This window comes from Pithys albifrons, chromosome 14 (assembly GCF_047495875.1).
Source record: "Pithys albifrons albifrons isolate INPA30051 chromosome 14, PitAlb_v1, whole genome shotgun sequence".
Classification (NCBI taxonomy): domain Eukaryota; kingdom Metazoa; phylum Chordata; class Aves; order Passeriformes; family Thamnophilidae; genus Pithys; species Pithys albifrons.
This window is the reverse complement of record NC_092471.1, coordinates 4,968,200-5,112,378: the sequence shown is the minus strand read 5'-3', so window position 1 is coordinate 5,112,378 and position 144,179 is coordinate 4,968,200. Positions and strand designations below refer to the sequence as shown.

General features: G+C 38.9%; 2 long non-coding RNA genes across 4 annotated transcripts; both read left to right on the top strand.

The window, feature by feature from the left end:
• Positions 1–42,303: 42,303 nt before the first annotated feature.
• On the top strand, positions 42,304–50,470 carry LOC139678647 (uncharacterized). Of its 3 annotated transcripts, none has more exons than XR_011699064.1 (3): positions 42,304–43,096; positions 43,751–44,496; positions 48,303–50,470. It is a non-coding gene; the product is annotated as an uncharacterized lncRNA (long non-coding RNA). The 3 variants fall into 3 exon arrangements; XR_011699063.1 differs by having other exon boundaries at positions 42,304–43,879; positions 44,388–44,496; XR_011699062.1 differs by having other exon boundaries at positions 42,304–44,496.
• A 10,679-nt stretch (positions 50,471–61,149) lies between these two features.
• On the top strand, positions 61,150–121,720 carry LOC139678648 (uncharacterized). Its single transcript, XR_011699065.1, has 3 exons — positions 61,150–61,205; positions 120,406–120,474; positions 121,672–121,720. It is a non-coding gene; the product is annotated as an uncharacterized lncRNA (long non-coding RNA).
• The last annotated feature ends 22,459 nt before the right edge of the window (positions 121,721–144,179 follow it).

The following is a 144,179-nucleotide window of genomic DNA, read 5'->3' as shown; positions in this document are numbered from 1 at the left end:
TTAATATTTTTTTAAGAGTACTGACATCAGGAGCCCCAATAGCTATTGAGTCAGAAGCCAGATGGTTTAAAAGGAAAATGCAAGTAGCAGGAGACAATTAGCAAACACACTCCCTTAGACTGCCTGCATACCCCAGGACTGAGACATTCACTGCTCAGGTAACACCGGAAGGTACTTACTGTGTTTTAGGAGTGAAAAATGAAAATTTGTTCACATAGGGAAAAAGAATTGCCACAAATCTGTTTTGTTTGGTCACAAATCATTTGATTTGGGGATGATCAACCTTGGTATTTCTGGTTTTATTAATCCGCCAGGCTTCAAACCGCTTAGTCTGTGGGATGTAGAATAGCTGGGGAAGCTGGTGAGAAATCTGCTGTCACACAATGCCTGAATTATTATGCAGATAAAATTTACCAACTTCCCTCCTCCAGTTTATCCTATTTGGAAAGATACATGAAAAATAAATGGCTGTTTTTGGTAAAAGCAAGTGCTACTTCATCTAGAATAAGCATTCTGTCAGCTAAAGCTTTACAGTGTTAGCCATTCTCCACCGCTGTTTGCAATCGCTGCGTCTGCTCAGGGTTTTTCACTCTGCTTCTTCCCTGCTCTATTTTCATTTACAAACCCTCCTCATTTCCCTACTAGTTTTCTTCTTTCTTCTTGGTTTTTTTTGGTTGTTTTTTTTTTTTTTTGCAGATAGGCTGGAAGGTGAAGAATGACCAGGCAGAACTCAAATGCCATTTTATTATGCTGAATAGCTGATTAAAACCGAGCTGGCCCATCTCTGGTGTTCACGCACAAATGCTCTCTCTCGGGTTTCTTAAATTGAGTCATAATTGCCTGTGCCAAAAGCTGTCAGTACAACGGGACAGAAAGCAGTCAGCTCTTCTTAGTGTTATATAAAGTTGTCATTTTGGAAGAATGAGCAATGATAAAGAACTGTTGAAGTGCTTTTGCCCATTTTCGCAGTAAACCGTGATGTTCGTGTTGCTTGTCATGTCGGTCTCTCCTTATAAATTAGTTTTCTCCTGTAAGGAAAGAATTCAAAACAAAACAATAGGAATGTAAGCACAATATATAGGGGAAATAAGGCTGCATTTTTAGAAACATTTCTATCAAACATGCACATTCCTGCATGCAGTATAATAACGTATGAAAAGATTTAAGACTTTCATGTAAAACATGAAATTGAGTGCATTTTTTTAGCTTGGCAGGCACATTAGCAGCATCTCGCTGTACATTTAAAGAAAAAAATGTATACAAAACATTCTCAGCTCTGTATATAATATATAAAACACGGTATGCTGACTTCCCTAATCATGTGTGATTTAGTGGGTAATATAAGGTATATTAATATTTATAGTGTTTGAAATCTTAGCAGAGAATGCTCTCACTGACTTCTGCAATATTGACGTTTTCAAGTGGACAACAACGTGCCTACTTTAAGAACTCATCTCTGCTTTCTCATTAACATTCAAATTACTTGTAGGATGGTTATTAATGAAAATTGACACTGCACAATCTAACTCTGCAGCCACTGTTGTTTTTTAGTAAGCAATCATTTATTTTGGCTCTCTGAAACCTCCAAGGAAATGCTTCTGAAATTCTGCATTTCACAACCATAGCTGAAAATCAGAGTTCCAGCATCTGTGGCAACACGTGCTCATGCATTAATTTGCTGAGTCAATGTTCCCTTTCTGATTCACCTCTTTTACTGAGGTGATAACAGCTTTTCTGAGGCTGTTCTGCAACAGAACTGGCTGCTTTTTCCACCACTAACTCATTGTTTTGTATATTGTGCTTTAAAAGTTTCACAGTGGACAATCCGTCCCCATTAAATAGACATAACTTCCCTGGGCTGCTCATAGGCCTCCTAGTGCTATTACTTTTCTGTTGTTAGCTGACTGCAGATATCCACTATATAGACATTAGAGTGAGAAAATATGTTCAGCTGACACGCCAGCAGAAACCCACCTGACTGCAGGCTCTGTAAATCTGCTTTATAAATGCCTCTTGCCTTTATAAAACATTGAGCAAAACTAAAAATGGCCAGATTCTTCTGGAAAGCAAAAAATGCCAGAGCACAGAGGAGGAAGGCTTGGAGAGAAAACATTAGATGCACGTTTATAGAAACTTAGGAACTTAAATAAGAACAGGAATGCAAGTGAGCTCTTATAGGTGATGAATTCTCAACATGGAAATTATTCATTATATGCATGTAATAGTAAACTAGTTTTATGAAGCCAACTGCATCCAAAGAGCCTGATTTGCTTCAGCTGGAGGCTGTTCTTCCTGTCTGTGTCAAGTAGCATAAATGATATTTATTTGGGATTTATTTATAGGGGATTTTTTTTTCACCACATAAATAAGCAAAATGATGAAGACTGGCCAACACAAACTGTCTGTTTCTTTCAATTTGTTGAGTATTCAGGCTATGTTTGATAATTTGAAATCTAGGTTTCATGTGTGGGAAACTCTCAAGGTTGGAAGCATGAGAGAATGGCTTCTGTGTGTAATTAACTCCATTCCAAGCATCCCTAGTTACAGTTAGGGCAGATATAAATAACCTGTTATCCTTTGCAGGAGTTTTGGAGATCAAATAATGAAAATCTGGAAAATTTAGTAACCTTGTTGTGCAGGACCTGAGTAGAGATGAATGTTTGGCTAGGACTGACATATCTCACTCTTGCTTCTAACTATTGTTTGGCTTAACACTGTGTGGCTTCCTGATGAGAGGTCACTGCTGTTCTCACTGCTTGGAATTCCTTAGAGCCTTTTCTCAAAACTTGTTCTAAGGCAAAGGTATTCCTTTGTTTGTCCAGGACTTCTGCTGTTTCCATTAGCAGCTGTGGCCCCTTTCATCCCAGCAAGTCTGTTCCAGCCCCACAGCCAGCCCTGCAGCCTCTGTTCCCACCCAGGCTCCTCGCTGGTGCCACAGTCCCCTCCAGCAGCCTGGAAGGTGATTCTGGGAAATACCTACGGGAATAGACCCTGTTCCAAGGCTGGCGTTTTGCAGCCTCAGCCCCATCTGCCCGTTTCCCACAGCTCTGTGCTGAGCTGCCACCTTTGGCACAGGAACCTTCCTATTTGGGCAAATTACATAAGCCTCTGATTGCCAGGATGCCCTTGAGGGAAAAGAAAAAAAATTCCCATGCTATTCAAATAGGACAGGGGGAAAGGTCTTGAGGAGGCTTGACAGTTTTTCAGTCTATTGGTAGAAAAAATACCACATCTGGGTATTTTTGGGTTGTTTCAGCTGTTGCATTTTAGATTTAACTTGATTTATTTTTGTTTAACTTGATTTTTCATATTTAGATTGATTTAAAGACTTAAAAATATCCTCTAAAGTGTATCTGTTTTTTTGGGGTTCAGGTCAGCTTCTATTTTTGATTAACCTTCTGAACAACAATACCCTGTTTTTCACTGTATATATTTTATTTCAATTCCTGAATCAGAGATGTTAATGTTCAAAGCCAGAATTGTATTGTTGTGTTTGTAATATAAAGGTATTATCAATATCTTCATGCCAGTATCAGATTTTAAAATTAACCCTATTTTTACAGGGGAAATAAACATTAAAAATAATTAATTTTTTGTAGTTCTGTATTTAGCAATTATGATTTTGTGCTTATTTATATTAATATATACTATATAAAGTTATGATTAGTGCTTTATGAAAAAGCATGTGTACTTTATTCTGAGAGGATACAGAGTTAATTTTATTTAATGGCCCCTTTTCAAAGTGTAAGTATAATTAAGATAGGAGAAGGTTTTAAAAGCAGGGACTCTGTGACTTACAACTTCTAAAGGTCAAATAGTGTTGTTGGTTGCAGAAGTGCAGTGGTGTGAATGGTTCCCATCTCACCCAGGAACATTCCAGGGCTGAAGTCTTCAGTTTGGGGAAAAAAAGGAGGTGAACTTGATGCCCTTTATCCTGTGAGAATATTTCTCCTGAATTAGCAGATAGGCTTGAGAGTAAACTGATGTAACTCCTCTGTCTTGTTCTGATCTGGATGGAATGTCTGTTAGCAGCTGATTTGCCTACAAGTAGATGTTGTAGTGCCGGGCTTTGGGAATGCTCTCCCTGTGTCCAACTGAGAGCAGCAGGAGGGACACAAAAACGGGAAACTCTTTGTCTTTCCATTAAGAAAACGTCTCTAAAGCTGCATGTCCTTTGTGGGGCATCCCTGGAAATCAAGATGTGATTTGACTCCCACAACACAAAAAACATTTCAGACACAGAATTACATGTGTAACAAGAAAGGTGATTGGGTCAGTTGATGCCACAGTTCTCTCTTTGAAACTAAATATTACTGTCTCAGTCTGAGGATGCTTCACAGATTCTGTGTAGCTGCATAATGGAAGAGAGGATGCAATAGCTGAAGCTCACTTGAGCTTTGAAGGCTTAGATGGATTCAAGTGGTGTAAACCCAGCTCTTGACTCAATGGGATTTCTTGTGGTTTGTCTGCTCTGCCCTCAAGAGGCTTCTCTGCAAATCTGGCAGCAGCACAGCAGGTTCACAAGGGATGGAAATTTTAAATCTAGTTCTTTAAATTTTTCACTGGACTTTTAATGTGTTTTCCCCTCAGTCATTTAATTCTTTTCTCTGTAATAAGTTTGACAAAACTATAAGTTAGCACTTTCTTTTTTTTTTTTTTTTTTGTAACTCTTTTTGGCTTGCATCAAATTAATTTTCTTAATAATGTCACAACACGGAGCACTTGTACAAATTAGCCTGAGAGATACGTGTTGAAATCGTTGTGAGACTCCTGCATTATTTACATCATGACATTCTGTCAGTGTGCTAATACTCAAAACTGTTTATATTTCTGGATTTAACAAATATGTAAATCAGGTGCACATTTCCCTAGGAATGCAAAATATCTCTAATGAGGAAAAACAACAAACTTCAGAACAAACAAACAAAAGAAGGGAACATGTTAAACAGCTCATGTGAAAGTGGGGATAGAAAGTAAGTGAATTAGAGACACTGGGATGTAATCCTTGCCCTGGGATTGTTTAATCAGCTCATCTGGAAGCTCTGACAGATCAATTGTCTCTGAGCAGGGAGAGCAATGGGGAAGAATGGCAGCCAGACAGAGTTTTCCCATAAGAAGGCATGAAAATCTCTGGTTTTCCTCTCTGTGGCAATCTAGAAAGCTGAGAGGATTGAGTTGCACTGGCTGAATTCATTAACTGGTACAATACCACTCCAAAGGGCCCCAGATCTTGGAAATACTTGTTTGTGTTGCAATAATTAAAGTAGCTGTTTGATTTCGGTGTAGAAGCACAGAAGGGGAATAGCATCATTGTGAATTGAGTTTTAAGTATTATAGAAGGATTTGAATGTCCTTCAGAGAAACATTCAGCTCAGATTTCATGTCAAAACATTCTCCTGATTTAGTAAGGATGACTGATATCTTTGAATTGTAATGCTCTAGATTGAGTATATAAATATATATATAGTGAGAATGTTCTTTACTGTGCTGTGTTTGTGCTGTGCTTTTTATGCACTGCTCACTGAAAACTTTATCTTGCATTAAAAGCTGAATTCCTTTCAGAAGTGCAATTAAACAAAATTTGCTTACTAAAATGAGATGTCATTTATTTCAAGCTGGCTTCTATTTTGAATTTTGATGGCTTCCTGCTAAATATGCAAGCTTTCTTTTCTGTGAAATTAGTTCAGTATCTAAAAATCTGAATTACTTGGTGGATTGTTTTTCATGGTGTAACTTCAGCCCCCAAAGTACTGGTGAGCATTATATTTCCCAATTAGCACCCATCTTTAAGGAGATCATTATGGTAAAATTAGTCCGAGTCCTTAAAAATCTATGAATTATGGATAGTGTATGAGTAGTAAATGGGGTAAAATGTTTTAATTAACATTCTTCAGTAATCTTTAAGCTGCATATTGTATGCAACTATCTCCTCCTCTGTCCAATTTCAGACTTTGAACAAAAAATGTGCTTTGCGTCTGTTACAGTCAGAATATCAGTTGGGTTCTGTACTCACAGCACCACATTCTTGGTGCTTCTTCTCATTTGTCTCTGTCATTATATATCTGCTCTTGCCCTCACACATCCTCATTTGTTTGTGCTGGCAAAGCTGATGGGTAAGGATCATTAGTAGTGTAGCAAAACCATCTTGAAAAATGCTATCTTGAACTTCCCATGTGCTGCTTAATCTGTCATGAAGATACAGATATTAGAGGGCTGGAGAAGAAGCTCTGGGAGCAAAATGATTTCCTGATAAAATCTGTCCCAAAGTTATGCCAAATCTCCACATCCAACTGTCTATAAAAAGTCTAACCACGATTTATCAGGAGTTTGTGCCTGAGATGATCCTTTGAAATGAGGACACGAGGAAGGTGTTGACCTCTGCTCACCTCACTGGCACCATAAAGGAGCAAAAGTTTGCAACAGCATCAACCAACCCAAAATGTGCTTCTCATTTCTTTCCCAGGATTACATTTCCAAAAGCTTTCCACGTTGCCTGTCCTACGAGTTACCAGCACGTGGGAGGTGCTGGGTTTGTGCTGTGAGCTCTCTGAAACCTCGTCTGGAGGAGTGAGGGGGATGTAATTACTATGAGCTGGTGGGGAGAGAAAACTTGGTGTTCACAAAGCTCTCAGGAGCAGCTGGACCAGGACTTCATTAAATTGATACCTCTAATATCTCTAATTAACACCCTGGCTGGGTCTCCAATAGAGCAGGAGTTCAGTGACTTTCTGAAAAATTATTGTTCATTAGATACACATTAAATGGATTTTAAGTGTATAAAAGCAATCTCTGACTGTAGCTGCAACACAGAATATTATTTGAAGACTCAGACCCTCCAGATAAGTTGAATTTTTCACCCTAATTTTGTATAAGAATGTTATAAAAAAGGATGTATGACAAAATAGCAGATAATGCACTAGCAGTTTGTGGTAACAAACTTACCTAAGCAAAACTTATCTAAGCTTTCCTTGGGATTTGCAACTTCACAAACCCCAAATTTCATGTCAGGAACTTTTTAATTGCTATAATAAGAAGGTCCTTCACCTTTTTTGTTCTCTTCCTATATTCAAACTGCTCATTGTGAATATAAAATAAAGGTAACAAATATGGAAGGTGTGGAATGAAGAATTCAGGAAAGAAAAAAATGTCTACTTTGGTAAACAGCCTTCCACTGTTTAAAAAAAGCTTCTTGACATGATATTTTTGTTAATTTTAATTTGAAATTTTAATGTCTTTCCACCTAGACCTTTTTATCAGTTAGTTGGTGTCCTTTGGGCCAGAAGTCCCATGTTGAGAACACACCTTGATGTTCTATATGGTAAAATTATCAGAATAAGACGTGGATTTTAAAACTACAGGAGTGAAGAGATGGACATCTTCTTTATTTCTCTTTGTGATTATTTCAATGTGTTTTTCTATATAGCATTATCTATTTGATTTTATTTTAAAATAATTATGTAATTTTTTAAACTATTTTTATAGGCTCCATGGGCAGGAATAGTGCTATATTTCTCCGTTCTCCTTCTCAAGGACAGAGGAAATGAAGTTTTTTCATTCCTGAGTTTATTTTTCTCTCTTTTTAGAACTAATCCTTCCAACAGTACTTTTACTGGATTTTGAGGTTTAAAAGTTTTCAGAGAGAGTGGAGGAGAAAAAAAGCTCTCTGAGAACAAGGATTGTATGTTAGCTTGATTTCCTTATGAAATAATTATGATTTCTGTTTCTAAATGCTTTCTGCCAGAAAGATTTGAACAGCTATTTAGCAGCAGTGAATAGAAACTCTTTGTGGGTTTCTGTCCTAGTTCAGCAGGAGGGACCAGCTAACCCTGTGTGGGGGTGATCAAAGCTGTGTATTCCACCCCCTCTATTCATTCCCCAAGGACAATGGGCCATTAGCAGCAGCTGCCCAGGGAGCCATTATCACTTCACACCCAGCCTGAGGGGGGCGGAGCTGCCAATGGGCCATCAACAGCTCAACACCCCCTGGCTCCCAGAGTCAATCACCCATTGTGTGAGTCCCCGCCCAGGGGGAGGGACTGAGAGCTCCCTGAGGGTACATAAGTGGTGGGTAAGAAGACCTCGGGAACCTCTCGTCGGATCCAGAGCAGCAGCAGGACCTTGACAGGAGGAGATCCCCGCTCTCGCCCAGACCACAGCCCTCGCCTGCACCAACAGGTTTTTCTTTTCCTTTTGCTCTGGACTTGGGGGAACCACAGGGGTCTCAGCACAAGGGCAAACAAACCCCCTTGGGTTTGTGCCCCAGGACACTGGGTTATACTGCTGGGATTTTGTGAGTTGAAAGCAATTTCCCTTGTGTGTCAGTGTTGTTATTGTAATATTATTATTAAATTTTAGGTCTGACTTACAATCTCTCTCGTGGTGAGTTCATTTCCCCTGCTGGTTCACCTTTAAACCAGCACAGTTTCAGTGATGAGGGTTTAAAACCCCACATTACAGAATGAGGGTCATTGACTGAAAGCAGCACATGAAGCAGCAGCGTGAGGGTTGCCTGGAAAGTGAGTGGACAATAATTAGGATCGAAGAACAGAAAGACTGAACTAAAGTATTTTGTTTTGAATTTGGTGGCTAACAGCTGGTTTTTGCAGTTGTTTGAATGTTTGTAACGTTCTCTTGCTCGGGGGTGTCTCTGCTCCTCCCTTTGCTGAGAGTGGTCTCTGTTTCCTCTCGGAGTTTCCTGTCTCACTTTGCTGACAGTTTGGAAACTTCAGGGATTTCTGAAAATCCCTCTCGGAGATCCAAAGCTCCTGTAAACCTGGGTAGCTCAGCTGTGCTGGAGCTGTTTGAAGTGATATTGGTTGAAAATGTACCTCCCAAATCTCTTGCTTGCCTAAAGTGCCCGAGCCAGTGAGTTAAATAATGCCAGAAATTTGATCAGTATTCTTATTTCTCACCTAGGACTTACCTCTGCTGCTGTAGCCTTGATTCAGTTCTCCTCTGACCAATTCCTCTTAAGAAGTAGCGGCTGTTTTCTGATCCCACTGATCCACTAAAGTGGTTTCAAATTCACTTTTTTTTCCTTTTTTTCAGGAGTCATTTCTCCATGTTTATACAGAAGCCAGCACGAAGGCAGTGGAGCTTCACCAGGGATGGAGCTGGATACATTTCCTTCTGAGCTCAGCTAACTTGTGATCTTTAATTTCACTTGGAGCTCTGACTACAGGAACTGCATGAAAACCAAATTCCCCTCTGCCAACAGAAGAGAGCGATGGAAAGTTTCATAAAAAAGGCAAAATATCAGTTTTGCAGTGAGCAAATGGAAGAGCCAAACACAGAACTTTTTCCTTTCTACCTTGTCTTCTTTACTCTTGGTTTTACCTCTGCAGAATAAGGATTGTTTAAAGTACTTTGAAGCTCCTTTTGTTGTAATCACTGTGTTCCACTGCATTCACACTGCCCCAGTTTGTCTTCAGCTAAGTCTGATTGGAGGTTGGAGCCCCTGCAAATACATGACATGTTACTTGTTTGTAATTTGTATTAAAAGCAGCAGGACAGGTAAAATGCAGGAAAAAAAGAAGGGGGAGTTCACATGGAATGGATTTCCTGCACAATAAAATGTTTCCCCTGACCCTGGTGAATGCAAAACTTTGTATAATTAAAACTTTCTTTTTATTTTTGCAGAATGCAGCAGGTTTCAGCAGTACAAACCCAAATTACACAGAGCCACAGCTGAAATAATGATGGTTTTCCAGGTAATGTACAGAAAGCCTAACTAGCATAAAATGTGAATTTTATGGATTTCAGAGTGGTTCTCTATTTAATTACCCTGCACTTCAGAAGTTCCATGTGACCCTGAAACATAGTTATTTTTTAACAAACATGGCTTTAGATTGGCATGTTTGTTAAGTTGGAAAAATGAATTGGGAAAAATGAATTATGAGTCTTCCCAATGCTGAGAGGTTCCCAATTTGGATGCCTCTTTCTTATTTTAAATGGTCTCTTGGGTTTCTAACTGCTGGTTTACAGGTAGATGAGGAACCCATCCAAGCAGTTTGTTTTCAAATTTGGCCTTTTATTGCTGGCTTATCTCTAACACAAATTGCTGTGTGGATTTAGCTCAGGGACAGCCCTGGGTTGTTGCGTGGCTGTGCCCGAGAGCCACCAGTGCCCAGAGCTGCAGCTGGGTGGGATTCTGTCCTGGAGGAAGGGAAGGGAAAGACAAGCTGTCATTTGTGAAGCAAACCAAAAATCCTGTATGTTCATTTCAACTGTTCCAGCAAGAACAAAATCATCTCATCAAATCAAGAGGAATGAGACGAGGCCTCCCACTGCTCACCCACTTTGTGCCTATCATGCAATTTGTGTGAGGAGCAAAAATACTGCACAGAAAGTGTCTCCTCTGAAAAATATTTGTGGTGTTCTTATTCCAGGTTGTTTTCTTGCTTTATTTTATTTCATTTTGTTACTGAAGGAAAAGGCTGACGTGTTCCTCTGTGGATTATGTCTGTAGGAATGTTCAGGGTAGCCCCACTGATTAAGTTTTTCGTATTAATACCAAAATTAATCAGCATGAAATTGCAAAAAGAAGCCCACTCTTTCTATTTTAACAATAAAAATGCAGAATAAACAACTCAAAGTCTGTGTCTTCTATATGAGTACATGATGGGTTAATCATTCATGAAGTAATCGCTACCTTATAAGTATGACTGACAGCTCAAGGGAAATGAAAAATAAAATAAATACCATGCTGTTATTTTTCTTTATTATTGGAAGGCATTCTGTGGTGTCAGTGCATGCAGGGAATGTTGGACAAGTGTTTAAAGAGATTAAGGCTACTGTTTGGGAAGGATTTTCAGAGAAAACTGGAGAAGCTATTACACACTGTGCTACTTCATATTTTAGAAGGTTATAAAAACTTACAGAATAGGTAATAAGACTGAATAAACAAATACTTCAGTGTCTTCTGAGCTAAGGTTGTGTTTGCCTAAATAAGAGAGACATAAGCTTTTAATTTTTAATACAAGTAAAATTTCTTTCAAGTACCACTTTTTGTGATATAATAACTGCAGATCACAGAAAAAGATGGTTGAAGAAAGCTTTTCAAATTTTTTTAGAATTTATTCCTCACCCATAAGAAAGGATCAACTAAACTATTTATGACTGGTATTTTCTGTTTTCTAAATATGTTTCTTTAGTACCTCAGGAGTTTTAATTATTATTTTTTTTTCAGTTGGGTTTTCCAAAGAGATTACATATATATAGACTTGGGGCTTAGTCATTAGTGCTGGTTTTCCTCTCCATTTTCTGATGGACTGATGCCTTTGTCTCTGCCATCTCCCAGCCCAACTTTTCTTCTGATACTTTAGAATCCTTTCTAGTTTCCTCAGTTTCTCTGATGTTTTCTAGCTTCTGTTACTCACTTAGATTAAGCTGAATCCAAACGCACTAAATTTTTGATTGGGCTTGGTGCTGATGTTTTAATTTAAGATCAATGAAAAGCTCAAATATATCCAAGTTGCTTTTCTTGTTATGCTCCCATTAATCCACTCAGGAAAGGGTGACATTGCAGTGCTGGGGATGCTGCACCAGCTTGATTTCTGCTCCTTCAATCACAACATTCTGAGCTCTCTCCACCTCAGTTTGGTCCCATGTAGTAGTACTTTTCTTTGGCCCTTCCCTTCCCTTCCCTTCCCTTCCCTTCCCTTCCCTTCCCTTCCCTTCCCTTCCCTTCCCTTCCCTTCCCTTCCCTTCCCTTCCCTTCCCTTCCCTTCCCTTCCCTTCCCTTCCCTTCCCTTCCCTTCCCTTCCCTTCCCTTCCCTTCCCTTCCCTTCCCTTCCCTTCCCTTCCCTTCCCTTCCCTTCCCTTCCCTTCCCTTCCCTTCCCTTCCCTTCCCTTCCCTTCCCTTCCCTTCCCTTCCCTTCCCTTCCCTTCCCTTCCCTTCCCTTCCCTTCCCTTCCCTTCCCTTCCCTTCCCTTCCCTTCCCTTCCCTTCCCTTCCCTTCCCTTCCCTTCCCTTCCCTTCCCTTCCCTTCCCTTCCCTTCCCTTCCCTTCCCTTCCCTTCCCTTCCCTTCCCTTCCCTTCCCTTCCCTTCCCTTCCCTTCCCTTCCCTTCCCTTCCCTTCCCTTCCCTTCCCTTCCCTTCCCTTCCCTTCCCTTCCCTTCCCTTCCCTTCCCTTCCCTTCCCTTCCCTTCCCTTCCCTTCCCTTCCCTTCCCTTCCCTTCCCTTCCCTTCCCTTCCCTTCCCTTCCCTTCCCTTCCCTTCCCTTCCCTTCCCTTCCCTTCCCTTCCCTTCCCTTCGTTCACTGGACCAACCTACAAACACATGATGGCTTGGACAGAAAGAGGAAAATTCATGAGAACTTCATGGAACTTTATATAGTAAACTGTATATCTAGCAAGAGTTTGACTTTTTAAACTCTGTTTTAAAGGGTGTTTAGGGAGAGGAAGAAATAAATGGTAGAAATGTCTAATTTTTTTACCCTTAACAATCTTTTGCTACAAATGAACATTTCTAGCTGTGTGTAGCATCTGTCTTTGAAAAGAAACAGACAGTAAAAAAGAAGCTTGTTTAGAATGTGTCATCTTTGATCATAGAAGGAAAAAGGAATTGGGGACAAGGCCATTATTCTTTTAGTATCTTTGCCCCTTTTCCTCCCTAGTCAAGTTTATTTGGAAAAAGAAAAGTGAACTGTGTGGATCTTGATAATGACTGAGAAATTCTCTTAAGAAAATCATGTCTGTGCCCATCATTTTTGATCTGTATGAGGAGGCACATGATGGGCAGCAACTCCAAAAAAGCCACAGAAGCACAGAGGAGACACTGAGAGTGATTCTGTGGAATGAGACTTTCTAATAGTGACTTTCAAAGCCATTGTAATAGTCTTCTTAAATGGAACTATGGGACTGTCTGAAAAATAGCAGTACACTGATAAAGCAACAGAGCAATTCTTCTGCTTGAAGGGCTACTTTAAATGTCTCTAAAAGCAACGTGTCTGCCAATCTTAGCATTAAAACTGGGTTTTTTCTATTTTAAAGGGTTTATATTATTGTTGACAATTATATTGTAATGCCTTCTCTCCATTAGCACCACAGGGGACTCAGTTCCACTGGTGTGTGCCCTGGGCACAGCCAGAAGGTCCCAGGTCACTGCCAGTCTGTCACAGGATTAAGGAATGTCATGGTGGAGCATTCCTGTGTCAGGAGTCGTCACAGAGTTAAGTGGGATAACATTACTGTGTCAGGATAGTGGGGAAATAAATGCAGAACAGCTGGTCTTACACACTGCAAGTACAAAATAAATCTGTCCCCAAGAACACTGTTGTGAATGAAAAAGGAGAGAGAATTATCCCTTGCTGGGAGCTTTTAGCAAGGCAGGGGAAGCTTCTTTCTGCCTCCTTTCGGGGGTTTTTCAGGATTTCTCCAGATGGACTCGGGGTTCTTACACAGAGATTGTTGGCTTGGCAGGGAAATTCAGGTGTCCAATTTCTATTCAGTTTGGTTTTACTCAAGATTCAGTAGACTTCATTTAGGGCAGATAAACTTGTACTTATGGCAGTTGTGTGTTCCTTGGTTTTGCTAAAAGTGTTGGATTTGCTGAATCTTATGGAAACTCCAGGAAGTTGGAGGGAAAAAAAAATCAAACCCCAAACCCCAAGTTACTTCTATATTTTTGTTGTATTTGTGATTTCTGCTGCTTTTTAATGGATGCTGTTACATTTCAGTGTTTTGGTACTGCACTGTTGTGTCTGATCCATTGACCTCTCTGGTTTCCAGAAACTGGATGGATGAACTTGCAGTGAACATGGGAAGTGATTCCAGCCCTGGAAAGAAGAGTGAGTTGCATGTGCAAAGGCATTAAAGTCAGTTCATGGGATGCATACCTTTGGTTCCCACTTCCCATGGGGATACATCAGAAGACAAGGCACATTATTAAGGTAACCAAACACAATTTTGTCTTACAATTTTTTCATTCATTCAAATGGGACATGAATATTTTGTTTCCTAATCAGCACAATTACCCCGGAGCTCATGTTGCAAAGTGTCAGTACAATGACAGCTTCCCTTGAATGACAACTCACATCTGTAGTGAAAAATGACAGGATTTGTAAACCAAGGTTGTTCAAAGAAAAAAACCCTCAAGTCTTGAGTGATTATTTCTCAGTTAATCATTCCTGCACTTTAAATATGCTTATTTTAGAAGGGATCTAACTGGCCTGCTCAAAGGGACTTGCAGTGATGTCTAAGCAAATACTCTCTAGCACCTACTAAAAGAATATTTTTGATGGCCATTTGAGGATGTTCAGAGACATTGGACACATTTTACAACGAGATCTAGTAAAAAATTCAGTGGTAATGGGTCTCAGAGTTTGTAAATGTTCACCTTAGTGTCAAGCTCTTTTACCATGCCCTTTATTGTCACTTGGGCATTACTGTCATCAGCCTTTTTTCAAATGGGGGCCTTATTTTTTAAGTAGCATAAACCACTACTTGCCTCCCTGAATGTGTGTTTGTATGAAACTCTGTTATATATTATATATCATTACATTTATCCTCAAATTAGTTTAATGGCATCTTGCTTAACAAAAAAAGGAGGAGTGAGTGCTTCACACTCATGAGCTTAGGAAAGAAGTCTTGGACTGAAAGCTGTCTGGAAAGCTCTCACATGTAGCTAAAAATCTGAATATAAATCACTGTAAGGTTTGCTGTGTATTTCAAACACAAGTTTTGGAACTTGAATTTGTATGTGTGTTAGATGTAGACTGTATTTTGTTTCAGATTTTGGGACAAGGGATTGACTAGTAATGTTTGGGTGGCAGCTGTCACAGGCCTCTGTACTTGCAGATTAGGGAAATTGCTGCAAAATATGTATCTCATTCTAATAATAATGTGATCCCTCCTCCCAAAGTGAGAAAAATAACCCCCAACACTGTAAGTGCTTTTGAACACTTTCAAAATGTTCAGAAAGTCTGCAAATTGTCATAAAGTTTTAAGGGGTAGTAAGGCAGAAGCCTTAAGTAAGCTGCAGACATCAAAAAGACTGATGCTGGTGTCATGCTGATTTCATTTTTCTTTTGTTGAATAAATATATATGTGTAGTACATAAAAAATATTGGAGGTAATCTGGAGTGGTTCATAAAACCTTGCTGGTTTGCAAATCACCACGATATTTTAACTGCTTTGCCTGGTTCTGAGTTAGTGTCTGTAGGCATCTTGCTTTATATTACACTTTGGAATTGCATCTGAAACTTGTGGATGCTGATCCAGAAACTTGGCATTTAAGCTTTAAGGAGAAGAGCAACTTCTGTGTAAGATCTCTGAGTGAAAATCTGCTCATGGTGACTTCAACAGCTTCTCTTCTGTTTAAATAATGCTGATGGGTTTGTCTTTCCACTGCACTTCAGTGGAAGAAGCTTTTTCTTTTTAGGCTCTTTACTTTCAGCTTTCTGAGATTCTTCATGTTTATGGCCATTGATTTTCTTGAGATGTTCCTGCAAGGCTTACAAAATTCTTCTCTAGTGAATCATGACATATCTTTTTGGTACCAAAAGTCAGAGACCTTGAAAGGAGCACTGCTCTCCAGTGCATACATCTGTACATTTATCCTGTGCATGGAGATATCCATGGCTGGTAAATATTTGTTATACTGGCAGTTAAAGAAGGTCTCTCTGAAAAGGATGACTGAAATGGGTGGTGACTTTGAATTTCAAGTAATTAAATGGTAGTCAAATAATTTCACAAACATCAAATAGTCTTGATGAATAAACCACATTTTTAATGTACAGCAGTTAATGACTAAGTCTGTGTTCAGCAGTTTAAAGGCATTTAAAACATTCCAATATTTTACTGTGTTAATGTCTGAGTTATGCCTATAATACTAGGACTTTTTCCATGTATTTCTCTTACTTCTGTGCCTGTAAGATTTCCCCCAGACATTCAGCACTGGCCTCTGTGGGACAGCTGACTGTACCTAATTACCATTCTCGAGATCCACTAACTCATTTTCCCCCAATGCTATATTTACTTGCCATGTGAGGGGTTCTAAAAACTCTTATTCTAAGGACACAATAATCCATTTTTTAGGAGAGTTGGTTCAAAATGTTCTGCAGTCACAGATAGCATTGCTTGGGCGTTTTACATAAAGCAAAGCCAAGTTTATGTAATAGAAACAGAATATATAATGTATGGCAAACAATATTTGTGATATTTCGGCTCCCAAAATCTATTACCTGAAACTGAGTTAATTTTGTTCTGTTTCTTTTTGTGCTCACTGATCCACATTTTCCCCACGTCCCTGGATAGTTGGTCATAAGTGGATGGTTCTCTGTCTAGTGAGTCCAGCAATTATTAGAACCACTTTAAAAGCATTTCTTCAAATTGCTGACATGATGAAACTAGACAAAAAATAAGTACTGAAATACTGTATCTTCAGAAAAATGTAAAGTCAGTGTCATACAGCACTTATTTGATGATAGATAAATTAATGTAAATGCACAAAATAATTGTCATCACCTACATGAAGATAAATAGCTTTTCCTGAACTAACGTGCTTTTGCATATAAAATGTTACCATTTTAACTGTTGTCCCCATTTTTTTGCCAAATAAATTTTAAAATGGCTGTAAAAGGAAAGTGTGATGTGTCTACTTGAGCATTACATTATTAACAGAGGCTGTTTCTGTGGTTCTATGTAATTGAAATCAATGGCATTGTTCCCTGAAGAATTGTTTTACAGCAGTGTCACTTGGCAGAAATGCTGGTTTTTTTCCATTTTCTCCCATATCTAGAAGTCCAAGTGTGTGGAATCAAATGCACATGGATTATCAGCCCGTGAGTGGCTGGAATTGTACCATCATGATGCCATAAATGGCTGAGATGGAGATCTGCATCTGTTGTGTTGCCAGACTGGGACCCAGGGCTGTCACCTGGGAGAGTGACAATGTGAGAGGGAATGCCAGTTCACTGTTCCCATCACAGGGGTTTGGGAGGAGAAGAGTGTCCAGAGCATACTGTTGGGATAAAGAAAGGTCAAATGGTATCCAAACCATTTATAAAATATAATAGTAGTAGTTTAAAGTGTTTTGTTGTGATTTGGAAAATATTTCCCCTCATGCACGTCCACAAAGGAGTAAAATGAAGAATGTTGTAAACATGAAAGTTACTGAGAATTCTGGGCTAAGATGAGTCAACTGCAGGCAACTACTTCTTATCACATTTACTGAGTTGATGTGGGATCCAAAACTAGTTGTCTGAAATTTTTAGCAGAGATGTAATGAATGTCTGCATTTCATCTGACACACTGAAATCCCACACCTTAATAAAAGCAGCATTTCTAATACTCCAGTAAATGAAATCAATGGCTATTCACATGAAGAATTAAATGACTGATTTTTGCTGAGTACCAGCTATTGTGGACATGTTTGGACATCTCCTTACTCTTAGTACTCCTGTTTTGGGGAGAAACAGTTCTCATCTTGCTTTTTGTAGATAATAATAATATAACAGGTAATACTCTGATCTCAGAGAGTCTTTTTTGTTAGAAACCTGAACATTACTTCAGTGTATTTGTGAGGATGCTGCTTATATAGACTACCTTCCTCTCTTTCCTGGCTTTCCTGTTTTTCCCTTTGCTTTAACGCCATAACCAACAGTCTTCCTAAATACCTACATAATTATACCAAATAGCTCTGCAATTTAGTGTTAGAGTTCCCACTTTACTGCTGATACTGAAAAACATCTCTCTGTGAAACAGCAGGAAAAACATCCTTTCTTATTTAGCCTCCTATGGAAACAATGTCTGAACATTTGGGTGTGGGACACCCTGTGTTTGGTAATCGCAGGAGTGGGTCCAGCACAAGGGGAGCAGTTTATTCCCACATGTGATTAATCCCAGTTTGTTCCATTAAATAATTTCTGCAGTAGTTGTTGGTGCACTGACCAGAGGAGTAGCAGCTGCACGCTGTGTGTCCCCTGTGCTGTGACACTGCCTGTGTGGGTGGGACATTCAGACCTCCCTGACAGATGCTTTGGGTGACTTCGATAGTCACAAATCCCACAAGGAATTATGGAGCTCTCCTCAAATGATGTAAATAAGCTTTTGTAAAAATCTGAAAGGGCTGGATGGCACCTTCTGAGCAGCCAGGCCAGTGACACTTCTCACTTCCTGCACAGCAGTGACTGTCCTGGATAAAAACATCCAGGGTACCTTGAGTAAAGTCTGTTGATACATGAGGAGGAGCAGAGAATGCACTTTGTTTTTAAGCTGCATATTTCTCTTAATTTTCCTCATGAAGCGATACCCTTGGATGTACTTTCACTCAGCTCATTGGATTACAACTCGAATGGTATTTTGATATTTGTATTATGTAACCGAAGGGGTCACTGCCGAAGTCCTGGGACCTGGTGAGCACACCAGTTAATGATGCACAGCTTTCTGCCTTGGCTGCAAAGAGATTTTACTATTCCTGTGTGAGTGCAGTGCTACTGGCTCTCTGAGGCTGCTGATAGCAAGTAGAACATTGCCACCCTTTGGCCAGAAAGAAAAGGCACAAGAGGAAAGCAGCAGCATCATGCAAGTTGGGGATGCTGCAGCAAAACTAAGAGTATGTTCATTTGTAACGGAGCTGCTCAGCGATGGTAGCCCAGTTGGGTGGAGGTTGGAGGCATCATTTGCTTTGATTTAGTGGATTTCATACCACGGTGATGTGTTTGGAGGGAATATATTGTGCTACGTACTAATTATGTTTTCCTGAGAACTGAATTGCATATGCATTGTGAAGATAGGATGAAGGCTACCATGGTTACCATTGTGCACCCAGGAACTTATTTTATACAGTGCCAATTAATCTGAGGTAATGCTTGAGAGGGAAGAACATTGAATAAGAAATGCTAATGTCTGGGCTGAAAGATGGAAATTAGATAGAAAAGCACAGCTTTTATTGAAGATTGTATGTCAGGGTCAACATTTATAAATGAATCCACCTGTAAGACTAAAATCAACAGTTCTGTCTTACATTAAAAAAACCCGTATCTCTCTAGGCCTAATCAACACACAGGACACACTGCTGCTTTATCATGGATATTCTCTGAATAGGGTTTTTTCTCTTCTCATGCTTTTAACAGCACACTCCTGCAGTTGAGACTATAATTGGGGATTATTGCTATGTCAGAAAGAGAATGTGTTTGCGTAATGCAAAGACATCTAAACCTAATGCAGGCTGCAGTTGCTGGGGACAAAACTTCCACCTCTGACCAAGGACTTCCAGGTGGCAGGGACTGAGTGGAGCAGAGCTCTAACTCCTTCCCCTTCCTGACACCTCCCTTTGGCTCATGGGGTGCTCCTGGCATGGCTTCTTCGTTAACTCTGTTGGGTTTGCATGGCAAGGTTTAGGTAAGGAGGGGGATACAGGAGTGGCTTCTGTGAGGAGCTGCTGGAAGCTTCCCCAGTATCCAACAGAGCCATTGCCAGTGGCTCCAAGATGGACCCACTGCTGGCCAAGGCTGAGCCCATCAGCGATGGTGGCAGCACCTCTGGGGTAGTGTGTGTAAGAGGGAAAGAGTTACTGCACAGGAGCAACTGCAACAAAAGAGGAGAGTGAGAACATGTGGGAGAAGCAGCTCTGCAGAGCCCAGGGCAGGGCAGAAGGAGGGGCAGGAGGTGCTCCAGGCACCAGAGCTGACATTCCCCTGCAGCCCGTGGTGCCACCCACAGTGAGGTGGCTGTGCCCCTGCAGCCCCTGTGGGAGCACAGACCCACCTGCAGCCCCTGTGGGACCCCGTGCCAGAGCAGGTGGGTGCCTGAAGAAACCCATGTCCTCTTGGTAAGTGACACTGGAGCAGTTTTGGTGGCAGGACTTGTGGGGGATTCACGTGGAACAGCCTGTTCCTGAAGGACTGTGCCCTATGGAAGTGGACCCACCTGCAGCCCGTGGGAAGGACTCATGCTGGAGCAATTTTTTTTAATAAATAAATTTGATTTTACCATTTTGCAAAAATGTATGTGATACTGGACACTGAACATTTAATCTTTAGAGGAAGTTCTTGCATTCCCTTGGATTCACTATAATGCATGGCCAGTTGGATTGAAGTTAACTTGGCCAACGTTATCCTGAAACAGATGAGGAAGTCCTTGTGTCCTGAATTCTGCTGGCTGAGCAACATCACATTCTATGGGACTGGCAATTTCTGGCAAAAGAATAATGCTAACAAGCAGTTGGGAGGCAGCAACTTCAGCTCCACAGATGTTTCAGCAGTGAATAGCTGCTCAAGGCAGAAGCTTTGATGCATAAAGGATGGAATGTTTATCTTAAATAGAAATTTACCTCCTAAAATGTATAGGTACTTTTTCTGAGTGTTATTCATTAAACATAGTCCATTGGCTTATATGACTTTTAACTTTATTATTGCAATCTTTCATGAAAAATTGATTTGCTGTACATAGAAAAGCACATCAATGAAAATAAAAATAAAGCTTTTCCAACAAAATTGCTAAAAGAGAATATTGAGTTTCAATAACTTTTCATTTTTTAGTGGTAATCACTTTTAAACTGATTTTACAATGTTCTTAATAGAGTAGTATTAAGTATGATTGAAGATGCTCAGCTCTGCAGGACTGTTCACTCAACTACTTTTACCATATTATATAATGAACATCTCTCTTGGAATGCTTTGATATATAATATGGGTGGGAATATCTCCCTCTAGATGTCAATCAGAACTATTTTTTACCTGCTTACTTTGACAGAGCCTTGAGATTCATCTATATCTCTCTTTTGTTTCTAAGAACATGACATAATATTTCTGATTTCTAATCAGAATTAATTGTTCACTCAAGGGGATGTAAGAGAGAAAAGTTGTAATGATTTATAATAATCAAACATGATTATTATAAAAAGAGTTATATATATAATTTTCTTTTTTTACATGAGGATACTTTCTTCTAAGGTTTTTTTCAGAAGAAATTTCAGAAGAAATATTTACTAGGCAAATGTTTTGGAAAATGATTAGTTGCTGGTTCAGATCCTAGGTATTGAATTTTATGGTGAAATAAAAAAAGAGCTGCACAGATGTGTAACAAAGAATCAAGGGCATTTCTGTATATTTGTCAAAGCAAGTTCACATTTAATCAAATTCTTGGCAAGAATATTCCTGCAACCTGTGTCAGTGGAAGATATATGAGTTTAGAAAGGGAGTTTATATAATTATCTCATTATCTAATTTCAATAACAAAGTAATTGAATTGTCTAAATGCCTATCAGTGGAAAACCAGTGGAAATGGTAGATCTGTAGTAATACAAAGAAACCTTAACTTGTCATTTGGATGGAATCTGCCTGTTCTCTGAACTACTTTCTGGGTGAAATAGTTGCTTTCTATTAGTTTTTGTTACAATGGTCCCAGTTAGTGATTTTATTTACTAATTATGAAAACCTTTTGCAGGTCTCCCTTTAGCTCTGGCAGCAGAACAGTTGCCTTGTAAAGAAAACACTGTTCTTGACCAGGCAAACAACTGGAGAGCTCCAGGCAGGTCAGTTGTTGCCTTTGCTCCAGGGCTGCAAACAGCAGCTATGGAAGCAACACATTCCAGATATTGATCCGTCAGCCAAGGTGGGTGAGGCATTTGGAGAGCATCTGCTTCTTTGGGTGGATGGACACACAGATGGGGAAGTTCTGAGTGACTGAACATCACTGAGGTTATTCAGCAAGCTGGCACAGATTTGTTTCCCAGCTAGGAATCCTGCAGCAGAGCTGGAGGCCATCACAGCTGAAAACCTGCAACTGAAAGGAGGCAAGGTAGTAGGGGACTACAAAGAAAATGATATTAATTAATATTATTTTTAGAAGATTAGATTTTAAATTAAAATCTTAAGAGAAGTGGGTATGGAAGAAGCTTATACATGAAGAAAAAGTAGGCCATGGAATAAAAGTACCTTACTTCATTTACAATCCAAATGAAAGTATATAAAAGGTGGGGTTTTGCAATTTAGAAATTAGGACTCATCCTACAAACACAAATCATTACAACAAAATAATCAGTGCTTGCTTGCCAATAGCTGTTACAGGGTAGTGTCTGCTAAAATATATTCAAATTAATGAAAAGTTGAATTATTTACCTGTTGAATAGCACATTGAATTATACTTTTGAAGAAGACTAACCATTTTTCTAATGGCATTTGCTTATTCCTTCTGCCCCTCCTGCCTTCCCAATTTATAAATTCCCTGATTTTTGGCAGTTCTTGGTTTTGTACTTAGGCTGTATAATTTAGCATCATAAATAGCTTAGACTGGCAAGCAGTGTGTAACTGATAATGTATCCAGCAGTTCCTTTTATATTCTGGGGTAATTGTAAACACAGAATAAAACTGATTATTTCAGCAAATGTAGCAATAGTCCCAAAAGTTGGTTTTAATTTTAGATTTTTGTCTGTAGCCAATAGAAAGAGGCTGGTGCTCTGTACTGATTAACCTGTACTGGGATGGAAGGAGCCAGGAACCACCATAACTACCCTTGCAAAAGGTTCCCATGAATCTCTTTGTTTTGTAGCACATTGTGTGCCTGTGGAAACAGAGTTTGTGTGTCGCCTGCAAGCCCATCACCTCACTGCTGAGCACTTTATGTCCCCATTCTCTGGGAAAGATGCAGCTTGTTGTCACGTTTGATTGTTAGGACCTTTTACAAGGTCTTTTACAGCATAACTCCATTTGGAGTAACTTTGAGGTTATTCTGGCCTTAAGGCAGAAGGAGCAGGACTCTATTTTCACTGGAGCGTGTGTAATGCAGAGGAAGACAGCAGTGCCAGTGAACTAAATTCTTCAGTGTGGAAGAAAAAGAGAGTCCCAGTGAGCAGAGTTTTGCTCATTTACTCCCTGCAGAGAAATGACATTTGTTCTCCACAGCATTTTCTCTTGAGAGGACCAGTTATTGGCTTATGTCATGAGCACTCTCCATTCCTCAGTGATATATTCCTTAAGGCATACAGGGATCATTTTCAATACTCAGTAATCCAAATTTCCCTCTTATTGATTGTATGAATGTGTGGTGGCTGTGAGAACAGAGATTGTTCCTAAGTATGTGGTAAAGTTCATTTAGTTTTCCTACTGATGCAGTTCTGCAGGTGCTGCTCCCACTGGGTTGTGTGGGTATGTATAGACATATATGTTTATATGAAGAAAAGGCTTCAGTGACCTTCTACTATTAATTAGCTGACCCCAATTCTACCCAGGTCTCTGCCAACTGATACAGACAGAGAGTCTGTCTAGATAAACAGAATATCAATAGCTAATCAGATTGGCAAACATTCCCCTTCTTCCTTTAGCTGGTTTGAGGGACACAGAGCCAGCCAGGCCCCAGCACTGGCTGGGGCTGCCATTGCTGTTCTTGAGGCACTTCTGTATTGCAATACAGTTTTTCCAGAATAGAGCACGAGAGGAAAAATCAATAATTTAAAAATAATATAAAAGATTAGGAAGGTAACTCATTGATAAACTTACTCCAGCCTGAGCTCATGGCTTTTTTATCCTTCCTGGTTAAATATACTAAGCCAACTGTTCTGGTGCTTTACACAGTACATTAAACAACTTAATCATACTGTCCTCTCTTGCATTAATAAATTTAACGTTTGTATTCCTGAAGCAGCTGTTTTCTTCTCTTGCTCTACTTTAGCTCTTCTTCAGAATACAAATTCCAGCTCATTTCCGTTTTTTCCAGACCTAATACTTTAGAAGTTTTGTTCTCCTGTTTAGTTTTTAACCCTCTAGACCAATAATTGAGTGCTTTCAGGGCCACTGTTTTATTTTTCAAATAAATATTCCCTTTGCTGTTAAATATTTCCCAATATTCCTGATCATCCTTCTGGAAAGAGGGTGTTCTGGGACAATATATGTGAGGCAGAAGAGCTTGTTCCTTTTCTTGAATGTTACAATACTGATTGCTTTTATGCAGAACTAATTGTCATGTTTTCATAGGTAAGTCCTGGTTGCACCTCAGTTTTCACACATCAAAGAATGAGACAGACTATAGAGATGGTACTTTTGAGATGGGAATTAGTAGTCTGTGCTTTGTCCTTTAGAAAACCTTGGATCTAAATGATCAGGAATTTGGCAGTTGAAAGTTTTGGTTCTAGTTGCAGATGTTGGTACCTCCCCCTCCAGCTGCAGAATGAACTCCTGCACAGTGAAATCTGCTTTTCTTTAAAATCTGAAAAAGAGTGCTTAGAGGTGGTGAGTTTAAATATCAGGCTTAGATCAAATGAGTTAAAATTAGTATTTTTTTTTTATGATTTTTTTTAAACTCTGTGCTTGTACAGGCTGTAAAGGCTGGGGGTGCACAAGAAGGTGGGATGTGCCACAACCAGGAGAGGTGATCCCAAGACCTCAGCTGACCAAAGGGATATCCCAGACCATCGTGCTCAGAACTAAAAGCTCAGAGTAAGGAGGAAGAGAAGGAGGACATTCAGAGTTATGCAATTTGTCTTCCCAGGCACCTATTCATCGATGGAGCCCCTGCCTTTGAGAACAGTGGTCTGGGAAGTCTCATCTGATCCTTCTGAAAGGGTCATTGTAAGGAGCCTTGTGACAAACACCACCCAGCCAGCCCCCAACCACCCCGTGAAAGAGATTTGATTCCAGCATGTAAGTGTTACTGGATGCTAAGCTGATGACTGCTTTTCTTATCCTTGGCCATTTGAACAAGCAGTGTGTCTGTGCAGCAAGGGGGTGAGCACAGGGTGCAGCTGGGGAACCACGGAACAGGTTAGAGATTCATTTTGTAGCACTCCTTTGCTTTAACCTACCACAGGAGCAGACTGCTGACTAGACCTTGAGACTGCATTTTTAATGTGCTTACTGCAGTGAATGTTGTGTGACAGTGTCTGAAGGTGCAGGAAGGAGCAATTTAGCAAGAATTGCTTGTATTTTTGTTTTCAACACAGCCTTCCAGGAGTTTTGCATATTATTGCCAGGCCAAAACATCATTTGAACGCTGTAGGAATTAACACAACCTGCTCCACAAAGATTTTCAGGAAGCTGTCTGAAGTTCTAACACAACTAATGCTTGAGGAAAAAACTTCTGCAAACACTGCAGGATACTGCAAATGGCAGTCCTGGAATCTATTTTATTTTAGCTGACTCCCTTCTAGTGCTCTCCTGTTATTTTTCTTCAGATCCTGCTTTTGTGTACTACACAAAGGGAAGCGTATGTTTTGTTTATTGCCTTGACTGTGCCAGCAAACATGCAGAATAAGAATGACTGATGTTCTGTGAGCTTTCTTATCTTTCATGATAGGAGTTCTTTAACAGCCATTCTAACTCTTCTCCCTACATATTTTTGGTGCTGAATGCAATTCATCATTTCACTTCTTTTTTCTTTCTGCCTTCCCTGCATTTTCTACTTTTTTTTTTCTTAGAGGACAGCAAAGTTGTAACAATCATTGTTAAGAAAAGGAAATGAGATCTTTATTATTGCTAATGCAGAGCTATTTTATCACAGCAGATATCTGACAAACCTTTACTAGAAACCTCCATTTTCTTTTATCAGCTCGTTGTTAAGGAAAGCCTTGGGTCTGAGAATCTTTCTTCCATTGTCCCCTTTAGCCTTTTCCACCCCCCCAAAAAATAATTGAGGAGGACAGAAGGTTTCAGTTTGGTCTAAGAGGAACCATACTTGGAAATGAGCAACTTATTTGTATTTCATTCTGCTTTTTAATTCCTTGTTTCCTGTACTGACTACTCCCTTAGGAATTCCTGTAAGTTGGAAGGTTTTGATGCTGCCTATTGGCTGGACAACTGGAATGCCTCCATCAAACAGTAAGCCACTTCATAACCACAATTTCCCAATAAGTGTCAGTTTGTTGTACTGAATTTTGCTATTGATAAAAAAGGTGAAGACATTTTAATTGTATTGTGCTACTCATGGATCAAGCTTTTAACAGGACTGAATTGATGCAGGGATTTTTAGAGAGGAAGAGTGACAGTGTTTACACTGAGGAGGTTAAAAAGCCCAACTTCCAATTATAAAGTCATTTTATTGGCTTAGGAGGTCACTACCTGTATAAGGAAGTTACAGCAAAGGGTGTCAACGAAAAGGGATGAGTTGAAGTGATTTTTATGGAAGGCACACAGCAGGTCAGCAGAAGAATGAGGAATAAATTTCATGTCTTGTGAGTCCCAACCCAATGTCTTTGCAGCAAATTCTGCTGTTCTGGAAATCTCTTTACTTACTGAACAGAACAAAAGTTAAAAGTTGGGTTGTACACACTGTGCCAGGTGACAATCACTGTGCTCTGATTAAAAGAACCCCAAACACAACATTGTATTAAGCCTAATTAACCCTGACCTGTCTCTGATTGCAAGAAAATCCATGAGAGACGAAATGTCACCTTTTATGATCCCTTCTGAAATAAACACCTCTGGAGTTTGGGAGATCTGTGAGCAGTGGAAATGCATCACACACTGAAGGACTGGCTTGGGAGGGATGACTCTGCAGACTTCTCTCAGGTTTCCTAGTTCTCAAGATTTGAGGAGTGTTTTCCTTTTATTCATTGGGAAATATTACCTATTGTGTGTTTTGGTTTTATTTTTTTTATTTGAAACATACGAATTTTTCTTTCAAAAGCATTCCATTATCTTTTAATATTTTTTTTCCCTTTACCCAATTTTTCCCCTTTCACCACTTCTAAATCACTTGGAATGTGGTGTTTTATTTTGTAAACCAATGCTCAGAAACCAAAACCACAACCAATTCTGCAAAGAACACTTTAAAGATACAGAAAGAGTTGCAAATGAGTCACTCTTTATTTAGACAAAATGTATGAACATGCTTACTAAAACAACTAAAAAATCAGCTAAAATTATTGTTCCCTTCTACAGATTCACAGCACATGGTCTAAAGCACAGTGGATAGAAGAGCTTTCAGAAGTACTTGGGGAAAAGATCTGGCTGAGACTGTGTAGATGAAGCATCTAATACAAAATGTGGAAGAGCCTGTCTGGCTTTCATTAATGCCACCCTCTCACTCTGTCCCTGTTCTTTCCCAGAAGGCTGATCTGTAAGTGTGGACAGACAACTGGGAAGCAATTTGCAGCTGGCTGACAGGCTGCAAAAACCAACCTGAGCATCTAAAGTTTATAGGGAAAAAAATAATTTTAAAGTCAATTCTACTACACTGCCAAGGTCATAGGACACTTCACAAACAGACCAGAATAAATATTCAGTCACAGCTCAGACTACTCAAAAGTGATGACTTTCTTAATTGGAATTGAGACATCATTTTGTATCATATGAAATACATAATGCTCTTTTTTCAGGGAAGAACTTTCCCATATACTGATGTATTTGAGATCCATTTGAGTGGGTATTTTGGTGGATATATTAAACAATTGGGATAGAACAACATAGGGTTGGAAGGGACAGAAGGCAGAGACACCTTCCCCTAGTCCAGGTTGCTCCAAGCCTAACTCTAACCCAACCTGGCCTTGGACACTCCCAGGGGTGGTGCAGCCACAGCTTCTCTGGGAACCTGTGCCAGGGTCTCAGCACTCTCACAGAAAGTAATTTCTTCATAACATCTAATCTAAACCTTCCCTCTGCTAGTTTGAAACCATTCCCTTGTCTTGTCACTGTCTGCTCACATAAAAAGTCCCTCTCCCTCCTTTATATAAGCTCCCTTAAGGTGCTGTAGGGCCACAATGAGAACATGGAGAACATTCAGTCTAGTTCAGCTGGAGATGGCCCTAATCACCCACAAAGTGTGGATTAAAAGAAACAGTTTTAAGATTTAAAGCAGTTTTAAAGGCCAAGAGGTTTCTAACATCTCTGTGCTTCCCTTTTGATACCATAATAAATGATGTTAGCAGGCAGGGATGAGAAATGGGTTGCTGTTTTGATAATCAATAATTATCAATTAATTACTGGGGTGTCCAGTCTATCAGGATATTTTTGTTGCTTTTTTTTGCTGTCACATATAAGTGCAACAGCCTTAAGAAGTTTGAAGAGGAAGATGGCCCAGATGGAACTGACTTGTTTAAATTCCTACATAATAAAACTACACACAAATGTACAGACATGAAAACTGTTCAGATTTATCACCAGTAATAATATAGATGATTATATGTGGCACCTAGGTCAGAACATACCTATGAAACAGGAATTACCATCTAAATGACTAAATCTCCCACAGAGATGATAGAATATATTTATTAAGTAGCTGACAAGCTGATAACAAAGACTGATAGAACTGTAACTCCAGGTTTGTCAGTTTAAGATAACAGTGCTACATAAACATTATACATAAACACAAGCCCGAGGATTGGTGAGGGTTTTCTCTTTGTTTCACTGGTTACTTGTTTTTTTATTTTAGCAAAGAATAGGTATAAATGACGTGTCCTGGAATAAATTTAGACTGGAAACTGCTTCTTGAACTATTAGACAAGGAAGTAGAATTATCTCTGAGGAGGATGAGTCAGAGCAAAATTCATTAATTTAAAGTGAAATGCATCCCTTTTTGAAGATGACACAGTTGCCTACAGCAATGGAGGGCTCTATTTGGTGATCCAGGGAACCCTTTCAGTCCCTGTGTTTGTTGGGATTATGTAAAAACTCCTCCTCAGCTGTGAGTTTCCAATGTGATGCATTGCCAGGCTGACTGTGCTTATCTCAGTGATCTTTATGTGTCCATGCAATGCCATCTACCCTGAGGTGGTACTTGCCCAAGTGTTTAACTCCTCGCGGTGTTTCCATGGATCTTCTTGGTACGTTTTGCTGCCCTGTGGTGACTCACACAAACTGTAACATGGAGCTAAGCCCAGGTGGAGTTACTGCCACGGGCTGGGGCACACATTCCCCTTTTCCCTTATTCCCAAGGAAATTCAATGCAGGACCTGGGGCTGAACCCTGGGAGGTCACTGTTGTCACTGAGAGATCAGCAGTGGGAAAAGGGTCTTCAAAGTCAGGGAAGGGTCTGGAGCCTGTTCTTTTTTTTTACTCAGTTGGGAAGAAACTCGTTAACTTTGAAGTAATAGGAAATGAAAAAGAGCTTGGTTGTACCATTTTTATGGCACAGGGCTTCAAGCATACAAGGGCTGGTGCAATTTGGGGAATTTAAATAGATATGGACTGCAGCTGCTGTTTTATTTTTTTTTAGTATTTTTTAGTAGTTTGTTAGTAGAGAAGGGGTCCAGATACAATACTATTTTCATATTTCTGATATAACTCTATTCAGATATAATACTATTTGCATATTTCTGTTGTGCTAGCAATTGTTCAACCCAACACTAAATATATATAAACACACCTTGCATGTGACAAAGACAACTGTTCTTTCAGGATGCATCTTAATTCATTAGAATCTCGAGGAAAGGATGGTATTTCATGCACAACTCTGTGTCAGCCCTGAAAGGGCCATAGTAACCATCACTAGATGAATTCTCTTCTGTTTTCTCCTCCTTCTTCCCATGGGAGGTAACCATGGCTTGGTTCTGTTTCCTGCCACATGAGAAAACCCTAAACCAGACCACAGTTTACCAGACAACTGTTCAAGTCTAAAGCAAGAAAGGCTGAGTGCAACTTTTGTGAACAGAAGGTGAAAGGAGGAGCACAGCCATGAAACTGTTTCTCTGTTATTAGACTGGCATGAACAGAACAGGGAATTTCTGCACACTCACTCCCAAAATTTAAATGGCCCACTGGGAAGTTTAAAATACTGGCATAAATGCACTAGGCTTCAATGAATTATGTCTGCATCTATAGCTCCCAAAGCCTTTCAGTTACATAGAAAGATCAGGAAAAAAACAAGGCTATGGCTGAAAATAAAACTAAGATTTCACAAAAATACTGGTTGATCAATAGTGCTGTAAGGGTTGTGGTGTGCAAACATATATGCACAACCCTGTGCTTATGTCTAAAGTAAAAGTAATAGGCAAACCCAATTTTTTCCAAGATTAGTTTCATCAGAAAGTGACAATTTATTAAAAGGTTTTAAGAAAAGGTCAGTTTCTGATAAAGCTTCAGAAGCAAAGTTATTTCAGGTCCAGCATGATTACCTGATAATGAGAGCTGGCAGGCTGCTTCTTATGGCATTCATTAGGGGGTGAGAGAAGCAAGATCTTAGGGCTGCTTTAATGGCTATTCCTGTCTTCTCCCTCAGAAAACTTCAGATTAGGAGAAATACAGAGTGTGAGTAAAAAAATAAACTTTTTTTGCATAGTTATCTTGCAGCAAGGAACTTTTTACAAGGGCATAGGGTACCAGGACAAGGGGGAATGACTTCAAACTGTCAGAGAGTAAGTTTAGATTAGATTTCAGGAAAAAATGTTTACTCTGAGCATGGGGAGACCCTGGCACAGGTTGGGCAGAGAAGCTGTGGCTGCCCTTTCCCTGGGAGTGTCCAAGGCCAGGCTGGACAGGGCTTGGAGCAACCCGGGCTGGTGGGAGGTGTCCCTGTCCATGGCAAGGGGTGGGACTGGGTGATCCTTAAGGTCCCCTCCGACCAAACGATTCTGTGATTCTAACTCAGTCACAGTTTTACCTGAGCATAACCCCTCCCTCACATCTGTCACTCCCTCAGTCACTGTACAGCAGTTTTGGTTCAATATTGCCTCTTTGGGAGTGCAGGTCATCATTTTATGAATGGTTAGGGAAGCACCCAGTGCAGACCAAGGTCACAGACCCTGGGACAGCAATACAGATCAGCCTTAGGTGGCAGCTGCTTCTACACTAATAGGAAAGTGCCTTCCCCTTCCCTTCCTTGGTTCCTTCTGCCCAAGCAGATTTGCTCTGTACATGCTGCACTGGGGAGTTCTGAGTGCTCTCAAACTTTTCTTGTGGAATCAAAAGTACAATCCCCTGTCTTTGTGTGTCACTCCAAAAATTCTGTTTGTGACTGGAGAGAGCACCGGTGTTTTGTTAAGAATTCAGTCAGATGCCAGCACAGCTCGTTAGACCACTGCAGCAATGAACTGTTCTCTTAGGCAAGAGGCAAATAATAGATTCAGATATAGATTTTTCTCTTATTTTATCTTTCTTAGATATCTTTATTTTCAGAGGGAATCGTGTGATGCCTTTGCGCTGATAAAAGTCAAAGCAAAAACACTGGTAAAAGAACTCAGTGGTGTTTGAAAGCACCTACTACAACTTGCCAGTATCTGAATTTCTGTCAGGTGTCCTCATGCATTTGATTTCTGCCTTTAGCAGCTGTTTCAAGTCAGAGGCCTTGACTTATATAATTCAGTACTGATTTGTAGCTGGGATACATGTGTGTTCAAATAAACATAATATCCAATTCAGAGGTCATGATTTCCCAATTGCAGAGCTGCAGTCTCGTTCACATGCAGCACAGTTGCTGTGCTCCATCTTTTGTTAGAGACAAGAGAAAGGGGTCCTTGTGTTTAAAAAATAAATCCTCTGATTTGCTGCTGAAGAAATAACAAATTAAACCAACTTTGCAATATAAATACCATATACTTTTTTCATCAGAAGGACTAAGTGTTAATAGGGTACACTTTGGGATGTGCCTTAAGATATTATGAGTTTAGCAATGACTAAAAAGTCCCCATGGAGATGCCGGGAAATATCCAAGAGAGAAAATTGTATTAAATTGTTTTCACAGAGGTGGTGGGGAGGCCATAACAATGTGTTTCTTCTTAAATGAAGGGATAAATAAGTGCCATGATAAAAGCAGAGCCAGGAGCTCATGTTATTAGTCTTTGTGGCTATTTCCACGCTTCATTAGAACACAAAGCAAGGCCAATAACTAAAAGCTCTGCTGACAGAGGTGTAGGAATTTGTGAAACTGTCATTATCAAACCTCTTCTGGGTCTCCATGGTGTGGACACTCATGACTTTGTAATATTTTGTATCAATGCCAAAGCTGAAGTAGTGACTGGTAATACACATTTATAGGCAAACACTATCAACAAAGTGTTGGACTTTCAGAATTTTAAAAATGCCCACAGGCAAAGTAACTGATGGATGGATGCAATTTATTTCTTTTTAGGGTGAACTTAAAAGCTTTTTTAATCCTTTGCTGCTGCTTCTTCACTCTTTGTCTCCACCTCTCCTGCATGTTTCAAACTAAAATGCCACAGGAGAGAAGTTAAGTTACATTCCTAATCCATGGAATGGCTGCAAAGGACTTTAAGGGCATCAACTCACATTTTTTGAATACCCAGATGATGGAGACATACACTGCATCAAGTCAGGCTTCGTAACCTTTGTCCCTCTTAGAAAAACAAGAAATCCTTTTAGAATACAGAGTGGGCTTTGGCTGCAGTGAGGTTTGGCAAGTGTTCCTGACTGCCACAGCACATTTGGAGCTAAACTGACAGTGCACATTCTCTGAACATCCAAGCAGCGCCAGGTTTATCACATCCTCGTTCTTGATGTTTGTAAATTAGTTTTGCTTCTCTCTAATAAAAATCCTTGTAGCAGAACCAAGTATTCAGCAATTCTATGACAGGAAGCACTATTATTTTGGAAGCACAGCTATTTTTCTTCAAATTATCTTGTTGACAAGAGGGAAACGGTGCTGAAGTCACTCAGAATGCTTCGTGTTACATGACAAAAAAAAAGTCTACCCTATCACTTGCAATTTTCACATGCTGTGCTTTTGTGGATGAAAGAACTTTATTCACTGATATCTCCATGTCACTCTCATCTTTATATCTCTAAAATATCACACTACAGGTCAGTTCAGGAAAACAATTCCAAATTTGCTGAAGGCTCAAAAATGAACTTTTGTCCAATATTGTCCAATCTTTGGGTTGACATCCTTCTCAGTTTAAAGGTTTAAACTTCTTCAAACTCTTGGTATAAACTTCCTATTACAGCAGAAGATAAAAATAAAGATGACCATATGTGTTATATAAGATTTAAGCTCTATTCCTCTTAATTAGATTAAACTAAACTCAAATTGCCATTGTTGCTTTAGTTTTGAGTGCTCTGCTAGTGGATTGATGTTATGATGCACTACAATTTAATATCCATAGGAAAACAGTATTCAATCAGCTTATCTGCTTTCACAAAGAGACAGCAGCAGAATTGCCATCATTTACTTTTAGTTGTAAACCTCCAGATTATGTTGAAGTGTTTAGAAACTTTATGCAAGTGTCTGTTCAGTGCCCCTGACTGGCAAACGACTGCCATGCAGGAGGGGCATTGCCCTCCCCCTTCCAGCAGCCTTCTGGACCCCTGCAGTCCTTCCCACAGGTAGAGGTGGCAGTTGGACCTGCACACAGCAAAAAGAAACATCTGTGGGGCCATTAATTGCCAAAAAGGGGAGAAAAGGCCCTAACAACTCCCTCTTTCCCCAAATCCACACGTTTCTGCAGCAGAGCCAGAAACCCCCATCCAGCTGCAGCCACCAGAAAGCTGCTCAGAGCAGAGGGGGAGGGAGGGATATTTTTGTCTTAAAGTGCACAACTTACATGAAAATTAGACATTCTACAGTTTTGCCCCTTTTACATTATTCTAAGTGCAGTGTTGTTTTCCAGCCCTGCAAAGAAAAGTTATTCCAAGCAATCCCCTTTCCTGGGAAGTGCTGCAGCAATGCTGTGGAGCAGAGACTTTGATGGGGCTGGAGCCTGTTTGCTGCCCTCCCTTCTGAGGCAAACAGGGAGTTACATCTGTGCTCCTCTCTGAGAGCAGTTGGTGACATGAAAAGATTTGATTTGTAAATGGCTAAGGCAATAGGCTTCATCTGTACAGCACACAGACAAAGGGAGTCTGCAGCACTGAATTGCACAGCTGCCTGCAGAAGAACCACTTCCTATTCCAAGATCACCATCTATCAGACGGATGAAACAGGAATATTTCTGTGGGAATTGTCTCAATAGCAGTGCAGGATGTATCTGCTACCTCCTCAAGCATGTGCAGTTTTAATGAGTTTCCACCTGCCAACAGAATGTGAAGTTCTGCAGACTCCCTTGCCCTCCTGCTACACCTTTATTTCTACTTGTTAAAAACTTGTTATTCCACCACTCTGCTCTAACTTTATGTAGTGGGATGAACCCACAATATAAAAAAATCCATAAATCCATACATAATGACCTTTTTATTTTTTTTTCCTTTAAAGTAAGAATCAATAATCAGGTTGAATATCAGGAAAAATTTCTTAATTGAAGGAGTGGTTAAGCTCTGGAATGGGTTGCCCAGGAAAGGGGTAGAGTCTCCAGCCCTGGATGTGTTCAAAAAATGAGCACCTGTGGCACTTCAGTTGAATAACTTTATGCCCACTAAACCATGACACGAAGATTGGACTTGTTGAATTTGGAGGTCTTTTCTAACCTTAATGATTTTATGATTACCCACTGTAATTATCACTAATCCCCCTTTCTTTTTAGGACATGGGCATCTAAAAAAAAAAGTATATGCAAAGCTTTCACAATCAGGGAATATGTTGGGCATGTCAAAAAGGACAACTACATTCATAATATGCACAATCTCATGGCAAATTTTAGACATCTGCAGATGCAAACAGTAAAACTCAAGATGAAGAATCACTTGGAAAATTATTTATACTTAATAAAATTGCATATTTGGACAGTGGTAACATGCTCTTAGTAGGACACATGGATTATCAGTTGTGAAGTTTGAAATGGATGATCATTTAAAGCATTAAAATGCTCTTTCTTTAACTCTCTGTAGATGCACCCAATGCACAGCAGGACCAGGGAACACACTGCTCTTAAATTCTCAGAAGTTCAGGCATTGGGGTAGGTGGGAATTCTATCTATTTTTAGTAATGGCAAAGGATTTCAATCTAAACTTCAGTAACTCTTACCCTATATTGAAGTCAGAACAAAGGGCATAAAATTATACACAGAGCAGTATTAATAATTTAAAAAATCCAGTGACTAAAATTGAAATAATGTATGAAACTTTTACAGTGAACCAGACAAAGAAGATAACATTTTCCTTTAATAAACCCCTCTCAGATATTGATTGCTATTTCTCTTAGAAGAGTTTTGCAAGCTATCTCAAAGAAACTGTCCTTTGAGCATAAAACCAGTAGAGACCAATTAAATCACAGAACATCCTCCACTAACTTGCATTGGACATCCAGGACTGAAACATTTTTAGTGCAGCTGAGGAAGTCAGAGCATAGTGAAATTTCATACTCTGTTTGATCTTTCTACAGATAAATGGGTAGAAGACTCAGAAGAACTAGAATTTATTTGAAAAATTGCTTTTTATATCCAGTAATAAAATATGCAAATATATAAAGTCTTTCCCTATCCCATGTTTAAGTTATCTGAACCAGCTCCCCATGTATTTCTTTAGATTTTAAGTCAATTTTAATTAAATGTTTCACATCTCATGAAATCAAGAGAGACGTCTCAAAACTTCAGTCAAATATTTGAAGATAAATTTCACAGAAATACAAAACTTAAACTTGCATAAGTTACTTCTTTCAAAGAAGCTTTAAGCACACGAGCTACTGAGAATGTTTAAAATATGAATCTTAGATTATGGTATTGCACAGAATGTCCAAGTTCTTTGGCAAAGGGTTAGTAAGGCTGTAAGAATCAGAAATGTTGTTTAATATGCCTTCCATAATAAGTTTGGACAAAAATGGATTTTTTTTTTTAAGGGCATATCATAAGGGTTCTTCACTAAAGTATTTAAGTCACCAGTTGTCTATCAAGGCTCCAGTGCCCAATTCTGTGCTTTTGAGGGGTCAGGCACTATAACCACTGGGCCTTGAATGCCATCTGTACTCTACTGGGCATTAACCCATCTCTTATCATTTATAATTTTGTCCTAATTCCACTCTCCCTGAAGGAACTCAGCTAAACTTTGGGTGCTGATAATGCAGCTCTTCCCAAGCAACAAAGTCACAAACGAGATCACCCTCCCTCTGGCCCAGGTGATGATGACATTCTGATGCTTTTAGTGGCTAATTAGTCTGCTCTTGTCCAGCTCTAAATCAGACTCCAAAGTACAATACGTATGAATTCTTTTTCCTGTTTCTGAAACTTGATTCTTCCTGCTGTGTTCTTTCCTGATCTTTGTTCTGCCCTCCCTAAAGTTTATTCTGTCAACTGCAGTCTGAAAATCTCCTGGGTCCCCCTCTTCTCCCTCCTGAAATTTCAGACCCTTTTACTCACCTTCACATCTGCAGCCCTCTCGAATTCTCAACATTTACCTTCCATTTCTAAAATTTCTGCAATTACTCTCCTCTATTCCACTCTATTTCTTAAGAGCCCAGTCAATTGCCAGTGCAAAAAGAAAAGTGTTATTTTTTTCCCCTACGGTGCTGAAAAGTCTCAAGCTCTGGCTGCAGATCACAAAGGTCCTCTTATCTCCTACTTCTGTGCTGTCAGCAAATACCATAAAATCTAAGCAATCTAAGCAAGCTTTATATCTCCATCAGGCACTGCTTCATGTCCTTTGCTGCTGTGCAGCTCTAAAACTAATGTTCCCAGACCAAGGTCACAAGAGCTGTTGCTTTTTTGGGCTTCTGTCCCTTACTCACAGATCCTGCCCTATTTTTCCCACTGTGTCAGCAGGGGATTACCAAGAACACAAGCTCTCAGCTGTTACCCAGAGCCTTGTCCTGCTCCCCTCCTTCCAGCTCCAAACTCCGTGGAGCAGCTGCTGCACTCCAGGATGGCACATTTCCAGTCCCTTCCCTTCCCTGCTCAGTGAGTCAGGAGAGCCAGTTCATTAAGAGTCTGGACATGGAGGTGCTGTGTGAGAACAGGCAATATCCAGCCTGCTCAGGCAAAAAAAGTGGTGAAGGTCTTGCCTACATTAACAATGTACCTGTGCAAGAATTAACTGGAGTTCTTAGCTTTGTGAGTTAGAAAATGTGATAGGTTTGCATGGGGTCAGCAAAGGCAGAGAAGTACTGAAGTTCATCACATGTAGTTTCTGCAGCAAAGTCTAAGTTTTTGAGAGCAAAGGCTCAAGAGAATGAAGGGAAAATCAAATCAAAACAAAAACAAAACCCCAACAAAACAATAGTGAAGTACTTCCTTGGGTTAACTCTCAGAGTTTTGCCTGAAATAACAGAATAAACTAAACCAAGACGTCACAGGGAATGTATCTCTGAGTAGGTGTGTGTCTAAAAGTCTAGAAAAGCCATTCAGAATGGAAAAAAAATCACATAATGCTTGACAAAGCCAAGAGCCAGTGAGAACTGCTTGTTACTAAAAAAAGTATCAGAACACCCTAATGATGGCCATGCTGACATCCCCACCTCAAATGCACACTTTATTGGAACAGCCAGCAAAAAATCTCTTGCTAATGGGGCTGTGTACAGTAGTCTTCAGCTTTAGTAAAATGGAAGCCTGTCCTCATTCCCAAATGGGGGTTTGGGAAAAAAAACAAAACCAAAACAAAATCCCTGAACCCCCTGCACAATCTTTTATGTGGTTCCTTGACAAGCAGCCTTTATTTGCATTATCTTTTCACAGAAAGCTCTCTGCAGCAACACTGTAAACCCCCCCAGGGAAATGCATCAGTTATTCTGTCCTCAGAGAGTACATTTGTGCCATATCATTGGTACCTTAAAAGAAGTTGCTTATTGTCCTCAGGAGAGCAGTTCAGCTGCATTATCCTGGCAGCAGCTGCTTCCAAATGTATTTTCATCCTCAGGAAGAGCTGATGATGATCCTTTTGTTGATAAGAAAATCAGAAGAATTTTCGCAAACATTTAAATTCTGCCCTACTAGAAATTACTTGTCAGTAAGTAAAATATCTTTGAGAAGCAAAGCATCGTAAGCTTTTTTCTGGTGTCACCGAGATTTGTGTTATTGGGAGGACAAGACACAGAAAGTCGCTCACAAAAGTACAAAGGAAAAAATCAGTAACATAGTGGGGTAAAACTGGATGTCCCAAAGCACAGCTTTGTCTGTTCCACAGGAGCTTAAGAAATCCTAAGAATATCCTGAGCTTCAATCCTTAAAAGAAATAGTCAAGTCAGTGCCAGTCCTTGCTGAGACCAAGGGAACTCAATAGAATAAGGCAAGGCAGGACAGCTTGGGATTTTATACCCGAGGGGTATTAGACTGATGGAGGACAGAATTGAACCTGTCCTTTGTCCAGGTGGAATTGTGAGTGAAACTCACACTTCACTGCAGCTTTTTAAGGTTACGTTTGTCTTTAATCAACTTTATTAAGAAAACAGGGAAAAGCAGCTACAGAAAAGATCAACCCCCCCAAACAGCCTAGTTTCAAAAAATTATTTGGAAAGTATTTACTGGGATATGAATTTTCCCTATAAAGCATCATAGAGGCTGTTGGAATAAAAATCCCTCATTCCACTTTCATTACTAAGGCAGAAAAGCAAAGCAAGAGGGAATGGCTCTGTAACCATAGCAACATTTGCCATTATTATTTTTTCAAAGAATTTCTGAGGCACTACAAGTTGGATTTTGCATTCTGAGGATAAAGTTTGTATCAAGGAAAAGAACAGAGTAACTTTATTTGGTTGCAGGTGCTTATGGCAACTTTTAGAAAGATTTTTATTTTCTAAAAAGAAGTAGTTTAAATAGGAAGTCACATGCAAACAGAAAGAAATATAATTGCTTATACTTTTCTAAATATGATGCGAGACATCATAGGTAACTTTCAGGGGACAGTGTTTGGAAATTATTACTGTGCATGAAAACATACTAATTTAGGATGGTCAATTAAAAGAAATTTGCAATAATGACAGGAAGCGTGGAAAAATAATTATAGTTTCCATACAGTATCAGCTTAATCAGAATGTTATTTTTCATAATCATGAATATAAATTTCCTAGATGCTGTTGCTTGGGTCAAATACAAGAAGCTTTCTTTCTGACTTCCTTCACCTTCCTGGGCACATTTGATCTTCACTTATATTTATTATGAATAATTGTGCTCACAATATCTTACAAGCACAGCCAGTTCTTTTACCAGAACCCTCCAGCCCTTGATTTTACAATTAATACTCATTGTTTATGAAAGGCCAGACTCAGAAATGGAGATACAGTCAATAGAGTTATAAAATAACACACAAAGTACTTGAAATATAGATGGTTAAATATATTCAAATTCTAAATATTTCAGTCTATGGGGCAATGTGAATTTTTTTATTATTATTTCAATATTCCCAACAGCTCAGATAACCCAAAGTCACTGTTCCATTGGATCTCCCTCCCATACGTGGGCATGTATGGGCAGAGAGGGAAGGGAAAAGAAAGAGACTTTTTAAAATGCATTCTGGTTATCCCTAGGAAGAGCAGTGGAAGGGAAAGGAGAGTAGCCAGCAACTGGCTGGAAAGGAGAGCAGCCAGTAGCACATTCCACTGCAAGTAGAGAAGTCCTTGCTCAGGTGGCTTTATCTACATAGTTCATTTTTATTTGCAGAGTGAAACAGCACAATAAGGACACATTACAGTCAGTAAGGGACTCAAGTGCCACCAAAACAGCAATCATAAATCCATGTCAAATGCTGCCTGGAGATCCTTACCCCCTGGAGCAGCATCTTCATAAACTCTTACATCCAGTTTCCTTTCCCTTTATTTACTTTCTTTAGCATTTCCTGTTAGAGCTCACAATTAGGAATGTCCTTCTAAGCTTAAGGTGGTTAATTTCGAGTGATTTATTGCCCAATAAAGGTAAAGCATTAGGATTTTATGTAAATGGTATGTAGCTCCCATAAGGGAGCTGTTCTTTAGGCAAAACTGAGCTACCAGTTTTTCTTTTGGATACATGAGAAATTATATCTCCTTTAAGGACTAATCTGTGCTATATGGAGCAAGATTTATTTGAATTTACATGAAGGTCATGTTGGCAACAGGAAAACTCGAATTCTTGAGATGTAACACACTTTAATGCATCATGGCAAATGAGGAAAATGTCCTTTCAAATTGTTATGAGAATATACCAGAAAAGAAAACAGGATAAAACTGTGCATGGAGCTGGTATAATTCATTTATCCTGGCAATTTCAAGTGAAGTGGGTATTTGGCTCCAGACAAGCACAATCAGAGGCACTGCAGGCACTCAGGCAAGGAGAGAGGATATTCCACTCTGGGATCCTGAGCTGGGCAAAGAGGATGTTGTAAGGATTGGCCAAAGGAGCCATTTTCTATACTGAGGTTTGATCTGCTTTAAAGTGTTCCAATCCTAAGCTCACAAATTCACTTCAGGCAAAAAGTGACTATTTAAACTGCTCTGTCCAATCCTGTCTGAGACAATTTGCCTGAATTGCTTTATCAGCAGATTGCTGGTGCCTGGCAGTGTGATTCCAGAAAGAGAACAGCAGCAACAGCTGCAGCTGAGAACCTTTGTGCCTTGCACAATTACCTCTGGAGAACATTCATCCACTGCTTTCCTCCCTGTGAGCAGCCCCTGGAAACAGAACAAAGATGAGATGGGGTTTTTGAGGAACCTTTATAGCAGCCCAAGCTCTGGCAACTCATCTGCCCTGTCATCCTGTGGAAAGCCCTCTTCACGCTTCAGTCTCATCCTCAGGATCAGGAACTGCAACTCCTTGACCTAGAAAACCACAGAGGTACTGTCTGTAATCACTGGTTGTGTTTGTTTGTGTGTTAACCACAGGGTTTGGTTCCAACAGGGAGCCAACAGCTCTAAAAGCACTGCTGGTGGCAACAGCAAAGGAGCCTCCCTTGAATGCCAGTAAATTGCTGTGGTTTTGTCACCATGGTTTTCATCCAACTCCCGCTTTTTCCAGTACTTTTCCCAACAGCATCACCTCTGTGCTGCTCAGACAGGGTGGACAGAGAACACTTTGGCACTGCAGCAGAACAGACTGTGCCTGGAATGTCTTGCAAGACAGTGCTGATGGCCCCTGGCTCAGCCCTGCTCACCTGCTGCTAAACTAAAAAGTCTGTGCAGTCTTTTATTGCAACCAGGGGCTGTTTTATCTGCTCCCAGCCAAAAAATCAGTTTGCATCATGTCCTTGAGGTGATAAGCAATCACTTTTTCAAGTATGCAACAATGGCAACTTCCATCATAGACTCATCACACACAGCTCATTGGTATCAGATCTTCCTTTTCTCAGGTTTGTGATTCTTAACCCATTCTGGCAGTGCCTGGTAAGAATTTCCTCCCTCTTCCTCCTGCATTACTTTTTCCATAACTCATAAGACAGTTTCTTGCAAAGGGAATTCCAAGGTTTTAATCAAGAAAAGATAGATTTACAATATCACTATCCCTGAACACGTTCAATTTATATCTATACTGCAGTTTCATGCAGTGTCTGTGTTACATTTCATATTTATTATAGAGGTAAGCAACCAGTAACATGCACACAACTCACTACAGGAACTTATTTGTTTGCTCTTCTGACACTTAAAACTTTAATTTTATGCTATGCAGGAGGCCAAGTATGTGTATCTCTTACTTTTTTTTTTTTTTTAAATGCATCAAGGCCACAATATTTTGCCACAATGAAAATTTTGGTAACATCCGAATAACTCAAGGATTTCTCAATCTTCAAAATCTTAATTTGGCTGAAGAAAAAAAATATTGTGCAACACTGGTCTATTTATAAGCTTCTGGAAGTTATTTTTTACACTTGTTAAACAATTTAAAATCATAAACTGGCAGATTACATAAGAAATCCAAATCCCTCAACATTCAGGTGAGACTTAGGAAAAAAGGATCTTTCAAATATGATTTATAGGAAAAGTATATAACTAATCTTATCTGCACTAAGTGATGCATATTTACAAGGGAGAACTGAGTAATCTGAATGCCAAAGATGCCAATATATCCGTTCCACGGCACATGGCACATTTTCAGAATCATCCCATCACTTATTTCCAATAGGAACAATTTTGTGCGAATCAATCACGTAAATCTCCTTAAGTGATGTCTGTATAGCCTGGATGTTCCAATACATAGAACCCTCCAATCAAAAAGGCAGCAGCTTCTTTGTGTTGTTTTATTTAACTTTATCCTTCTTCTTAATTTAAAAGAGAGACACTAGACAGGGAAAAATCTCACTCTTATTTGTGAAGGAGGTGGCATAAGTGCAAAACTAATCAGTCTTAAAATACTATAGAGAGACATCACAGACAGAAAAACCCCAAACCCATAAGAGTCAGGGTACACATTTAGTAGAATCAGAACTAACACACAGTTGACACATGAACTTCTTTGTTATATTTTATTACACAGCAGATGCCAGCTGGCAGTGAAGTAACAAAGAAAGCAGAGGACAAGGTGTTATGGGTTTAGCCAAGTAGGCCAAGGAGTTAGGCTTTACAGTTCAGATTAGGCCTGAAATTGTCAGCTAACTTGAGCTGGGCTGAGCTAGCTAACAGCTGACTTCTTCTGGCCAATAATATTGTATTCCATACCATATTGCATCATCTCAAAAGGGGTAAGAGCTGGTGTGTGGGTGTAGCTAAGTCAGTTGCTTCACAGCTGTGGTGCCAGCAAGACACTCTGCTGTCCCAGGAGGGATGGGGAGGCCCAAGCCCAGAGCACCGGCTTACCATCATGTTATCTGAGGGAAGTAAAATGTTTGTTCCTAGCTTTTCTCTCTGCTTAAGTCTGTCTCTGAAGAACCGACTTCTCTAGAATGATTTGTAGTTAAAATGGTAGAATTTGTGTTTACTGGGAAGTGGGAAGTTATTTCTTGTTATACATAACTTGTGTAAGTGTGTGTTATATTGTAGTATCTTCTTAATTTTCTCTTCTCTGCATAAATACATGTAGTTAGTTCCAGCATAAACTTGGTTTTGAGGGTTTTTCTTTCCTCTCCCTCTTCTTTTCCCTTGGCTGGCTGGGGGGAGGAGGAACCCTTTCACCCTGTCCTGGACAGCTGGCACTTTGCCAGCTCAACCCAGGACACAAGGTAAGAGTGAGTGCCTTCCTTCCTTGCAACAACAGCTCCTTCACTGTAACAGCACTTATTGTGCTCCAGTTTAGATGGGAAAGGTGACACTTAAAAATCTATTTCTATCAAATCACAATTGGTTTAATGAGCATTAATCAGATGCAGAAGACTGTGCCAAAATATTAAATTGTTGATTGAAATAATTCACAGCAGGTAGGAAAGCCACCTCCTTTCTTCAAACAACCTGCTAAAAATTGCAGCTGACCAGGGATTTAAATCTACACAGAACACGATGCACTGACAACAGAACCTGAGGATTATAAGGCACCTTTCTCTCTGTGCATGATCCAAACATAAATGACTCCATGACAGGTAGACACAACGAGCTATTAGATCTGTTGTGCTAATCATCTCAAATTAAACCATAGTAAGCCCAAAGTAAGTCTCCATGCTGAAGCTGTTAAAACCTTCTCTGTCAATACCCTGCAGAAAATGAATTATACAATTATACCTCAGTGCAAACTGTAATGACTACAAATTACAGCAGTAATTGTATTATACAGCAAAGTGATTTGATTCATTGCTTACAAGGCATAATTAATAAGCTGAAATAAGATTATCTCTATTTTCCATCTTTAGATTCCATCTAATTTTCTGAGGAGTAGTTTGTTGGGGGTTTTTACCCAACATCTCATTGCTCTGACTGCCAGAAATATTTAATGCATTATTTTGGGGTGAAAGTCATTGAACGTCATCTTAAATTACTGAAGTTAGTCTGGTAGGGTCTGTAAAGAATCAAGAGGCATCACTGCTCCCAGGAGATGAAATAAAGAGATAAACAGAGATAAATAGAAGGCAATCTTGTATGCAGAGAGCTCTTTAAGGGTATCTGTTGATGAGCAAGGGCAGGGAAAGGACCAAAGGAGATTACATTTGCATTTCTGTTAGGTGACAGTTCATTTTAATTTCATTGATTGTTTTTAAGTTAGGATAACAAAATAGCCTTTATTGTTTCACTGGGAAAAGGAATTCGAAAGCCAGGCCAGGCTGGGGTGACCTTTCCATGTCCCAGCTCCCCACCCCAAACAAGAAGCAATGAGGTTTGGCAGAAAAGCCCCTCTGAGCAGCCTCTCTCCCACGGGACTGTAAAAACAGGTAAGAGAGGAACCCTTGGTGGGCTGGGCAAAGAGAAACATCCATAAGTCAGCCCAAACTGCTCGGCCTAGAGCTTGCAGGAATGACATTCCATCTTCAGGACATGAGCAGGGGCCTCCCTGATGGATACCCAGTCACCTGTGCTGAGCTCAGCCTTGGCAGAGCTCAGGGGTGTTTGTTTGCAAAACACTGACATGGCAAAGTTGGAAGCAGCAGGTTCCTGGTAATGACAGGATGGATGGAGATGATCATCCACGCCTGCAAATCCTTCATATTGTTACAAAAAATTCTCTTAAAACCTTTCAAAATCTCTGCTGAGATATTTTTCCATACCAAGAGTGATCAACTAAGAATAGCCAAGGGGGGTAACCTGTGCAATGTTTTGTGTCCCAGTGTGCACCTCTGCTCATTTCAGTCACAGATTTTGCTGGAATTTCGTTACTGCTTTTGATTGTGTTGTTGAAAGAAATGATTTTCATTTTATAATCCTCCACTAATCTCATTGCAGAAGTTTTCTCAGTGGCTTCCAGCTGGACCTTTCTGTCCTGGAGGACAGTAGGACACAGCAGATCCTCAAACCAAGGCAGTCTGGGAGCTCCATTGTTTGTCTGGGAAAGGTGAGGCTCATGGAAATAAAAGCTTTAAGAGTTCTCTGGTTGCTGTTTTGCTCAACAGGAAAAAGGCTTTTAATTTATTATTAGAACAATCTCCGTAATCAAAATGCTGACTCAGCTTGCTATTTATTAGATGATCATAATGAAGGTATGAAAATCAGGAAAGAAGCCAGAACAGCAATCAGCTCTATTTAGCATTAAACTATAGAACACCTGGTGCTTTGCAACTTTGTCCCTTGGCATAATCTGGAAAAACAAATTTCAGCATCTTCAAACAAGTACATTGGTCACCAGAAGAACCTGTGTCAGTTTAATTTCATTTTTCTTTCCTGTGTGCTTTGCTAACATTAACAATATATTAAACTATAAACTATATTAAAATGTGAATATGAAATTCCAGTGCATTCAGAATTTCTGAATGCTTGGATTTCTCCATAACAGTCTCTGCAGTTGCTTCCCAACAGGGAGAATAATCTGTCAAATATTTGACAAGACAATTTGAGCGGAAATAGGTAACTGTGGAGCCAGGAATTACCTTTAATAATTGATAGTACTTCATATCACACAAACTACATATGAGAAACCTACTTTTCAGCCCAAGAATAAGGTTAATAAACACTTGATTATATAAGGATTCTTCTCCCCTCACATCATTGTCTTCAACATGCATTATTGCTGTAACTCATCTTTATGCAAATGAAAGGGTGTTTTGGTTGGTATTGATTTGGGGGTTTAGTTGGTTTCTGGTTGTTTTCTTGTTGATGTTGCTTTTAAAATAAAGACCCTTCCTATGTACAGATAAGTTAACAGCAATTTTGATTTAATTGATCCCTGACAGAAATTCCTTATGCGTGTGCAGTTCAGGACAAAATCTTTGTCTATTGAATTTTAGTTACAGCTGTGCAGCAGAAGGAGAGATTTATTTACATTGCAGTTATTTTCTTATTTTAATAAAAAATTAGGTAAGGAGACACCATTATTTAGAATATTATTGCAGGTCTTCCCACTTCCATCCCAAGAAACAGCTTTTTTTCCTCCTATTCAGTAAGTCAAAAGCATAACATGCATTCACACATATACAAGAAAAAAAAAGTGAAAGGAGACTGGGACATTCTGATGAAAAAAAATCAGGGCTTTCAAGTCATGAAGATGATTGCTATTATAAAAGTTGACATTATAAAGGAGTCTTTAAGTGCTAGACTCCTTTTATTTAATATACATTCTAAACCCACTAATCTTAGAATGTATTTTATCATTAGTACAGAAAGCACAGCCTTCAGTTTTTATATGTGAAAATTAAGACCATGCATTTGATATCAGTGTGTTCAAAGCTTTTGTTCAAACACTCACAGCCAGGTTAACTTCCAGACACCAGACAAAAGATTGAAAAACTCCAGCTCCTTTAAAGATGAACACCTAAACAATCTGGTGATGCAGAAGAGGAAGCCCCATTACCTTAAGAAAATCTTGTAAGGGAAGAAAACTTTTAAGTGCTAAATTGTTTTATGGTTTATTAAAATTATCAACTATATAAGAGTGTGGGTAATGGAAAGTGTTTTCAAAAAAAACACATCACAAATTACTCTAAGTAGTCTGGCAAAGCAAAATCCATGAAGAACAGCACTGTCTATAACTGCCTGAAGGGAAGTTCTGGCCAGGTGGGGGTTGGTCTCTTCTCCCAGGCACTCAGCAATAGGACAAGGGGGCACGATGGGCTCAAGCTCTGCCAGGGGAAATTGAAGTTGGATATCAGAAAAAAATTCTTTACAGAGAGAGTAATCAGACATTGGAATGGGCTGCCCAGAGAGGGGGTGGATTCACCATCCCTAGAGATTTTTAAACACAGATTGGACGTGGCACTGGGTGCCATGATCTGGTAAATGGACTAGAGTTGGACCAAGGGTTGGACTCGATGATCTTGGAGGTCTTTTCCAACCCAATCGATTCTATGATTCTCTGATTCTATAACATACTTTTCCCTCGTTCCCAGGCAGGGACAGGCAGTCTGCCTGACTGGAGCAATCCTATTTATGGAGAGACAGCAGCCCATGCCCACCCGTGCAATGGCAGTGAATACACATTTGTTACTCCAGGAAGCAAAAACTTCCATTCACTGTGCACTGTTTGCTATAAAATGTACTGATTTTAAAAGGCATATTTGAAAATTGAAATAGAAACCACAAAAACCCAAACCAAAACAACACAAACCAAAAAGCTGTAAGATCCCTGCTCTCTGAGTGAGAGTGAATTTTTCTTCTTTCACTTAAAAGCAGCATCACCATTTTGTATGTTTTACACACTGGTTTCTGCAGGATGAAGTTCAGATGAATAGGCAGAATTGAGTGCACTTTTTGCACCTAAAGTAATTTAACGTTCTAATATGGATGATTTTTGACAGCAACGTAAGAAACCAAACAAACCTTAAACAAACAAACAAATCCCCAAACTCTGACTTGCATTTCTGCTTCCTCTCAGTAGTTCTGCATAACAGGAATTGGCACAGGAATAACTCTACTCCAGTAAAGTTTCTTCTTTCATAAAGCAGAGATGAGAATACCTCTGAACATAATTCAAATAATTGACTGTCTGCATCTATTTTTGTTGATATATGTCAACTAACAGAGCTGTTATTAGCTAAAGCAATTGCATTGTACCAAAAAAAAAAGCCATCCAGAGCAGTACAGGACATGAAATACTTTCTTTTATTCACATTACTATAGAAGTATTCTTTTCTATTTCAAAACAACGCAGGTACCCTTCAGCACCAAAGAGAAAATCAAGTAAATGTGCCTGTGCTGAGGCAGATTTTAGGCACTGTGACATGCACTTATACATGTTACTACTTTTCAACTTCCAATTTCAGAGTAATGAAAAATCAAAGTTCACTGAATTACACCATGCAGACTTCCAGGTTGAAATTCAATTAAATAATCCACAAAGCAATTCTTCTTCAGAGCTGCTAAAAAAGAAGTGTAATCAACAGGGTGGAGAGCTACTGAAATAATGCAAATCAACAGTTCTGAATCCCAGTGCAGGATCAGAGTTATACTGGGATTTCTGTGTGTCCAAGCATATGTTCCAAAGGGCAGTGCAATGCCTTTCAGTATGAAAACCTTAATATTAGTTTACTTTTCACTGTGAAATCAGCAGCAATTCTGATATACTCATCAGCACAAAGAGGTTCTGTCTTTGTGACGAGGCCCTGGCACAGGGTGCCCAGAGAAGCTGTGGCTGCCCCATCCCTGGAAGTGTCCCAGGCCAGGTTGGACAGGGCTTGGAGCAAACTGGGCTGGTGGAAAATGACCTTTCCCATGGCAGGGGGTTGGGAGAAGATGATCTTTACGGTCCCTCCAACTCAATCCCTTCTGTGCTTCTGTGATTCTATGATTCTTTAACACCCAGTGATGGAAATACTGTAGCTTTTTTCCATTCCCTGCTTCTTAATTTCCAGGTTTTGCCTTGAATTCTAGAAGCCTTAGGTAACTATAACTTATTCCAATGCATTTCATTTGTAACATTTAAACCCACAATGCTGCTTTGACTGGCTGTTTCTAAATCTCAGTCAGATCTCACTTGTTCTGGTATTTCAGTGACATTTAGCTGTTAGATGTATAAAAAATTACCTAAACCACAACACAGTGAAGTCATCACAACTGTGCATCCCTCTCTAGAGGCAGAGAAGGAGATTCATGTTTTCTGTATTTTTCCATGTGAGTGCAGCAGTCCTTGAGCACAAATTTGACCCCCAAAGCTAATGCACTTCCTAAGGCATTATCCCCACCTTTATCCTGGGCTTCTGCCTCTTTCAGATCAAACACCTGTACGAGCAAGTCTCAGCATAATGAAGCCCCTCATTGAGATGAAGCTGCTGCATAAACTTGAATTATTGCCCTCTCAGCCTTGCTGTGAATCAACATGGAGAACAAGACAGTGCAGCCCATCAGTGAAAATCCACATTTCTGTGTGACTTCAGAGCCCACAGCACCCCTAAGACACTGCTGCTCTCCTGCCAATACCAACACACTGGTCAGCCACTTGCACTGGTTAGACAGAACTGATGCAGCTGAATTTGAATGTCACTGGGAACCCAAAACTTAAATGTATGGCTAATCGTGGTGATACATGCTTTATTTTTACTTGTTTGCAAAAAAAGCCATAACTTTATCAAACATTATAAACACTTTCACTGCTGACAACCCTCTTCAAGCATCAACTACTGTAATTTTCCATACATTTACATAATACTGGCTGATTAAGCCATCAGAATTTTCATTGCTGCTGGTTGCAGAAATCAAAAATAAAAACACAGAGTTTGCAATGGTTTGCCCTCTTAAGATTTTGCCACCAGGGTGTAAGAAACAGTAAAATGTCCTGTCTGAAGCATATAGAGGAATATTCTTCTCAGTCACTAATTCCCTCATTCACACAAAATTCAGCTTCTTTTCCCCAGTATAAAATCTGTCCCAGTTGGTAGAAACCCACTTAGCAGCCCAGCCCCTGGGTCTGCAGCCTGCCTGAGCTGATCCTCTGAATGGACACCCTCTGCCTTCACAATTCCTACTAAATTAGAGGGTGTCTCACCCTGACCATTTAATCATCCATGGAACTACAAAGCCTGGAGGCCTGAATTGTGTGGGAGCCCAAAGGGCTGTTCCATGAGCAGCTCTGTGTGATTCCAATGTAATATAATGTATTTCCAGTCTATCAGACCCATCTGTGCTGGGTTACATTGATCAACCTTGATATCATCTCAGGATGCACATGGCAAGATATGTCATCATATGGAAAGACAAGATTTGTAACAAAAATTACCATGCAATTATGACTGCTCAATTGTCAGGCATTTTCCTCTGAAAATAATGCCTGTTGTCTCACAGTTTATAACTAAATCATAATCTCTTTAACTCCCACAGTAAACCCAAAATTTTGAAGTTGAAAGGGAGGTCAAGAGAGAACTACAAATAATACAGAACATCCATACAACCAAAGAAATCCTCTGCTGTGGGTGAAAGAGTAGTTTGAATTCTTTTCCTTTCTGTAGAAAAGTACCAAAAAAATTGCTTGGGAACAATTTTTCAACATAAAATGTTTAAAGTATCACAGAAAGATAAAAGTGATCAAATGAAATCATCCCAATCTGGTGCCAATGCACATTAAATTAATTCAGGACAATACCCCCCTCCACATATACCAGTTTAACACTATTTCAAAAAGGACTTTAGTAATCCACAATAATCAACCCTTAAAACATCTGCACCAAAGCTTCCCACGGCTTATTCTTAGCAATTAGTCCCCCTAACAATCATCAACAAGTTTAAGACATAAATCAACTTTAGAAACACAATTCTAAAACAAGAACAAATAAAAATTGCCTAGAATGTCTGTATAATCACACAGTGAGAAATATTACATCGTTTTCTTGTTAAAAGTGTAGCTGAAATTGCCTCTGAACTTCCATTTGAGCACTTGCAATTTCTCTGTTGTCATCTTAATACTCATTTTCAGTAATTTCCATCGTTCAGAAAGAAATCTGGTAAACATGACTATGGATGTTATTTTTCTTGGGAGAAAGGTGCAGAATGGCCACCTGCACTATGGTGGAGCAGAGAGCTTGGACTGTGAGTGCAGATAATCTGCTTTCCTCCTTGACATCTCTGTTTTGACTGTTCACAGGGGAATTAATGCTACTCTCATTATGCTTATTGTGAAGTGTTAATCTCTCTGCTATGAAAAGGAAAGGCACTTCTATAATTTAATATTTTATCTTCAGCCAAGGTACACCTGTTTCTTCTCTTATACTTCAGCTGTGCATTCTGAAAGCCAAAATATAGTAGACACTTCTCCATCCTTTTGGTCAAATATCACGAAAGTTATCAGAAAACTTCAACTCTGAGTTGGCATCCCAGTAAAACTGATATGGAAATATTTCCTTTGATCTGAAAAAAGCAAATAAATAATTCTGTATTTGTCTAGTGAAGACAGCCTGTGCCATTTGAAATTTTGGTGGGTTTTGTTCTTGTGTTTGTGGCAGGGAGGAAACAACTGGAACTGGAGAGAAAGAGGATCATACTGGTCATCTGGTGAATGCAACCCTGTGTCAACTTCTTACTCTTCATAAAGCTGAAATTAGAGTTACATAATTTCAAAAACTCAGTATCATTGTATAAATGGTTAATTGTTAATGCACTGATTCACACAGGGGTGAATATTTTGGTGAACTTTCCCATCTCTCTAATTATAAAAAGGAAGATAAAATTACTCTGTCATGGCCAGAAAAGAACAGACGCATCTTTACAAGAGAGGTTTTCAGAAGAAATATCATTCTTTCACTCCTATTTCTCAACAAATTTTAGGAGTCTTGAATCATTAAGAGTTTATTAAAAAGTGCTTTCAATGGAAACAGAAAAGCCCACATGATTTGGTTCATTTTAATTGTAGCAAGTTCTATTTATTTCTTCAAGAATCCAGAGGAAGTGGAGGTTGAAAATGAATGACAGAATGTTCCCTTCAAACTACAAGAGCTATCAGGTGTGTAATAAGGGCTCAGGGAAGTTAAGCAATTATGCAAAACTCAAAGGCAACTGGAGAACATGAACAGTTGGTATAGGAGGGAGTGTGGGAATTGCTATTCCGTGTGTGAGAAATCTTAGGCGGTCATGGAGTTTCAGGCAGTAACGGTGGATGAAAGACAGGACACTGAAGCACAAGGAATTTCAATGAGCTTAACTAAGGGTCAGGCAGGCTCAAGGGGATGTAAGAAACTCCAGGAGATTAGGAGGGCTTTAGTAGACCATATTTCTCTCTTCCTCAACCTATCCTATTACTCTGTTTTTTTTCTCCTTCCCTCAATGCAATGAAAAAACTACCCCCATTCCCCCCCTGGACCTTGCAAGACCACTCCCAACATGTTCTCCCGGCAGGATTGTTGGCTCCATGCTTTTCTAGGATGGAGAAGAACCTTCCCTGCTGTCATCAAGCAAGAACCAGCCCCCTGCTCTCCACAGCATCACCTCATACACACCCAGCCCTCCTCCCTCCCGCCTTCTGGGAACAAATGGGCAGGAAGGAAGAGGGTGGGAGCAAGTTCTACCCTATGAAACAGGAGGGGTGGGCAATGAGAGGACTGGCCCTTCTGCCTGGGAGCAGCCTCTGCTTTGCAGCAAAAGGAGATGAGATTCCAGCAAACTCTGGAGCTCTGTGCAGCTGGGGCTGCAGGAACCTCCCCTGTGTCACACAGGGACCTTCTGCTTGTCATTGAGAGGTGCCAAAATGGCCTTTGTGAGTTGGAGAACACACCAACACACCCTGTGCTTGCTTCCTTTGCCTCAATATATTCATTATCTCCAAACTATAACAGGACAAAGTAAGATGAACTGTGAGTGGGATAAGAGGGGAGGCTCAAACTGTGTTAATGTTGTTATAGGAATTAAAGTGTCTGTGCAACCTTGTTGAATTATTTCTAAAAATAGCACTGATGCAGGTAATCAATCTTAGAGTTTTGGCCAATAGGATAAGCTTCCCCCAACCCACATATTGATTCCTTACAGCAGGAATATGTATAAAAACAATGAAGGGCATTTCAGTCTGTGCAAATTGTGGCCACAGACACCTTGAGGGTCATGCAACAAAAAAAGAGTATTTTTGTTTTGATATATTTACTTTTCTTCCTCCTTTAAGTGCTGCCTGTTATGCAGCTTCCACAGTAATTGCTGCTCTTATTTCTGTGATTGCAGTTTGCAGCTATCTTTAAAATAACAAATAAATAAGAGCTAATTTTTTGCAACAGGAGCACCTCAAAAGCAAATAGAAAGAAAAAAAAAAAGAGGGAAAAGACCACGATGATCAAGCACTGAAAGCATTGATTTTCCTGCTGGTTGTAACGCTGATATGATGGCTGTAATATAAAGACAGCAGATATTTTTTGTTTTAATATTAATTACATGCTGTCATATAAAAGTTAAGTAGGATTTCAAATCACAAGGTGACTTCAGGAGGATTCACAGAAAATGCCAGTAACATTGTGCTGAAAGTGGGACAAGAATTGAGGTGAGAAGTTTGGAGCCTGTCCTGATGTCCCCACTGAGAAGCTCTTCACCTGAGCAGTGCAATGAGCACTCAGTTATAGGGATGGCAGTCACTGCTTCCCTGGCAGGGAAATTCAGAAAAGGAAATAAAATTGTGTGTCTTGTTTCTTATGGAACTCCAATTTGTATTTAAGAGCAGGCAGAAGGTTGGCCAAAATGCAATGTGCTTTCTCTTTATTGGTAGAAGCTTTGTAGTTTTCACACGTGTTTCTTCATGGAATCTGGAAAAATTTCCCAACCCAACTCCCCCCAAAACAACAGAAAGAAACAACCACCCCCCAAAACCCCCAAACACCTGAAAGTCATATTTGCTACAACAGTCAATTCATGCATATAGATAAGCTAAAGAATTTCTGAAATGACAAAAAGCATTTTCAGCACTCCCAAACCCTGAACTTTCAGCTTTCCATAACTATTTTGTAGACAAGGAAGAGAGACTTATAATAATTTTATTTTAGTTTTATTATTAATATTAAGAAATGACATCTGTAAGATGATGTTTATAAGCTGTGTCTGTACAGAATCTCCAAATTATACAAGTCTAAGTGTTTTAACAGCAACATGTTATTAAATATGAGGCACCAACAAATCATCATGTAATAATTTCAAATATTTCTAAAAAAAGGAGAGTGTCATTCTGAGCTCAATAATTATTCTTATAACATCACCTGTCTTACTGAAAATTTTGAAGTGTGCAGAATGGAACAATACTGCTCTTATACTGTGAAAGCAGAGATTTTAAAAATGATTCATTTTCCTGCCAGAGTATCTGCCTAATGCCAGACAAATTCTGTTAACATCTTTCAGCCTTCCTCTCCTCTCCCAAAGGCTGGTAATAAAACTGCCCTTCCCTCTCCCACCTTCTCTCCCACTGTGTTGGAAAGAAAAGCAGAGGAAGAGGGACAGTCTCTGCTACAGTGATTTTACAGTGTAATATATGGTGTTTAGTAAAACATGGCTCAACTTCTTTATATCTTTTTAATGAAAAAAGGATCATTTTCCTCCGCTGTAATCAAACAGTGTTGGCAGTAACAGGCACATTTTGTCCTGGACTACACAGAGAACTCCCCCCCAGTGTGACAGGACTCAGGTTTGCGTTGAAGCCAGGCCTGAGCTGCACATTCCTTCCTATCACTTCCAAACATCCCAGCCTTTGTCAATGGTACTTTATGGAATCTCATTATCATAGCTTATGCATGTTTTATATGTTGCCTCGGAGAACTGCATATTTTAATACCCATATATCTCACCCAGAAATACTTGATCTGTCAGTTTGGCTTTATCTACCCTTCATAGATAATTTGCTTTCTGAACTGAACTGAAAAGAGATTTTAAGTGATTTTAATACAGGAAGAAATCCAGCAGCTGGAGCCAACTGTTAAAAAATTTGAAGCCCTATTAATTTTTTATCACATGTCCAAAAGGACACTGCTTTGTGTAGATTATACAGACATATTCAAATAAGTTTGGAAAAGAAGCTTCAGACGTTGCTCTAAGAATAATTTTAAGTAATGGATAACGATGCCCATGAAAAGATGAGTGAGAAAAAAAGGCCAAGAAAAATCTATTTTGATCAACCAGCCAACTACAGAAGCGTGTCAAACACATGCATTTTCATTTCTCTAAGAACAGGTTCAATGAAGCATTAAAGAACATATTACCACAGAGACAGCTGGATTCCAGCATAGCAAAGCAGGAGACACAGGTTCCTTCCCTGATTTATGGGTCCCAGAGCATCCTCCTGCCAAGGCTGAGTCCCTTGACAGAGAGAGCAGACTAATTCCAAAGACATATGTTAGGCTTCATCTTTCCCCGGAATCTCAAGCCATTGTGATCGTGGCAGAATTTGACACAAACTGCAAGATTTATAGTGCTGAGCCTTGCAGGGCTTGCAAAGATTGCCAGCAATGACCAAAGCAGCACTTATTGCATACTTCTAATAATTGTATCATAAAAGCCAAATCAACCTGTTGACAGAGATGAAACTTCACAAAAGTTAAATGGCAAAAATCTTTATTCTATCTTCTTGACCTTTCTCTTTAAATTCTCAATGCATAGGAGAAAGGACATACATTTTTTATATTCCCACTGCAGCTGGGATTTTTTTTTAGCTCTTTCAAAGTTTTCCCCTCTTTCAAAGTTTTCCCTGTCAAAACCCCCTAATCCTATTCACTTACTGCATGATTTTATTCAATATTCTCCAAAACTTGAACTGCAGTTCAGAAAACAGCATTGCTAAATAGCAAAATCTGTAACAGTATCCCCTACCACCTTGAAATGAGAAATGAAAGCTCCAGATCCCTTGGCATATGAACAAAAAGCACTGCTCGTATAGAAATGAAAGAAAATAGTGTCAAAATCCTGATAAGAGATTTCAAACCGAGAGCAAAGTTAACTTTTCAGTAGTCTAGTCCATCACTAAGGACCAACACACACAGATAGGAAAGCAGCAAACTGCAGCTTACCTTGAAGAAGTTTGGTGGCACATCCTTTCACAAAGCAAAAGTGTTCCCCAGTCCCCAAAAATGTCTCAAAAGAAAAGGTGTGCTCCAAATCATCACTCAACAAGCCTGGCTGGATCCACTGAAGACTTACATGGATCTTAAAAAGGCAGAAATAGAGACTTACATTAGTAAACTGGTGAGAGTATTGGTTATGCTCCTATTACCAAACTACTTAATTATTATTGCTTCATGATTATCCAGAACAGATCATTGTCACTTATGAGCCAGGACAAGTTAGAGAAGTTCAAAACTGAAAATAAGATGTATTTCTTGTAGTGATTTATGTTCTGTCAGGATCTTTCTTTGAGCATATTGTCATTGCACACCTTCCTTAGAAATGCTTGGAGAAAAGAGAGCAGTGGACCAACCTGCCACAGGAAACTGGGCAGTTTTTCCAGGAACATTCCTGTTTCTACAGCACTGCCTGTTAAAGGAAAGTTGCAAATAATTACAAACAATTACAAAGTTGCCACAATACAGAATAATAGAACAATTCAAATAAACTGAAAGGGATTTTAAACAATACTGTGAAAAACTCCAGACAAAAAAATAGAATGTGATGATCAGTCAGCAGTTCAGATCTTTCCTTAGTTCTTTCTGATGGTTTACCATAAGTTGGGGTTTTATTTGCTTCTTTGTTTGTTTGGTTTGGTTTTGATAGTAAACCTAAAGATGGAGGGGAATCAATAAATTCAATGTTACCTGTTCATGCCACATCCAGGTATCACAGATAAAAGTTATTTGTTTTAAAAAGAATTTTAATTCAAAGTGTGTTACAAGATAAGCAAAGAGTACAAAAATACAACTGGGTTTTGTGAGATTAAAAATATTATACAAAAGAGCAAGCTCTGCAGAATATGCTGCATGGTAAATGCCACTGTCCCCAAGAAAAACAGAAAACTGTCCAAAATATCACACTTTTCATGACCATGTTGTTATTCACTTGTACTGAAGAGATTTTCAACCTCCCACTCATACATCAAACAGAAACTTCTCACCGACAGCACAAACCTACACAGAAGGATCTCCAACCAAATACAAAGGCACATTAAGCAGACTGAATTCTGGTTACAAAGAGCAGTAGAGAAGAATTCATCAGGTGTATTGCCTGTTAACTACCTTAAATACCATTTATTTTGAATAAATGCACTGCATGTGTTCCTTCTCTGGGGAGTTGCTTCCAGTAACACCTCTAGCTCCTGAAATACAGGCTGGGAAAACACTTCAGAATTACTGTTCAGCCACCTCAGGGCAAAAGCAAATTCCATGTGAAACCTCATGTAAGTAGAACATCAATTATTAAAAACCTCATAAAAAAAGCCCCAGCTACTCTTGCAGTACTTTGTCATGTTTTGGGATCAGTCTCCAATTGTGATTCTCAGGAATGCAAAGACAACATCGAGGGAGCAACAAGAAACTGAGAGGAGCCCTCGGTGTGCAAAAGGAACACTCTGGGTGTTGTGCTCTACAGCTGCACATTATTAGAATAGTTATCTTACCCACACAGATATGGCCCCCTAAGACACTGCTGTTTTCTTTTTCTTTTTTTTAATCTTCCAAGAGTGGGTGAACTCTGTTCTGTGCACATTTGTCAAAATGAGGGGAGAGATTTTCATAATTTGGCACTCCCTCAGCCTGTTGTTTTCTTCACTTGCAGTCAAATGGCATTCAAAAAGGGATTGGAGTATTTTCATATGTTCAAAATTGTCAGAAACTCTTCACCATAATCCTTGTGAGTGACAGCTTCAGTGAGGACAGGGGAGTGCCCCTGAAATATGCTTTGGTCTGCACAGAGGAGGTGATGGTCATGAGCCAGGAATCAGGAAAAAACAGAAACACAAACTGTGGGGCCACTTTTCTAAGATTTGCTGATGCTGAAGAACCTCTAAATAGATAGAAATAGTCATTGCTTGTTTTTTTTCCACTTACAGGTGACCCAGTGGTTGGTAAAAGCTGCTCCCCCACTATCTGTCTGTGGTAATACCCTGGGGAAGCAAAAATTCAGGAAGCTTTAAGATGTACAAAATCAAATCACGAGAACATGGTACATGGGAGGTTGTGATTTAGTGGAATATATAAAAAGGTCCCTGAATGAGTTGTGAAAACCTCTTAAGACAACAATTAAACCCCTTTAAAACAGCTTTTACAGAAAGCTCTACAAGGCTTCTCTACACATGCACAGCAATATGATCTGTATGCGAGGTCCATGGAAAATTGCATTAAAAGTATTAAAATTACTTCATTTACTCATACAATTTTGTGTAATAAACCACCTTGAATGTGAAAGAATGAGCTTAAATCTAGAGATTGCATCCACTTGAATTCTGAAAGTGTCTGGACAAAAGAATGATTTGGCACAAAAGCAAAAGACCACCATAATAAGAACTGCCAGATAGTCTGATTTTCCATTACAACCTTTATGGTAGGGAGGAATTGCAACTGCAAAGAGAGAAATATCACCAGTTATCTTGGTGTGAGTTGCTTTTGGTTTTTTAAATAAAGGAACTATGCTGCAGGAGCAATACAAGAAAATGAAATTTAAGCAAATAGATAGTCTGAATATTTCCTCCAAATTCTGGAAATGGCACCTCTTAATTATTTTGTCAAAAGAATTATGTGAGCTGAGAATATCCTGGAACAAAATAACATAATTTTAACTTTGCAGTTTAGCAGATGTTCAGCTCATGCCAACTTGCACAGCACAGAAAATCCAGCCTGGAAAATAAGAATATTCTGTTCACTTCTATACCATTATTTCATCTTGATCTGCCCTAGGTATTAGATGTTCCAGTTTTCTATGGATCTTCTCTGCGTGGGTAGCATTAGAAATTGAATTCTGTGTTTTAAAACTTCCCACAAGGTTTAATTGCTAGTCAAACCCATTTGATTGCTTGACTGTTTTAACCTGAAGTGTTTACTCTCCATTTTTATTATCTACAGCATTTTGCAGCTTGTTGTTTTTCCTGTTGACAAACAAGAAGCACAAGTCCTGGAAGCATTGCAGTAAAACACGTTAGACATCACGATTAGGGGATCAAGTACATCCTGGAGAGCATCACAGAAAGAGGTGGGAGAGATGGGGGTCACTGTGCTTCAAAGCTCCAAATGTCTGCGGGGATGAGGGAGGGGTTTGTGACTGCTGAGTTTGGGCTATTCTCTGATTTGATCTCAAGTCCCTTTGACAAAGCAAGCAAGGCATGGCATGAGCTAAATGGACCCTGTGCCTCCCAAACCTGTCCCACCAGGAGGTGCAGCAAGCAGAGCTTCCACTGACAGCAGTGGGAGGACAGGACCCACACCCAGCTCTGCTTTAAAGAAAAAAATGCCATTATTTCTGGCCTTTTAATCTGGCTTTGAAATTGGACAAGATGAGCACATTCAGATAGGGGCAGATATCATATAACAGAGGAAGAAGAACAAATAAGAATTCCCAAACACATATTCTTTAGTTAATAATTCTATCTTTAAAAGTATGTCTGCAGTGGCTGTATGAAAAATGTAATTATAGTTCAGAACTAGCAGCATTTTCTTTAGTTGCTGAAAGTAACAAAAGGAACCAGAGATAAAGCACAGCATGGAAACAAAATCCCATGAAAAGTATGTACTTTAAATAGTTTCAATATATTGAAGTTTCTACCCCTGTATCTAACAAACACATGGAGTCATACCCTCAGAATAGCCTTTGTTGGACTGTTTTCATTAGAGAATCTATTTTACAGCCTTTTTCACTTCTGCATTATCTTAGTGGAGTGAGTAGTAAAATCCTTATTTCTAATTTTTGCTTTCATTACCCTTCAGTGCCATCAGCAAAACTGTTGCTTAGAGGCTTTTCTTGTCAGCTTTATCAGACAACTTTACCTGAGGCATCATTTTCACTACAGCCACTGAGTTTGAATCTGCACCCATGGTCTCACTCCCTCTGCTCTGTAAAGAGCTGCTGGGACTGGTTAACAGAATGATTATTTCAAAAATTAAAATACTTAATGTTAGACTCAACCTCATCTTGAATACCTGCCAGCTGTCCTGAATGTAGTCAGCTTAAAAAAACATATAGAATAGTCTAGTAATTCCCCATCATCTGACAAGGATAAAATTGAGTGGTTTTCAATTAAAGATGCAATGCAGGTTCTTTATCCATTGTGCTAAGGACATAATGGGCATAAAGCAAAGTACTTCAGAATATCCCTTTGGCTTTCACAGCATCTGAAATGACTTATGGTAAAGACCTTGTGCCTAATAATAAAAGAAAGCAAAGGATATCCATTTCCTTATGACTTATGCCCTCTTCATTAGGGAAAAGCTCCTAATAAGAACACTCTTTAAAATGAATAAAGCTGTACAGTATTGTTTTAATTCTCTATTCCAATAAAATAGTTTTGTTATACATCTGCTAATAACCTGGGTTTGGATGAAACTGCTTGATGAAAGTACATTTTTGGCATTATATTCTCAAAAAGTTGAGGTTAGTAGGTTATATTATACACCATATGTATTTTATCAGCACTGTCATTTTCTCCTGAGGTTGAAATGTTACGTAACTTTTCAGATGACAGCAGTAAAGTTCCATTCAGTCATGTGCACTGAGATGACAAACCTACATTAAATTCCCATTTCTGTAAGTTTTCCATCAATCATAGGTGAGACAAATCCAAACCTTGGTTCTTTCAACACCCCAAACTTCCAAATCCAGGAATTATTGAATGTTAAGGAAAACCAGCCTTGCATTTCGAATTTAGATCAACTCAGAGGAAAGGAATTCAGCAGCACACTGAAGAGCAGCTGAGGAATCCCTTTCCTTCCCTTCCCAGTTTATTTCAGTTTAAATATACACATTTTACTATCCTTACAGTAACCCACTTAAAGCATCCTCAGCGTTAGTGCTCAACCTCCTACTTCATTAAATGCCTCAAAAGTAGTTAGAACTATTAGAAATTGGTTTTATATTATTATCTCAATGTAGTCTACTCTGCTCAACCTTGATTTTTTAAATTGTATAAGGCACATCTGATACTGTAGCCTCCATCCTGCATAGGATTTGACAGGAATTTCCTTTTTTTATAGAATGGAATGGATAGTTATTTTCTGATTCTGAATTTGTTGGATTTTTCAGCTGCTATGGTATAGAAAGAGCAGAGAGAAATAATGCATATTCTCAGTTGTTTTCTGAATATGACTTTTGCACACCTTTATCCCCAGGATTTTATTCCATTATTTTCCCACTATTCCCTCCCCTGTGTTGTCATCTAGGTCTTTAGTAGGAAGAGTATGAGGAAACTTTGCTTTGGGATCATTGCAAAATGGAGCATTTCCTGTAGTTAACAGAACTCTCTTGATTTCCAAGGACAGAACAAACCCACCAATCCAGAATATGCTGAATGTAACACTAATAAAAATCCCTTTTCTTTTAGCTTATTGCCAAAGATTTGCCACTTGTGCTTTCCCCACTTAGTAAGAATAACATCATTTCAGCCAGGATAGTGTTGAAACATTTAGAGCTGCCTGGACCCCATTAGGGTCTTAAAAAATTCCAAGCCTGTAACTTGCACCAGTGTTACTTTTGCTCATGCAGAGACTTTTTTGAGAGGCTGTTGGTTTTGCACTGAGTTTGTGTTTGAAAAGGCAGGTTATGAAAAAGCAGTTGCAGTGCACATGTTGCACCTGCCAGACAACTCAGTTTAATGTGATGTACCTCAGCTGAGCATCATTAAACGGCACTGAAAGCTTGTTCCCCACGACCTGATACCTTTGCATTTAATTTCCTTCTCCCTGTAGAGAAATTGTATGTTAGGATTTGCCACAGAGACTCCTCTGTGCATTGTCACATTCTGGGATGGGAATACTGTGAAAATGCCCTTCACTCCCCCTGGATCTGGAACAGCTGGGAGCGCTCTGCCTTCACTGAGTTCCCCATCATTCCTTTGTAAAATAAAAATACTTTTCTTTGTTCTTAATGTACCTCTTGTTTTACATTCCAGGTGCTCAATTAACAATCTGTTAAATTGCATCTCACCAGGTTTGGTCTGGAGTAGCTCATTGATATCTAATCAACATCACTGTTATTCTGGGCACCTCAGTGAAAAACCTGAGTACAAATAACAGGAACCCAGAATTCTCTTGGCAGAAGGTGTGTGATGAAGTGCTTGAGAAAACTTGTGGGTTTGGGATGCCATAGACTAAGGCAATTTGTTAGGTGTGAAACATGATTTTTAGAAATTAATCAATACACTACTCAATGCTAAGAAAATCACTTCTGTGCATCTGTAATAAATGGAAAAAGAGTTTGATTCTCAACTGAGCAATGCTTTTAAATTCATATTCTCTTTTTCCAAAGTAATTAAACTGACACATTTCCTATGTCAAATTGTTTCCAATGCTGAAGTCCACTCTCTGCTACTTGTCTTCTCAAGACTCATCAAAAAACCATAAACAAGCTCTACTCTGACTTAGTATTTATCTTCTGTTGGTGCAGTATTCAAGAAGAATCTTCTAATCAACATTTTATTGACAGGCAAATTTGCAAGAAAATCTCCTTCAATAAATACCTCTGCTTGAAAAATCTCCCTACAATTTATAAAAACTCTTGGCCTGCTACACCTTTGCTTAAGCAAGAAACTACATTTGATTTCCTGTCCTCTCTGTCATAGTGAGTCACCCAAGGAAAGTGTGACAGAAAAGTGTGTGAGTGCCCCCATGCCCCAGCTGGCAATAAATTAACTCCAGATGTAGGTTTAGACAAGATCACACACATTCTACACCTAATATGGACTTTGTGCCCCACTCTGTGCTTGATTTCACACAGCTTACTCTAAAGTTTCAGGTGTTTTAACATTGATAAACAGGTATTTACAAAACAGAACTGGTTCAGGTCAAGCAGTATCAAAATTGAATATCCCAAGAAGGTTTTCTGACACCTGGTCACCAGTTCTCAAACTGTGTATTGAAAGCATTCAGCAGGAAAACACAATAATAAAGTCCTATTTTACTGTGCAGTTTTTCATTTATACTGGGATTTTGAAATTTAGGGTTTCCATGTAAATTATTTTCTCAGTTTTAGACAAAGTCTTCCCTTTGCAAATGTGTTTTATTTCTAAAGGATGTAAAGATTTAGGAATGTCCTGTCAGAGTGATGCTGCTGAGAGTGTATTCCTTCCATGTGAGGTAGAAGCTGCCATGTCCTGTATAACTTTATTTTCTTGCAAATAGACTAAATAGAGCCTGAGAGCACAGATGGGATGCATGACATACAAGAATAGTGTTTTATGTGCTCTACCTTTTTATAAAAAAACAACTAACACCCCTTACCCTGCTTATACTTTTTCCCCCCATCAGTTATTCAGGACTACATTTAATTAACACAGTTAAAGGTCTGGGGCTTGAATTGTAAAGTCCCTTATGTTGATTGAGATGGTGGAGTTTAATGCAAAGTAAACGTGACTGTGGGATGAAGATCCCTTTTGGAGGACCATAAATTATGATGATGATATTCTTGCCTCTGGTTTTAAGGAATGCTACATCTTTCTTCAAACGTGACTTTGCAGCACGAATCCTAAAATTATAAAATTTTAGTCATTATAAATACATATTCTCTGGTTTCAGAGTTATATATTTTTAAAAGCAAAGAATTCTTGGTTATATCAAGGTGAATTATGTTTGTGCACCTCTCAAATATAGTCATTAACTCTGAAAAACTTTTTAGGCTTAGTTCTGTTATATCCTTCTCACTGGAGAATGTGAAGTCAGATTTCCCAGTTATTATTAAATTCTGTGTCACAGTGTACAAAGAGATATAAATATATATTCCATAGCATATGAAGAATGGAAAAATAAATATTAATTAATATTATTAAATCTGTAATGTTCCAACAGTGAGGAATAAGCCATTGACTTTGAGCTGAGCAGTAGAGTAATACAGAGGATGAGGGAAAGGGCTGTGATGGAAATATTCACAAAGGCAAAAAAAAATCATTTTAATTGCTGAGTTAGACTGGCAGCTTCTTTTCTGATTGAGATCATAAATTGTGTTTCCTGTGAGAAGCTGGAAATGTTTTGCTCACAAAAATAACAGCTAATAAATGCAATTAGTCTGTTTAGATACTGCCCTGTTTTACAAATCTCATTGACCTTTGCTGTTCCCTTTATTTGCACTGAGCTCTAAGAATCTGGCTCACGTTTTTCTGAAGCTGATGCTGATTTCATTCTGCTCACTTGGAGGTGCATTACAGGTGGATTGTATTGCCCTGCAGGCGGCAGAGGCGAGACAATGAGAGCAGGATAATTTCAGAACGTGAGGTGAAACATTCAGCTTTTATTTTGTAACCAAATTAATTCTTTCAGAGCAATTTGCAGCTCTCCCTGGTTTGTTTTTAACAAAGCCCAAATGCAAGTAGCTCCTGTGCTGAGCAAGACCAACACGTATTTTTTGGCAAGGCCAACATATTTTGGCCACAGGCTGAGAGATGAAAGCTATGACAGCTCTTCAGAGCACCAAAGCCAGCTGACATGAAGTCCACTGAGAACCAAGATAACAACTAGCTTTTTTTTTTTTGGGTAACAGCCAAATCATAGTATAATAATTATGGCCATTTATCTTGGTTGAATTACCTGACAAGATAACAAGACTTTAACAGCAGCTTTAATTTGGGAATGTGTTTCACTGTGTATTCAGCTTTATGCAGAACAGTTTCTTTCAGATTTAATCATGCCCCAGATTTTGGGCAGTACCTGTGGGCTGTAGGAAGTTAACACAGGCATTGCAGTTGAACAGTACTTTGTATTCAATGTTGTGTGCATATTTGATGTCTGCTGGGTAGCTGTGAAGGAATTCACAGCAGAATTTTCTGTCCTTTGCGACTTTTCCATTTGATAATCATTAGTCAAGATCATGAAGGATGCTTGAAGTTAACTGTCTAGAACAAACACTCCTAATTCCAGCTCTGAGACCTTGTTAGGACAAAACCCTCAATTCCAGCCAACACATCAGCCCACCCATCAAATAGCATATTTATTTTTTTTTCAATTTTGCTTTTATTTCTGTTAATTTTTTTCAATTCAAATCTGTTCTGTACAACACTATCCTATTGTGCAGTACAAACCAGGAGCTTGTTGAGGCTCCCAGAGACTTTCCCTGAAGACCAACTGCTCTCTTCTTTCAACTTGTTTTAGAGTTAGCAGGTTGAACAAGTAAAATTGCCATTTTTATACATGTACAGGGAAGGGGCCTGGAGTCACTTCAGGCTGTGCTAAGGTCAGAATCAGACTGAAAACCCAAGGGATGTAACGTGCTGATCCCCATTTAAATACCAGAGTTCATTCCCTTTTATCAGCAGCCATAATATCAGTTGATAAGCAGTGCATATAACTGGGCTTATCAATTAATAATGCCAGCTCTCATCCTGCTCTCTGTAAAGACAACTGGAATCCTCTGTTGTGATACAGGGAAGGCTCCTGATTCATTCTCTGCCACCCCCAGCACCTCTTCCTGAGTTTCAGTGCCTTAGCCTTGCTTGCCTGCAGTGATTTAGGAAGAAGAAATAAATGCTGTGATACACGAGGAGGTTGCAATGCTCAAGATCCTGTTGTGCTTTACACCTCAAACAGGGGCATATGCACTGCAAAGGCAGCTCTAGAGAAACTGGAATGGATTCCAGGAGTGGTTTTTATTGAAACTGGATTGTATAAATAACAGGGAAAGTTCATAGGACCCAGCAATGATCCCTCCCCCCCCCCAGAGAGGGTCTTCCCTGGGGTTTGGTTAGGGGCATGTTAATGTGTGTGGTGCAGTGCCAACTCCAACAGCTCTTCCTCTGTGTGCTTTTATTCCTTTTAAATAAGAAGCAGTAAAGCCAAAATCAGCCTCTCTACTGTTGTTTGAACTGCACAGGGTCTTTTGGCAGAGAAAAGGGCTGTGTGCAGCAGTGGTGGGGGGTTTGTTTGTTGTGTTCATCCAAAGGACCCTTGGATCAAATACTGAGTGAAGAAAGACGATGAAACAGCTTTACTGTCTCTGCTCCCCCACCAACAGTGCAGGTAGATGTGAAGAACCAGATGCAGTTTAATTAAACACCAGTTGGACCAACACATTAAAATTTTCATTCAAACCTGGACACCACGTTGTATAAAAGGACAAAAAAGTTAGTTCAAAAGCTGTGTATGGGTATGAACGTGTATGGCATTTGGATCACACTGCAGAGGAGTGTGTGCACCATAAATAGTTTAACATGTATTCTCACAGCTTGGGATTTCTGCTGTTGTCTCCCGTGAGATGCAGAGGGACAATCAGGCCCAAGACTGAGCTCTCAGGTTATAGACCAAACTTAACTGATCAGAACAGGCAAATTAGTTCATATGAGGGGAACTAATTTTGGGCTTGTGCCCTGAATCATTAAAACTCCAGAATACTTTTGTGTATTTGTAGCAGCTTATCCTCTGTAGAGAGGTAGTTTGCCAAAACAGATCCAAAGACCTGTCTTCTGAATTTCATGATCTCCATGAGCCTCAGCTGAATGGTGCAGTTTAGACACCAGCCTGGAGAGCACTTCAAAGGTCAAAAGTTCTTGTAATCCCATCTAGGAAGGGGCTCTAAGGTCTCCCTGAAGCCTTTTCTTCTCCAGGCTGACCAACCCCAGATTTTGACCTCAGTGAATGTATTCTCCAGCCATTAAAATGGAAGTCCTGAATCATGGCTCTTAAGAGCCTGATAGGGTAAGTATTCCCTTGCACAGGGTTATGCCATGTATTATTTGCTGATGAAATTGGGAGAAGATCAGCAGCAAGATGTTCTAAAGTGAATTGACCCATCCCATCTGGAAATGCAGCACCTCTCTCTGCTCTGCTGCAAAGTCATGTCTCCTCCCCGTGCAGATTGCACAGGACCAAAGGAGAAACAAAAAGAATGTCCCTGTTGGACTGGAAACCTGGTGGGTGCTAAAGCAGAGCTTGGCTCTTGCCCTTTGATCTCCTAAGAAATGCTGGTATATTTTTCTATGGAAAGGCACACTGGGAACAGCAAGTTGCATTTGTAAACTGTCCCCTGCAGAAATGTTCAGCTTATTTGAATATAATAAATGTGTCATTCAGCCAGAATGCTAAATGTTGCAGAATGCTAAATGTTGCAGGATGGCAGGATGGGGAGGAGCTGCCCACTGAAATGGCAATGGGGCAGAGAACACAATCAATGTGTGGCTTTACCTCACCTACATCTTTATATTCCAAAGCTGTCTGCTGCTGCGTGGGGCTAAAGTGTGTTTTGTTAGACTAAAAGAACAGGATAAATAAAGTTTCCTGTGCTGAAAACAACTTTTATTATACAATGTAAATAGGTATCTCATAACAAGAGCTGGGGAAAATTCAGTGAGGATTTGAAGCTGGAATTTGATTCAGAGGCTTTCAGTACCTGATAGCTTATTTCTTAATTCTGTTCCTGGGAGACTGGAGATTTTTCTCATGCAGAAAAAATATACTACATTTTTTCTTGCAAATAAATATCAAATATTCTCATTAATTTTAATGACTTTTGCAGATGCCAAAGTTTCAGCAATGACTTTTTTTTTTCTTCAGAACTAGTAAGTTCCATGGGAGTGAAGTTTTAAATGAATTGAGAGCGAGTTAATTTTTTTCTTTCCTTCCCTTTGGGAAATTGTAATTGTAATTTAAAAAATCTGCTTGTTTTCAGCATCACTTTCTTTCTTTTACTGATTGATTTAGATGTTGCAGGCAGTGCATATTTGCTTCAGAAGTGAGTACTTCTCTGCTTTCCATTCACTCACCACCATCACTCTTCTATTCATCCATCACCAGAAAGATCCACTCTTTTTGTGCTTAGATTATAAATATGAAAATACACAGTGGGCTTGAGATTGGTCTGGTATCCTAATTTCTAAAATGCTGGGTTTAAGTACAACTCATAAATGTTCCTCCAACTTTCTTCTATCTGATGCAACACTATAAACACTTGAAGCAATGGAGAAGTCCAAATGCTGATTGTCCTAATTGTCTTTTCCATTTAACTGTTTTGAGGTGTTGTTACTGAATGAGTTACAGCACTATCTGAATTGTGTTCATTAGTTTACTCTTACATGGTGTAAATCTCTCAAACTTAGTAGAAAAGAGGGCTCTTGGTCACAGGTTCTGCCTTGCAGCAAAGAGCACTTACATTGCTGGGGGTAATTTTTAACTACTCAAGGCAATCTCTAATTTTAATGGCAAAAAATTAGTATATGGAAGAAACTGAAGTGTGTGTATGTGTGTGTGTTTAAAACTCACTCATGCTGGTAGAGGAAGAAGAAAGAGCAAAATAAATGACACTTCTTTAGAATTGTTTGGCATCTCCCAAGATTTTATTATTAGATTTCTTTGGTCTAATTAATCAGACTGTGAACTTCTTATTGGGAGACCTGAGCACTTGTTCTGTTTCAGACCTAAAAAGCTTGTCTTACATAGATGGTTTATTGGTAATTTCATCAAGTTTTCCCATTATTTTCTTGTATTGCTTCAGACAGGGATTGTCTTATACAATTAATAAATATTAATTTTAAATTCCATTACTGGGGGCTTGGCTGTTCCTGGTTTAGCTTCTTCATCCCAACTAAAAGTCTTCATGGTAGTTAAGCAGCTCTTACTGAAAGCAGCAACTACTCTTTTGTGTTTTGAAGTGACAGAGACTGAACCTCTGATAGAAAACACAACCACATAAAATCATTAAAGCATTGAAAATTTTGGGAAGAATTGCAACTCAACAGATGTTACTTCTGGCTCTTAGTGTGGCATTGCACTTGCTGCAGTTGTGTAAGGAGAAGTTAAGAGGCTTTTCAGACCATGGCATCAGTAATATCTATGGCTTTACACAGAATGGAATTTTTGTGAGAGACAATTGTTTTTAAGGTGTCAGCAAATGCTCAAACCTTTATCATTGCTGAGCAGACTGAAGTGCTCCAGGGCTTGCATCATGTACTTGGGAGATTTGCAAGATTTTGGAGGTTTCTCTGCTAAGGGTGGGCTGTAGATGGATTACAGTGTTTGGCTTGTAGCTCTAAGCAGTTTTGACCTTTCCCCCTGCAAACTGGCAATTAATGTTTCTAGATCTTGCTAGCATGTGAAAATGTGAGATAATTGATGTGGGTTTAGGAGAAATCATTGCCAGGTGGATTTTAAGACAAGCACTTTCACCTGGGTAAAGCCTGTGGTGTGGCCACAGGCAGGTTTAAAGGCGCCGTGGTTGGGTGGGTTTTGGTGAAGAATGATGGGCAAATGTGATGTGTAACTGCTCAGGAGAGGAGTTTATGACCAAGGAATGAGCTGGAATGGTGGGCAAGAGGGCAGAAACTCAGCAGGGACTCAGCTGTCTGTAAACAGGAACTTCAGTGACAAAACAATTTGTTGGTGAGTGAAGTTTTCTGTGATGATGAAGTAGGAAACAGTCCCAGCATTGCCTTGTGGTTTTTGTGGAATTCCAGGCTCAAGGGCTGCCCTGAGGAAGCAGAGATGGGCTGGGTGTGGGCACAGAACCAGGCTGAGGTGCCCCATGTGATGCCCACAGGAGCAGAGCTGGTGAAAGTGGGTGTGAAGAATAAGGAATTTTGTGATGCATCTCTGTAGACTCCCTGTCAAACTACTTGTGGCTCTAAGACTTTATTCAATGCAGAGCTCTTTTGTTTATTTACTTTTTCTTTTTTAATGTTCCAAAACAAACATGTTTAAGTTGCCTCAAGGGGTGCACTAAAAATTTCCCGACAAAATAAAGATCTGGAAATTGCTGAATTGCTTGTTCTTTAAGTCAGGGCTTACCCTGAGGAGTTGTTAGCATAGTGCAAATTGAGGGACTCTGGTGTGGACAAACCAGAATTCATCTGGCTCTAGCAGGGTCCTTTTCATTCTGTCTCCAAGAATGACATATTTCTGTTACAGCACTGAGAAAAGCTGAGAAATAACCTCTTCTTGGTCATACATAGTGTTCCAGCTGAAGAGTTGTTTTGGGCACATTGTTTTATGGCTAATGGTTTTTTGTCCTATCTCTACTCCAAAAGAAGGTTCCTGGAGAAATGAGAGCATATAAGTGACCATTTCTGAAATTGTCCCCCAGATCAGGTCACTGTGGTCCCTCCAACCCAAATTGTTTTATGACTTTTGTTATATTTGCTGATAAGGGAAGTTTGTGTGATACAGTTACTGCAACAGGGAACTGAAAGAAGTTGCCTGGTTTAGTTTCCACTTCTGAGATAGAAGTGGGTATCTTAACAAAAATATGTGGGCTGTGTTTCCAACTCTATTTGGTGTTTGCCTTTTAGGGTTGCAAACATTGCCCTTTGTGTACACAGAAAGGTGGGTAAGTGGCTTCTGTAGGGAGACCTGTAAACTCTGTTTCTCAAGACTACCACAAATAAAATGAATCCTTTTGAATAGCAGTACTGCTTTGATGGAGCTCTTGCAACGTTTAATGAAATATTAAAGCTAAAACATAAACCAGCTGTGTTTGTTTTATGGTTGGCATAATCTCACCTGTTTTCATTACACTCGTGTTTATGGATAAAGGCATTTTTGTATGTATGATCCATAGAATTGTGTTTAAAAGAAAAAAAAGGGGTTTTAAAGGTCAACCACTTAGACTGATCTGCAGGTTGTTAACAGTTCTCAGAGTGTGGTTTTTTGCTTTCAGTTTGACCAGAAGTTCTGTCCTGTCCTTGAGATTTATTCTTTTTTTTTTTAAAGGACATTCCTTAATAACACACCAGGCACTGTTTGCAGCCTCTCATCTGAAATTTATGAAATTTCACTTGATTTTTCTCTGAGCTGTTCAAATAATTATCCAGAGACTTAGAAACTAATGCCTAAAGCAAAAGTCCCAGGCAAACCCCAAAACAGTGTCCAGACATACCATGTTTGTCTTATTATTTTTTTCTTTCTTATGGATTTCTTTTTTTAATCTTCCTTTGATGCTCAGTGTTTTGTATCATCAGAATGCTCTGTATTATTTGGGGTTTTGTCTGTCTTCTCAATATTAAGCACTTTTTTTTTAGGGTAACGTGGTTATTTAAGATTGGCTACTGATTCTTCAGCTCTGGATTCTTTTATGCATATTGCAACCACACTAGCCCATAATACCAGATTAAGTATGATGATAGTCATCAGTGGAGGGAACTGTTGCTCTGGAGACAGGCTTTTTTTTTTTATTCCCCTTTTATATTACCTCTTTAAATGAGGTATTACATTGCAGAGGATAAATGTGATAAAATGTTTTTGTGTGCTCCCTCAGTTGTTAATAAAATAAATAAAATCTGGAAAGTCAGTGCAAAGACTTTTTTTAATTTTTTTTTTATTATTCTGCTGGATTGGAGTGTGGTTTTGGTTTTAATATTGTGTGAGGCTGCTGTTACATCTACCTTTTCTCTCTTTTATCTATATTATAATAAAGCAAGACAAGGGTGTGGTTATCATGAGAATATACTTTGGAGCAGTGTAATAAATGAGGTCTTAATGGGAAGTTGGAAACGCTGATGATTTATGGCTTTCTACAACACTCATTAGGCATATACATCAGTGTGTAACATGCCATAAATTATATTACATGCTGTAAAAAACCATAAATTGTCATTTTTAGTGTGAGTTATCACCATTAAGACTTTTATTCCCTGCTGTTAGTGTGAGTTTCCATGGCTTCCTCACCAATTCCCTGCCTAATGATTTCAGCAACTGCAGGAGGAAGGTTGAGAGACACAGAGGCTGATTAGGAGGCACAACTGCCTTAAGGCTGTGAAGTCAGAGGTTAAACTTCTTTATAGAGAAAATATGATCTACTTGCCTGGTAACACCTTTGATGTTCAGCATTTCTGAATATCATTTGGAGCAACTGTATTATTTTTCTTTACTGTTAATATCTGCCTACTGACAACCGTAAATGCTTTAAAAATAACAATACTGGTTTGTACTGAGCAATCAGCTGCAGTGGACTGAAGAGAAGCTCATTCCTGTGGAGCAATTCACTCTCTCCTGTTGATCTGCCCATCAGAGAATTTGCAGCAGAGATGTTGCCAATATTACTACAGTATGGTTTAGTAATTGTAATAGTTTGAAGTGATGAGCCACCAAAACATGAGGTTGTGCATCTTCTTGTGTGTTACAAATCAACTTGAATGGAGCTAAATAAGGTGAGGGAATTGCAAGTAGTGTTACCTTTTTTTTTCCCCCTTATGCAGCACTGCTGTGTTATTTGGCTCCAGGGAAGGTGTTGTGTTCCTCCAAGTTGTAGTGGTTATCATTTCCAACTCTCTGTACAAGTTCAGGCAGCAGCAAGGCAAGAAAAGTGTATTAAAATATAATTCTAATTTTAGACACCTTTGGGGTTACTTTTATTGGGAAGTGAGTAGTACCTTTCAGGCTGCTGGCTATAAAGTGTCATTATGAAAACTAGACACTGAAGTTTGCAAATGGAATGGAAACCCAAAATAATTTATCGTGCCTTTTCCAAGAAATTCTTTCTGACAGGTCTGTTCTTTTCCCTGAACACTTGTGTGCACCAGGACTCTTGGGGAGATTTTTCTTTGCCACACTTTCATTAAAATATACTTTATGGAGCATCTTTCCTCATCCAACCTCTTCCAGTTCAGGGTATTGAAGAGTGAGAAGGACATCTCTCTAAAGAGCATCTTTGTAATCTTGTTTTAGGCATGATGAAAAGGATAATTCAGATAAAATCAATTTTAACATTTTCCTAGCCATTACTGTTGCATTATAAGAGAAGAGCTCTTTGTGTTCCTCCATCCCCCCACCCGTCGTCCTGCCGACAAAGCACATTTTTGGCTAAATCGTGCCCTCTAGTGCGTCAGTTTGGTGGGTTTACAATTGCAAAGCTTTGTACTGACCGAGGTGGGATTTTTTTTTAACCCTTTTTCAAGTATAGTTCATAGAAATAGCTAATTTATACTTTTTGCCGGGAGAGAGAAAAGTCAGTGGGTTTGTATTTTAAAGTGTTCCTGAAGCTGCCACACTTTAACATCAGCCCCTGCAGGAAAGGGAAGCAGAGCTGTTGGTGCCCTGTAATCCTGATGGAGCTGCAATTTGGGAGCTGATGGTTGCAGGGATGACCTTGACATCAATAATCAGTGAGGAAAGAGGAGGCCAAATATAAATGAATTCTGGTTCGCTTTTTAAAAATAGATCTATAGTGTGTCTGTTTGATTTACACTGAAAAGAACCAGTGAACATCAAGGAGTTAGCAACAACAAAAAAGAGTTACCTTAAGGAAATTTATAAACTGAATGAAGTAACTGTTACTGTAAGTCTGGGGATGGCCCTTAGAGTCAGGAGTGATGAACTGCTTTTTGCTGACTGCTGATTGCAGCCACTGTTGGAATATAATTTAAAGGATTATATGCAATGTAGTGTGATTTGGTAATGCCAGAATAGTCATCTGAGGTTTTGAAGCCTTAATATGCTTCACATATTCAATTATGTTCCTCAGTTCATAATAATGGAAACAGTTTTTGTAAAGTGTTTGGCCTTGTCCAACCTGTCTGGATTTATTGCAAAGGCAGATCTTGTGCCATGAGTTATCTCTTGCCTTCTCAGTGTATCAGCAGAGCTTTTATGATCAAGTACTGAGACACATTCCAGTAGCAATTGAGTGAAAGGAGTACTTTGTGTTTGATTTGTATTTCATGAAAGAATATTTTATGAAAAAAACCTGAGGCTCTAATCCTATTGAATTGTCTTGTAACTGCTAATTCATGGAATTTTTTCCTATACTGAATTTTTTCATGCTTTCGTGACATTCCTCAACTCTTACACTAAAAGGTGATGTGAGAAAATAACTTCATTGTTATGAAGTGATCTCAAATGACTCAATTTGCATTGAGTATTTTTTTGTTTCACACTGCTTCTAAAAACTAAAATTTTTGAAAAATTTGGCTGAAATATCTGATAATTTAGTCTCGTGGTGAATCACTGAATCATGTCATGCAAACCTTGCAGCCAGGAGCAGATGGACTTCCCAGTTTACAAGGCCATCCATAAATAATAAAAGTGTGTTCATTGCAAGGGTCACATGGCCAGTGTGCACCAGATTATTCCAAATTAACCTGAGGCCAAGTTTAAGAACAAAAAGAATACCTGTTAGTCACCATTGAAGGTTATACAGTCTATATGAGGAATTTCAAAATACATATGAAGGACAGAACCATTAAGTTGGTATTTAGAGTGATAACAGCTCTTTTGGGGACTCTGCTCAAGTGACTTTATCATATTGTGCTGGGCAGAGCTCATCATTTCTCTCCTGTTTCCCATTCACTGTGATTCCAACTGTGTCAGCAAGCTCAAGGTCTGTTTTTCACTACCAGATGTTTTTCCCACTTCTGCACAAAGTAACTGCAGCTGATACTTAATCACAAATATCTCTAAGAAGATATTTTTAAATTAAACTGATATAAATTACTTCAGAACTACCACAGGCTGGAAATATACACACTGCATTTATTTGTTTTGAATTGATGAATTGTTTGTGGAGCACATACATACATATCCCTTTGTTCCAAAATGAATGGGTAGAAAAATTTGGAAACATTGGCTGAAAAATTCCTTTCCATTTCTAGCCTGCCTCTCCCCAGCTATTAGTCAGCTGTGCATGTAAGAGTCCTGTCTGAATGAAAATAAATCAGTTGTGCTGGTTAAAACCAGCTTGATTGTTGTCTTCCAGTTGCAAGGATATTACAAAGATTTCTCTTTCCAATGGTTAAAAACCTCTTTCTATTTTTGTTGGTTTGTTTGGTTTTTTAAATAAATTTATTTATGCCATCATTTGCCTCTCTGACTAAAGTTCTCAAAGGTGAAATACCCAAAACTAAAGCACAGGCTAAACCCCAAATATTTGCTCTTTGGAATTTTTAAGAGCCCAGTGAAAGGTTCTTCGTGAAGAAAATGTGTCAGTATCTTAAGTTGCAAGAGGAAAGCTCTGCTTTGGAAGCAAATTTATTCTTGTATTATCTTCCCTGATGGATGTTTTAATGGCAATTCCAATCAGTAGAAGAATTCTTTTAATCTTTTTTTTTCCAGGGTAATTTTGTATTAGTCACCATCCAGTATTTTGGAACTGGCTGTGTTATATGTCAGTATGAGAAGACTTTAGACCCACACTCACAATCCCACCAGGGGAACAAGAGCTGCTTCCATGGAACATCCTATTGGAAAAGGTCTGGCAGTCTATATATACCCTGGACTTCTGAAGATGTCACAGTTTCCTCACTGAAACTGTGTAGTATCTGTAATAGGATCAGTAATCCTCCCACTTAAGCAAATAAAATGTTGGTTTCTCAGGATTAATTTAGAATTAACAATAATGACAAGAGAATGTCATAGGAAAGTTAATTAATTTGCTTGTGCCATCAAAGAAATTGCTGCCTTATTAGCTATTGAAACATACCCAACTTCTATAGATCCCCTTGAACTCACACAATGGCAAGTAAAACTTTTATGAAAATATTATCATATCCAACTTTGCCAACTAAAATAGCTACAAAATGAGATTTGGTCCAAATTCCTTCATCTGAGCCAGATTTAATTTTGTAAATATGTTAAATGATAGATAGATTGAAGTCATCAATTGTGCAGTATGAGAGAAGGAACATAGAGAGTAAGTTCCATTCATAGAGGAGAAAATTTCTTTCCCAGCCAGTTGCAGACAATCTGTCCTCAAGGCATTCTGGACTTGTCTTTGCAATTGGCTTTTTATTTACTTTTCTACGAGAAGTAGTTGAAACCAGGTTTTCAAACTGATATTCATCCATTTAAAAGGTCTGAAATACAGAATTAAATCTTACTTCATGTTCAACCTTCACTCTCATTCTGCCTTTAAGCATTAAGGTTGTTTATGGTATAGATTGTTCTTTTGTCCTTCTTTAACTGGAAACACTTTCTGTAAAAGGATTTGTTTGGGGCATTCCACAGTCATTTTCCTTCTCCAGAACAGGCTGCAGTGAGGACAGTGTGTCATTACTACTTACTGTGGGACAAGCATTTTCATCTGGTAGCTCAGTGGAAAGCAGGAACTGATGATCTTGTGCAGATGTAGATTTTTTTAGATTACATGACAAAAACCATAGCCTGGTGAGAAAACTGAGCTGCTAAACTTATAAAACACTTACTGATGTCCCCAAGGGCCTTCTGAAGCTGTTAGTGCTCAACACTATCAAGGAAACCCAAAATAATGTTTTACCAGAAATTCTGGAAGGTTCTCTGGCTCTGTACCAGCAAGCAGAAGTTAAAAACGAGAATTAGAGTGCAAATTCATTGCTACTGCTGCATGCAATAAAACTTTGTGCTGAGAAAATGAATTATCTTTAAAAACCGTGGGTGGAATATTGTTGATTTCTAAGGAAACCTTGCAAAGAAGGGATGGTGATGGTGGGGGTGGAATAGTAGTTTTAGGTAATGTTATTTCTTTGTGCTGTGTAAAATCCAGTAGCCAATGAAGTGAGTACAGTGAGTTGGTTCCCCTGTTTTGTAGCTCTGTGGCTGTCAGATCACTCTCTCTCACTTCCACTCATCAGTTCTTCCACCAAATAACATCCTACCAACTCCTATGGATGTTTGTTGTCTTGTTCTCTGCCCTCCCAGCTGGTTAATCCTGAATGGAGTCAGTCCCTCAGCACTCCAGGAACAGCAGTGCTGGTGGAGGAGGACAGGCTGCAGCAGCCACCTCTCTTTGTAGTTCTTTTTATTTTTTTCTTCTGCTGTTGAGGGCTAAAATGCCATGGGATATAAGTATAACTAACTTGCCATAAATCTTGTGAACTATTGTGTGTAAACTCTGAAATGACATGCAGTAGAGCAGAGTTACTGCTGCTGTTTGCTCCCAACTGTTCTACTGAAATGGCAAAATATCTCTGAGATCTTTCTTTTCCCTGACATCATGTTTACAAAAGTACCTTTTGGCTTGGTTGCTTTATGATATACATGTTGTTAATGAAGACTCCTTGTTAATTTTCTTTTAATATATTTTGTTGTTGTTATAGGAAAAACTAAATCCATGCAAAGGCACCTGAATATTTGCTGGCATTGTCTAAATCCTTGTAGTTATAATAATTCCGAGACAATATATTTATGGAACTTTTAATAACAAATGTTGTGGCTGGTATGACTTCAGGCATTAACACTGTACAGAAAAACGTTGTGAAGCTGTACAATTAGTGAAGCACTTTCTGATTCTGCCAATGAGCAAGTAATTAAAAAAAGTTGATGGACATGCTTGGAGGGAATAACGAGGCTGACAAGACTGTAGAGTTTGCCTTCAGCGAGGTCATCTGCTAACAAAGTGCTGCAGCTCAGACCTTTGGTTCTTCTTTTGACCCTTGGGTAAGGTTTGAGAGAATCAAAGTGAATCTTAGTACAGCAATTGAGAGATTAAAACAAGCAGATAGTTCATATGAGCCAATAGGCCAAGTGGTCAAAGTAGCTGTGATTATTGGGAAGGGAAGCAAAAAACCTGGACCTTGTGGAAATACTATTGACAGATTAGTTGCCACTGAGCAACTAATTTTTGAATATGATAGGAAGAAAAATGGTGAAACTTATTGAATCATTCTGAATAAATACTCCACAGAGGATAATGTATTCAGTGAATGTAATTTTTTCTTGAACATGCTCAGTGGCATGTTAGACTTATCTCAAATGTATTTTGAATCATTAGTAGAATAATCTTGAAGAATGATTTTGAGATAACTGACTTGTATGTATTTATTACTGAGAATTCAAATTTGACCCACCAGTGGTGTGACATTGTTTGCAGGATTTGCATAACAAAAGTTCTGAGTTGCCTACTTTAGCAAAAGTGAAAAATAGGTTAGTGATAGTAATAAAAAAAAGAGGAATAAAACAAAATATACGTTTCCATCAGGATTCCAGCCAAGCCAGCAGAATTTTATGCATAAATGTCCTGAAGAGTGAGAGCAGAGTGAGGAAAGTAGATCAGCCAGAATCAAATCTTATTAATGAACATGTAAAATTCCCCCTGTTGGTGAAGTGACACTCAAACACTTTCTCACTCTCCCTTGTCCAGGCTGTAACCTGGACTGTCTGGATCTGCAAGTTGATTGAATCTTTTTTCCTCTCCCTTTGCATTGTGTGTGCATGTTCTTTATTTTCCTTTCCACATAGAGATATGGTATCATTTAAATTATTATAAAGATGACTGTTCAACAAAAGAATACTGTTTATCTTTAAATTCTGTTTATCTTTCATCTGATCTGTCTCATACATATGAGACAGGAAAACCCCTCCTTAAGCCACATATTCTTGTAAACAACAGTAACAAACAGCATGAAGGAATGAATAGCATAGGATGCACAGTGCCATCAGAGAGTTTTGTCCTTGGCCTCCTTGCTTGAGCTCTGCTGTGCTAATAAACGGATTATAGTCACCTTGTCCTTCAATGAATGCCTAAGTCAGCCCAGATCAACTTGTGCTGCAGCCAATCCAATGACTGACTAAAAACTCTATGCGATTTAAAGGGAATATATGACTTGTATCAAGTGTGGCAAAGTGGCACATGGGTTGTTTTGTGCCTCTTTGAGTACAACTCTATCTGGATTTGCCTTTCAGTGAGCACAGTGTTAGAACTCTTGCAGGTAGGATGTTCTTGCCAGGTGTGACAGGATCCACCTTGTAACATGCTTACTGAAGCTGTGCTTCCCTGGAGTTTTTTTGTTGTGTGTGTTTGTTGGTTGGTCGATTGGGGGTTTTGTTCTTGTTTTGCTTTGGGCTTTTTACAATTTTTAATCAAAGCCCTGTATTTCAATGCACAACTGTTTGTTGAAGTAGGGAGTTCCACCCCCCCCTCCTTTCTTTTCTTATGAAATATGGGAAAGTTGCAGTTGGGATGCAAATTTGGGCACCAATATTTTCTTTTTTTTAATCACTTCTGTTGAAAATAACAAGTTGTTATATTTGCATAAAGAAAATCTTGAGATAACTTAAGTTCAACTTGAGTCCATTTCCAAATCCATCATATGCCAGAGTGAAAACAGCTGTTCTGAAGAGCTTGGGGGAGGGAGGAGGCACAGGAGGGTTTTCTGGGCAGTGGTGCTGTGGGAATAGCTGTCAAAATATATCGATTGTTTCTCTACTGCTGCTTTAAAGGATTGTTACTCCACAAAATCGATAACAATTGTTCATCAATCTTCATGAATCAAAGTGACAACTAAAAGTTTTAAGAGTTGGTGAGTTATAATTTAAAATTAGACCCAGATTAGTCTTTTGTATTTCTGCACTATAAAAATTTTTTTAATGAAAAACCACTTTCTTTAAGAAAAAGGCAGCTTATTCAGTTTTATCCACTCAACTTTACCTAGTTCAGTTTTGTGAATTCAGAAATCTTATTGCATTTACTGTTTTCCAATTTGTTCAGTGTAGAATTTTTTCGCTTTGTGGGTTTTGTGCAATGTTTTGTCAATGTTTAGCTGCACCTTAAACTGTTGAGTTAATGTGTGATAAATTGGTACATTTTATACTGGTTTGCAGTAATTAAAATGAACTAATTGAGCTGCTCTTGTATTTGTACCAAGTACAATAGTATGTTAGTACTTAATAGCTTTACCCCTCAGTTTTCATGATTCTACAGCTGTAATTGGACTTTCACATATACAGTTAAAGCATTTATTTTAATGACTTGTACTTTTAACAGCTTAACATTGTAACAATGAGTACAATTCCTCCTGCTGCCTGGCACTTGTTAATGGTAGAAGTAAACAGGTACGTGCTTTATACACGTGAAACCACTGTGTCTTTTGCTGGAGCCACAACACTGGCCCCGTTTGGGCGGGCTCGGTGGGCCCCCCGTTTGGGCGGGCTTGGCCACAGTGTGCTCTGTGTTCCTGAGTGACTCCTTCACACAGAGCTTTTCCAATAGGAACCAGCTTAATAAAGAGATGCAGTTTTCAGTCAGTAGTACATCTGGTTACAATATTTTTTTCCAGTCTGTTTTCATGTGTTTGGTTGTATGTGATTATCCTTGTGGTCCTGATTATCTTTGTGGCCTCCATGTGGTCTCCAACTGCCCCCAGTGCTCCAGATGTGTTCTCAGGGATGCTGAATAGGGACTGGAATCATAAGTTTCCTCTTGGTTGCCACACCTCTGCCCATTCAGCCTGGTGTGCCCTTGGCCTTCTGCCCTTCAGGGGCACTGATGGCTCATGTTTAACTTGTCTGCCAGGACTGCCAAGTCCCTTGACAGCTGTTCCTTAGCCAACCTGTGCTACTGTGTGGGTTTCTGCCACACCAGATGTGGGACCTGTTTTGGAACCTCAGGAGCTCCTGTCAGTTCCTTTCTCCAGCTTGTTGACTTTCCTCTGCTAACATCCTCCCCTGGGTTGGCCACTGCCAGGCATTTGCAGTGCCCTCTGTGCTGTTGCCCAGGTTGTTAACAAGGCTGTTGAACAGTTTCAGCTTATGTATTGATCCTGGGGGATGCCACTGGTGCTTGATTGGCAGCTGGACCTGGGGCTGTTGATTTACAACCCTTTGATTCTTCCAGTCTGGACAACCTTCAACCCCTTAGCCCACTTATCTAGTCCAAATCTCATAAATTTGGTTTTGAGCAATTCTGTCAAGTCTTTCTGGTATATTGTTATTAAAACGTTGTGCCAATGCTTCATTGTTTAAAAACACCAAAAAAATATTTTGAGGAGAAATTCTTAAAATTTTAGAACCAAGTTATTTTACCCAGGAAAGCAGCAAAAGTTCCTATGTAGAAGTCTCAGCTTTCTTAGCAAAGAAATGGATTTTTTGTGTAATGATATCTTTGTAAGGTGAGGAAAAAGTCTTTGAAGTCTCTTTGAGAAACAATCTCCATAAAAATTTAATAAGTATGTCACCTTGATGTTTTAATTGTGTGGGATCAAATGAAAAAATGCAGGATGCATAGTAGCTCAACAGGTTCTGATGTATATCTTCCTGTATTATTGAGCCATTCCTCAAATTTGGGAAGGAAAGGAAAAATAAATGTCAGTAGTTTTTCAGGACCCATTTGTGTCTTGTAAGCTGTTTCTGAACTGTTTAATTGAACATGGAAAAAAGAAATGGGATGGTTTTTGCAGCTGTTAAACAAGGAGTGACATGACCGTGGTTTTATGCCAAGGTATTTTCCAGTTTTCAAGTGACCAGTGGTTTTAGCCCTCCTTCTTTGGCCTCAGGTGGTTGCAGTTAGGCAGTTTTGGTGTTGGGGTTTTTTGTTTATTTGTTTTGGTTTTTAATCAGCAAAGAAAACCCATAAAGTAATTTTTCCTGCAATATGTGTGTGCAATAAAGGTGGTCTGATGTGTGTGAGAAGCATTTGATGGCAAGCTGTGTGAAATTCCTCCTGGCAAAATATCAGTTCCTTGCTCAGGAAGTTATTGGGAATCAAGGGGGATACAGGAAAATGTTTAATCAGGGAACAGGGTGAAAATTAGTGTAGGGAATAAGATTTCCTGTGTATTATTTAATTCTTTTCAAGTGTAATGAATTAAAGGATAGCAGCAAAATGCTTTTTTCTTGGTTTTGGGCTTGTGAATGGCCTTAGACAAAGAGTAGTGTTTCTTTAAGCACTAATTTTCTTTTTTACTTATCATATCAAATGTGATAGAGCCAATATCTGAAAATTTTAGCTGGGGATTTTAATAATTTACTATAATTGATTATTTCAGAAACCGTGATTTAACATTGTCATGTTGTAAATAATGATGAACTTCAGTTTTGAAGAGAAATGACTAAATGAAGATTAAAGTTTATGCTTTAAAATGTTTAGGGATACCTTAATTATTTCTTTTGGTTTGGATTTTTACTTTTCCTCCCCACTTCCCTTGTTTTATTACTGGCACAGAATGAAAACTCACTAGATCAGAATTCATATGTTCTGTGATTTGTTGGTTGTTCTTTTTTTTTTTAATTTCCATCCCCCCAAATATACCCTAGTGATAAATCTCATGGCACTGCAAAATTGGCAAATACAAACTGTTCTGAAAGTAGGAGGACACTTAAGCCTCAAATTTTTTATATGCCTATCAAAGTGAGTCACATCTGTTTAAAGGTGTGAAGCACATCCAAAGCTTTCATTAGTGCTTCAGGTCTCAAGGTATAACCTTTTCTGATTAGGAAGATTAAATGCCCATTGTCAAATGCTGATGAAGTGGAAAGAATACATTTCAAACCACATAAAAGTCAGCTGAATGTAGTGAATTCCTCAGCAGATACTAAATCTGTGTCCAGAGGGGATGAATTAATGGTTTGCAGGAGCTGGCAGCACTTCAGGTGCACTCTCACCTTCTCTCTGTGCCATAGATGGTGCTGGAAAGGTTTGATAGAGCAGCTGACTCCCCTATAAAGCCCCCATGCAATATCAGTGGTCACTGCACTCCAGCCCTGCTCACACACTCAGGATTTTGCTTTTCCTGACTCACCAGGGCAAGGCTTCAACTGGTGCTCTGCAGAGACTGAATCAAATGTCAGCAGTCACTTCCACACGTGTGTTCCTGTTGCAAACACTGTATATTTATAAATACTATTTTCTCTCTGGTAAAGAATTTTCAGTGTCTCGTCAGAATTTCTCTGATGGAAGATCCTTTTCTCTGAAGGTTTGCAGTCATGATGCTGGGCCCTTACTCACATCCCAGCCTTTTACAAGTGAATTTAAAACACATATCCCAGGCAAAACACTCTGTAGGACTCGTGTCTTTATTTGCAAAATAATTTTGGATATTATCATCATCCTAAGATGTTAATTTTCCTTGAAGGTGCTCTATGTTTGATCTCTGTAATGCTCTGAGCATGAGACACTTTTGTAGTTTTGGGTAGAAAGTCTTGATGAGGACCAGGATGTTGTGTGCTCTCTGGAAAGAAGACAAGGTACAAAACTGGGGCAGGCTTTGGGCACTAATACTTTAGAAATGTAAATTGAAAGTGAATAGATTTAATTTTCTTCTTACTTCTAACTGACTATTCAGAAAATAAAAAGGTGGCTATGTTGCTCTTTTGTGTGGCTTTCCAATTGCCTGTTGTGAAAGAAAATGAATATGGAAGAGAAGTTAAACATGCCTTAGTGTGTTCTGCCTTTGAATCCATTGAAATATTAGTACATTGAAGATTACAACATGAACTCAATTACCACATTTTACTTCCACTGCAATTTTTCTCAATTTAGAGGCTGCTTATTCTATTAAAAGAGAAGACTTGAACTAATGGTGATTGGTGATCTGCCCTACTGACTTTTTTTTTTACTGATTTAAATCAAATTCAGTTGTGCCATTGAGGATATTATTTAATATCTATCAGTTCATTTATCCAATTTAGGCACAGCAAAGGATTCAGAATGCACCTTTTCAATAACACAGAGAAAACTGGGGACAGAGTGGGTGAATTGCAAATGAGGGCTGAATATCTGCTCAGTTCAGTCAAACCTGGGAGGCCCCCTGGGGCTGGACCCCTCTCTCTGCACTGACAGACTCTTAGGGAGGCCCCTCATGCCATTTTGGTGGGTTCCAATTAATGACCCACCAAACAAGTCCCAGAATGGTCTGACAGTCAGATGTTCCAGGGAGTGACTGTAAAAGAGGCTCTGTGTTCTCTGCTTGGGTCCCACTGTGTTTTTGCAACATCAGCTCTGTGCTAAGACACTGGAAATTGTTTAATCTCTTTTTCCATCCCTTGTGTATTTGGGGTTTTAAGCATCAGAGTATCTTTAATTACCATTATTGAAGGTCTTTCAACTTTGAAAACTGGAAATATATTTCATCAGAGACTGCACCATGGTAATTGGCATGTTGTTGCAATGTCTGCACAATGTTGGTCCTATTTCAGTCTCTTAGAGAAAAGATTGTTTGCTGAGTTCCCCAGAAGTACAGAATTAATTCAAGCTAGGCTCTATTAAATAATTTTTACTTGTGAAAATGAAATTTTAATTTTTCAAACTGTGAATAATTAAAGTCTGTTTTGTTCAGAAAGATTTTGAGGTACAGATCAGCTTTGTTTCCCTCTATTTACATTAATCAGAACAGTATAGCTGTCACAGCTTAGTTTGCTAATGGTAGGATGGGAAAGTACATAATTATAAGTGCCAGTGCTAAAAGATTTTATAAAGTTCATGTGAGTCTTTTAAGTTAAATAATGATGCTTTCCCCCAACCCACCTTTATTCAACTACAACCAGTATGTTGGTATAAGGTGATGAAAAAGCATAAGCCACAAAAAAGTGGCAAGACCATCCTGAAGAGTCAACCTCAGAGCTCTTTTGTGGTTTTCAGGGACATTTCATGAGTTGTGATGTGGTGATTGTTCCATGTGAGCAAATAAATTGCAAGTGCAGGCTGATAATGAATCTTCTGCATTGACAGTTTGCATTCTGAGGATGGTTAACCATTGGCACAAGTTGCCTACAGGGGTTATGGACTTGATATTTTTGGAGGATTTTGGTAAACAGCAGGACAACCTCATGAGCAAAACAGTTCTTTTATGTCAATAGAATGTTCTAAACCACAGTGAGAACAAAACAGTCAGAAAAAATTCCTCCAAAGCAGCTTCTAATTATTTTCTTGAATATTGAATAATGACTTCATTTTGTTTCATACTATTCCCAGGAAGTAATGCTAGTCCTTAGAATAAAATGTGAGCTCTCAAACCTTAAAACACCTTTCTGAACTTTGTTGAACCTGGAAGATGCCAGGAATGCTGGTTCAGACTCCATGTGCAAGTGAAAGACAAAGTTTCACAGCTCTGAGCTGTACCAGGCTGCTGTTTTTGCCTTCCCGAGTCCCTTCCATCTTGTTGTCTTGTTGATGGTCACATCACTACTGAGCATTCCCCTACATCCAAGTTTCCCAGGTCCATCCTGAGATTTTGGGACACTTGGGCCACACATTTTGTTTTAAAAGAATAATAAGATTGTTTTGTGTTTAGCTTATACTTGTGAATTATGTTTTTGTAGATTTATGGTATTAATTGCTTAGGAAAACTCTTTGGTAGTTGAGTGGACAGTCAAAAGATCTGTAATAGGATTTTTGGCATTGAGAGGAAGAGCTTCCATAGGAGCAAGAAAGGTGTAAGAGGTGAATCTGTGCACAGCCTGACTATATTCACTTGTTCCTAGTGATCAGTGCTGTTAAAATACTCCAGTCCCAAGTATGGGTTATTTTGAATTATCCTATTAGATTAGGGTAGTACTGCTGGTAATTTGTTAACAATTCTTACTGTATGTGTTCCTGATATCTTGCATAAATCTCTAAATATTCTTGGCACCACCATGTCACCAGCTCTGCTGTTCTGGACATATTGCTTGGTTATTTCTGTGGTGTTAATTCCACTGTGAGATGCTTGGATGACCCTGTTCCCTTGAAAAATGTGCAGGGTCTTTGCTTTCTTTCCAAATACAGTGGATAATACACAGGCTTAATCAATTATCTCCTCAGAGTTTGTCATTGATGCATTTTAATATCTCATAACGTGGCTAATGCATTAAGAAAGAAGATATATATGTTGACAAGAACTATAAATGACTTTGATATTGACCATCAGTCATTTTAATTAGCAAATCTCTAAGTACACTGGAATCAATTTGTTCAATTAGAAATTAATAGACATACCTAGTCAGGGTATAATGTTAGTTTTGAAATACTAAACCTGGCAGTATTACCAGATGCTAAAGACAAAATTAATTGGAACAGCTGGAGTAGAAATGGGATATTGTTAAATATGCTCCTGGTTTATCATCTTCTCTTTCACAAACGTTTTCTTTGAAGTGAGGTGGCAACGAAACTGGTCACGTACTGGATTTGGTTTGATCATTTATTTCTGTTGAATAATTACACAGTTAATTTTTATGACTAAAAGCCAGTAATCCAGGACATAATTAATGAAGCTTTAATTCACCAATTGTAAGCTGATCACTCACTGATCTATCTAGCAATTGAATTTACTTCCTAGAAGATGCTGTAATAGCAACACTAAAGCCACAATTTTTTTACTGTCAGAACTGACAAACAGCAGAAGTCGTGTCAAAGGCTGCCTGTTCTCTCATTCCTCTGGTGAGGCAGAACCTCTCCTGTAGGATTATTTCATGTCTAGTATTTTTAGTCTTTTATCTTTTTCTGAGACAAAAGAAAAATCACCAATTGTAACCAGAGTTCTTATTTATTAGAAAAAATGTTTGACTTGGCAAAGTCATCCATGGTTCCAAAGCCAATGAAGAACTGCTGTGAAAGACCAAACCAAACAACCACCACCCAACCAAGAACTCCCTCTCTCGCTTCCCAAAAACTAACGAAACACCAAAACCAAACAAAAAAGCATAACAAAACAACAACAAAAATCAGATATAGTTTGAGTTCAAACTTATGACTTAAAGTGAGAAAATTTTCCATTACTTGTTTGAGTTTTTCATTTGCACCTCAGGATACTTTATACAGAAGTGCAAAACAAAAGAGGCTCCAGTTTTTCCCCCAGATCACTTTTCCTGTTGATTACCTTCCTTCTAGTACCACTTGTTTCAAAATCCATACAATGCAAATTAAAGGGGGGCAGAATATTTTACTTGTAGGTGTGGTTTGCAAGTTGAGTCTCAATTCTGGCCTGGGGGATTTTACAATAAATGCCTTAGAAACTGTGACTGGCACAGAAGTTTCTGTGTTTGGAGAGTGCTTTATGTAATCACCATTGTTAAAAATACAGCTCATTTCCTGGGGGCTGGTTTGTTGGTGGAAGGTGTTGGACCCTGTGTTTGCTGCTGTCAGGATTTCCCTGCACATGCCCTGGGGAGCAGGGGGGTCGCTGCCATCAGTGCCCTTTCTGTGACATTTCTGTCAGCTCTTTCTTTCACCAAGGTCTCCCTTTGTCTAGCAAAGAAAGATCTTTTAAATTTCTAACTCTGCTTATGACTCTTTCTTATATTACTTTCTAATTTGTTGCTAATAATAACTTGCAGTGCTTCGCCTCATCCTGCAAAGGTATGACAGTTAAATTTTCTGGGATTACCTCTTTTAACTAACTCAGATTTCTTAATTTAGACTGTTCAGGACTTAAAGTGACATTCTCAGAATGCCTGTAAGATAATGCCGTGTTAGTTCAGTAATTTTGATTAGATTAATCTTAGGCAATGGAATACTTCTATGATATTTTGGTTTGAGAGAGAGAGAGAGGAGTTTCCTTCCATTTCCAGTCTGTCTCTCTTCAAGATACCCCTGATTGGTAACTGTGAACATTGGGCAGTTGCTGTATTGCACAAGTCAGTGAGAAAGAGCTGGAAAGTGCAGGAATCTCTTTTTTTAAAATTGTTAAAACCAGCATAAAATCAAATTGCAGAGTTACCCTTTTGTATCCCTCTCATCCTTGCTGCAGGTCACTCACTGATGAGCTGCCTTCTTTTCATGTGTGAGTGAATTTATCTTGATGGGATTTTTACCAAGTGACTTTTTCCCCTCCCAAAAGTCTCCCTTCATGCCCTGGGCAGTTGTTCTCATGGAAATACATTCAGAAGAATTGTAGGCTGGCTCAGTGGAAGGAAGGCCTATAGGAATGACCAGGTTTATAATGAGGAGGGAGTTCATTTTATGATACAGAGGTATATATAGAGATCACCAGAATGAAACCTAGAAGAAAGAGGTCCCATTTAAATGGAAATATATGAGTTTGATTGCTTTCCTAAAGTACTCTTTCTGCATATTTTGATGCCTAAATCTTGTGATTTTTCTGCCTTTATCTGGGCTGATATATTTGATGATTCTGCTCATCAGATTTTCTGGGGAAATGCACCATTCCTTTGTTGAAAAATAGAGCACTCAGGACATTGTTATGAAAAATCCTCATCTGAGAGTAATTGTGTCCCCAGGCTGTGCCAGCCATTGCTACAGTTGAGTTCATCAACACCCACCTTCAGTGGCCAGATCTAATGAAACTTTTGCCAGCATTCCAGAGTGTTACAGCAAAAGCCAAGATTTTCTGTTGCAGCTGCATCAGGCTAGAGCAGAATTGTGCTGCTGCTATTAAAGTCTATTGTAAAAGAATGATTAGATCAAGTCATGGTGGGTTCCCATCCTGTTCTCAGCAACTGTTGCCCCTTCCCCTGGAAGTCTGCTGGGTTTGATGGACAGCATTATATCCACCACCTCCTCAGGATTCCCTGCTGGGTCCTGGTTTCCAGTGTGGACAGGAATAGTGTGGCAGCTTCTTGGTTGTGGCCCCATCCCTGTCTCAGGGATCCTGGGGATACCCAGGGGAGCCCCCACTGTGGTTTGCTGTGCAGGCACAGTTGGCATGATCTGCCAGGCTGGTGCATCTCCTGTGCTTCCCATAATGGGGAATTTCAGACTTGGATGGATTTTACTGAGCGTTGGGAAGTTCTTGGAGGGATAGATCTTCAACTTAATGCCTAGTGTAGGAATAGTCTGAGTGCTAGTAGGTCAGGGGCTGCTGGGCTGTGCATCACCAGCTGTGGGAAAAGAGGGCAGAGACAGAATGCAAGAAATCTGAGATGAATATCCTAAATTTTGCATGTTAGAAACCTTTGCAGAATTTGGAGTCTTAACTGAGAAATTGTGCAATTAACTTAGCAAGATGGAATAGAATAAGAAAGTTCCATGTTTAGTTTGCTTTCAGAATTCAGGCACACCGGAAAAAGGCAGAGGTTTTGTTTTGTCGTTGTTCCACAAGTTTCATTTGGATTGTCACCCAAAAATCACTTCATGTTTATTTTGAATACTTGTGTTACTGACTCAGCTCACATCATGTAAACACTTCAGATTCTGGTCAGACTCAAAAAAAAGGTTTCATCTTTCATCATTGCATTACAGTTTGATTTTAATATCTAGGAAACAAGGTAATGGCAACTTTATAGTTAGCAGTTTTTTTTTTTCATTTCTGTGAGAGTTCAATACTGAGAAATTTGCAGAAATGTGTGGTGCTGGTGAGGGGGATTGAGAGGGAAGGGAGGGGGAAGGTTGCAATGCTTAGATATAACAATCAAATGTACAATACATAATGGTAAAAAAAGTTGCAGGGCGAGCCACAACTTTTGCTATTTTAAAAAGAATTTGTTTTAAGGGAGGCATCAAAGTGTAAACCTACAGAGAATAACAAGTGATGGTACTACCCCCAGAGGGACAGTACACAATGCACAATCTTGAGGTATTTACCCATTATCATCATACCACATCATCTTGAAAGAACAGATTTAAAACAAACTACTGCTGAGTTTTACAGGCAGCAGCAGTGCACAGTAAGAGAGATTTCCCTGAGATTTGTACATTGTCTACTTTTGCAGTGCCAGAATTAGGATATTTTTTAAGTTGACTTCATTGCAAACAGTGTTGAGAAATAATCATGAGATTTACCTGCCTAGACAGTCTATTTGCTTGTATTTCACCTAATGGTAATGAAAAATGAATGCTATTTTCCTTACTTGTCAAAACAAGTTATTTAACCCTGATGAATGGTGAGCATGATAACACAGGTAATATTTTTACTGCTGGTGATACAGAGTTGAGAAATTCTAATTTACTGTGCAACTCCAGGACACAAATATGGTAAGGGGCAACTCTTATTTAATAGCAAAGTTGTCTTATACTTTGCAGGAGCTACTTACACAGAGTTTGACACCTACAAGTAAATCCTGAAGCTATTAATGATAGCATGAGTCTTGAAACTCAGTTTGAGGTGTGAGTTGACCCTGATTGTAAACAGTATGATGAGTCCTCTGTCGTTGTAGAGCTGAACTCTCACTTAGGAGGGAATACAGCTGTAAATGAGCGGTGCCTGCTGTGCTGGGAATAGTCTGAGCTTGATAGATGGTTAACTTTAAACCATATTCACAACTACTTACATGGCCTTGCTTTGAACCAAGACTGTGTTTATGTACTGGTTTCCCAAATGGCAGCGTTGTGTGATGCAGGTTTGTGAGTGAGCCAGTGGAGATGCAGCCCAACCCTGCTGTGCTCTTCTATCACTAACTTCAGCCTTTTTTTTCTATTTTTTTTTTCTGATCAACAAGAAAAATATGTTCATTGAATATATCCTGAAATACAACTCCATCACTCTGCACAGTTTACAGGTAAACGTGATGAAATTTGGCACAACTGGCATTCCTGCTATGGTTGGAGGGTGATGAAAGCCTTGACATTTGGGCATTAAGCATATTAGTGGTCCTGCTTGCAAAATGTACTTTACCTCTTTTTCTCTCTGTTGGATTTTTTTTCTTATCGATCAGAACTCAACTGTCTACAAATATAAACTTAATAACTTATTCATCTAGAATTATGACTTTCTCAGGCTATTTTTTGAGTGGGAATATAATGGTAGTGTTTAGACAGCAGTAAAACTTTTCTATTTGGCAGTCTATTTAAAGAATAAACAAGAAACGAAGGAGTTTACAAAGATGGTGGGAATCTTTTGTACTGGCTGCACAGGCATGGAATTCGGTGCTTTAAGTGATTCTAGAATATGTTTGAAATATCCTAGTTATACCTTCATGTATGTAGTTATCAGGGAACTGTCATGGAAAGCTCTGGTTTCAATAATATGAGTTTTTAAAAGGAAGCAACAGCTTTACAAGGGACAGTGGGAATTTAGTGTCACTAAAAGTGTTAATAACTTGGTATTTTCCCCAGCCATTCAAAATACTGTCAAAATTACAATGCAGTTTAGAACTAAATGCTGAGAGAAGAACTAGAAAGATTGAGGTTTTTTTCTGTTCTGCAAAGTATAGCACTAAAATGAGCTATTGCCAAAAGAAGATGAAGAAAATGCCCAGGTAACTGCAGTTCAGCTTCACATGAAAATGGCAGCAATCAGGGTAATGTGGGATCTTGTTTGTAAAGTTGCTAACAGAAATAAATGGCTCAATTCCTATGCATGGAAAAGCAGTTACTGGAAATGGCTCTTGATTACAATGGCCCCAAATGCACGAACCAAACAATTGGCCTTTTATGAGCAGAGGGTAGTACTGGCATGCAATGCCATCATCACAAGTGGTGTGATGGTGGGCAGCCTGTTAAGAGACTTGAACAACTTAAAAAAAGCTTGTTTGAAGTTTCTAGTTCAATTTGCAGTTAATACAAAACTTGTATGAGTTACACAGAGTGCACAAGAGCAGATGAAGTAAACACCTTTAATAAATAGGTAGAGTGAGCCCAAAGCCTTAAATTTTAGTGAATATTTTTTCTAAACAAGCATTTAAAAATGCTTTTTCATCTTACTGCTATGGTTTTACCTTTTTGCTGCATGTTTTTCTATATTCTGCCTGTGAATGTGCACATTTTTCCCCATTTGCTTTTTGTTCTGCTTGTGGGTTTTCCCTTTTGCCTTAAATGTCTTTTCCCCACCTCTCCTTTACTGAAGTCGTGATTGCAATGCCTTGAATCCCGGGGCAGGAGTGGACACACTTATGGAAAGGCACTCATAAACCTTCCACACACACCCCTTGAGGCTGATTAATTTTTATCTTGTCCTTTCTACTCGTTTTTTTTATGCTTATTCTTTCATGTCTAAACTACAAAAGCTCCCAGTAAGTGCCTCAACCTCTACTGGGGCTCTGTTGTGTGGGGAGAGCTGCTTCTCTTGGAATCTTGCATATCCCAAGTCCTTCACCACTGTCTGGAAGATTATTTGAATCTTTCTTTTTTTGGTGTAGAAAGACTTTATGGGAATAAATCATATTTTTAGTCTCTCTTGCACACATATCAGTGTAAGCACCAGCTCACTGTTTCATTGGGTTGTGTGTCATGGGAGAAATAACAGGGAACTGAATTGTTGAACATAACTTGGAAGAGACAGACACAAAATAGCCTTTCTGACCTGGTGAGGGAAACATGACTGCAGCACTTGCTCTGGAAGATTAAATCCAGTTACTTCAGCCTGGGAACTGGGTGTGCTTTTGAGCTCTTGGGTCATTGCACAGGGGTTGGCCAAAGGGGTGCAGCAGCCCCAAAGAAAGAGAGGCACACAAATACCTGGTTTCTGTGGCTAAGTTGTTCTGAGAGGAACATTTAATATCATTTTGTGCTTTTTGTGAAAGAAAAAGGACATGGAATATATTTTCAGCAGTCAAAATACCTTGGAGGTGGAAACTAAGGCTAATGAAAGAAAGAAATGGTTAGAATTGTGGGAATTCAGTTCTTCCATTTTCTCAAGAGCTGTGTCACCAATGCCATGGTGAATTTGCACAACAATGTTTTTCTGCTGTCTCTTCACACACTCAGTTGGAAAGGAAGTCAGTTCAGAGAAAATTATTTCTAATTACAGAGAGATATACAATTTTAGAGTGGGGCATGGGGATTTGACCATGTGACTTCCATTAATGTTAATGGAACTCATGCAGCTAAATCACCCTTCATTTTTATGAAAAAGGTGTCCTAGAGAGTTTACATAAAGACAAAGTTGTCTGTCACACAGTTGGACTATAAATCATTGTTTCTCTGTATACAAGGAACATAGCAGGAGAGAAGAACAATTTAGCAGAGTGACTTCTTATATTTTTTTTGGTGGAAAGACACTTTTTATGTATTTGAAGACTGTAATTTTTCAAACTTTTTTTGGTAATTAGCAATCTAAGGATATTAATAATTTGAAGAAGTCATGCTGTTGTTCCTCATGTCAGAGAGTGATATACTCAGCATCTCTGTAGTGGTTGTGATTCTGAGGAAAGTGGTTAAACAGCGTTCTGCTTGATACAGGGGTTTGCAGCTCCTGGCCTAACATGATTCCTCTATTCCCATTGTCTGCCTCTAATGGCTTTTCTTCCCCCAGTGTTATGGAAAATGAGACTTTAAAGCCAGTAGTTGTTACAGGATAGAGAAGGGTAAATCTCAGTCTCAGAAAGCCTGAGTAACACAGCAGTTACAAATTAGCTCAAATTGGGAGTTCTCAATGCAAATATTGTCTAAAAATCCCCATGGTTTTTGTCAGCTTTAGTGTGTCTCCAGTAGGTGAACCCATTAGGCTTTAGAAAGCTTTGCTGAGTAAATTACTGTGACATTAAGGCATGTCTGGAGAGTAAAGGGCCGAATTCCAATACAGAGTGTGCTCAGAAGCCTCTAAGGAACTTCTCTTAAGCAAGGGTGTGCAATGAAATGCTTGAAACATGGGACGTGGGTTTTCTCATGGTCTGTGTTGGAGAATGATTATTGTGTCCTGTGAATGTACATTTTTGTCTTCCAACTTGGTGGTCAACTCATTCCAGAAATTCCCAGATGCCTGTTTTGGATGTGCTGAGCTTCCCTGAACACCTGAGGCCCAAGTGTGGATGCTGCCTGGGATGAAGCACAACTCTGTATATCTTCAATGGTAGCTGGGTTGGGCTTTGCATGACTTTATTTGGAGACCTTTCATCACAGTGTTCACTGCTGATCTTTTTTGAAGGAAAATTTCCAAATCAAACTTTTTCTGAAGAATTTCTTCCCCCTATTCCTCATTTGGTTTGGGGATATAAAACCCAGAACAACAACAAATCCACCCCAAAATAGCTAAAAAACTCCCAGAAACACAGCCAGATCTGAGTGAAGAATTCTATCCCATTAATTCCTAGTTCACAGATCTTTATTTTTTGTAGTAGAATATCTGTATCTCAGGGGCATTACTGATAAAACTTTTTTTATAAAAAAAAAAGGGCCAACCAAACATAAACCCCTCAACAAACCAAACCACCATAAGAACCTACTGATGACCCTAATCCAGGGATTTTTGTATGGCTTTCAGGATTCCCTTGGTGCCATAAGCTCAAGTCTCTCAGCTAAGCAGGAAGACTTGTGGCTGTCTCACTCCTGGGCTGTTGTGTTGCCATGAGATGGAAAGACAGTCCTGCTGATTATGTTCTCTAATATGTGTGAATACAGTGATTTACATCATGATTTATTCCCCATGAAAACAGGACTTGCAGGGCTTCATAAGAGTTCCTTCGACAATAACAATGTTGATAACTCGTTAGATCCGCTGAGCTCAGAGGTTTGAACTGGGCAAGGATTTGTCACCTGGTGATTCTGTAGCCTCTAATCCTGTTCCAGGTCACACAGTGGACTTTGATCCCTGGTTGTGTTCTGGGCCATGGTGAGACAGTGAATGGCAGTGATATTTTCATTCAGGCTGAAGTCTTTGGCTTCCATGGATTTCCTTTAGCCACTGTGGTGCAACACATCTGCTTGGGGTTATCTCCTTCTGGTGTAGGGGCTTGTTCTGGTCAATGCTTTGTTCAGAAGTGTTTTCCATAGCTAACTCCAGTACTTCCGTAGTTTAATTGTAAATGCAATCTTTAAAACTTACTTTCAAACCCAGTGTCAAAGTAGATTTTTTTTTTTGTTGAAAGTCCTGCTGTTGTCTCTCCTAGTTAGCAAGTTAAACAGAATAAGTCACTAAGAGGTGGTGTTCATTATGCCAGTTCCATTCTTTCATTCTGATTTTGTTATTGCGATTATTTAAGTAGTTATCTTGTCTTTGCACTAAAGGCATTGTGGAGGTGAATTATGTGGCCTCTGGAAGGAAGGGAGGAAGCAAAAGGGGAGCAGGGGCCTTAAATAGGGATGTTGAATTTTTGATTCTGCTCAACCAGCATCTGTTACTGCAGATCACCAAACTGATGAGAAAGTTTATTTCATGAATTACTTCCTGCAAACTTAAACTATTGAGTACTTAGTGTAAAAATAGAGATGCTAAAATTACAAATTTCAGTATAATAAAACCTCTTTCCTTGGGAGATAATTCATTACAAAAAGCAGATGAAAGTAGTTCTTTAACATCTCATTAGAATTCTCCCTGTTCATGCTAAGTCTGAATATCTAAAGTAATTACTTTAAATGCCTCTTTCTTTTTATCCCTTTTTATTTTATTGTTACTTTATTACTGTCACTTTGTTACCATTATTCATTTTTATTCTTTTTTATTATTTAAAATTACATTTACAAAGGAGTGCTCTGATTTTTATTTCTTTTAGGAACTAAGATTTTCTTTTACTTTGAATGGAGGAAGCTGGAGATAGAAAATCAGAGAGAATGAATAAATAGACGATTAAAACAATAAATAAATTCTACAGGTTTTGTAACTTGGATCAGAGCCAAGAATCCCATGGTTTTATTCATCCTTGGCTGAGCAAGCTGCAAGAGAGCACACGCTGAGAACAGCAGCACATACAGCAGAGGCTGTAAGGCAGAGGCACAGCTAATTAGAATTCCTGTAGGCTTTATCAACAGGTCTGCAAAATACAATCATTAAGATTTGACTGTGAAAACATGTGACTGATGTTTCTGAGATGAGAAAAACTAGCTTAAAATTACCCAGTTGAAAAGTATCACTTAAAATCTTTTTTATATATAGTTGGATGTAGAATGCATTTACTACTCTGGTGATTTTTGTAGTTACTGCAATCAAAGCTAGCAGTAATTTAATTTCTCAATAAACGGTACAATATGGGCATTTCTGCAGGCTGGCACTCAAATGAAACTTGGTTGGGAGAAAAACACTTTATCTTGATAGAGCAAAAATATGTGTATTTACCTGAAAGGTGTTTTGAGGTAGGAAAATGGCTGCATGCAGTAGATTTGCATAAAGACTGCCTGGTATTTATGGCTGGGAAATGTTCTGGGAGAGGCAGTTAATTGAGTCAGCTTTTCTCCAACGAAATTGCCAGTGCTGGGCAAAGCCTGGTAACAACTGAAGATGTAATTTGGAAGGAGGGAATTGCGGGGTGGGTTTGTCATTCCCCCTGTAAATTATCCTGTTGCAAAGAAGGATGGAAAAAATCCCCTGACTGACAGGCTGATGTGTCAGTGCCTTTATTAAAATATTCCTTACAGATGAGCATGAGGGTCTGGTTTTAACCTGCAAAGTATGTTTAAAGAGCTCTGCTGTCTAGTGGTGATGGTGTCTGAGGGTGGGAGAGGGGGGAGAAGGTGAGGGCTCTTAGGTGGATTTTTTCTTTTGATTTTCCCCTGGAGATCTGTATATTTTTGGCTGACTGTGTTTTTGCTGGGCTCTCTCCAGCTTTGCCATCCTCCCCAGCAGCACTGGTGAGGGCACAGCCCCTGCAGGTTCCCACCTCCCTCTAAAACATCACATTTACTGCAGCAGGAGCTGCTGCTGAGCTTCCTTTATGTGGAGCTCCAGATAGAACACTGGCCTCAAAAATGTGCCAATGCTTTGGGGTTTGTTTTACAGCAGTGAGAACTCTGAGAGAAACTGTTTCCCTGCCTTTAGTAGTATCCTCACTACCATTTTTAGTAGCTGAGGATAAAAGGGGGGAGCAAGTGTCATTAGGCAGTGATTGCCAAAATAGTGATACAGTGGTGGTAATAGATGGAAACACTTTTTTTTTGAGTGAGTTTTCCTGATTTTTAAAAAATTATTTATTTGAAAAGGATTCCTTACCTACCCACTGTTGCAGAAACCCGTGCGCGTGTTTGGGATTCTGCGTGTGAAAAGGAGGTAACTCGGAAGGGGCTTTACTCGCACCACAGCACGTTTTCATCGTGTGTAAGAACCCGCTGTATTTTTAATTTTATTTCTTTGGTAATTCTTGCTGTAACTTGATGAAGCAGCCGTATCAGGAGGGATATTAAGGAAAGCCTTCTCCGTGGGGAATCTTCCTCTCCCTGTGCCAGGGGGGACGTGCCCATCCTGCCGCCTCTGTGCCCGCGTGTGCTGTGCCCGCAGCGCTGGAGCCGCAGCTCCATCTGCTGGGCACGGGCACAGAGCAAACTCCCCGTGTCCACAGCCGGTTCCTCTTTTTTTAATCTAGTATTATTAAAATTGTAAATTATTTTTACAGCTGTTGTTTCACAGTGTGTGTGTGTAGACTGTGTTTCCAGTAGAGTTTGGCTACAGAAGGTATATAACTCTGCCATCAGGAGAGAAGCAAAAGAACATTTCATCTCTAGACCTTTTAAAATGCTCCACTTTTCCTCCCTGGGGTAAAATTTAGCTGTACCTTAGAGTGGTTTTGTCATAAACTACAACTGAATTGTTTTTATGTTGCAGTTCTCTCTGTTTTTATTTTCCCTGATGATATCAAATGCATGCAGTATTTTAGAAAAACTTTATCTTGAAATAAAAGTAATTAAATCCCAGTGAGACTTCCCATTCAGTGTATGTAGCAGCCTGTCTTTCAGTGACTTCTCTTCTTCCATGTGCACTGGGAGCAGCAGATGTTCAGAGCAGCTTCTAGAGGGACTTCTTTGTAATGGGACCTAAAAATATTAAGGAAAATCATCTCCAGTGTTATGGATTTCTCACTGAAAAAAACCCCAAGTTGCAGTGTCAGTGTAATTTAGTGTCAGTGTATTTTTCTTTGCTGTTACTCCATTCATAAATTAGTGTATGGAGGATTTTAGAAAGGTGTAGTTTTCAAAGCAGGTTTAACTTAATAGCTGCATGCTCTGCTCCAGAAAAATATGGCTGGTTGTTTTACTTGTAAGTAAAGGGCAAGAAGGAATTTAACTTTCATTTCACAGGAACTCATTGAGAAAGATGAGTTAGGCTTCTTGGAATCCATGCACCCTGTTGTTATCGTTATAAGGAGAAGTATTTTTATGGAATATCAGCAGTTACTAGAAGGAATAGTTCATGTATGGACTAAAGTCATGAAAGAAATATATTTTCTATACATAACTTGTATCAGCAACTAAGTTTTGTTGGTACCTTTCTAAGTCTAAACTGGCAGAAACTCTCAGTTTCATTGTACTTTGAGCACATACAGGATATTTTCTGTCTGGATACCATAGAAAACAAAGGTTTTGAAACAATGTGTTTGCAGAATATTAAACCTACTGTGATGTCAAAGCACCAGCTGGAAAATTGTCTGTAGCTATAAATACCCAGTGAAGTCAAGCCTGTGTGACTTTGTGTATGAAGTGGACTGAGGTCTGACAAGTTAATTTTGAGGAATTATGTCCCTGTGACACTTCACTGAGATTAAATGAATTTTGGTCACTTTTGTCCAGCTTGGTTAACATAAGTAATATGTTATATATTCAGAGAACTAGGGCAGAATTCACTCCTTCCTCCTCGAGTCCCAGATGGATAAACACAAGGGAGCTGCATTAGCTGTTTAACAAGTGTGGCTTGGCAAAACACCCACTGCTCTTGGTAGGCTTCCTCTGCATCAAAACTAATATTCTGCTGAATTATTTTTATGTATAATCCCTCTACAGGAGTGTGTCTGGCATCAGTACTGCTGCAAATAAAATTGGAATTTTCATGGCTATCCTAGGACTTGTCTTTCCACTTGGGTGAAGTTCAAAGGTAATGTGGGTTAACAACAATTGCTTCATAGTGTTCCCTTCCCTGGTTCTGATTCTGGCTGTTAACATAAACTTGTGTGTAATAAATTCTATGAGCAAACACACAAACAAGAAGAGAAAAAAGGGAACCAGTGCATGTGAGGAAAGGGATAGATATGCTATAACTTCTATGTATGTGACTGGGATTATTTGATCCTGCACTTCTTTGAACTCTGTGTCTTGTTGAAGACTAGGTAGAAAATGTATGAAAGCAGATACTTGAGATCTACTTGGCAGACAAAAATAGCGTTTAGCAAAGGTGTATTTTAGTGGAAGTGGTAAGAAATCCTATTTTGTAATGAGGAAAGAAACTGTTACAAGGTATTGAACAGCTTCAATATCAGCCTTCCATGCTCAGCAACTCTCTCCTTCTCAGTGCTTTCTCTTCCCTCTAACAAGCTTCAGCCTTTAGTGGAACAGGAAACTTCTGAGAATGTTTATTTAGCTTTGAAATCCTTCCCATTCACTTAACACAGCAAACATCAGACCTGTATGTGCTCTTAAGTATTAATAGATGAGGTAGATTTTTTTTTCAAGTAAGTTTGCAGTAAAATTTCAAGCACAAAAAGCTTCATAAATCACTTCAGAGCTCTCACCAAAGACTTGCAGACTTCTTGGCGTATTTTACCCCTATATCACTAGAATAAGAATAATTTAGGAAATTTCAAATAGAAAGAGTGCTTTCCTTAAGGCATCCTTCTCCCCCATTCCAAAATTCAATGAATGCAGCACTGGTTTGTGTTTGTTAAGAAGAATAGCTTTAATCAAGCACTTGAGATTTTTTTACATTCCTTTTGCTGCTGGTAAAGTTGTATTTCATTGATATCTTTAAGTATAACAGAGTTCTTTGTCAGTGTTTTTTTTTATGTAACTCTGCAGTGGGTCCTCAGTATGTTGTATTTGATCTGGGTGGGATGTTACCCATCTTTCAATACTGGGATGTAAAACATAGAGCTGTTAAATTAATTTTATATGAAAAAATCCCTTGATGACTGAGTAGTATATAAAAATATATATTTCTGAAAACTTTCCCAAGTTGAAAACTCATTGAATTTTACAGAAATACGGATAAAGTCCTGTCACTGTTGGCTCTGTGCAAAGATCAGATTGTGCAAAGGAACTATTGACAACCCTCAGCTGGCATCACAAGCACCACAATGTTTCCAACCTCAGTTCCTCACAACAATAAGTAATTAGTAATATCTAAGTAATGTAGTGAACTTACAACAGTAGCTCCAGGGTCCAAGAGTTAAATATGCCAACACAGTGCTCAGTGAGAAATAATTCCCTCAAGTTAATGTTTCCTTAAAACAAATAAAAATCAGGGAGAGTTGTTATTTTTTAAGACTCTAAATCCCCATGGTATGATGTGTGCTGGATGCCTAAATGCTACAGTTAGGGAAGACTTAAAAAAAAAAAAGGCAAAATAACAAATAACTTATTTAAATAGTCTCCTTAATGATTTATGCTTTGCAGTCATTGTATAAAAAGTCAAGTTCTTATTAAATATTATGATTTATTTGTAAGTAAATAGTGTATTTCTCACTACTGTGCAGCAGAAACAAATATCAGAGACAAAAAATACTCTGTAGAATGGCAGTTCTTACACAGAAGAGATTATACATGTCCCACAAAGACAGCTTTTGATCTGCAGTTAAATCAGTTCTATAACAGAAAAAAAAAACAAACAGAAAACCCCAAAAAACCAAAAATCCAACCCAAGCCAAAGCACAACTCCCCCAAACAAAACAAATACAAAAAACCCCCAACAAACAAACCTATACAAATTCCCATCCCCAAATTAATCCCATTCATCATCTGGTGGTTTCACAGAAAGAGGTTTTCAAGAATTACTTCAAGTGCAGTAATCTTGTTGGTAACATTTTTATTTCCTTCAGAACTTTGAATGAGCCTAGGAAATGTCTGCTACCCTGTGGTTTGAGTGAAGTAGGGATTTCAAACACTTAAAGCCTTGAATAATTGAAGACATTCTGATTTTATCAGATTTTTTTATGAACTCGGATCTATGCCAGTGGTTGTTCAGAGGATAAATCCAACCTCTCTAAAGTACTTGTGAGAAATTTCCCAGAGGTTCCTGCTATAATGTTAGTATAGATTGTTGTTGGGATAAAGATATCAAACACCTACAAGTTTCAAAAGAACCAAACCAGCATCTTTACTCTTTGTATGCAGGTAAAGGTGTGTCTGTGTTTCTTGAAGTAATATCTCTATTAACACAGAAGGTTTTAGTTAATATTTTAGGATTAAATCATCTCCTAAGTGTTTTGTTCCTTCTGTGTCAGTTACCAAAAGCACAGGGCAGTGGTGACTGTGTGTTTTTCATGTTTGGGTTTTGTGCTCTCAGCCCTGTTCATGAAGCTTTAATAGGCATTTATAGAAATAATGCAGGATGAGACACCTGTAGGTAATCTCTGCCTAAACAAAGCTGCAGCAAACATAACTTCTTTCAGCACTGACAACATAAAATAGTATAAAACTCTGTTCATGCTTTGAATTCAGTTCTAGAAGGGTCATTTTCCCCTACCCTGCCCACCAAATTGAGATTTCCACAAGTATAGAGGTATTTTCCTCTGAAGGCTGATGATACAGAGCTGATGTTGTGAGCTTAAGGAGCCAAGGATACCACGAATGGCACTGCTGAGTCCTTTCTTTTCACATTAAGTACCACTTTACAAGGAAATTTACACGCACCTCTGTTGGTTGTAATACTGTTTAATTTGATGATGCCTTTAAAATTTGTTCCCCAATGAATTCTTCAGAGACTGATTTGATTTGCCTCAGTGCCGAAAATCTGTTCCTCTCCTGCTTTCCAATATGGATGGAAATAAAGCTGTCCAGTAACCACAGAGTTATGATGTTGGCTGTTAGTCGCCTTCCTTTTGAAGAACAGGGAAGGTTAAATCAGCTTCTGAAGATCTTCAATTGTCAATTTTTATCTGATTCCATAATAAAAGTTTAAAAATACTCTGTGTTTTTTTTAGGGAAATAGTGTTAAATTCCATGTTACAAGCAAGTTCTCTGTGTCCATTATAAAAACACAGATAAAACCAGTGATGAGGATTGATGGACAGCTCCTGTAGATGTTTTTGTCCATAACTAAAGTTATGACTGATTCCTTGGACTGGATATATCAAAATACAGTTTCTCCTTAGACAGTTTGCTTGAGATGGAGTTTATTTCAGTGAATGAGCCACTGGAAAACTACAGATCTGTGTTGTTTTTTGGCATTTTGAAAGTTACCTGCTGTGTGACTGTAAGGTGTCAGTAAAAGGATGAAGCACAGAGTCCTCAGAGCACATGGAAATAGCTGTAGGTCAGCTGGTAGGAGCTACTGGCTTGAGAGTGATTTTAAATTAATGATATTTGTGAGAGGTATTCATGTCACCAATTTACAGCCCCTTATGTTCTGACTCTTGGGTCCCTTAGAGCTGATTAAATGGAAATAGGATTCCTATTTTACAGTCTGGCAGTAAGTCCATCATATTTTTAGAAGAAGATACACTTTCCAAGAGGCATTCACTGACTCACGATTATACTGAGTTTCTTAGCTGGCAATTTCAGATACTGTATAACGAGGAAGGGAGCAAGACACCATCATTCCCAAGCCATAACATTGGAGAGGAGATGAAAAGGCATTATACTGGCTTTAAATAGATTGAATTTTTGTGTGAAGTAAGTTGGAGCTTTCTTACTGAGTGGTTTTTCTGCAGTACCTCACCCAGATGCTCCTTTTCTATTCTGCAGCATCAGTAAAGTGACAGGACACAGCACTGGGAAAATGGGTTGTCTCATGTCTTTTAAGAGATAAGTCTGTAATAGTGGTACCCATTTCACTGGGTAATTTACTTCCAAACCCAACAGTGTTTATAGAAATAATAATTATGTTGTATTGGAAAATGGAAAGTCTTGATTTTAGACTCATTGGTAATGAGGAAAGAAAATAATAATGACAAAATGGTCGATGTACTCACACTTATAACAAACATATTTTAAAGAAGAGAAAGCATGTCAGAAGTAAAAAAAATTGAAGACAGTTATTTGTTTGTAGCCTTGTCATTATAATAATGGTAGATATGCTTTTTTTGAGCACTCATAAACACCATTAGATAAAATATCTCAAGCAGATTGTCACCTCAGACATGAAGAAGAAATTGGGTTGATCAAACAGCTGCCCCTGTGGCTCAGCCACCAACTTACACTTGTGGAGAGGCATTTAAATTTTATTTTAGAAACCAGCTGTGGGTTTGGTTTTTTCCTACATTCTCCTGATTAATGATGTTCAGTAAATACAAGCTTGAATTTGGTGTATTTAACTCAAAATCTCCACAATGAGTCGAGCTGTAATTGGTGACCAGTTTCAAGGGAAATGACTCTTTCCTGCACAGGGCAGAATGGTTGGCTGTGTTATAAAATAAGAATCAAGCTTGAATGAGCAGCTCTTAGTCCCACCAGCAATGTTTGGCTTTTCATCCTGTATGTCTGAAGGATTCTCTTTGGTATTTAATTAAAATCTTTTAGTGTGTTTTATTATATGATTAATGCTGATGTCACTGATGACTATAAAGACTATTATTTTGCTTTTATCACTCAGCAATTGAGTTTTGTGTGTAATTTACTGCTCCACCTTTTATTATATAAAATAGATCAAGGGAAGCTTCCATTAATCTTTTTCTTTTTGCTGTAGTTGACTTTTTACAGAGTGAATGGCCATCAGTGGAGGCAGGGCATTAAAAAGAGCCCTGACAAAGAAAATTTCACTTGCTCAACAGCTTACTTGCAAAATGTGTTTGGAATGGTGAAGAAATCAGTTCTCTAGAGCCACTTTAACACTGAGAAACTTGTCAAGTATTTAATTACAGTGTGACTGGTAATACACATAATTTTGTTTCTGCTACTTTTTTGCTATTCCCTGTATCTTCACAGCTACTATTTAATAAACAGCAGTGGCTTGGTCTTGTTTATTAAACAGATGCTGCCCTGTTTGGGTGCCATCAAAACTGAAGGGTAACTTTATCCATTCTTTCTAAAACTAGAATTCTTTTAATGACTTAGCACTAAAAAACTTAACCATTTATGCCTGCCCAGTACAGTAGTGATTTTTAAACCTCTTTACTCCCTACATAGTGCAGAGGAATTTTAAGTTTATAGGATTAATTTTAGTTACCAACTTTGAAGATTTCTACAGTCATAAATGTCTGCATTTTCCTTTCCCAGCATATTTAACAAACTACTTAAACTGTGTTTCTAAGTTGATTTATTTGCTTGCTTTGTTCAAAGAGTAGTTGCTCTACATTTGAATGCTAATATACATTTTCGTGGCTTCTTGGTAAGCAATATATCATTAAATAAGTTTGCACATTAATTATGTTTATATATTCAATTAAGAAAATGTATATTTAGCTGATATTAATGCTCCATCTCCAGCTTCTGGTACTTTGAAGTAGTCTCAGCTGCAGCTGGTGGTTCCCCCCAGGCATAAGTAAAATTTGGTCAGAAATAATATATACAATATATATATAAATTTCATATGTAATGTATATGCTATTATATTGCCAAAACTCAGAAAATGCAGGTTAATGGGTTGACAGCAAGTCTCCTTCAAGGACAGGAATTTTAAACTTCAAGGATTAACTTACTGGTGTGGTCATCCCCTTCTTGTGAGCCTCTTAGGTCAGTTTGCTCCTCTTCTCCCTCTTGATGCCTTGGGTGTTCTGATTGAATCATAAACTTCAGGTGACTGAAGAACATGAACATTAATTCTACCCGTTGTTTTCAATATGATTTCATAGGAACCTAATGCCTTTTGAATTTGTCTTTCCTTTGTCAAGTGAACTGCATCACACAAGGGAAGATTTCATTTTGTTTGAGTCCTTCTCAGTGGCAATTTATTTATCTTTTTTTTTTCCCAATACATTGGAAATATTTGTGAGTTTTTCTAGTGGTTAGAATAGTATTTTTATGGCAGAGTTACAAAGCACAGTGTAATTCTGATGCTTTCCCATTGCCCTCTGAGTAAGAGTCCAAGGGAACACCAGTCCATGTTATTTTCCTGATTATGCATCCTTGTGCAGATTGAACCAACTGCATGCTGAATTCTGGTAGTTACTCCAAAGAAAATAGTTAATGTTTGTGGAATTTTTGAGGGGAGGAGACATCCTGAACTCAAAGGATTTATCAGAAGACTTTACTTCTGCTGGATGAATGTTTTCTGCAGCCTGTGTGCACAGCATGTTTGCTGCTCACTGGGGGGGATTGTCTGTAAAAATCAAGGTTCCTTAACTCGGTGTGGGACCTGCAGGAGGCCTAAGGAAGGAATAAGAAAGTGAGGCATGAATTGAGTGGCAAAGCCTGAATTAATCAATTTTTCTGTAGAAGCAAATCTCTTCATGTCTCCAAAAGAGAAGGAAGCGACTTAAACACCTTAAAATAATGTGATCTCTGGAATGGATATGAAATTCACAGGAGAAGAATCTATTAAAATCTAACATCAGACAAAAAATACTGATTGCAGTTGACTGGCTACCTTTGACCTAAAAAAAGACTAAGCCAATATTTATGCACTTCTCCAACAGCTCTCATTGCTGATCACAATTGCATTGACCAGTTGTGCTGCTCATTATGTCCAGAATATAAATCTTGATCAGCACTTTAATTTACCTATTTATTATTTCCCAGCTGAGGTACATTATCCTCATCACATATTGCAAATCTCCTGTTCCTGCTTGTTTGCAGGAGGGAAGGAATTCCAGAGCATCGATCTTTCTTTAGCAACTGACTTTAACTCTCCACCAACCTGAGGCTTACACAAGTGGAAAATTACTTCCTGCAAGCAGTTGAATTGCATTTTTGGTTAACATATCAGGATCTTGCAGTTTGTTACTGATCTAGCTCACAGATATTCTAATAGCTTAGTGGTTTTCTATGTAAGAATAGACAATGTAGTCACAAGTGGTGTACAAGCAATTTTGAGGTGGTTGTGAAAAGGGGAAAAAAAATCCTTACAAATTGACTTTCTGAAACAACACACAACATTTTTATTGAAAGCAAGGCACGAACTCTTGGAATGGATATATTCAGGTTTAACCTGGATAGCCCTAAAAAATGTTTTATGAGCTGCAGTAATTTATTTTTTATATTGCTGAGCATTAGCAATTAAATGCATTAGAATACTATAGGAGTTGATATGGTGTAAGGATGTGGCTAAACAGGGAAGAAATGGTTGCAGTCGATGCATATGTGGGGTCACATGATGAACTTGAATTAAATAAGAGTTGTTTAATCTTACTGTTTATTAAGCAGCTACTCACTTGTGGGCTTGGGTTTTTTTGTTGTTTTTTTTTTCCAGAAGTATTTTATAGTGCTTCACTTTGATTGTATGCATTTTGTTCTACCTCATGTAAAACTGTTCACAATCTTTTCCTTTTTAAAAGGAAAAAAAAATAGATATTTTGGAAAAGTCTGTTTTATTTTCTTTCACAAACGTTTTAATAGCATTAGAACACATTACTAGTTTTTTGATTTATAAAGCTCTAAAGTGGTTAAAGTCTTTTATTCAGAAAGCTTTAAATGGCTTTGGACATACTTTTAAGCCTGGATTACATGGCACCCTATTGAGAGAGCTGGGAAATGGAGCTGTGGCTTGCAGGAATTGGAATCTGCAGAGAAATTCTCTGTTATTCTTGGCTTGGCCCAGAGGAGGGAGGAGGCAGAAAAGCGAAGTTCCCTCCTGGAGGGGTTTGATTTGGGGTTAGCAGGCACCAGCTGCTGCCCCCTTGGACATGACTTGGTAGTTACAACAAAAAGACTTTTTGCAGCCTAAAATGCATTCCTGTGACACTTAAAATGCATTGTACTGGGAGGGAGATGTGATGGAGGAGGAATTTCTGCACGGGCCAGCCTTGAGGAGTCCTTGTGCTGCCTGTCCTGCAAGGCTGGAACAGCCCCCGCTGTGGTCGGTGGGCAGTGCCATCCTCGGGGACACTGCCCAGGGCTGGAGCAGAAGAGGCTTTAAGTGAGGAGTCACATCTTGGGAAGCCTGGCTGGGAATTAGTCTAATTAGGTTTGGCCAGAACCAGGTAGGACACGAAGACACAGCAAAGGAGCCACAGATAAATTATGAAACCTAAAGAAAATTGAAGGTGTGGAGGGAAGAGTGAAAACTTTATTTAAGCTACCAGGATTCCTGTACTTGCTCACATGCAGTAGAGACTATTCTGTGGGTTGTGCTTTAAACTGGGGCTGTAACTACTAACATTTTTACAGACTTAATGAACAATAAGAAGCAATCACAGCAGCCTCTAGAAAACCTCTCTGGGGTACATGGGCTCAGAAATACTTGTTTTACAAAGGATTGTTTTGAACACAGACATCCAACAGACCCAGAAGAATGGTTTTCAATATTTTAAGTTAGAATTGAATTTGTTAGAAAATTTTCATGAAATATCTTGATCAATTCTGACCCTTCTCTCCCCATTCCAACTCCTGGTCTTCAGCAGGACTTTCTGCTAATGTGACAAGTTTATGAACTTCTGTCTAGAATCATCAGAGTGCTGCAGGTGGATGTAGTAAAAATGGGGAGTGACTACACTAAATCATGTACCTCTCTGTGTCTCTGAAATAGTCCAAAGTGATGTACAAGAAGTGTCTTCTGAATTTTACATAAAAACATCTTGCCAAAGGGATAAGTAAGGCAGTTATGAGAAGCAGGATGATTTTACAAGGATTACAGTCTTGTTCACTGTGTCTGGTTTGGGATTAGTCCCACTGGACTCTGGTGGGTGCCTCTGGGTGCTGCTGTTATCATTACTGTGGGTAATCAGTGGGAAATTTACCCTGTAAGCAGAATTCATTAGATTTAAAATATTTCTCTGTTATAAAGAAAGCCAGCTGTCTTTCCAAGAAGAGATGAAGAAGAATAACAGTGAAGTTTGGTGTGTAGGATCTGGTTATAAGAATCTGGTGCTGTGATACAAGATAAATTGCAGGCATGTTACAATTTTAGGACTAGGGAAAGTGGCACTGTGGGGACCAGGGACACTTATCAAATAAATACAACCAAACAAACCCCAACCCAGGCTGTTTACTTGATAGCTTAGAGTCTCACTGAATGATTTGGATGGTAGTCTTTGTCATCCCATGCAATCAAAGAAATATCCAGTAGCACTTTCAATATCAGCTGAGTTACTCATCAATTCAATATTTTCTGAATAATATTGAACACATTACAGAAATGAAATATATCCTATCACTATTATTATAGAAATTATGAAATAAAATGTTAGTGCAGTAAGGCAGAAGCAGACCTAATCCAGTCCTCTCAAATATAGCTGAAGTATGGGTAAAATCCAGCAAGGAATCAGAGCCTGTACAGCTGAATGTGCTCTGAGCGTAACTGCACCCACTGAGAACACTCTGCTACCTGGAATGTCATCATGTTTTTCCTCCCTGACTCTTAGTAGTCTGTCTAGATTAAACATAGCACTTCAATAAGGACTGCATAGTTACACTGAACACTGCTTGATTTCTGCTCTGAAAAGCTTGGGTTTTGTCATCATTATTAACTTAATGCCCATTATGATTGTAATTATGGCCACAGTCCCCAAGTACTTCATCTTTGCTGAATGTCTTTATTAAAACTTTGTTATTGCTTTGACAGTGCACAAATTGTGCTCAGGATTGCATAGATGTGTGAGCCTAAAAATAATTTAGAAACCTTTCATCAGAGTATTCTTGAAGTTATATAAAATAGTGTCCTATTTTTGTTCTCAGCTGTGGCTAACCCACTGTACTGTGAAATAAAGAGTAAAAAGGAACTCTTCAGGTTTAATGCTGGAAAATGCACCTTGAGACAAATCCTCAGGGTACCTTTATCAGGAGGGGTTAAAACTGTTGGTTGATGAAGGTAGCATCTCCAAATTATGATTTTTTCAAAGATCAGTATCACTGCTACAGCTGGAATGTGTTTCTGAAAGCTGCGTCTTCAATTTTTTTAATGTTTTCTAATATCAACTATTGGATATTTCCAAATAAAAAGTCACTTTGGAGATGTTCTTTTCAAATCAGCAAAATTTAAGGGCAGAACAGTCTTCTGGGTGGTTTTAAAAGGCAAGGCACATAAAAATGATTTTGAGTTCTTGTTTTCATGATAAAATGAATTCAAAATTCAAGGCTGTTGTTTGTGTGTGATTGGATTGTAGGCTGCAAAGTGAACGTCACTTGTCAGGGGCCATGAAAATATAAGTTATCTGAGAAGATGAACATGTGTCAGGTTATTCAAAGGATGAACAAAATGTTAAGGCATTTCTGGAGTCAGATTTCTGTTCTGGCTGGGAAATCATTCCCCACAGCTTTTTGGACGTGGCCCTCCAATCCCTGTCCTTCCCTAATGAGCATGCTGCCATTGATGAGGTTTATTACGCTTGGAAAACACAAGGCAGGGGACTGTGCAGCCAATTAACCTTTAGATGGAGCTGTTTCTCCTTGGATGATGTGAAGGTTGCGAATAGTGTACCTAAGAAGTTAAGTAAGAATGAACTGATTTGTGCTGCAGCTCAGTAAAAGGTTTTATTGTGTTGTAAATGCATGTTTATCATTGCCAAGGAAAGCACAGTGTGCACTGTTCATACCTGTTCAACTATCTCTTAAAAGAAAAACAGTGATAAGGAAAAGGATATGCATACTAACATTTTGGAAAATATGCAATTATAATCTGTATAACTCAAGTTGGGAATAGTTTTGTGATACCAAAAAAAAGTGAGTGCTGCATGTAAGATAATGTTACAATTAGTGAGCTGAGCTTCAGAGCATTTAAATATTTTCTTTGGAGATGAGGAAAATTTGTGTTTTCCCTGTGAGTGGCAGGGTTTTGGTGGGAGTGATCCTCAAAAGGGTAAAAGCTATTGTTTGTTTTCTGTCATGATTAACAGAGGCTTCTCTCATTAACAAGGCTTTCATGCTTTATCAGCATTAACTCCAGCATACCCAAAGCAATTCTACTCGTTGGTCCTTGGGAAGTTGTCTAATTAAATTCTAATTAAATTCACTCTTTGAATTAAGTGCCACTTCAGAAGGATGTGTTCCCTGACATGTGTAGTTGCAGGTCTCTGCCCTGCTGCAGGATAAACATGTTGGAGTGCTCTCCAGATTCCTGGTGCCCTCCAACAGCTCCTCAGCTGCTCCAGAGCTCCCAGTTAATGTGGCCTGCAGTGCTCTGGCTGTCAGGAAATGTGCATTTGGCAGCGGGCTCTATTAATTGTTCTGGCAGCACTAGCAGCCTGATTCTGCCTTTTTTGTACTCCTCTGAGTTAGGGGGAAATCCCTGATTTGATGAGAGTGCAATTTTCCCACAGGGATCAAGTGTCTGGAGCTGACCTGTTGGCAAAGGAACAGTGTATTTAGCCCAAGGACATCTCCCTGTTTTCTTGTATAGTTTGAATTGTTAAGAACAGAACTGACCTGCTGGGTACATTGGTTCACACAGGCCAATATTCAATCTCCAGCAGTGGCATCTTAGACTAACACTGTTTAGGGCAGTTGTGTGAGCTGAGTCACTTTTGGTTAGCCTTTCTCCTCATGGCCCTTCTGCATCCACACCTGATGTATTAGGGCTGTAAGATACACCCCTACCTGTTCACCTTCCCGTGTGCTTTGGCAGTGCAGGATCGTACAAATACCAGCTCTGTATTCAGATGGATGATGTGTTGCTTTCTTGAATTTGGAAACATTGATTGTATATCCCCTTCAGCCTTGTCCTTTCCAGGCGGAAGAGATTTGGTCTTTGTGAAAGCAACTGTGTTCCATCCCCTTGGAGCACTTTAGTTTCCTGTGTTTGCCACCACTGTGTCCTCTTGAGGCAGAAGCACAAACTGCACCCTGAACCCACAAGAAGGTGTATCCTACTGGTAATTGTTTTTGCCATTACTTGTAGGCAGCAATGTGCCATGCAATGACCTACCAGGTCAGGAGTTTGGGACTTTTCTGGGCTTGGTCTCTGCCTGGGCCACTTTTGAAATGTTCTCAACAGCTGTCTGGAGGTCAAGTGACCTGGTGTACATTTGAGATGAGTGTTTCTGATAAAAGCTTGATATTGGAAACTCACTGCCTGTCAGCCCACAGTCCTCAGTGGCACATGGGAAGTTCTGTGTCAGTGCAAAACAGTGTACCCAAAACCCCCAAATCAAACAAAAACCCTAACCCAAACCAGCTATAGGAAATGCAGTTATACATGATCCAGTTATTTCCATTTTTCATCTTTGAAACAGAATTATTCTTAAATGAAGACAGTGTAACCTCAAAGCATTAAGAAACTTGCAGTTATTGGGCTGGGGATAGACACTGTGGAAGGCAGTTAAAACATTTTTAATGATTTAATTTAACCATTTTAAATATAAATTATATTATTTAAAATTTAAAGGTGTTTTAAAATTATTAGGTGTCAGGCGACTGATTTTTATTTTATTTTCAGCCTCACTAAAGACTGTTTCTGGGAACAGCACATGCATTAATAAGTGACTGAGATACGTTCTTACAGAGAGCTTTTCTGCCTCTTGTGTTCCTGCACCAGCTCTGTCTGGCCAGTGCAAGTGAAATAGGCCCATTCTGTAGCCCTTTGGATACAGCAGAAAAAAGGCCACACAAGTAAAACACTTATTAAAGTACCCAATGCTCTGCCTTTGCAAGTGTGTTTATAGAATCCCAGAATCCAGTCGGTTAGAAAATGAAAAGCAGATTTGTGGTACTCTTACCAAGAGGAATTAAACAGGAATTAAAATCTTCAACTCTTTTCACTGATAATGTAAAACTCCTGAGAAGCAGAAGATTGTCCAATAACAACAATAAAGAGGAGTTGTGTCAAATGAACCTAAACCTGCTCAATGCTCTTTGGAGATGTAGATGTGGGAGATGGTTCTGGCAACTCAAGATAGTTTGAAATACAAGACACTGACTAAATCCTGTTTTCAGTTTAACTGCCAGTGTGCTCTGTCATTACATCTTCTTGCCTGTATGTTATTAAGTCTTTCTTTGTTTAGCACCTGCTCCTCTCGACTTTTTGAAGACCTTCCACAACCTAATTCAAATGCTCTCTCTGGCTCCTGGTAAGATCCCTGCAGGTTGTGATAAAGCTTTATTAGTTTCATTAGCCTTTCATTACGGAATAATCAGAATCATGCTAACAAATCCTCTTGTTATTGCTGTATAAATCTTGCATCGTAGCTCCTTGTTTCTTATTAGTGAGTAGCTGAATGTTCTGTAAGTGCAAGAGGTAAATAAATCATTGCTGGGTAAAGGCCTCTCAGGCTTCTATTTATTCCCAGCCAATCCTGAAACTCTTCCTCAAGCCTTTACTCATATTTATCTTCCATTAATGAAATAATTGAGTAGCTGCTTCACCTGTTGGCTGGCAGCATCCTCGAAGGCTCCCAGGAACTGTCTGGAACAGGATGTGCTGGGAAGAAGTGCTGCCTTTTAAAGCCCAACCTGTGAGTAAGAAGCAGAACTTCTTTCTTAAATTTGTATGTGCTATGAAGAGAATTTCCAAGATCTTCTCGAACAGAGGCATCTTAGGTGGATTTTTCTTATTCTACACCTACACAGTGTTGTAATTAAAGAAATTACAGGGTGACAAGATGACTTCTTACCCTCTAAAATAATTTACCTTTTGATACAATAGCAATTTAGAACCACTTCAGAGCTTTGATCATTTGGAGAAAAAGCATGGAATCAGGCTGAGACTTGTGACACAAGGGCAAGCTAAGTTTCAGTTAAAAGCACTCAATAACTTTTGTGATCTTTTTCCTTTTTTTTATTTACAAATGCGATTTCAGCAGGAACATTTTTTGTATAGTGAGCTGTGCAATGCATACACTTGCATATGGTGTTATCTACTGTGAAATTAATTGCATTTTGTGCTCTGCTTACACAGCCTAGTGCTCTAATCAGCATTCCTGCAGACTTCTGGATGTTGGATCATTTTTAGTAGGTTTTTAGAAAATACTTATGATTCTAGAGATGCCTCTCTGATAATTTATTACCTTGAATTGGAACATGGATTTAACTTTGTGCTTGTGCTCAAATTCTGATTTATAATCCTGAAACAGTGCCCTGAACAGCAGCAAGTTAGCACACAATGATAGAATTCCAGGGTGAAAGGGAACCTCAGGGAAAATCTACTCCAACCTTCCTTGGCAAAAGCATAGTCCATAGCCCAGCATTCTGTCCAGCTGCATCTTGAGTATCCAGGGTTAGGGAATCCATCACTTCTCTGGGTGGATTATTCAATGGCTGATTGTTCTTGTCCAAAGTTTTCTGCTTGTGTCTAGTTAGGATCTCCCCAGGTCTAACTTGTACCCATCACCCTCCTTTTTTTCCATGTGACTCCTTGTAAACAGGAGTCCCCATCTTCTTTGGAGCCACTCTTCACGTACTGGAACAGTGTCTCTTCTCAAGGATGAGCAAACCCAGTTCTCCTCAGTCTTTCCTCACATGGCAGGTTTTCCTCACTGTAGTGCACTGTTACATCCCTGCATTTACAGAACACAAGATTAAAGATTTGATGTCAATAGTTATTTTTATCTATTTTGAGCAATACCTGAGCTGCTCAGGAATGCTGGATAAGGACTTCTCTTCTCCTGCCTAGTGATGCTGACAGGTCATGCAGCTTTTATTTAATCTTACAGGCAGTAATGTTGGGGGGGTTTGTTGGGTTTTTTGTTGTTTGTTTGGTTCTTTGTGGGGTTTATTTCTTTGTTTCTGGTAAGAAAAAATATCCTCAAAGAAAACAAAACCCAACAGCAAACCCCCTACATTTGAAAGGATGTGTGTATTTTTAATAATTTAATACAGATTTGTTTAGACTACTTAAGAAGCTGTGAGCAGAATCCTTCTCAAGGTCATATTTTGGAAGGATGTTCCTGTCTGGGGAAAGAGGGAGTTGGCAGGTACATTTTATTTTTTATTAATTGAAATTTCTGGATTGTCACCCCAGTTGTTGGTAGCTGTTCTCTCTTCCATCCTGCTCATTGTGGTAAAGAGATAATTTAATGTGCATATGTTGCTCTGTGTGTCTGACATTACCATCCTGTTATTCTGCTACAAAGCAGCTCATTCTCTACTCTCTGCCACTTCAATTTGCCTTTGTGCTTTTTGCAATCAAGAAACAATGTTCATTGTATTTTAATACTCGTGTGGTTGAGCCTATTTGAAAAAAGATGTGTGATTCTGTTTGTTAAAAAGGATTGATTGGCTGTTGCCTCAAGAGATTTCATTATTAAGATTTCTGGAATGCTTTTCATCAGCAAAACACTATTGCTGAATGGCAGTGAAAGCTGCTGCATGCAAAGTTCAGGGCTCAACCCACTTTATTTCAGAGGACAGCCTGATGTACTCAGATAGATGTTGTCACTAGTTCTGCATCTTTTATGCAGGGATGAAATGCCTGGGGGCTGTTCATCAGCACTAGGAAGGCACTACTCTCCATTTCTGGGCCCCCTGTTGAGATGATGCAGTTGCAAGATTCTTATTGCAAAACTTCTTGTACCTTATTTCTCTTAAATGCTCTTCTCAGAGTGATGTACTTGTTTACTTGTAAATCCCTCTGCGTGTGCACATTCATAGTTTAATCTTCCTGTGATTCAGACACTGTCCCACTCAAATTTTACTTTTCTCATGGGAAATAAAAGCTTTAATTGACAGACTGGGGTCTGTTCAGATTTTGATAAACTTGTTGAATTCTTGGATCACTTGTTCTGTTTCATGATGAGATGTATCTTAAAACTAAGGATTAAGGTGGGGAGGCAGAGTTACTTCCTATTGTAAACAGACTCTTGTTCAGCATCATCAGAAGGAAGCTAATTTACATCAAAAGTAAAAGGGAAAAATATAGAACAATCATTTTGAATTATGTGAATTAAGAGATATTTGTCTTTATTTCTAGTTTTAATCTTTGGGCTTATTTGTTTCAATGTATCATCTACCCTTTTCCACTCTAATTAAATTCTTTTAGTAGTATAAATATTTAGGAAGTTAGAAGGCTGGGCAAACAAATTACTGAGCTAGATTACTCTGGAATTTGATTATATTGTTTTCTGCTTTCTTGAACAAAAGGAATGAGGTAATAAAGGTGGACAGGAGAACTGTTTGGTTTGCACCAAGGCCTCTGAAGGGCTCTGGGCAGTTCCTCAGGTTTGAGAGTCTTACTCAGGTAACAGTGATTGCTGCAGTGAGAGCATGAAAGGGCTCCCAGAGCTGAAATCCCAGCAAACATTGATCCTCGTGGCTTTTCCAAACCCCCAAAGTGACACACCTGTGCCTCTCCAGCTCCTGCCTTTTTGCTGGATGGCTGCACTCTAAAAACAGTGTTGCTCGTAGAAACACATTTGCAATTCCACATACCCTTCTACTTATACCCAGTAAATTCAGGATTTATGGCTTAATTTTCTGCAGGGTGCAGGAGGAGAAGGTAAAAGACTTTTGAGAAAAGAAATGAAGATAAAATAGGGAGATTTCAGCCTGAAGAGAATTCTCCCTTCCTTTCTGGTCTGCAGTGTGATTTCTTAGAGAGTAAAAGCATGTCCTAAAATATGTCATTTGTCAGTGGTTCCATCACTCCTTATTGCTCCTTCTGAATAAAAAAAAATCTAAAAAAAGAAATTAAATACCTGAGTGTTAAAACTGGTCATTGCCAGTTTTATTAATCAGCCATTTGATCTGATATGTGGTGACTGGGAAACAGAAATCATGTCAATTGGTGGGCAATAAAGAAGCTGCTCTATGTACTGAGAACACCTTGTTGATGGCCATTGATCAAGTTTCAGTTGAATTATTGCATTTGTTATGGTTTGAGTAGCTGCAAAGGAAGGCTCAAGATCACTGGAGAGATGGCACTGCATGAGCTAAGGCAGGGTTTAGAAGCTGACATTTGTATACCTTCTATATTAAGTGCTAACATCAGTTAACCTTTCTCCAGAGTTTACTGTTTCCTGGCAAAAGGAGGTTCTAGTGTGTCACTTTGCTGCACACAGAGTAGATATTCTTTTACATTTCCCCCCTTGTGGCTGCAGTGATCCATCTGACTGTAAAAGTACACACTGCTGCAAAACTAAACAATTTTTGCAGCCTGTCAGTGTTAATAATTTGTTCCATTTTGTCATAAGAATAAATCTTACTTCAATGGGTTTCATGAAAAGCTAAGCATAGCACAGGAGATGGAGAATTGGGGGCCAGGTAATGATACAGTGCTTTTCTCTGAAAAAGATTATTCCTGTGGAAGACTATGTACCTATTTTAGTGAATTTGTATCATCTTTTTTCTAACTATTTGACATTCTTGAAGATTCTGAAACTTTTCTTGCTTTTATGAAGGGATACATGCCTAGTGGGAGAAATGTAATTTTCTGGAGAAAATAAGATCATAATGGAAGTACAGTGTATTCCTTCCTGAAGGTTTGTTTATTTTGGGCTGTGTTTCTTTGCCCCACTGTATTTATTTTAAATTCCATTGAAAAGTTTTGAGAAAAAACATTAATTCTCCTTCAGGTCAGTTGAACATTGATTCAGTCCTTTAGAAACTAATGCTTCAATGAAGTTTTAATTGTTTTGAAATTCTGGTTTAAATTGAAGTTCAGGCAGGGAAAACCTTAATTCATAGGAGAAGGAAATATTTTTCATCTTCAGATATGTTGCCTCACAGATTTTGCTGAGTTTTCTGTGTAGTCTTTCATGGCTCTTTCATAGTAGACCCATGCAAAATGCTTGGGAAGTTTGTTCATTACATTTAACTAATTATTTTCTTTTAACACAATGAAACAATCAGTGAGACTGTTGGGAGAAGAAAATTTGGATTTAGAAGAGAGATCTCTATCTTCCTCCTCATTTGTTTAGTCTTTAGGGGAACTCTGTATTCTTTTCTCCCTATTTTCTTTTTGCATTTTTTCTTTCCTTCTGGGGTCCAACATCAGGCACATTAAGGTGCTTCTCTGAATGTCTGCCAAAGGTACTAAATTACTCTGCTGCTCTCACCAGAAGATATTATGGCAGCTTTTGGAGAATCAGCTGGAGGAGAGTCTGTTGCTGCAATTTTTTCCTGTGGGATGCCAGGATGATGGAGTGTTCCAGGCGACCACATGGAGCTATGAGCAGTTTGTAGTCTAATAATTACAGTGCAGAATCCTGAGTGTACAAAGATATGGCATTTTACAAAGTCGAATTAAAGCCTGCACGACTGGGCACATTTGGTTTCACCTTCTATATTTTGAACTTATATTAAGAGATTTATAGAATGGCACATACTTGTCTGGAAATTTTCATCTACTGCAAAAGCTTTATGAAAACCAGTAGTGGTTTGTTTTGATTGTTTGTGTTGGGTGTTTTAACTGGCAAACAAACTAAAGTGTTTGAAGAAATAAATGCTCCTGGTTTCAAACCTTTCCACATAATGCATCAGAAATTTCTTACTTTATAGTTTCTGTCTGGACCTTTTCTAGTTTAGCTATCCATATTTAATCAATATTTCCTGTGCAGATTTTCTCCTGTGTAGCAGGATACACAGACACACTTCCTTTCTGACTTTCTTGTAACTGCTCTACTGCTCAAGTGTTTGGGGATCAACTAATCTTGAATACAGAGCAGTCTACCAACAGTTTTTTCTAATAGATCACCTCACAAAGCCATTAATGGGAGATAGCTCCACTTCTTACTTGCTTTGTAGGCATCTGTGTCAAGTATTTTAACAAATTGTTATATTAATACTTTGTGTTAAATAAACTCAAATAATTAGGCCATACCTGTGAGATGCATTTGATTCAGATTTTATTGTCTGGCACTCACGAGGTTACAGCTGCTGAACAACAAAACAGTCTCTCAAAGAGAAGCAAAGAGCCAAGTTCTTTGAAAATCAATGTTTTGAGTTCTCTTGAGTCTTATCCTTTGAAGTGTGCATTTAATTTACTACTTGTCTAGTGGTTAAGTTCCAGTCTGGCTCTTCTGAGCTAAGTGAGCTCAGCCCTGTGGCTCAGCAGGCACCTGCTCACACAGAGCCAGAGGCTGCTGGGAGTTCAATAGTATTTTGGTTTGGGTTTTTTTTTCTCCTATGTTTGCTGGTTTTCCTCCATTTCTTTCATTTCAGGCTAAGAAAAAACTCATGTTAAAGCCTTCAGTGGTTTCAGAAATGTCTAGTTAGGATCTTTTCATGCCTCTTTGAGGGTGGACACTGAACATACAATATTCAGTGTCCAGCACAGGACACCACCATGTCTCAAGACAAATATCCACATTCCCTTGCAGAGATAACTGGGAGAAGGTTTAAGCCACTTTGAAAGAAATACCTGTAGTTTGAGTCAGCTGCAAACAGATTAGGCCCTCGAAGATGAGCTGAGCTCTGGGAGGCTGAGGAGGGTTGTACTCTGCCTGCCTTAAAAGCTGAACTTCCTAATAAGCTTGTAAAGGCCAGGAATGCTTCTAACAGCTTCTGCACATGTATTATGTAAACAGAAGGGAAGATTTAAGATTGCCTGAGACTTTGGATGATCCCCACTCAGAAAAAATGAAATGTCTGCTTGGTGGAATTCATCTTGGCTTTATGAGACAGAAAAGGATGAGCAATATTGCCATTTAATCAAACGTTTCAGAACAAAGTGTTTGTACTGTGTTCACTTCTTGGAAATTATTTTCTTTTTTCTTTGATGCCTTTCCATTTTTGTATTGTTTTAATTTCCTTTTACTTTATCTTCTGCTTAATATCAATTGAGTCTTAAGTCTTTTTACCCAGCTCCTGTCATCTGTGCTTTATGACAGGAATGCAGCTCTTTTAATCAAAGTGGACCAGATTACTGAGATGGGGACCTCTTAATAAAGTTGCAATTTTAGGGATGATCAAGTATCATAATAGAAATATTCAAGTAGCCATGAAGCCTAAAGTAATTATTTCAATCTTTAATGTAAAGTTACTGAATCTCCATGATTAGTCAGCTTCTGCATATATCCAAAACTCATGGATTTTTGTGGCTTGCTTTATGACACTGGGTGGTACTAAGCTCACGTTTTCTGGGAAGGTGTTTGAAATGTTTCCAAAAGAGAGTCAGAGACCTTAACCAGATAGTGAGTGAAGGTGGAATAAGTCAACTCCTTTGGAAACAATGTCAGTTCAATTTATTTTCATTAAAAAACACTACAGAGATTTATAATCCCAAAGTATCTGTAATTTATAATGCTCACATTTGAAACTTTAATTATATCCTTGTTGAACCAAACACTGTGTTATTAATTATCAAACAGCAAAAGCTAATGCTTCATTACTAAAATGAGCTTTATGTGTGCACTGTGTCTTTCTATCTCAATTCTGTGCTGGAGGCACAAGGGGGTAGATGTGCAGGACACACAAATGGAGATTGAACTTAATTTCTTTGTACCTAGTACAGAATATGCCTCAGTATTGGCAAGCAACTGAAGTCCTGTCCCTGCAGTCCTGCCTATATACATCTCAATGACAGAGGTGAGCCAGGTTTTACTTCAGAAATATTTCAGGAACTTCAAATGTTCCCCACAAATTTTTATTCTTGCACAGACAAGTGTAACCCATTGCCTTTACTCCTAATTTTTTAGGTTAGCAGTTACAGTCTTCAGGATGTCTTAGTGCTGACCAGTAATCACTAATTTATTCTCTTAGCAAATAGTTTATTGAATAGTTATTAGATTGATTTGAGACTTTAATTTTTGCATGATAACTGTTAGTGACTCTCTTCCTGTAGACTTTTGAATGGCAAAAACTTCATCTGCCTTTGCTTTGATTTGAAAATGTAAAGGAAAGTGTCTCTCAGACATGAATTTTATTTACTAGTCACACCATGAGAATTGTCATTCAAATATTGCTCTGTTGTCATAAATAATTCTATACATAATCAATACTGAATGGCATAAGAGAGTCTTTAAATTGAAAAAAATGTAAAATTGTTTAACAACTGCAGCATTTCTTCAATCTTCTTAATAATGAATTTAGTTGTTTATTTCAGGTGTGCATAATTTTTATGTAATTCTATAGACACGATTTCAGCCACCACCCTGTATAGTGCCATACTCTTTTCTTTGGTTTTTAGAAAAAAAAAAAGTTAAGAAAGCCACTACTGTCAATAGAACTGTCATTCTGTAGCATCAAACTTGGACCACAACATCTTAATGTCTGAGCTGTGCACTCTTGGATCCATCCCCCAGGAAGCACAGATTTCATCCAAACCCTATGGGAGTGTAGGATATAATTTCTGGGCAGTTAGTTAAAATATATGATTAGGATTTGTGATGGATTAACCCCTCTGTGTTGAGTGTAGAAGGACAGGTAAGTGGGCATAGAATTAGAGTGGAGTGGGCAGACTGTGATATAAAAAAACCTGATAAAAGCACCTTCACAATGTTTTTAACAAATTTTTTATGCTCTTAGGCTAGTGCTTGCTTAGGTGACACATCTTAATCTGTCTTTATTTACTGTGTCACTTTACTATAACATGGATTATTTTCTGGCATTGTATTCAGTGTGGCCTTTATCTGAGGTGGATGGTCTGCAGGATCACAGGCATGTTCTCATGGGTTTAATTCACATATTTGCAGCAAAGGCAATTATGTGTTATAAAATATGTATCTCTTTCCAGTTTCTTTGATTCTTTATTTCTGTGATGTCCGTCTCTGTTCCACTTCCTCTGAGTTTCACCTCATTGCCCTTGGGCTTCTCCTCTCCTTCATTGCAGGTTTTTTCCCTGCTGGAGTTCTGAGGGATTGTCTTGCTGTTGTGCCCGTGTTTTGTTCTTTAGTGACCTCTGTTTCTTCTGCTGCTGAACTCAGTGTTTCCCTTTGCTCCTCCCCAGTGGGGTTAGTGCCCCATCTCCTGCCTCTCCTCTGACTCCATTCTTTCCCTGCTGCTGAGCACAAAAAACTTGGAGTGGAAAGGTAGTTTAGCCAGTAAACTGATCAATGACAATTTGATAACCTTCCTCCCAACCTGGAACTCCCAAACTATGAATTTTACTCCAAAGTGTCAGCCAAGAATGAATTCTATAGGAAGATTTAGAAAAGGACATAGTAAAAAGAGCAGAGAAAGTCACCCCCACAGGGAGCAGCTCCCATTGTATCTATTTCAACAGAACATTAGGTCTTGAAAGCTGTACTTCTAAAGCTTCCTTGGAAAATAACTTTCTTTTATTCTCTCCAGAACTTTATGCCCTCAGGGCAGATCCCAACACTGCCTAGCACACTCCATGTCCCAGTCCCAGCCCAGGAAAGGTGTTCCCCTTGCCTGAATTCTCCATGTGCTGCAGCCACTCCTGAGTGCTGGACTGACCTTACTGCCTGGCTGGGAAATGGAATAGGAATTTATGCTCCTGCTGCAGGAACTTGCATTTACTGAAACAGAACATTGTGGTCAGGCAGTGGGGTTTGTATGTCAGTAAAGTGGCGTTTTTAAATATACTGGGCAGAGTGAGCACTGTGTTTAAATAAGATGTTTTGTTAGGGAACAGTAACAGTCTTGGGAACAACATGCCATCTGGGATAGGTACTGTGCTTGCAGAACTATGGAAAATATCTCCTGTCAATCCCAAGTGCATCAGTGATGCTGCTGCTGTAGAAAATAATGCAAACCCCCAACTAATAACCCCCTCCATCCCAACAACAAAACTCTGAGATAATTAGCCAACGAGTTTGAAAAAAAATTGATTTTAAAGCAGTGTTCTGGCACTAGCTAATTGTCACATACTAAAGTAGTAGTTAGAAGGTTTCCATTGCTGCACTTCCAGTCACTGAAAGATCCAGATGTTGCATTTTTTGAGGTATTTGGGATGCAATGACTAAAGGTAGCAAGGGATGAAAACCTCTTGGTACCATACACTGTGTCCAGCTGAAGAAGTTCTGCCCCAGGAATTGCCTCAGGAGCTGAGCAGGTTGGGTCAGACAGGTGACGACTTCTTCTTCTTTTTTTTTTTTCCTAATATTGGATTTATGTGAAACAAAGGACAGACTTTATCAGCCCCAGGAAGACCATATTGTTCATTAGTATCTCTCACATCTCTTTACAGTGTGCATAAAAACAACCCTTGGACAGAAGACTATGGTTGTCATCTACCCTTGGCTGCTTTAAAAGAATAGTAAGAAGAGAAAAAGATTTATGCACATTCTCGATGTGGATTTGTATTTTTGCCTCTCTCCTGCTGTGCATACAGATAGCTGATATTTCTGAGTTTTCCTTTTCTTCTAGATACATAAAAGATAACTGATACCTATTGGAAAAATGCATAAATGGCTTTTGCTTAAAGAATGTTTTTGGATACAAGAAAAGTAGTTCATATCAATACACATTATACTTTCCTTTTTAACAACTTTTAGTTAAGCAAAGTTGCCCAGGTAAGTAATTTTATGCCTTCCAGGTAGAGTGATGAGAGAGAGGGGTACAAGAGGTAAGAAAGAAGGATTTGCATAGGGGGAAATCCCCCAGTAATAGTGAAACCAGTATAGAAATTGTAAATATTTATTCAATTTTACCTATTGCAATAGTACAGGATATCTGTACTCAATACTGCCTGCTAGAAATTAATCTGAAATTAATATTTCAATCCAGGAATCTTCTATAGTGTCTTAACAAGTGTGCTCTAAACATCATGTTGTTTTGGATGGCATGAAAAAATTGCTGCTTATTTCAGGAATTTCTTTCTCCTCATGTGATGGCAGTTGCTGTCTCATGTAGTTACTTGAGAAAAAAAACAAAAGAAAATTGCAAATTTATTTCTCTAATCAGGTTGGAATGCTCCTTGGCCTTTCTATTCAGAATGTTCTGGTATAACTGCTTTGTTAATGTTGTTTTCTTTTTTTCCTGATATTGTTTTTTCTATCTGGCATATGCATAGTGAATAGCAAGAGAAAAGAAAAAGTAGGAATAGATGAATTGCAGAAGGACATATTTTTACATGTTTTCCATGACTGCTTCTTTGTTGGAGCCTTAAAGCCTAAGGCCATGCATTTGAAGTGCCTACTACTTTTGAATGTCCATTTAAATATTAAAGTACCTAATTCTTAAGACATGTTCTGCACACAGCAAAATGTGACTCTTTAAATGTATTTCAAATGGGATATCTGCAACCAGTAATAATTTCTGAAAACTGATTACTCTCTCTGTGATGTAGGGATACATGCTGTCCTTCTTTAATGTAAGTCTGTTCCTGCTGATACTGGAGAACTTACACTGTAAAGAAACAAATCCAAATGTTGAAAATTAAAGTAATTTTCCCATTATTTATCCCACTTTCTTATTCATTCTTTTCCTTCTTTTGTCATGGTAAAAAATGGAGGATGATTGGAACACCCAAAGGGCTGAAATAATGATCTCGATGGGAAGTTGGTGAGTTTGGGGACACTGCTGTTCTATAAATGCCTTTTGTGGGTCTGTATCAATCTCTGTGCCAGTGGAAACTAAAGCTCTGCAGTAGGTTTTCCTTGCTACCAGTTCAATTTACAGATGTGGAGTAACGACAGTAGAAAGAGAAAATGATGAAATACTGTTATTTTTAAGCAAATGTTTATTCATGAATTCCCCCTCTTGTGCTGGTCCTGTGTGGCTGCCTGGTCTCTCAGCAGGGGGTGTGAGGAACACCCCACGCTGGGCCACAGGCACAGAGCAGCAGGGCTGAGGCATCTGGTGCCCAGGCACAAAAAGCACAGCTCAGCTGGAAGAGAAAAAAAGGCTAAATTGTTCTTTCACCAGTTTTAATATGACAGGGAATAAAGTTGCTTACTGATGGAATATGTTATATCTGATTGATGCTACAGGAGGTTTGTTGCTTATGAAGGGATTTAAGAAAAGTCTTTTCCATAAAAGAAGTGAACCTTATTTCGTGTTTTGTCCTAACAGAGTTCTCTGGGCCTTGAGAGATGCAGTACAATGAGAGCTGAAGAGGTTCCCATGTTAATGCTCTTTGGAAATATGCAGTTTTCCTCTCTCGTTCACTATGACATGTTATTGCATTGTTATCATCAAGGTTAATTTGGGAATTCTGAAGTATTGACTTTTGCAGCTCAGGAAAACCATTCTTAGGTTTGGGAAAAATTAGAAGGTGATTGAAGACATCATAGACAGTGAAATGTTTATCTAATGCTTTGTCAGTGGATGTTTGATAAGTTGATGTCTTGTTCTTTCCCCAACATAATCATGAGGTGTTTACATTTGTTTGAACTAGACTATGTTATTTATAAGCAGAAAGAAACATAGATGGTTTGCGATACGTTAATTAGATAATTCTTGACATTACTTCTTTAGTTCTAGAGATGAGAGAGAAGTTTCTCTGGGTTGTGCAAGGATAACATTGCAATGCTACTTTTAATGTAAACGTACTTGAAATAATGTAAATGTAATAAAGCATGGCACCATGAGTTTATTTGGAGTCACAAATATCAGATAGTAAATTTGTAAGTTAACTTTGTAAAAGATAAAATGAGTTTTAAGAATAATTTTTGGCTGTGGCCCTCAAAGAAAGAGTTTTAAATCTCTTGTACAGCATACTGTGTAAGTTCATTAATTATTTTTATTTCATTTAGAAACACATCCTTTTGTATATTATTTACAGTTGACACCTTTCCCAGTGGAAAAACATTCTAGGGAAATGGAGCACGTTGTGATGTAGAGGCAGAGTTTATCTTTGTAGTCAAGCCACAATTCTTTCTATTGCACATTTTTTGTGAGTTGAAGTCTCCAATATTGTGGTCTATAATAGTGTATCTTTTGAATAGGATGATCATCTAATTTTCTGTCTGAAATGACAGTTAAACCACTTTTCACAGTAGCAACTCAATAATTTAGTTGGATCTTGTAGAAACTGTGGCTATTCAGATGGCTGAAATCAAGTTTCTGTAGCACCAGAGTGCCCAGTGCCAACTTGTGCTCACCTGGGTTTGGCTGCAGGGAGGGACTGGGTTGGACCAACAGGTACATCACCAACATCCTGATTTTTCCCTGTGTTTAACCATAGAAAAAAGCTGAACATGTTGTGGACATCCCTGAACATCTTTTTCTGCCCTTGGACAGGTGTTCTCTTCAAATGTTACCTTGTCAGGTGCTTCCATGCAGAGCAACTGCCCACTCATGTGACACACACCCCTCATTCTCTTGCCCTTTAGTGAAATCTGTTTGGTCTTATCAGTGCTCGTGTGGACTTGGGTGTGTTTCCCATCCTGTGACAACTATAAAGGACCAGATGGCATTGCACATGTTTTTAATTTGAAAGATAAGCACTTATAAAGCCACTGTGGAATGGCCAACCAGGCAGCATAGCAGGAAAGACAACGATTTTGTTTTGTGACAAAGCTGAAGTCAGACTTTAGCTATAAAGCCATCCCAGTGTTGGAAGGAACTCCAAAGCCCTTGTGTGATGTCCAGCTACTTGAAACTTTTGGTCATTTTTCTATAGTTTTGCTCATTAAGAGCAGATAATTAACTTTTCTATGCTGTTTACACATTCTAAAAGACTTAAAATATTCTAATGATATCCCTTTAAAACAAAAACCAAACACCCCCCCCCCCCAAACAGAACACACACACCAAAAAACAACCAACTAACCAAGCAACCAAACAAAAAAAACCTAAAAAAACCAGCAACAAAGAAATCCAACTGAAAACACCACCCCATCTTTTCTCTCTACTCCAAGATACACAAGCTGTAAACAACAACAAAATGAAGTCTTCCCTAGTTCTGGGTTTGCACAGAGATATTAAGAATGGCATTATGAGCCAGTTCAGTATGTGAATATTCAGTCTTCTGTAACAATATCAATTTAGGATATAATGTCAGTGGAACAGAAAATTATCTCAGGTTAATAAGTGCCTCCTGCTATTTAAATATCAGGGCAAAGATGAAGATTTTATGCATAAAAGTTGAGGATATTTCAAATCCATTGAGTGAGAAATAGTGGTCATTTCTGCAAATTACTCTTACCATTTGCCTAACCACCTTGCAACACAAACTTGAACTCATTTAAATCCTTATCATAATACAATAAGGGACTCAACTACTTTGTCCCTACCATTTTATAATTAAAGGTTAAATGTGAAAGACACCTCTTTTGAAAAGTCTTAGCTACTCATTAGTTCTTCTTTTGAATAGTAAATGCTTATTGGGATCAGTCTTGTGGTTTTCTTGCAAAAAAAATAGAAATAAACTAAAATCTAATACAACGTTATCCTGAAAGACAGATATAAGACACAGTTAGTTCCTTAAGTGGACCATTCTTTGAAAAACATCCAGAGTTGTTTCCAGGGATGAGATATGAGCCATGCAGCTTCATTAGAAGCAAAAATACAACAAATTCTCAATGGTTCAGAACTATGGCTGGGCTCTTGTTTCATTTGCTACAAAAGTTTTGCTGCTACTTTGGCACCTTGCTTATTTTCTCCATTTTTTAATTAGCACTTTATTCATCTACAAAAGAAATGTGACCTTCCCTGACCTCCAAGGCTACAGCATGGGACTGTCAGACGTGCCCAGATGCTCCTGTATTCCAGAGCCAAGACAACTGTGGCCCTCCAATAGCACTGAGCAGGACACTGGCTGAGACACTTGACTCCTTCCATAACTCAAGTTATTTTTATGACTTTCAAGAAAACCACATCTGTGAAACCAATGGGTGATTTTCAAATAATTTACAATAGGTGCAGATTTCAGGGCTTTGTAAAAGAATGACTTTTTGTCCTGTTTTGTCCTGTGAGACTTGGATATGGAGTCATAGAATGGTTTGGGTTGGAAAGGACCTTAAAGATCCTTTCATTCCACCCCCTGCTATGGGCAGGGATACCTTCCACCTGCCCAGGTTGCTCCAAGCCCTGTCCCACGTGGCCTTGGACACTTCCAGGGATGGGGCAGCCAGAGCTTCTCTGGGCAGCCTGTGCCAGGGCCCCACCCCCCTCACAGCCAAGAATTTCATCCTAATATCTAATTTAAACCTACACCTTTTCAGTTTGAAGCCTTTCACCCTTGTCCTGTCATGACATGCTCTTGTAAGAACTCCCTCTCCATCTTTCTTGTTGGCTTCCTTCATCTGACAGCACTTTCACCACACTGTGTGTGAAACATACAGTGATGCACATTTTGTTTGCACAAATATGGATGAGATGAGGAAAAATCGAGGGAAAAATCTGTTCTGTGTACTAAGCAGTTACCTGGTTGCCATTCTCTATTCTTTCATTTCCCAAATAGTGTAGGAAATAGTGGTTTTGTCTCTGAACTTCTCTTCTGGGAATTTATTTGTTTTTTGAACCTTTGAAGACTTAAGATACTCTCAACATGCTGCTAACAGATGGGTGGGAAAATGGTGATGTGAAGGAAAAAGCGTTTCTTTTTTATCTCCATTTCCCTTTTGAACCCTGTGCTGTCCCCTGTAACAGTAAGATTTTGTTTGTGCTTGCTAATTCTTTGTATTTATTTCACCATTCAGAGGAGCTAATGGGACTTTTAGCAGCCCTGACTCATAACTTTTTCCCAGGGTGTTGTTAGTCCAGGCTCTTGGCTGTCTCACTGTGACAGTGATGCACGTTTTAAGCTGCTCAGTGATGCTCACCATGTTAAATAGGTGGATCCTGGAGAAGCCATCTAGTCACACCAAATTCTAACATAATTAAGCAGATCATATATCATATTTTGATCTGACTTGAAAGGGCAAACTGAATGACAATGTTTTGTTTATGACCTTTTAATCTCGTCTACAGCAAATTAAATTTTGTCTACAGAAAATAAATTTATAAAGATGATGAAGTGTCTTATGACAAGAAAATCCATTAAGAAGTCTTGAGTGTGTCTTGATAAACTTGGCTTTGCAAGCTTCATAGGCATTTGGCATAACATTAATGAATTTGTTTGTGTGTTGGGGGGGGAATGATGAGCATGAGGCCCTTCATTTGATCTCCTTGTGAAGAAATACTGGTTTGTGATTTCAGTCAACTCAGAGGTAAAACTGGTGCATGCAACTTGAAAAACCATAAGCTGTCCTTAATTTGCATCACAATCTCAAGCAGTTGGAGAACATTGCTTTGCAAAGCAAGTTATAAAGTCATAGATAGTTGATTTTATTTAAGATAAGGCACTCATCTCTAATATGGGATGCCCCATCCCTGAAGTGTTCAAGGCCAGGCTGGATGGGGCTCTGACCACCCTGGTCCAGTGGAAGGTGTCCTTGCCGATGGTGAGGGGTTTGGAATTAGGTGATCTTTAAGGTCCCTTCCAATCCAAGCCATTCTATGACATTATGATTTTCTGGGGTTGTGTAGGAGTATTGGTGCTAATGGAAGTCTCTCCTATTTCAGTTCATTGCTGTTATTGTGACAATTCCTGTAACACGAAATTCTGTCAGTAAATTTTCAAGTTCTTTCACAAAGTCATCACTGTCACAAGGAAAATCTTATAAAACTTCATTACTAGGTGGAAAATGCCTTTTAAATTTTCAGCTTAGATTAGTTCAAGGTCCATCAAAACCACTGATTGTTATTGCAAACATTGTTCTAATGCTACATTCAAAAGTACAGAGTAAACAATAAGCAAAAAAGAGCAGAAAGTGCCTTGGCAAGGACAGAAGCATCAGTTTAGTCACAGGAAAAACCCAGAGTAAATAATAGGGATTAGTAGGATTAAAAGATTAAAGTAAAAAAGAAATGGACAATGTTCTTTGCAAAGCTACCACCTTGAGAGAGCCCCTCTTTCATTTCCAGTCCCAACTGCTCTGGAAAGGGCTCAGAAAAGGAGGGCATGGATATTCTCTGTGGCCTCCAAATTGTAGGCAAAGTGCACAACTTAGTGCTCTATACTAGGATATTGTTTTTATTATCAAATGGCATTACTGACATCTGAGGCAGTTGAGATTTCTCCCTGGATAAGCCAACTTGTCACATAAACAAATGTAAAATACTTATGGGACAAATTCCAGTGTGAAGTACCAGTGGCTTGATTGCAGCTTTACATTTCCTGTGGATTGAACTCTGCAGACATATTTAAACAAAAATGACTTTCAAGTGAAAGATGGCTTTTAAAAGGAGGGGATCAGGGAGCTCCTTGCATTACAAAATGACAGGTTGAACAGTGGTCTTTGCAAATGACAAATTTAAGTGAGACAATGTCATCTAAAGTATAACTACTTGCACTAGTAGTGTGTTTGTGTGATGTTACTGTGTGAGAGGTAACCTGGACAAAAGAGAAACTAAAGAAATAGAACCTTATGAAATAAAAGAAGAGTCAGTGCTAAGCTATTTCAAGAAAGTATTTTAAAACTGAGTCATTCAGAACCTGGTTTAGCCAAAGAGAAATTGAACACTTCACTGGCCTCACTGCAACTCAGACTTTCACCATGCATATAACTAGAGATAAAAATTAAAAAGTGAGCAGAAATGTCAGCAGGAATTTGAGTCCAATTTCTTTAGTCTCTCCTTTAACAACCCCAGAAGTGAAGTAGAAAATGGCAACTGGTTGATTCCTTTTCTTACTTGAACACAGTTTATAGTGTTTTGTAAAGAATTGTATTCCCTGTGAAATACAGCATTGTATGAATCAAATGAACATTATAAAAGATCCTCCTTTATCCTTATTATGTAAATGTAAACTTAAACCCAACCTTTCTGCATAATCCAAGTGGGCTTTGACTTAAAGGATAGATAAGTTAATTTTTCAAGAAGGACACAAGAGCCATAACTACTTTAGCCCTTTTGTGCCACCTTTTCTCAGTCATTAGTAGACAAATGGCTTGTTACCCCTGGGGGTGCTGGGGAACAGCCCAGGCAGCTGTGGAGGCTGAGCAGGCACCTCACAGGGCACAGCACTGCAATGGCTGCATGAGAAAGGAGGGCTCAAATGGGTATTGCAGAGCAAAGCGTTTCAGTTTGAGTGCAGAGGGGATCAGTTTGATAATATTAGCAGTTCTGCTCACTGATTATATGTTTTCCCTGCATCTTGCAAGACATTAGCACAAGTAAATTTTACTGAACTGACTATGAATGTGTGTTAGAGCTGAATGCCCTTGTTCCTGCCTCAGAAGCATTAGCATTCTATGTATGCATTTCAGCTTTAGACTGGTCTATCAGCTTTGAAATACACGACTCAATAGAGAGCTCAAAAAAAAAAATCCACAACTTTATTGTACAAGCTTGTTAGTGATTATGAATTAAAATAATACCAATAATTATCCCTTTACTGTTGAGTTTATGTGCTGGACCAGCCTAAGTAATCAATCATTGTGAAATATTCCTAAGATTATTCTGAACTGAGTATTGCTCATGTTGAGATATTTCTCAGCAGGAGGGGGCTCAGGACTTATTTTTCTTAGTGAAGTCTGACTGCATCCCATAACTTGAACCCTCTTTGAATGAGACACTTGTCACTAAGGACCTAAAAGAATTCTGGACATCAGAACAGAAAGATGAACAAGCCACACAAATGATAAAAAAATGAGTAATAACCCTGGGTACCAAAAATAATAGCTACATAGCCGAAGTCTCATCAGGTCTTAGGACCAGAACTGTTTTGTTTTACCATAACCAAACTCTACCAACATTGCATTTTTCTCCAAATAAAAGTGGCTTTGTTGGTCACTTTTATTTCTTGAGAGAGAAATAGGGTAATATCCTGCTGCCCTGTGTTCTGGGTTCTTCTGGCTGTGTGCTAGGAATTACACAAAGAGAACTCTCCCAGGGTGATGAATGTGAGGAGCAACAGAACCTCTGCTTCTTCATTGCTCTGAAAGCCACTAGAGCTGATAATTCTGTGAAGCTGGTCTCGTAAAGCAGCAGAAAATCACTGAATCACAGAATATGTTTAAGCATTTCTTGTACTGGTCCTTAATGCCAAAGGCAATGGCACAATTGGTTATTTTGGCGTGTTTCATTGCTGTGAAAGTGGTAATTTTTCCTTTCTCATGATATTGTGTTTGTATTTTCATGAATTGCATCATTTTAATGCATGCAGGAGTTTTCACTGTGCAAAATGGGCTTCTCTGTGACTCAAATAGTTGTAACAATATTTAAATTACATGTAAGGTACCACATTTCAGCTGCTGATATGATCATTTATGACTAACCGATTACAATTTGTTAGCACAGAACTGACCTTTTTCTTGTAAGGAAAGGGCACATTTTACAGCTTCCTGAACATGTCTTATCCACTTAGAAGGTTTTACAGAAAAGTAAGATGTAGTGACATTTAGTTTTATTCTAGTTCACTGCCATTAACCTCCTCTTACTGACTTTTACATAGCTGTGTGTAGGGTTTTATCAGGAGAGTGCAAATTAAGGGTCTCTGTTTTGAGCTGGGGCCTTTTACCCCCTGCACCATCCAAATTCTGAGTGATACACTGTGTGAGCTGCTGCCTGTGACACATTTACCCAAGCAGCTTCATCAAGGCAATGGTCACATTTCTTCATGCCTCTGGAACATCCTTCTTCTAATATCTGTTGACTCCCCATGAGCAGTGTTTGCTGCCTGCCCTACATCCCTGTGCTTGCTCGAGCTGTGGATGTGGTTTGGTTCTTTGGAGGAGACCAATTTACATGGCTGTGTTTTTTTTAAATATTCATATTTCACTGGGTTCCCTTTCCCATTTATGTGCTATTCAGTGTGCTCAGTGCTTTGCTCTGCACCCCATGGATCTATTCAGCTGTGAAGGTAACAAAGTGGGGAAGGTTTCAGTGATCACATACTGGACCAGGAATTCTCTATACCTTTTTTCCCCCCAGTGTGTTTAATGGATTCAGACATAAAATCTAAGGCATTTCACAGGCTGTTTGATATGTGTGGGAAGGCACAGTTCAAAATGAGGTTTTCCTTTCAGTTAATTTAATGTTTGGAGTCTGTCAGATTTACTGAAGGATGGGTAGTTAGGCCATGTGAGTAACAAAGGAGTCGTATCATCCCTCCTCCACCCCTGTGGTTACCCTTCCTTGGATGTGTCCATTAAACGGATAAATGAGTTCCAGCAGGGAACACTAGAAATGCCCCAGACTGAGAGAAAATAAAGTCATAACCAGCTCAGAAGCTGTGTAAAGCAGATTGAGGGTCACTTCAAGTTTTAATTTTCTGCTGTCTTTGTCATTGGTACATGTTTCTCCAATTTCCACTATTCGACAATGCTGATGGATTTTGAAATAATAAGCAGCAGTGGATATGAATTCAGTCCAGACACACATATTTGGCAGTGAATAATTCATTAGTCCTTACTTATTAGCACTCACTAATATATTGCTGGATAAGAATGTTCCAGATTTCAGTCTTAGGCAGGGAGTTTTTTGCTGAACAATTAATGTGCAATGTGCAGTGTCATCCCCTGGGATGGGCAAGAGCTTGCAGAGGACTGTCATTTCTCTTGAATACTTTTTTGTGCTTTTAAAACATCTGTCTTGTATTTTGAACTTGTCTTTAGCTATGAAGCTACAAAAAATATGAATTTATATTGAGGTTCAGGCAATTAATTAAGCCACTCTCTTGCCATCTGAGTTGGTACTGATCCTTGGGTCAAATTGTGTGTCTGATTTATACATGGAGAGTTTTATCCTTATAGTATTTGGTTGGGGGGTTTTGTTTTGTTTTGGGTTGGGTTGGGTTGTTTTTTCCCCAATCTGGATTATATTGTGTTGATATTCATCAGTGTCCATAACATGCTTCTTTTTTACACACATGAAGCTTTTTAAAATTGACACAGTGTTTCATTTAGAGCATAAATTCATGTTACTATTTCAGAAGACCAGCCCAGCACGAAGGGGAATAAAACTAAGGGTGCTAAAGGTATAAAAGCTGAGAATTTGTATGGCATCAGCTCTCGTTTTTGTCTCCAAAGAAACAGAATTCAGTAGTAAGTGGTATAAAAGCAACATCAAATAAAGAGGGCAGGCAAAGGTTTATTATGTAAATTCATCATTTAAGTGGTTTGTGTCAGTAAGAGAATGATGAGCTTGATTTCTGAAGATTCATCTTGAAGCAGAAATTCCTTATTTATATATGTAGGAGTAAAAAGATGGATTCCCATGGGAGCAATCATTTGCTCCCTTTTGATTAGGGGCAATGACAAGGTCCTTCTGTGAATTGTGCATGAGAAATTTTGCTTTCTGCAGTGCTTTGTTGAAAATGAGATTGCAGGAGGTATCACCTTGATAAATAGCTAAAGTAATTTTGCACAACTTAGTGAGTTCTGGTGAGCTAATGTGTAGTTTAATATCTAATATATTAGACACATTACTTATTAAAAATTTCTGTGGCTAAATCTGAAAGGGAGTAGATTTTATGGTCACGTATTAACGATGTCTATATATAGAACAGTCCAGATGAATCAGGAAAGACATTTTCCCACCAAGTACTGTAGGAATTGTATATCTTGCTTGGTATTGCTTGCTCTTTCCAGGTCCACAGGAGTTAAATTTTATTCCTGTCCAGCTGTATGCACAGTCTGTAAGGTTCGTTTCTGCTGAAAAAAACTGTGTGTGTTGGAATTAGATTCTCCTCCACTGAGTTATTTTTATTATATGAGAGATATAGGTCAAGAAAGATTAAGAAACAGCACAAAGTGATAGGACACACCTGTTTGGGACATGGGAGCAGAGTGTGGTGTCTTGCCAGACCAAAAGCAAAAGTCCAAAGGTGTCTCAGATGAATGAAGGGGCAGATGGATGGGTTTTCTTTCCTGTTTGACCAGAAATGCTGTAGTGGAGCTGAGAAGCCTTTTACACTGGGAAACACATTTTGCTGAGATTAGGCCATTATAGAGTTGTCATTTTCAGGCTTGTTACTAGAATAAGGCACTTTGGAGCATATTGCTTTTGCAGGGGAAGAAATTGGAGTGTTATGATAATGCAGAGCTGTTAACCTTATTGCATGAGTGCAGATACCCTTCAGAGAGGCAAACGTTTACACCCCACCTAAATAGTCACAATTAGAGCAGAGAAAAGGGGGAGATTGTTTTTAGTATTTGGAAATTCTGATGTTGAATTGGAAAGGCATAAGAAGACTCCAGAGCTTAAAATGTAAATGTAAAGCTTTATATAAATATATATATATGTATGTATGTGTGTGTACACGCGTGTGCATACGTGTGCGTGTACACGCGTGTGCATACGTGTGCGTGTACACGCGTGTGCATACGTGTGCGTGTACACGCGTGTGCATACGTGTGCGTGTACACGCGTGTGCATACGTGTGCGTGTACACGCGTGTGCATACGTGTGCGTGTACACGCGTGTGCATACGTGTGCGTGTACACGCGTGTGCATACGTGTGCGTGTACACGCGTGTGCATACGTGTGCGTGTACACGCGTGTGCATACGTGTGCGTGTACACGCGTGTGCATACGTGTGCGTGTACACGCGTGTGCATACGTGTGCGTGTACACGCGTGTGCATACGTGTGCGTGTACACGCGTGTGCATACGTGTGCGTGTACACGCGTGTGCATACGTGTGTGTGTACACGCGTGTGCATACGTGTGTGTGTACACGCGTGTGCATACGTGTGTGTACGTGTGTATATATGAATTTATGTTGCTCTTTCTGTTTAAAGGTCTACCTCTATCTTACTTCAAAAAGATATTCTTAGCCAAAGAGAAAAGATAATTTCTCTCTTCTCTCTCTATTAAAATATTTACATTAAAATGTTTGTGATGAGGTTTGCAGTGTACCTACAAATCTGGAAAACTAGAAACTGTGATGTTTCTTCTCGGCTGTTGTTCGTATATACTTTTTATGGCAAAATTTCAAATTACTTTTTATTCGTCAATATTCAGATGTCACTGAAATAATCAAAGAATTAGTTAAAATGGAAGACTAACACCAAGGGCTGCAGTAAACTACATGTGTGCCACTAGTGAAATGGAAAACTAGTTGAAAAGTGTAGCAGAGAGGACAAGGGCATGTAATTCATGTAGAAAAAGAAAAGACAGTTGAGAAAGAAAAATACACATGTGCTGGGGGTTTGACTCTTGGCAGTAGGAAACAGTTGGTAAACTGTTTTCCAAAACACATAGCAGAGGTTGTATCTTCTTTTAATCATTTTACCTTTAATTTTTAAATTATTTTGTAATGTATTTGATTTAATATAAGCGTGTTTATTTCTCATTCTGGTGCCCTCACCTCTGCTTCAGGCACAAGCCCTTCAGTTACCATCATGCATTCACCATGCTAATCTCTTGACTATAATCTAACTTTTGAGAGTTCTGGACTTGAGTAGTTCCACTCCTGAGTGTTGCTTAGGACACTTATTTGAGGACATGTAGCACTGAAGTGCTGGTTTTATCTTTTCTGATGGATTAATGACAGAAGGCAACTGCCTATGTAGAACTGCTTCAGAGCTGAATCACAGGATTCCATCTCTGTAAGGTAAAAATATATTTCTTTTCAGAAGATACGTTTCTGTTCTCCGAATGAATATTTTGTAGACTTGTTTGAATATTCTGAACTATGACATACAGCTGTGTAAATAAAGTACTTCTCTAGTTGACTCAAACTAAGGAAAGGTTTTGTATCTGTGAGGGAGGCATAAATCCCTTCAGGTGGGAGATGTGCTGAAATGCAACGTGTGGGTGTCAGGCAGGTGAAGACAGAAATGTTCTCAGCACAGAATTCTTAAGGTTGATATCATAGTAGGCTTTATTGTAGAAACCACTTATTGGACTCTTCAGATGACTCCAGAGGAGTTGCAAATGTGTTGTGTTACAACTGGTTCACACTTTTTAGTGTTTTAAGGCAGATCTTAGAGAGTATCCTGATATGGAAAAGAAGAATAGCAGAAATTGCCCTTGAACCTTCTGTAACAAAATTACCAGCTCAGAGGAGGATGAGGGGAGAGCAGTGGATGATTTTGAACTTGACTTTAGCAATGCTTTGAGCACTGTCTCTCAGAGCTTCCTGAGGGACAGATTGCTGAAGTGTGTCCTAGAGAAGTGAGCAGTGAGGGAAGGGAGGCAGAACTGCCAGGCACAAGGGGCTGCCATTGACAGGATGGATTCCCTCTGGGGGACAGTCAGGAGTGACATTCTCCAGTGTCAACACTTGGGCCAAAAGTATTGAAGACATTCATTGGTCACCTGGATTTAGGGGACAGTGTGAACTCTCTGTAAGTTCACAGGTGGCAGAAATCTTGGGAATGTGGTTGATAGCTCAGATGGCTGCTTGAACAGAGTAGATGTGGGTTAACAGGAGCCTCCTGAAGTCTAACAGAAAAGTGTGAAGACTTGCTCCTGCAAGGAATAACCCCATGCATGAGTAGAGACTCGCTCTGACCATCTGGAAACAAAGTTTTAGAAAAGGACCCAGGGGGTCATGGTGTACATGAAGTTTAACATGATCCACCCTCACAACAAAGGAAGGTAACAGCGTCCTGTGCATGAGGAAAAGGGTAGCCAGCAGGTTGAGGGAGGTCTTCCTCCTCAGTGCAGCCTTATTGAGAGAGATACAATGTGCTTTATCCACATTTTTGCTCCTTAGTACACAACAGACACTGGGATGAGCCCAGAAAACGGCCACAAAGTTGATGAAGGTCTCAGAGAACCTAAAATCAAAGGAGAGATGGAGAGAAAGAGTTTGCACTGCTTGACCTGACAAAAGGAAACCTCAGGGTGGGGGGAAGGGGACTGCAAGATTTTATATGTGTGTATACAATACACACTGTGAGAAATAACTGATGAAAGGGAGTAAAGATGATGGAGCCTCCCACAGTGCCAGGGGAATGGGCAAGAAGCAGTGGACAGGAATTAAAGTACAAGAAATTCCATTTGAACAGTGAAATGGTCAAACACAGGAAGACATTGTCCAGAGAGGTTGTGGAGTGCATTTCTTTGCAGATACACAAACCCCAAGTGGGCAATATTCACAGACTATTCTGAGTTGGAAGGGACCCACAAGGATCATCGAGTCCAACTCTTAAAGTCAATGGCCCACACAGGGGACTGAACACATGACCTTGGCATTATTACAGCCAAGATTTAACCAACTGAGCTAATCTCAGGGTATTAGCAAGCAGCTCTAGTTGACTCTCAGTGGGGAGGTTTGGACTCAGTGGTCTCCAGAACCTCTGTGGTTCTATAATTCTGCTGTGGATTGTGGTTGCACTCCTTGGTGCCAACCTGTGAGTTGACTGAGCTGCTGCTCCTTTTCAGTTCCTCTCTGTCCCCAAAGATGGTGTTGCTGACCCCAGGCAGACTGAACAGTTTGTTGAGGTGATTGTTTCCACACTTTGAATTGTGTGGGGTTTGTGTGAGCATCTGCACAAGGAGAACTTCCCTTATGACAGAAAGAAAAGACCAGAGGAATTTTCATCAAGGCTCACATATTTCCTGTAAGAGCTGCTGATGGAGCAGCTCACAGTTATATTAACTTGTTTAGTTGTAGTTGCTGAAGGAATACAGTGAATAATTTTGTAACCTGCAGTTTCAACAAGTGTGTAAGAAGAGGAATCTCTTGTCCTGAATGGGTGTGATTAGAAAGTTGTCTAAAAGAATTAAAGTACAGCGAAATTTTGCCTCCATCTTCTACATACTGAAGATTACAGACTCCCCTAAAAAGTCAGTTAAGGTTATGTGAAACTGTAAAACTAGACTTGAAGAAGAGGTGAGGTTGTATTTTTTGTTGATCCTGCCCCCTGCTGAGACAGATTTACTGAGTAAAAAGTCTCTCAGAATCTGCTTGGCATCAGTTATTATATACAACAATATTGAAGTGGGGCAGAGTTCAGATTCTGTCAGTCAGCCAACCTTGATTTTAGGTGTTCTCTGTAATTAAAACCAGACTCTTTTAAAAGTCAGAGAAGCTTAAGAGTTAATGTTGTAGATGTAAAGCTCCTGATATTTTTTCTTGAGTGCTGTTATTGCAGGAAGCTTTAGGAGTTATCTGAACTGATGTTGTTTTCAAAAGCAGGATGTGCCCTTTAAAACAAATCAAAGGCATGTCTGAACTCTTAAATTTTTTTGAGTTATTCTGTTAGAAAAGAGGTCAGATTAATGGGAAGATGCCTCCACTGGAGTTCTGAAACCTTGGCTAGTTTCTCACTTCAGACCTGTTTTAGAATAGTGATATACAAAGGACATGAAAGGAATCTCAGTGTTTTTGTTCTTTTTAGTTTTCTGAAGAATGATATGACCTTTTCAAGGAAAGTCTACGGTGCCTGAAGTCACAAGATATCCACCAACAACTCTAAAAATAATGGCTTACCATATTTTCATTAATTTCCAGTCTGAATTCAGGTCTGGAATTTGGTTTTGATGTGATTGTTACTCTTGAATATTGAAGTAAAAATACATACCGTAATTAAACACTCATCCCTTTCCCTTGTGCTATGAAGTAAGAGTTACAATAAAATGTTAATTAACAATTAAGTTGCAGAGCCAGAGAAGGACTGAATCTGGGTAAACTAAGCAGTTAATTTTATGGCCGTAATTGCTCAAAATTACGATATTAAATATGACATCTGAAGGTTGTGTGTCCTTAGCAAAAGCCCAGTAGAGACAAAGGTGTAAGTTTGGAAGATGCCAAAGACCTTCCTTTTGGTCAGGAGCCATCATGTCTCAGGAAGACAAAGTCTGGCCATGGTGTGGAACTAAACTTTGTGTCTGGGGAGCAAACTTGTCCAGAGCTTCACCTCTGTCTCTCTCCCAGGAAATGGTGATTTGGCTTTAAAGGGCAAGTCCATAGAAAATCTTTACAGACAATGCAAGATACAGGCAAGTATCTCTGCTGTCTATAGATGAATTGATGGTCTTCTAGAAATGGTCACAGGAAGAAAAGAATTCCTCAGAGCTCAGGAATTGCAGTGTGACTGTTACGTGGGCAAAGATGAAACTTAAGGGGCAGAAAACCCACGAGGTTGGCTGTAGGTTTGAGTCTTTGGCCAAGAGTCACTGAAGCCTGAAAAAACCCCTTAATTTGCAGAAGGGCAGCTTGAACTAAACCAGATAAATAGCTCTCCATTTTTAACTGTAACAAGTGGCAATTCTGGGGGAGGGAGTATCAGCTCATGGCAGTGTGATGCAGTAGTCTGTCTAAAAATAGGCAAGATTTTGAAAAAAAGGAAGTTGACCGAATGTCAATGCTTGACTCCCTGATACCTCTGAATTAGTTTGAGAAGAAGCAGAACAGGTTGAATCATTTGTTGATAGTCCAATTGATCTATTATGTATGACCCATATTCTTAGTGAAATATTAGTGAAGTGTTTTATTATATACCTACACAAAATTTTATTTAGAAATTAGTGTAGAAAAGGCATGTGCTCTGACAGGTGGTTTGTCTGCCTCTGTGCCTTGAAGTTTGTCTCTCTGCTCTCTCTAGCACTGGCTGTTTTCTTTATCTTAGATTTTTTTAAGGTAAGGTATCTATTCAGAATCAAAAAGGATTGCAAAGATTAATAGCAACAAAGATGATCAGACTACGTTATTCTACATCAGAAAAATAGATTATTATACATAGGCCTGATTAAATAGATTTCAGCAAAATGGTATTTTCTTTTGGGAAGTGTGGATTTAGTTGTTTGAAGTTTATCTTTGAAATATCTTGGCTTAAGAAACTTACGTACAAGGCCCTGGGAATTCTGGCTCATACCAAGTTTTTGAGGTCAATCTATCCAACAGAGGCAATTGTGGAAAACAGTCTAAAGGGTGGCAAAAAAAAAAATTCCTGAAAAGCACAGCAAATATTTTCTGGGCATGGAGTTGTAATAGTTTCTATCATATCCGTTTGTAGACTTAAGTTTATTTAATTGTTCTTAGCTATGTCACTGTGTATAGAGGCCAATGGTACACAAATGAATCTTGAGCCTTCTATCAGTTTTTGTGTTAATTTGGGCAGAAAATGCAAGTTGGAGACCTATTGATAAATAAACCTCTGAAGTTAATGTAGACATTTGATAAGTTCCAGTGCTTGTGATAAAGTTTCTGTAGTAGATGGAAATGATGTGAACAGAAGAATTCTTCAAGGCTTGGAAAGTAACAAGACATGGATCTAGTTTATTGTATGAACAATGGATCTAGTTTATTGTATATGTTATAGGTAAAGGAAGGTGTCTTGTGTGGAGCTTTCTCAGGCCAAGTTGTGTCCAAAGCTACGTTACAAGTTTGGAACATGTAGTCAGGACAGAGAATTGTTAGGCATCACGTAGAGAAGCCTTTGTGACCTTGCAGGCAGGAGAAATAAAAGGAAATTCAACACTAAAACATGTACATAAGTAACAGAGGTCATGTGTGTGAGGAGTGAAGCCTGTCAGTAATAATGGATGAGAAGGCTGCAGACTTCATCTGATCACTGTGGGCTGTCTCTGTAAGGCTGATAATAATAAACAAGTATTCTGAGGGGGAAATATTTATGCCACCTGATCTGGAATACTCTTTACAATTTTGATCAGCTATAGTAGCAAAAGGATTACTTTGGGTGGGCATGAATTAATGCCTAAGTGATCAGAAGGCATTTTCTATGGAGCAGCAGTTACAAGGAGAATGAAGGAGCTTGATGTTGCATTGTCATTATTGATAAAATTATTATAAAGATATTATTGAGCTGCAAGATACATGAAAAGAGAATAAATATCATAGTGAAAAGCTTTTTCAGCACCTGAACAAATAGCAGTGAAATGGCTCTATCAATATGCTGGAAATGAGAAGTGGCCTGACTGTCTCTATTTCTGCAAGTGGGTCAGAAGACATTCATTTAAATGTAAATAGAGACTAAGTTCTACAGCTTGAGCTTTTGTCTTGGAATAAGTGGAAGAAGGTCAGGAATAGCCCTTCATTCCCAGTGAGCTGAAGTAATCCTGTCCCAAGAGCCTTTGTCTCCTGCCCAACAGCATAAATCCACAAGACCTTTTAAAGATAACAGCAACTTCTGAGACTGTTATGTGGCTCTCTGGAATGATGTAATAGCTCATAATTTTGTCCAGTTACCTCTCTCTTAGGAGTGAATTAGGCTCTCACAGACCTGCTGAGCACTGAGATTATATTTAGAGCAGATTTTTCTGTTATTATGCAGACTGATGCTCGATACCTTCAAATCTACAGTTGAAGGGAACAGAAGCAAAATACACTCTTCAGACTGTTGGAGTTATTTCTGTGGAACCTTTGTGGAGCATCAGTAAGTCCAAATACTATTAAAGGAAAACTTTGAGGCACTCTAATCATAGATTTGGATCTTGAACAAGCTGTGAGTAGTGATAAGTGGACTTACTGAGTCTTGAGCTGGCTAAGCCAGGCCAGTTCACTTGTCTGTTTTACAGATGAGAGATCAGGGATTTATTTTTTTTTACCCTTCTTCTTGCTGAAAAGAAAACCTCATCTTCCACTGATTGTGATTTATCACTACCAGCCATAATCTACTGGGAAACAGGAAGACTTGAGAAAGGAGTTCTAAGCTAGTAGGTACTCACAGTCATCTGAATCAAAAATTACCTCTGATTCCCTCTCTCTTCTCAAACTTTCCATTACCTGGGACTAATTTTGGTCCTCCTCATTTCCATGAGGTATTTAATTGTATGTTAAGAAGCCATTTGTTCAAAAAGATTTCTACAGCAAGGGAGGTAATAAATTATTGGATGCTCATCCCCATATCTCATCCACAACCCATTTTTTCTTATCACCCAAGAAAATTTATTTTGAATTTATAATCTAAACCAAGAAATGCATGACAGTAGGAAAGGACACCTCATATTAATTTCTTTAGTTTCTAGTATTATCTATAGGGTTATTAAACTTCCCATCTGTATTTATAATTTGTGACTCCACTTGTGTTCTATGAAGAAATTATACAAGTTCAGTTTTCAGGACTTAATTGAGATATTCTATAGCTACATTTAGCCATCTAACAGCCATGTCTTTGCTTAAAATATTATAAACCCTTTACTCTCTTTAGACCATTGAGCTTAGAGAGTTACTTACAGCCTTTAGATTTTTGTATGGCATCTTCCAGCTACAAGTTTGTCTTTTGTAAGATAAATTTCTCTCTATAAAAAACAACTGAACAACAGCCCCCCATCCTTCACCTGTGATTTCTGAGCTCCTACATTTTACCAATTCACAGTTTTGTAACGTTATTGTTGCTTGTTACATTACTGTCTTCTGTGCAAATATTTATAGTGCATTTTCCTCCCTCAATAATACCTTATAGCTCATGAGATTAGAGAACTTAAAATTGGACTGTACTTAATGACTTCAGGTTCATCCCTTCAGCTTTTTCTGACAAGCAGCAGGGACTTTATCTAAAATGTCTTTTTGAGTTGTAATGGAAAGAGGAGACAGTTTTAATTTCCACATATTGCCTTGGAATGAACAAGAACGTGGGAGGAAATCTTCATGGGAATTTTTAGAGTGCCTGGGTAGTAAACTTTATTAAAGCAGCTGTAAAATTTACAAGATTAGAGGGATTTGCTCTAAAGACTCAAAAAGAGTTAGACTGGATAGGTGAACTATCCAGGTTCCTAAATCAGTCATGTATAAAATGTATACAGTGTAAAAGGAAATACTGTGAGATGGACACTTCTTAATTCTATTTTTCTTAAGTTTACTTGCTGAAGATCATTTCTTGCAGAGGGAGGTACATAACAGGTAACCTTTGAGCTTACAGAAACATTGGATACAGATTGATCCATTCTCCTGGAGTATAGCAAGGAAAGACATTCTAGGCTTAAGAAATCTGTCCAGTCTGGTGTTTAAACTTGTAGACATTGATAATCTTCTCTACTGTGCAGCTGAAAGATCTGTGATCCCCTTTGTAAATAACATTGTCATTTGTGTACCTGTTGTACCAGTGAAGGTAAGATCTGTGTTCTTCAGAGGTGAAGCAGCATCTAATGAACACTTACTTGGAAAGAGCTGTCTGGACACTTTCTGCTAGATCAGGATGCTTGAAGCCACATCCAGCCTGGCCTTGAACACTTCCAGGGTTGACAGAGGAGGACAGACAGTAACTGAAGGAGTTTTCCATTTCAGGGAAAACATTCTGGCACTGCAGTGAATGAGTCCTGCCAAGCTTGCCTGGAGCAGTTGGGAGTTTAGGCTGAATCTGTCAGGATAAGGACTAGAGGCAGACCTTAAAAACAACAGAACCCCATAAACCCAGAGACATTTACTTACAGATAAGTAACCTAGACCTGGTTATCTTTCTGCATGTCTAAGTTGAGAATTTCCACTGGGCAATGATAGGAGAATGGATGAGCTGTACTGGCTCAGGTAATGAGTGTAATTTTCCATGACTCTTGTTTGAAGAAGCAGGATGTGTGTGGCAGCACTGGGAGGGCAGTTGCCAGCTTCAGCTTAGCTCTTGTTTCTTTTCAGCTCCAAGAAATGCTGCATGTCTGGCACAGCTGGCCAGTTCCTGTGTTTGCTCAAGACAGGCTTTGTAAGGGGATGAGATGTCAGACTGTGTAAACCTTGACCTTACTGTATGGAATTTTCATGCCTTAGGTAACTGAGAGTGTATCTCCAAGACAGATACTGGAGTGGCTAAAAAAGCTGAGGCACACAGAGACCAGGGTATGCAGCCATTTGGTAAATGTCATCCTGCAGTGGTGGCTGTGGAACAGTGTGAGATCTGCCTTGAGATGAAAAATCAGTCATGTAACAGCTTTCGAATCATCCCAGGAAGCAAGAGCTAGTCATTAGCTTGCTGCTGTTGTACTAACCAGACAATTTATTGTTAAATGCTTGTCTGTAAAGAAAAATCTGCTTTTTCTGGGAGCTCTCGATAGCACTGACATTTACTCAGAGTAAATCTAACAGGGATTGGCTCAGGACACTAGAGCCTGACAGACATGACATTTGCTGCTGCCATACTTTAACCAATATTGTGATGATAAGGTCTTGGCTATCCAATGGAATTGATGAAATACAATTTTAAACCTATTTGATAGTCTATTTACCTTTACACTAAACTGTAAGAAGAATTAAATTAAGGATCTTTTCATGCTTCTTGGTATACACTGCAAAAAACCTCATGAATTATATTTACCCTTATTTCCATTCTCTCCAGACATTAAAACTACAAGCTAGGGTTTTTTTTTTCTCTCCTTTTTAGGAGTTTTCAAGGCTGTTTTCAACAGCCTTGTCAAAGTGCAGGTTGTACATGATCTTTCAATACTGTATGAGTGCATAGTCCTGCTAAAGCTCATGGAAAATAAGGTGGTTGGTGACAGCCAGTGGGGCTTCACTGAGGGAAAATTGTGCCTGACAAATCTGTTGGTCTTCTGTGACTGACTCAGAGTCACTGGTGGATAAGGGTTGTCCAATTTTCACATGGTAATAGTCAGATCCCAAAGGTCCCTTGCAGCCCAAACCATTCTGTGACTGTCTCTGGTCTGGGATACGTACCATGCAACAAGGAATAAAAAGTCTTGGTGAAATAGAGAAGGAAGAGATCAAGCTGTGATTACACACAGAAAAAGAGTGTGCTAGAAAAATATTATAAACATTACCAGTATTTAGCATCAGTTGGGAATATCTTGCAGGAAATGAAATAATGTATTATTAAAAATATGGAATAGTTTTATTTCCATTAGGAAATGAAAGAGTTGCATGAGGGTAGTTCTTTCATGAATGATTCAGATAAGATTTCTATTTTAGCATTAATCATAAGTTCAATTATCAATAGTGTGGGGTGCCAGAAGTTATGTGTTGATGAGATCTAATTATTTAGAGATTTATTTTGCCAGATTTTTTTTAACTGTGTTGAAGTAAAGGTTATTGTCCTTCATGGTTTAAGATAATCAAATTACACACAGAGTGTTGTTGGGGGAGAGGCAATTACCAGTCATGCACACAAAATTAAACTAAGTTTTGAAGCCTTCAGAGAGCTCTAACATTTTATTACTATTCTTAAGTAAGGATATTTTAATAATAGTTTATAAAACTGTTGAAAAGTCAGACCCTATTATTTTAATGCAAACTGCATATATATTTATTTTAGTCAGTCTTCCATTTGAATAACATCTTTGGTGAACAGAATAGTAGCTCTAATCAATGATTCCAAATTATGAAAGTAGAGATAGGAAGAATTAAGAAAAAACTTTATTATTTTTTCCAAAATGATGTATATCTCACTTATTTTAAGACCATAATAATGAAAGCCTCTTGATTTTCTCACTCTGGTGGACAGCTTTTGCTTAGGTAGGGGCTGTTGGCCAACAATATTGAAGGAAACCTCAACCTGCCTGAGTTGAAATAGTTGCAAATTTAAGCACTCTGAGCATTAGGGCATTTAAGTGTTAATGGTTGCTTAATATTTTTGAAGGGATAGTAACATTATTCCAAAAAATATATTGAATCACTGTCATCATATGGCAGAATAGTGATTAGCAGGAGAAATGAAACAAGTCTTAATTAAAGAAATGAAAATGTTACAAGAATATATCAGCTAGCAAAGGGAAAGGGACTGTTGTGAGGCATCTTCCAGTGCTAGTTCTGGGACTAGTGAGACTCTACTTGCTTTCTAAGGTGCTTGCTACTCGTACTTTTATGTAAGTGAATATTGGGGAGTGTTATTTGCCACAAATTATCAACATATTTTATATCTTTGAAACATATGCCAGTGAGGGAAAAACAACAGAGTTTGTCAAGACGAGGGCCATGTATCACAGTAACAGAATTTTCTTTAATACACTCTGGAAAGAGCAAAGACTTGTGCCACTCAATAGCTCAAACAGCAGAGGTTTGAGAGTTTTCCTGTTTCAGCCTTTCCTAGTTCAGTGCCATCAGGTCTGATCAGTCAGGATATATGCAAGAGGTCTAACTTGCTCTCCCAGGATGAAGTAGATCAGTGACCCATTTTACAAAAGCAGAACCTTTCTGTTCAATTTGAGTTTTGTCTGAATTCTAAGTACACAAAGA